Source organism: Rattus norvegicus, chromosome 14 (genome assembly GCF_036323735.1).
Source record: "Rattus norvegicus strain BN/NHsdMcwi chromosome 14, GRCr8, whole genome shotgun sequence".
Taxonomy (NCBI): Eukaryota; Metazoa; Chordata; class Mammalia; order Rodentia; family Muridae; genus Rattus; species Rattus norvegicus.
In genome coordinates, this window is record NC_086032.1 from 99,578,779 (window position 1) to 99,718,072 (window position 139,294).

A 139,294-nucleotide genomic window follows, 5' to 3' on the forward strand; every position below is an offset into this window, starting at 1 on the left:
CTTTCTCTCAGTTTCTTTTTCCAGCTAACTACTGAGTTACATTTTCATCAGTTTCTTTTTCCAGTTAACTACTGAGTTACATTTTCGCTTTTGCTTTGTAAAACAGACTTTTGAAATGTGTGAGATTTATTTGTAGGCAAAACATAGTTTCAAAATGGAATAAAATCCTCATAAAATTAAGAAAGATCCTCAAGAGATTGAGACTTTTTCTTTTTTCTTTTTTTTTTCCAGACCGTGGTTGCTCTGAGTCCCAAGACTCCTGACTCAACCAAAGGTGATTGGAGACTTAAAAAATATATTGTAATCTAAGACACGCTATCTTGCAGATTGTATTTTTACTAGTAAGATTGCAATTCTCTCTGAACTCAGCCTATGGAAATGCTGTTGGGAAACACAAATAGATTTTAATAAACACACACACACACACACACACACACACACACACACACACACACACACACACACACACACACCTTTAAAGGACAGGGACAACTGATTTATGCACCTGGGAAATGTGACAGGTGATTGGAAGGCCAGAGACTGGGGGACAGGGGTAGCCTCAAAAGGCCTTAAATATCTGGAGTTGACCTTTAGTCTTTGAAAGTCATTAATTTTGGAAATGGAACCATATTTGTTTACTATAAGGGGCGGAAGCCAGTGCTTTAGTAGGTGTGGGCGGCCCGGAGTCAGTTGGTCTGGGGGGGCGGGGGTGGGGGCGAAGGGTCCGCTCCGGTCCGCTTGCCGGGAAAGGCGGAAGGCAACGCTCGGCTTCTCTGGACAACCTGGGCGGGGGGAGCCGTGCGAGCTGGAGCGCAGTTCCGAGAGGACTTCTGCCTTTACCAGGGCGACAGGGGGAGGCGCGGGCCAGCCACGCGGGGTAGTCCCCGCTCGGGGGACGCCGGCTCTGCGGCGGCCGCACCAGGCCCTGTCGGAGCTGCGCGGCGACTCCCCGGTCTGGCCGCGGCCCTCCCGCCCCGGCGGAGCCGCGGTGGATTGTGGGCTGGGGGCTGCGGCGGCCTGGCGGCGGCCTGCTGCACGCTCTCCGCGGACCCAGCGGCGCCGGGCCGGTGGCGTGAGGCGGGCGGCGGCGTGGGGAGCTGAGGCGCCGGGGGCGGTGGTCGCGGCGCGGCGGCGGCTCCCCTGGAGGCCGGGGATGTGGGAGAGGCGGCGGCGGCAGCAGCGGCGGAGGCGGCGCTGCGGACCCGGGGGAGACTGCTGCCTGACAGGACACCCGGGCGAGACGTGAGGGGCCCGCCGCGGCCGCTCTGCCCCCGAGCGGCGCTGGGCTCGAGAGGGCGGCCCTGTGCTCCCGGGCCCGCTGGCCAGCAGGCGCGGGGCGGAGGCGGGAACCGGGCTCGGACCCGGCGCGCAGGGCGGCGGCGGCGGCGGCGGCGACGACCGCGGAGCAGCAGTCTCGGCGCGACGTGGAAGGATGGAGGCGGCGGTGCACTAGGCCTCGTCTGGGGCTGCCGCCCGGGACTGCAGGTAGGTGCGGGGCCCGCGCTTCGCGGCCACCCTCCCCCGACCCGGTGACCGGCCGGGCGGCGAGACCCCACCCCCTCCGTGTCCTCGGGACTCGGAGCTGACAGAGTTTGGGAGCCGGTGACCGCGCCGAGGCTTCCATTCTCCCCGCCGCCACCACTTCCTTCTCGGCTCTCCCAGAATCAGGGCCGGCAGCCGTGCCCCAGCCCCTGCCGGCGTCCGCAGGTGCCGCTCCAGTCCCCTCGCCCTTCTCCCCTCTCTGGAATCCCGGACCAGCTACTTCCACAGTCCTTGTAGACGCAGATCCCAAACTTTCCGGGTCTCAGCCAGGCCCGTAGCCCCTCTTGGAGCCTTCTAGAATAAAAACAACCTCCCCTGGAGAATAGTAACCCGCAGAAGAACTCGGCATTGTGCAGTTTTCTATTGTAGTATCTTTTATTTCTTTCAGTTTTGCTCACTCCTGACTGCCCCGATACAAAAAGACAGGGTTCCCTGTTCTCCGTGGGTTGTTTGGGAACTTTTGCCTGACCATTATAATTAGCCACTTGGCCTGTCCGTGTATGACTTAGGGTGGCTTTTTTTTTTCCTCCCTTAAAGAATTTTGGCCTATTAGAGTTGTAAAATGTTTCTTAAAATTCCTTTTTAATCAAGTTTAGTTTTGGGTCTTTATAGAGACTTCTTTTACTTTCGAAGAATTACATTGGAATACTTCTGTTCCCTAATTGATTCCATTTCTGGTTCTCAAACTCGGGCCAGACTGAAGACTTGGTCAGTGGGCAGGGGATATTAGGATAAATTATTTGTAGTCTGTGGAGAAGTAGGTGATACCTTAAGCCGCGGATTTTGATGGGCATTCAGTTTTGTAAATGGGGAGCTCTAATTGGAAAACTGTTTGACTTCCTAGCAGTTAGGCTGGGACAGATGGAATGATGGGATTTGTTTGACAGTAGTACAGTGAGTTGGGTTAGTGGTTATGGGTGCCCTGCACTAATTATCGTTAGGTAAAATTGGTCACTTTGTACTTGATAGTTGTATTTTTGGACGTTAGATGCTAAGTTCCCTTGTGCTTTGGCTAGTTTTAAACAGTGTTCTGGCAAACTTAGAACTGTTACTGTACATACCAGTCTGTTCTCAGTGAAAGTGTAAACACTATCCGTGTTTTGTTGTTGATGCTCATATAATCTGTTCTCGTGGTATTGTTTCTACAGCATTTGGCTTTCTGAAATGTTTTTGATTGTTTTCAAAATTATAACTGGCAAAGTAAGTTACCTAGAGTTTACTAGTAAAAGAGGATTAAATTTGCATCTGATTTATGTTTTGGAAAAGCTAAATTATATTTCTGAGTAAGAACTTTTATTACAATTAGATCTTATAGATAAACCATGAAAGGACTAATCACACTTCTTTTCCTGTCAACGTTGACTATTGATTTTTCTTTTTACTCTTTTTAAAACAGCTTTGTGGAGTTAACATACTGTAAAGTTCACACATTTTAACCTAATGGTATTTTGGTTTTACCTACTTGTTAAGCTTTGCTGAAGTTGAAATCCAAGGCCTTGTGAATGTAAGGAAGGGACTCCACCACAGGCTCCCTTCCGTACAGTGTTGGCTGTATTTACTGTTTGAAATCCTCAGACATTAGTGTGAACTCCCTCTCCTCAGCCCTACTGTCCTCCAGGCAGCACTAATCCATTTTCTATCTCAACATTTACTTAATGTGGGTCCTTCACATAGATGATGTGGAATTAATAGCTTTTTGAAAAATTAAAGTCAGTTTATATAATTTTTTAAAACAAATTCGGGTCAGGGAGTAAGATCCTCATCCCCAGAATTTTAAATAATTTTAAAATTTTAATAACTTTTTGTAAATAACTGATAGACTATATGGTTGGTTGTGGAGCAAGAAGAGGAAAAAGCATGAATCACTTTGGTGGCCTTAAGAGTATTTGTGAACTAAGGGTCAGTCAGTGAAAAGTTGAAGTATTTTTAATATTGGAGTATCAAATTGGAAAGGTCCTTATAGGTCATTGTTAGCATACTTCCTGCTTGCCTAAACAAAGCGGAAACCAGAGGAAGAAATCTGAAGGGTTGAAATTTGAATCTCTGGGATACTTGGCACAAGATCGATGATAGGCTTATGTAAAGTAATAAACAGTGGGTGTAGGGGTGAGCTGGATTCTGGAATTATTTAGATTCTTGTATGTATGGATTTGACCTCAGGCTATTATAACTGGGCAAGAACTGGACATTCCTCTAACATTAGGGACAAGTGCTGACTGAGCTTCTGTGCAGACAAAATACATGTTTTAAAAACGTTGAAAATGCTCGAAAGCATGACAAATATTATTTTGAAAAGTTGTTTTTAAAATCAGTTTACTTTTTTTTTTTTTCAGTTTGGGTCAGGGAGTAAACAGCTGATCTTGGGAATAAAAAGAACATTGAAAACAACTTCTAGACTATATAAAGAAGAAAAACAGCATGAGGGGCTTGGGTGGCCTTAAGAGTTAATTTGGTGAGCTGAGGGTCAGTCAGTGAAAAGTTGGATCAGATCTTACATTGTTAACATTTTTTTTTCTTTTTTTCTGGACCTGGGGACCGAACCCAGGGCCTTGCGCTTGCTAGGCAAGCACTCTACCACTGAGCTAAATCCCCAACCTCAACATTTTTAAAGATCCAAATTTAAAACAATTTTGAGAATTATGATTAACAAGTATATTTGTGTTTGGAGGCTTTTTTTCTCTCAAGTTTCAGAGTTCTAACATCTAAACCGATAGCTTATCTAAGCATGACTTTGTTCTCAGAACTTTGACAGTGTGTGGAGATGGTTGTTGGAATAATGTCGGATGAAGGATGTTAATATGTGTCATATAATACACAGGATCTTTCCTCTCCCAGAAAAGAAGACTGTCCGGATCAAAGTCTCAGTAGTACTGTTTAAACTCATAATGCGTATGAGTCTGGTAAGGGCTTGATGTACTGTTATGGAATCCCACTGAGTATTATTTGGTGGAGTGGACAATTATTTAATTCATCTAGCAATTCTCTTTATTGGGGGGAAGCAGTTGAGAGCAAAGCAAAAGGAAAGAATTTGACATAATGTAGATACTTTTTGGTTTGTTTAGTTTACAAATCTGAACAAAAATACACTTTTAGAGACTAGAGAGATGGCCTAGTAGTTAAGAGTCCTGGCTGCTCTTCCAGAGGACCTGAATTCAGGTCCCAATATACACAGCAGTCTGTAATTTCAGTTCCAGGGGATCTGATCACCTCCTCTGGCCTTCTTGGACACCAGATAAATGTGGTATATAGACTTGAATGGAGGTAAAACACTTATATACATAAAAGAAAAAAAAATACTCCCTTTCACTTAAAATGTCAGCCTTATATTAATGTAAATTTTAATTACTGTATTTTGAATTGCTGATTATTACTGCATAGGTTTTAGAAATAAACATAATACTGTTTTCTTTAGCATGAGTGATCCTATCTTCATACATCCCCTACTCCTACCTTCTCATAACTATCAAGAAAGAAGCTAAATGTTCAGATAGTTTATATATACAAGTATTATGTAATAAGTGTCCAGAATCTTCATATTTTGTATGCAACACTCATTTCTACTTCTCCTGTAGGTCTCACTTTTGACTCTAATGTTTTAAAATTAATTTTAAAATTCATTAAAATTTAAATTAATCATTTAGAGACAGGGTTTCCCTATATAGTTCTGGCTAGTCTGAAACTTACTATGTAGACCAAGCTGACTGGAATTTGCTGTGATCCTTCTCTCCTTCCTGGGTACTAGAATTGTAGACCTGTGCCACTGTGTTTGGCGTTTAGGTGATGTTTTTGGTAGTAAAAAGTGTAGAATCACCTTTGCTATTTACTGTCCATGTATCTTTAGAGAAATTATTAACTGTTTCTGGGCTTCACTTTTCTCATCTAGGAAATAGTGAGTGTGGTTGGTAATTACTGCACTACAAAGTTATCCAGTGTGAGTGAGTTTATGGGTTGTAAGCGTCTGTGTCTGGAGGGCCAGACAGTTCAGTGGGGAGAGCATTAGCCTGAAGATGCTTTGTTGACTTTAACATTCAGAAAGGGTGTGTAGGACTCATCGAAACAGTGTGGATGTAGCCAGGTAACGAATGACTGACAGCCCCAGGGAGAAGGAAAGTACTCAGTGTCTGCCTCCCTCAAAAGAACCACAGAGTACATCAGTACCTGAGGTCCTTGCTCTGGAGACTGACTTCAGTAGCCCTGAGGTTGGCTCACTGCAAGTTCTCTGTCAGGCTTTTTTCTCTAATATCCCCTGTGTTGTAGTCATTGGTTTTTGTTGTTGTTGTTGTTTGTTTTGTTTTTTTGTTTGTTTTTGTTTTTAAAGGGTAAATCTGATTATTAATTTTTCTGCTTAAATTCTAGCTTTTATAATTAAGATTGAGTTCTTATTTCTCATAAGATATGTGAATTCTTTCCTGTCTTTATGGCCTTAACCTCCTCAGTTCTCCACCGTTCCCACATACGTAGTTTTCTAAGGCACGTCACGTTCTTTGTGGTACCTGGCGATAGATTCTTTTCTTCTAGTCTTTTCATGTTTGCCTTTTCTAGAACTCTGTCACTCCATTTTCTCCATCAGTCTGACACATTCTTTTTTTTTTCTTTTTTTAAGATTTATTTATTTATATAAGTACACTGTAGCTGTCTTCAGACACACCAGAAGAGGGCATCAGATCTCATTACAGATGGTTGTGAGCCACCATGTGGTTGCTGGGATTTGAACTCAGTACCTCTGGAAGAGCAGTCAGTGCTCTTAACCGCTGAGCCATCTCTCCAGCCCAGTCTGACACATTCTCTAGTTCTTGATAAGCTGTCATTGACTTTTCTTTCTTTCTTTCTTTCTTTCTTTCTTTCTTTCTTTCTTTCTTTCTTTCTTTCTTTCTTTTTTTAACAAAAAAAAGCTGTTTGTACTGTGCATGTGTCTGATGCCCTTAGAGACCAGAAGAAGGTGCTGGATGCTGGACCCCCTGGAACTAGAGTTATAGATGGTTGTGAGCTGCCAAGTGGGTGCTGAGGATTGAACCTGGGTCCTTTGGAAGACGGTTCTTGACCACTGAGCCATCTCTGCAGCCTCCTGGCATTGACTTTTTATTAAGATTTTAAACCATGGGTAACTGAAGGAACAGTAGAGGGAGCACCCCCCCCTTTTTTTTTGATAAACCTGTGTACATATTCCCCATGTGTCACCCAGTTATAAGACTGTTCTGCAGGATTACAGTCACAGTCTCTTAAGAATGTCAGCATTAACATGGTAGCATGATTTCACAGAGAGGGAACACTTAAGCATCTCAGTTGTCCTCACTGTTCTCACTTAATCTGCCCCACTCTATCACCATGAATTGAATGGTCAAAAGTAACTTAAAAAGGAGTCCTCAGGCTAGACACAGGGCTTCTACTCTCTAGTGACAATTTTGACATTTTGGTTTCTTTAAAAAAAACCACAAAAGTATTCTAAGACTCTGTTTTTGTTTTAATCCCAGGTGTGGGATGTGGGGAGCTTCAGACTGTCCGCAGCAGCTGCCTCATGCTCTAGCAGCAGCGTAATTTCCCAATGGCAGACAGTGTTTGCATTTGGAGTTCTGGGAACTTAGCAGAGGCTATGTAATGCGAGGGCCCACGAGGCCGACTGGGTGGGTGGCTGCTGGTGGATGCTGTTGGTTTCCGTTTGTTAGGTGGTCATGCTTAGAGGTGAAACAAGAAGAAGAATGAGACACCTGACAGTGGAGCTCACCCCTCAGCAGGAAGGAAGTCGCCTAATGTTAATGTCGCCCCCTCTTCTCTCTGTCCTTCATTTTCTCTCTTGTTTATAGAGTTAGGGATAGGAAAGGGTGGAAGAAGGGGGATGGAGAAGGGCAGGACAACAAAGAACCCAAAGTAGCCAAAGGTCCAGCTACAACTCTCCATATTTTTAAAAAAATGTATCTAATTGCTAATTATACACAACTCCTGCCTTCTTGACATGGAATATAGCTGTCTGTTCTTTTCAGGATTAACCCACTGTCTGACTATCCACCAATTCTAGTATTCTAATCTCTTGGTAAAACCAATTTTCCCAATGCCAAAAAAGTTTAAGCATCAAATTAATGTTCTGTTCATCAAACCTACCATTGGTACCTTGAGCTACCAATTCTTGATTCTTCCTCATTGCCAAACCCCCAAGGCTCACCTCTTCAGCAACCTGTCTTCCATTTCAACACTCACTTGGCTTAGGGTAAAAGAAAGGCCTGCTCACTAGGTCTAGTAGCCTATGTAACATATTCAGTCTTCATCTGACTTGACTTTATTGTCCTCAGAAGTGACTTTAGAAGATAGGAAAAGTTAGAAAAGCATTATTTGTGATTCACTAAGGTAATGATTTAAAGACAAGATCATTAATGGATAGCAAAACCATCAATTGAAAGGCTCTTAGGAACAGGGTATTTATTCTTCAAAAACTTGTATGAGAGACTTTAGGGTTTGTTTTAGTGTTTGTATGAGGACACTAAAAGTCAGTATCTATCAGTGTTCTAATTTCACTCTGATTGGCAAAAGTTTTGCTAATAATGCAATTTTATCAGCGATCCAAAGAAGGAATAAAGTATCCAAATTCCTTTGGGTTTTCCTGAAGTATTTATTCACTAGAGACAAGTTGACCTGTGGATTAAATTTAATAACTACTATACTACTGCTAGGGGTCTCCTATTTCCATTTTGAATATTATTTTAATTTTAAAATTGTAAATTATAATTTTGTTCCTGAAAAGGATGCCATAAACTATCAGGTATTTTATAAGACATTTAAAATATGCAAGTATGATGATCAGAGTTCAGGTCTCACTTAAATCAGTAAATTCCAGGTAGGCTAGATAGTCTATTTGAGAAGGCACAGATGGGGTTCCCCAAAGTAAGCTAGTTGGGGGGACTTGCCACACTAGTGACCTCTGGGTTTTATAGAAAGGCCTTGCCTCAATGAATACGAAGAAAGAGCTATGGATGATGATTCCTGACACCAACCTTGGACCTCCATTTTCTTACATACAAGTCTACTGTTATACATAATATGCCAACATACGTACAACATATATGAAAGTGGAAAAAGACAAATTAAATTTCTAATGTAACAATTATTTGTAATTTTAGCCAACATTACCTCTTGTGTTATCCTTTTTTTCTTTTATTGAAAGTAGATTTTTTTTTTCCCACACGTAATATAGCCTGAATCTGTTTCCCCTTCTCTATACTCTTCCTAGTTCCTCTCCATGTCCACAGTCTGTCTCTTTATTAGAGAGCAAGCTTCTAAGGATAATAATAAAAAACAAAATAATAAAATAAAATAAAGTAGAATAGTAATAATAAAAAACAACACATTAGAACAGAACAAAAGAAACAGAAGGAAATAGCCCAAGAGAAGACACAAGTTACAGAGACCCATTCATTCTCACACTGGAAAACCTAAACCAGAAGCTGTAATGCACGCACGCACGCACGCACGCACGCTCGCACTGAGCACTGAGCGAAGGCCCTGTGCATGCTGTTTCCACCTCTGGGAGTTCATGTGAGCTTTGATCGTGTTGACTTAGAGGGCCTTGTTTTCTTGGGTGGGGTGGGCCAATTCATAGCCCTAGATTTGATTCTGAGGTGTGCGAGCTTCTCAGCACACCCTGCTACCAGTGCCAGCTCTACCCTGCCTTGCAGGTAAGGTGCAAGGCCTGCTCTCCCAAGGGTTGTAGCTGGTGAGAAGGACGTGGCCAGCTTTCCCACTCTTCTCCTTCTGTATATGGTGAGGGACGAAGGAGGGGAGGAAGGTGTCTGCCTCTCTTCACTGCCCAGCAGACAAGAGGGAGAAGGGCTGGCTCTCCAGCCCTCAGGGCCAGCTCTGCTCTGCTGCTCAGGTGAGGGACAGGGCCTTTTCTCTGCAGCAGGTCAGGGGTAAGGCTAATTCTTCTGTTCTGATGACCTTGGGGCCAGCTCTCCTGCTTGCCATTGGTGACAAAGGGCGAGGGAGTGGGTTGGCTCTCTCTCCCATGCCACAGCATGGCAGACAAGTTGTGGGGCCAGTTATTCCATCTTCACACCCTTGGGCCCAGCCCACCAGCACCCTTGCCATCAGGGTCAGCTTTACTGTGCTGCCCAGGTGAGGTGCAGGGCCTGCTCTCTAGAATGCTGCAGTAGGTGAGGAGAAGGGCCTGCTCTCACGATCCTGTTGGGGCCAGTTCTCACCACTGGTGATGAGGGCAAAAAGGAGTAGAGGGGGATCTCTTCCTTGCCAGTGCCACCACACAACAGCCAAGAGGCAGGGCTAGCTCTCCTACACCCTCTCCCTCAGGGTCAGGTCATCTACAACTCCCACATGCAGGGCCAGCTGTACTGTGCTGCCCAGGTGCAGGGCCTACTCTCCTGATTGTTGCAGTGGTTGAGGGCCAACTCTCCTGCCCTGGGGCTAGCTCTTGCCTTCTGTAGGTGGCAAAATGAGGTGGGATAGGGGGTGCTCTCTTTCATGCCTCTGTTGCCACACGTCAGACAAGGGCAGGATCAGCTGTCCCATGCTCACGCCCTTAGGGTCCTTACCCTATGGGCTGACTCACTGGAACCCTCACCACCAAGGTCAGCTCTTCTGTGCTTCCCAGGTGATGTGCAGGGTCCGCTCTCCCAAGTGCTGTAGCTGGCGAAGGACAGGGCCAGGTCTCCCACCTGCCGCAGGTGGTGAGGGGTATGTGTGTGTGTCTCCCTCATTCATGCCACTGTATGGGAGATGAGTGGTGGAGCCAGGTATCCCACCCTCACATTGTTGGCTTCTGGCTCACTTGCAAGTCCAGCAGTGTGTGGAGCTGCTCTCCTGAGTACTGTAGTTGTCTAGGAGTAAGTGCAGCTCTCTGTTCTCACACGCCCAGGGCCAGCTCTCCCACAGTGTCCGGGTGAGGGCTGGGGCTAGTTGTACACAGCTCTGACATGAACATGTCCCTAGGTGACAGCCCAGATCAGGCTTTTGGTGGTAACCGACCCCTGCTGCTGCAGGGTCACAGACTCAGACGTGGCCTCAGGTGGCAGCACAGGCCAGGACCCCACCATGGTCCCAGGTGGCTTCACCAGCTACTCACAGCAGGCTGCTCCTCACTATCTTTGAGTCTCCAGCCCCGCCTCTCTTCATTGTGCCCACATCCTTTTGTTTCTCTTTCACTTTTCTACCATTTGTTTCTCTTAGTGGTGCTTGGGGTCTCCGAGAGTCTGACATCATCTCAAGAGTGGTCTCAGGAGTGCTATGCCCCACTCATGCATTATGGCTCTGGGCAGGGGTCATCTTGGGCATGGTCTGCCTCCTGAGGCCTTTGTAGTGCCCAGCTGGTGGTCATCTCTGGCTCGCTCCCTGACCAGGCCCCATGATGCCCAGTTGGTGGCCCCATGTGGGGGTCCTCATCTCAGGCTCAGTCCTGCTGGGTCCCTCGGTCCTAGGTGGGGTTCTTCTAATCTCCAGCTTGCTCCCAGTCCTGGGAGCTGCGGGCCTGCGTGGTGCCCGACTGGTGGTCCTCTCAGGCTCACTGCTTTCAGGGACTGTTAGGCTACTAGTCAGCCCGATGTTCTTAAGTTAGAACACTGAGATTAGACATAGCCTTTCTCTTCCCTCTGGCACCTACTGATTCACATGGGACACAGTCACCCACCTGCAGCACTTCTAAGGGCAGATTCAGAGCACACAGATGTTTGCTCGTCATAGCTCGTTCTTACAGGAGTACAGTGATTGCCTCTTTGCTAAGAATAGTGTCCAGGTCGGCTGGTGCACACCTTTTATCCCAGCACTTGGAAGGCAGAGGCAGGCGGATCTCCCATCAATTTGAGGCCAGCCTGGTCTACAGAGTGAGTTCCAGGACAGCTAACACTATACAGAGAGACTCTGTCTTGAAAAAAGACAAAAAGAATACAGTACATCATACTGGTGCAAATGTGTGCCACATTACTTTTAAGGAAGAGTCTAAAGAATTCTTTCATAATTAGACGTGAATTTTTCTGTCACTTAACAGAACACGCACATAACCAGGCATGTGGTCCATGCTTGTGCTCCAGGTACTAGGGAGTCTAAAGCAGGAAGATTGTAAGTTTAGGGTAAAAGTGTTCATGGCTAACTTGGGCTACTTAGTAAGACTGTCCAGAAACACCAGCCCTTGGGGAAAAAAAGACAAATAACAGTGGTGAGAGTAAATTTATTTTTCAATTGAAGAAACTATGGTATAGAAGTAGAAGTATGGAGTTTAGATCAGAAAGTCTGAATTCAAATCCCATAGTTCTAATTACTTGCCTAAATATTTTGAAACCAAGTTACTTTTGAATCTACTTCTTCTATATAATGGAAATTATAATGCATTTATGAGAATGTTTTGAAGATCAACAAAATTATCAGAATGGAGCCTATCAATTATGAACTACAGTGTTTAGTAAAATACTGATGATGGTGTAATTTTTTTTAAATGTTTTTATATTGCTTCCTTTCATGACATCCTTGCTTCATTAATAATTCGTATCTCTTTTTTTTTTTTTTTTTTTTTTTTTGGAGCTGGGGACCAAACCCAGGGCCTTGCGCTTGCTAGGCAAGCGCTCTACCACTGAGCCAAATCCCCAAACCCATCTCATTTTTTTTAAATGTAAGACTTTAGAAACCCTTCGGTCCAGTTGTGGGAGTGAAGCAATCTAAGTTCTTGCTCTTGTTTTGTCTGATCTCTGTCCTAACTCTCCCCAAGGTAAGAACATTTGAAACAGGAGGAGGATGTGAGGCAACGACCTCTTCTGGGTCAGTTTGCTGGGTCGGTGTGCCTAGTCCTGGTTGATCTCAAGTCGGGCATAAGCCTAAGGGCCTCATAGCCTGCTGGCTGATTTACTTACACTCTCTCCTTCCCCCTTTCTGGTTTAGCTTTGCTTCCAGTGCTTTCCTCATTGTTATAGGCAGTGAGAAGCGTTGTTCTGTGATTTGGCCATTTTTTTCTTTCCTTGGTTTTTCTTCTTCATGTCTTCATATCTACCCCTTACTCCAGTCTCAAGACTAAAACTAAATAAAGAAAGGGAAGTCCATGCTGTCGCAGTGTAAATAAATGTCTGGATGGGGAAGATGAGTGCAAAGCCTTCGTCATGTTAAAGCTGAGATGTTCACAGTACTTAGCAGCAGTACTGCAGCTGCCTACTGTTCCCATGCACTTATTAGTATTTATCATAGCTCAGGCTTTTAGCAGACACTCAGCTATCTCAGTCTAAGATTAACCCAACTCATTAGCCTATGACTTGCCACTTGACCACTTCTTTACCCTCTGTTCCTGTTATGGTAGGACCACCTTTGTGTGTCTCTGGATGAATCCCTGTTTCTCATTTCCCCTCCCATAGACTCTTTCTCAGCCCAGAAGTTCTACTGTCCAATTCCTGCCTAGCTATTGGCTGCCAGATCTTTATTAAAGCCAATCAGCAAGCAAGGAAGGATGAATGTTTGCAAAATATGAGGCTGGTGATTGGCCATTGGAATAACAATGCCAAGATCCAGCTACTACTTAGTTCTCTGCCTGCAAGCAGTCAACAGTTGACCACACAGACACCGGCACACAGTGTACCCCAGCATGTACCAGTTAGTGTGTCAGGAGCTTACAAAGGATACTGAAATCTTACAACATTCCTGTGTGCTGCTGCTTTTTATAAATGAGGACACAGATGTGGAGGTAAGAAAGCAGCTATGAAATATCATGTGCTAGTTAATGATCAAAGTCTAGGCTTGTATGGCCAGTTTTCCTCAGCACTGTGTTATTTCTCAGGAAAGCTAGAGAGCTGGAATCAAGTTGTAGAAAGCAAGATACTACACTGTAAACAAATATATTACGGACTTAGGTTCATATACATTCAGAAAACGTCAAGCCCTGTGTGAGCCATTGTAATGGCCCATGCGGCCTTGCCTAATCTCCTCAGTATGCATTTATTTGTGAAATAAATACTATATAGTGATCGTGAATCTATAAATAAATACTGTATAGTGAGCGTGAGTCTATAAATACTGTATAGTGAACGCGAGTTTATAAATAAATACTGTATAGTGAACGTGAGTTTATAAATAAATACTGTATAGTGAACGTGAGTCTAAATAAATACTGTATAGTGAACGTGAGTTTATAAATAAATACTGTATAGTGAACGTGAGTTTATAAATAAATACTGTATAGTGAACGTGAGTTTATAAATAAATACTGTATAGTGAACGTGAGTCTATAAAGTGCTAGGCATAGTACAGCGTGATAAGTGAGACAGATGGACGTGTTCTCCATAGTATAGTGGGAAAGGAAGGAAGCAGGCAGAGCGTGAGTCCTCGTAATGTGAGGAAGCACTTACTGTAAACTAGCGGGTACTAGTTGGGATCAGGGGAAGGAAGGACTGGGCCAACAGGTTTAGAAATGGGACGGTTGTCAGGAAAGATCTGTTATCCCAGCAGGCAGAGATAGAATCACTGTTAACCTGTGTACATTGTGCATTGTCACAAGAGATTTTTGCATAAGAGATATGCTAGGTGTTCTTTTTTATGACACCACAATTTTGACTTTTGAAATAGTAAATGAGGCTTTTAAATTTTTTTTCTTAAGACAGGTTCTTTCTGGTAGCCCAGGCTGTTCTCAAACATCATTCCTCCCTGAGCATCCTACATGCTGTAACTCATCTTGCTTTGAACATTGTTTATTTATTTCCTGATCTTGTGTTTCAATTCAGCCTCTGCAGTCTGACTTTCATTCCCATTGCTGACTTGATAGTGCTTCCTAGTATGACTTATGATTTCCTAATTGACAATTCTCAAAGAGTTTTTGTTCTTTTTCTCTCACTATCAGTTTATTGGTGCATTTTAGTTTGACAATTCTGCTTTTCTCCTATCTTTAAGAAAATGAGCATGGGCTTATGTATGTGTGCACGAGAGGCCAGATGAGTTGGACTTAGAGGCAGCTAGTTGTAAGCTGTCTGACTCGAGTATGTGAACTGAACTCGTGTCTGAGAGAGCAACAAGTACTCAGAACCACTGAGCCTTCCCTCTAGCCCCACCTTTTTGTCTTAGTCACTTTTCCTGGTGCTGGTGACTGAACCTAGGACCTTGCAACTTGTGCTCTGTCACTGAGGTGCATTCTCATCCTCTCAACCTTGTAGAAAATGTTTGCCTTTAGATGTTCAGAGTCTTTTAAAATTTTGTACTGATTGTCTTCTCTTACCAGTTTTCTTTCAAAGTAAGAAATGTAACAACACTGGCTGGGGCCTTAACATAGATAACAGTGGGAAGCTCTCTCGTGGACAAAGCCAGACTTCTTTATTAAGCGTTGTCTAGCTCAAGAAATATTTCTATTTAATGAAAGAAAAGAAGAAGAACCAGCACTCGGGAGGCATTTCCTTCTGATAGAATAAATGTATATAAGTGGTTGCATGAATCAATAAATCATTTTATTAAACTGTATAGAATGAGTTAACTGTATAGAATTGGCTCTATTCCTAGTATGACTGCTTTGGTAACCACAATTAAAACTTCTTTAATGAGTTGTCAAGCTTAATTTTACCATGAAGTTTTTGTTTGTTAGAAGGAAAATATGGTCTAAATTTGCTTATGATGCATGACTGACAGTAATATTTAGCAAAGCAGAGCTTAACAATGTGCTTTGTTTCTTCTAAGTATTTTCTTTGTGTGTGAATGTGTGTGAATGTACACATATAAAAATACATACACATGTATAATGGGTGTATATGTATGCACATATACATGGAATCCAGAGGGAACAGCCTTGGGTGTTGTTCCTCTGGCACCATTAACCTTTTAGGATTTGAGACAGTGTCTCTCACTGGTCTGGAATCAGTAGGCTAGGATGGCTGACTGCATAACCCAGGAATCTTCCTGTCTTTATTATGCTGTCCTGGAATCACAGGGCAAACTACTTTTTCCAGCGTTTTGAAAATGCAGGTTTTAAGGCTCAAATTCAAATCTTCGAGTGTGCAAGGCAAGGACTTTATTGACTGGGCAATACTCCTAGTCCCTGTAGTCTTATTGTTGATTGGTTAGTTAAACTATGGCTAATTTACCACTTCCGTTTAACTTAATTAAGCATTTGACTATTGGAACTTTTTTACTTTAAAAAAACACTAGGGTTATTATTATATATACAATAGTAGAGATTGAACCCAAGGCCTCTGTGTATACCAGGCAAGAGGTGTACCACTTAATCATGTCCTCATGTGCTGGCTAGTTACCTGTCCACTTGACACAAGCAAGGATCATCTGGGAAGAGGAAACGTCAATTTAGAAAATACTCCTATCAGATTGGCCTGTAGGCCAGCATGTGGATCGTTTGCTTGGTTAATGATTAATGTGAGAGGGCCCAGCCCACTGTGGTCTATGCCATCCCTGGGCAGGTGATCCTGGGTTGTATAAGAAAGGGTCCTGATCAAGCCTTGCGGAACAAACCAGCATCTCTGTACCAGTTTCTTCCTCAGGTTCCCCGTGGATGGACTGTGTGTGGTTCAGTGTGTGAGCTAGATAAGCCCTTTCCTCCTCAAGTTACAGTCGTCATCACAGCAGTAGAAAGCAAACCAGAACTCCTCCCACCTTCCCTTTTATTTTTGGGCAAGGTCTGGTTTTGACTTCACTTTTACAACATAGGTGGGCTTGAAATCACACTATAACAAGATGCTTGAAGTTGGAGTTCTCTTGTAGTCTGTTTAGTGTATAAACTGAGGACATCATCACCCCCAAGTTATGATTGAGGAAGAGGTTGAGAGAGGAGGAGAAAGAGACCAAGAGAGATGGGCAAGGGAAAGGGGTCAAAAGAGTGTACAGCTGAGAGAAATAGTAGGGTTATTAGGGGAGGAAAACCCCTGAGCTGGAGAAGTTTAAGGTAGACTCAGGGTGCCAGCATGGACTCAGTGTGTAACAGGCACTTGTGATGTGCCTGATGTGTAACAGGCACTGAGGCAGCCTGGAGGCCAGCATGGGCTTTGGTGTGCTAATAGGTGCCGCAGACAGCCATTGTCCTGTGTCTGTTCTGGACCTGACACCAAGTGCTGAGATGATGATAGACTAATGCTGGAATTATTTTTAATCATATTTTCAAATGTGTGTATATTTGTCTTTGGGTGTGCAATCTAGAAATAAAACTTAAAGTAACCTTTTATGGGAGAAAGGGGAGAAGACGGTATGAATATTTTAGAAGGGCACAGCACAGCTTTCCCAAAGACAAAGTATGAAGAGCATCTTAACGGACTGGTAGGCCACCTTTTCTGAAAGAGTGTATCCACAGGATCTAGAGAATAAAACATCAACAAGGAAGGTGAGTCAGCATTAGATTGTAAGCCTCTAGAGTATCACTTAATGAAACGAGATTTGTTTGGGAAGTAATAATTTTTAAAAGTTTTTGAGTTGAAGTATAACAGGATGAAAACTTCTTAGTAGATTAATCCTAAAACTCTACGCATAGTAGTTTAGACTGGAAGCAGAGGGACGAGTTAGAAGTCTGTAGAATGACTTCTAGAGGACAGGCAGTTTTAGATTGTACACTAAGATATCACGTGTTGATAGGAGAAAGGAAATTAAAGTTAGTATATTTGACTCATGCTAAGCATAAAGATATTTCTGATATTTTCAAATGATTTCAAAATACCACCTAATATTAAAATACCACCAGTTCATATTAATAGTTCCAGGTATGTTGCCTGTTTTTATAAAAGCATGATTTAGTCAAATATAGCCAGATAGCCCAGGAGCTATCTGTATTCCCGAATGAAAGAGACAGACAGACAGACAGACAGACACACACATACACACACACACACAAACCAGTTAATTTTAATTTTAGGTAACTTATAGGGATGGAAAATAAATTAGAATAAAGTCTAATGACACATATGTATGAAAATGCCATAAGGAAGCCCATTATTTTGTATGCCAACTTAAAAAGTTAATAGTTATATAGCTGTATTTTACCTTCTCTAGTAAGATGTTTTGTGTAGAGTCAAATATTAAGCAAGAATAATAAAGTGGACCTTTTTTAAATTTATGCATAATAGGTAATCTTAAGGATAATTTAGAATTGACTATAAATATTTTTGTAATATGTCTTCTCTAGGCAGTACCTATCACAGTGTCGAAGTAAGGACATCATTTTTGCATCCAGTCTAGGTAGTATTCATAATAAATCATAGCTGTAGGGAATGGCGATTGAAACTAGAATTTAGGGAGTTCTATGTATGGTAAAATTTTTGTGCAGCATTGTAGTGGTGAGTTTGGGCTACACTACTTTGGCTTACATGCACCTGCTCAGGACACACACACACACACACACACACACACACACACACACACACACAAACACACACACCAGCTAATTTTAAAATGCCTTGGCTACCTCAAAAACTGGGCACTCCTAAACCTTCCACTGTTACTAATCGGGGAAGTGACCAGTGGCCACCCACCTGAATTCTAACATGGCTGGTTGGCTTTCTCTCCTATAGCTCCTACATCCCATCCTTCTCCTGAGTCATGACGATTCTCTGTCTCCTTTTCCCATTCCTAGCCTGTACAAATCCAAAGATCCCACCCTGTGTCCCTTTGCCCAGCCATTGGCTGCTGGCATCATTATTAATCGATCAAAACTAATTGGGAACAAGGACCTTTAGCATTTGACCCAGTTAATTCAAAGCATTAGAACCAATCCCCAACCCAACATAAACTGAAAATATTTGATAGTTTTTTTTTTCCGTATTTGAAGTTATACAATAATGTCATCTTGAGGTAGATTAAGTAGTGGTTACAGATTGAATAGTTGTTTTCTGCATATTTAATTTTTGTACTGAATAATATTTTACAAAAATTATAATTTTTGGGGCTGGGGATTTAGCTCAGTGGTAGAGCGCTTACCTAGGAAGCGCAAGGCCCTGGGTTCGGTCCCCAGCTCCGAAAAAAAGAACCAAAAAAAAAAAAATTATAATTTTCTTTCCTTAAACTTGTACTTTGAAAATTTAGAATCATATGGGAAAACAAAAGAATGTTCAATACTCAGTGTATTTTACCTTGTTTTTATAGTTTGTCAGATTTGTTTTGTGAGACTTCTTGCTTAATCACTTAAAAGGAAATTGCAGGTAGTAAGATATATCACTTGTAAACACTTCTTTATTCTAATGCTAAGCATAAAGGTATTCTGATATGTTCAGTACTATCCTTTTTTTGTTTGTTTATAGATGTATATGAGTACACTGTCGCTGTCCTCAGACACACCAGAAGGGGGCATCAGATCCCATTGCAGATGGTTGTGAGCCACCATGTGGTTGCTGGGAATTGAACTTGGGACCGCTGGGCGAGCAGTCAGTGCTCTTAACCACTGAGCCATCTCTCCAGCCTTATTTTTTCAATACTATTAATACAACTAAGAAAATTAATAATTTCAAAATGCCATTTTATAGCCAATGCATATTAAAAGTTCCAAGTATTTCTCAAAGTCGTTTAATTAAAAAAACAGGATTCAGTCAAGTATAACTGCTTTTAGTTGTTGGCCCTTTACTAATTTAGTTCAGAATAACTTATTAAAATTATTAAGTAACCAGACCAGTTTTCTTATGCTTTTAGAGACTTCAAAGTCTGTATATTTTCTTAGCAGTGTCTCCCCCACCCTCTTGCATGTGCTATGTAGACTAGGTTGGCCTTGAACTCACAGAGATGCCTGGATTGAAGGTGTGCTTCCCAATATATTTTTTACACTTAGATAGGATGCATGATTGGTTGTTTTCTGTACTAAAAATGGTGAGATAGATTTTCTGGTAACCCTGAAAAAATAGCTTTTTCCAAACTATAAAGAAGTCCAAATGAGCCTATTTGCTATAGGTTATAGCTTTGTATCTTTGTTTCTTATTGACGACTCTTTTTTTTTTTTTTTCTTTTTTTCGGAGCTGGGGACTGAACCCAGGGCCTTGCGCTTGCTAGGCAAGCGCTCTACCACTGAGCTAAATCCCCAACCCCGACAACTCTTTTAAAAAGAGAATAGCTATGTTTTCTGTTTATGTGTATGGGTATTTTGCCTTTATGTATGTTTGTGTTATGTATGTACAGTACACTGGGTCTTCAGAGTCTGGGGTTACTGATGGTTGCGAACTGTCCTGTGGGTGCTGAACACTGAACCCAGGTCCTCTGGAAGTGGTGCAAGTACTTGTCACCACAGAGCCATCTGTCACCACAGAGCTGTCTGTCCATCCCCATCCCATCTGCCAGGTTTCCAATCTGTTGTTGCTTTTGTTTGTTTTTTAGTTTGTTACAGTAGGTGATTTTTGGGATCAATGAACTAATACTGCTGCTTTAGTCCACTTCCAGTATTGTTTCATGTAGTTTTTCCTAATGATTTTATGATAATTAGTGCGTGTCAGTTACATAGTACACATATTCTGTAATTACAGTAACCACTCGAGCACTGAAGCTGAGGTAGCATTAAGCTTTACATTACATATTCTCATAATTTTTCAGGTGTTCTTGAGATGTGGTCTTTTTCATATATTTTATAGATGGTGCACATAACTTAAGGAATTTCATATGGTTGGTGAGAGAACATAAGCTCTGAACTCAGCAAAATGGACTTAAAGTTTATGCACTCCAGCCATTTTGAGAGTGTGCCAGTAGTGTAGTCTTGTTGAATGAGTGGCATGTCTCATCTTTAATTCTGGTACTTTTTTTTTTTTTTTTTCAGAGCTGGGGACCGAACCCAGGGCCTTGTGGTTGCTAAGCAAGCGCTCTACCACTGAGCTAAATCCCCAACCCCTAATTCTGGTACATTTAAGAAAAGATTAAGAATGTTTACCTGTGGGATTTTTTTTTTTCAAACAAGGAAGAATAAGTTTCTTAGTAGACAAAGTATTCTGAACAACTTTTACCCCGGGTGTGGGATATGGGGCGGCTACAGATCATGCGCAGCTGCTGCTGTGCATCGTCTCATGCTGTGGCGGGGCTGTGATTTTGCAGATGCAGATTGTTTCTACAGTTGTGTGATGTTTGGAATTCTGGGGACTGTACAGGGTGGATGAATGAGACAGGGTGGGCTACTGGTGCTTTGTTGTTTGTCTTTTTTTTTTTTAAGTAGTTGTGTACAAAGAAGAAACAACAAGAAATTAGATATCCTAACAGCAAAGATCAAACTTGCTCCAAGGAACTTGAAGCCCGTGATCAGTAGGAAGAAGTCTAATGATAATGTCACCCTCTTTCTGACCCCTGACTGTATTCAGAGATTACTTTCCTTTCCTCTCTATCCCCCCACCTCCCACATCTTATCTAGTGTTTGGGGGTTGAAAGGATAGAAGAAATGGATGGAGAAGGGAGGAAGAAAGAAGAACCCACAGAGTAGCAATCAAAACAGCTACAAGTGGTGCCAAGGCTAGGCAGAATTGGAAATTTGATTCCAAGTGCCTTAGAGAAAACCTTAGGGGATGAAGGGACCGATTCTTTTTATTTATTTATTTTTTTAAGATTCCAGCAGAAATGTATTTTGGATGCTACCACTGAGCTATCCCCGCTCTACTCCCAGAAGGGATTTTCTGTTGGGTTTTTTTTTTTGTTTTTTTTTCTTTCATTTTTTTGTTTCTGTTTCAAAAAAGGTTGAGAGAATGACTGTGTACCTGGAGAAATTGTGGGTGGGAATGGAGGGACCTGAGAAACAAAACAACAACCAAAAATGGCTGAACCGGAAAGCAAGAGTTCACTCTGCTCTCTTGTTTTTGAAGGGTGCAGAGTTGTCTGTGCAGCTGGAACAGTTGTGGGTGGAGGTGGAAACACTTGGGGTGAGGAGCATTGGAAAAGGCAGAGCCCTGGGACTCAGTCCTAGTGACTGAGCGAGGGAATGGGCTTTCCCAAAGGAGGAAAGAGGGAAAGAGACTGTGCTGGACAAGGTGGGAGGGCAGTCTGATGAAATACTTGTTTCAAGAGAAATGGTTAATCTCGAACCAACCGTGCCACCAGAGTTAGAGAAGGGATCACCCTCACGCTTTCCCAGCAGTTGTACAGCAAATGCCATGAACCATGTGAAAACATGGCATCTTATAGAAATGATAGGTCTAAGGCATTTTAAAGCGGTCCTGATTTATGGGAAACAAGTTCTGAATAACTAGTCTACTCAAATAGAACCATTCCCCAAGACTGGAAGGGATTGGCAGCAGCTGTACTGGAGGACAGTCTGCAGCTGCAATGGTTAACATGGTGGAGGAAGAAACTTTGAAAATTGAATGGCAAAATAGATTGAGGGAGTGGATATAGTCGAAGATGAGATGCTGGGTGAAGGGCAGTACTCTGATGTCCAAGAACAGATTCAATCTGATGCCCGTACTCTAGAACAATGTCACTTAGTGACTTTTAGAGCTTGGGACAAAGTTGAGGAGCCCAGGAAAAAGTCCACCTCGGTAACAAAGATTATACAAGGTTCTGGGGAAGGCTCTGCTGACTTTTTACAAAGATTAGTCTCAGCTGTGGACAAAGCCATATCAGACCCTGATCGAAGACAGGGGTTGATAGAGACCTTGGTGTTTGAAAATACAATGCCAAATGTGAAAAAGTTATTAAGCCATAAAAGGCTGGAGCAGCACCTGTGGACGAGTGGATACGGGCTAGAACCGATATTGGCTCTAACCTGTACCACGCTAGATAATAGGTCACGCTGTACAGCTAGAGATCTCCGACATCAAAATGCCCAGTGCTTCAGTCATGGGAAATGTGGTCGTTTGCAAAGTGACCATGACCAAGCTGCTAAAGGTCTCAGACCTCAAAATGGCTGGTGCTTTAATTGTGTGAAATTTGATCATTTGGAACAAAATTGTGACCAAGGCATCTGTCTCTAAGGGTGATGCTTTTTCTAAATATAAACCAGGAAGCAGGCTTCCAGGGGTGTGCAGGTGATATGGTAAGGGTTGCCATTGGAGCAATGAGGGTAGGTCCAAAAGAGAGTCAAGGTAATCTCTTAGCATTTAGAAACTTTTGTGCTGGCTTAGAGCCCCACAGCAAAACTTATGAGTATTTGAATTAAGTCAGCCTATATACTATAAGGGTGTGTTGATATAGTGGAAGCCAGTGAAAGTTTTGTGTTGGGGATGATGCAGATTTGTTTCTATATCCACAGGAGATGAAAAGCTATAGATATGATACCTTCAAACTGATAAAGATTAAAACTCAACAGGAGAGATTGGCCACTGACCCAAAAAGTACTTATTTAATTGAAAATGTCCTTGTTTATAGTTTCCCATTATGCGGGACATAATTAATGGCTTAAAACAGCAGGTGGGGAATGAATGACAATTTTGGTTTTAAAAGGTTTCTCCACTGACATAATAAGCCAATTTGAGCAGAATTAAATGTATAAAAAAGCAGGTTTATTTGAGAACAGTTCCAGGGCGAGTTCATCAATCTCAGAATGATGGCAGAGAAGTCATGCCCAAGCTATGGCAGGCAAGTCTTTATGGATTGTAGGTGAAGGAAAACGATGTGTCAGCCATCAGCTTGTGCCTGAGTATGGTCACTTAGGTGGGGAATTGGGTGACTGGCGATGAGGGAGGAAGTTGGTACAGCTGTCAGGAATTTGGAACTGGGCTTTTGGTAGGGACTTTCTGAGCAGGTGGGATTACAGAGTGGAGAGAGGAGTTGAGTTTATCAGACCATGGGAGGTCCCAGAGGTCAAGGCTCCTACTGCATGGGTTTCTTTCTTTCTTTCTTTCTTTCTTTCTTTCTTTCTTTCTTTCTTTCTTTTTTTTAAGATTTATTTATTTATTTCATGTATGTGGTTACACTGTCGCTGTTCAGACACACCAGAAGAGGGCATCGGATCCCATTACAGATGGTTGTGAGCCACCATGTGGTTGCTGGGAATTGAACTCAGGACCTCTGGAAGAGCAGTCAGTACTCTTAACCGCTGAGCCATCTCTCCAGCCCCTGCATGGGTTTCTTAAAAAACAAAAACCGGGGTTAGGGATTTAGCTCAGTGGTAGAGCACTTGCCTAGGAAGCGCAAGGCCCTGGGTTCGGTCCCGAGCTCCGAAAAAAAGAACCAAAAAAACAAAACAAAACAAAACAAAACAAAACAAAACAAAACAAAACAAAAAAAACCAAAAAACAAAAACCACAGAAACATTATGGGATATGTTTTTGTTTTGGTTCTAGGTGTGGGATATGGGGTTGCTTCAGATCGCCCACAGCTGACTGTGGTTTGCCTCGTGCTTTGGTGAGCTGTGATTTTTGCTGATAGTTTGTGATTGTGTTACATTTGCAGTTCTGGTGACTTTTCAAGGGTCGTCAGTCATGCTAGGGCCTGAGAGGCAGGATGGATTGTTGCTTAGTGCTTGTTCGTCACGGTTGGTGAAGTGGTCGTGTGCGAAGAAGAAACAAGAAGAAGCAATGAGACATTCTGACAGTGAAGCTCAAACTTCCCCAAGGAACTCAGTGCCTCCAATCAGCAGGAAGTAATCTAAGGATAACGGCTCTCCCTTTCCCTACCCGACTTTATTCAGGGATCTCTTTTCCTATTTTTTTTGTCTTATCTAGTTTTAGGGGGCTGAAAGGGGAGAAGAAAAAGGGTAGAAAAAGGTGGAAGAAAGGAAAACCCACAAAGCAAAAAAAAAAAAGCTACATTACAGATTCGAATTGTATGCTTATACTTGGATGGCTTTTGAAAACGTGCTACCTGTGATGTGTATTATGTCTGGAGACAAGTTTTGTTTGTATTGTCTTAATTATTATTTGTTTTTTACTTTTAGTCGAGTGGTGATTTTATGCAATGGCTTCAAGCCACAGTTCTTCTCCAGTGCCTCAAGGAAGCAGCAGTGATGTTTTCTTTAAAAAAGAGGTAGATCCGACAAAGCACGTCCGACCTGTGCAGTCACTGCCAGACGTGTGTCCCAAGGAGCCCACAGGTAATCCATGTTTGAGGACTGTTCTGATGATTTGTGTTACTGAAAGTGTAGTCAGGCTTCATGTACTTACCTCAAAAGAGTACATTTTGCAACGTTTAGAAAAAAAACAAAAACCTCAAAACAAAATGTGTGGTCAGTTGGGAAATCAGAATATGGTTTTCACCCATTTCCGTTAAGTAAGGTAACTGGAAAAGTGTTGAGAAATGGAGGTGCATATTGAAAACTATTTAGTTAAGATGTAGTATAATCAGTTCTCACTATTGACAGAGTCTGTATTTGCAGATGTTCTTACTCCCTAAGGTTTGTTTTAACCCCGGTATTAAATATTTGAGTACTTTGGTGGTATTTGTGGATGTGTGCAGAGCAGTAACCTAGCACAGGTTCTCGGCCGTGCGTGCCCAGCCTCTCTTTTCATCTCTGGAACACAGTGCTCTCTCTGCAGCCTGTTTACTGTGGCTTTGTCGTTGTTTGTGTCACGTTTGAATGACCTGTGGCTTCGTGGTCACCTAGAGTAGGGAAAGAGAAAGTTTATGCTGTGCTTTACGAGAAGTATGTAGGAAGCGTCATTGCAGCACTGTGTATCATGTGACAGCCAAGAGTCTATGTTGTAATGACTGATGATGGTAGGTAATGAGTGTCTTCACTCAGAAAAGTGGGCTGACTTAGCGACCAAGGAAAGCAAGTCCCCGCAGGGAGCAGTGCTTCTCTGCTCACTGTAGGTGTCCCAGTGACCTTACAGAGCAACCCTGCAAGCCATGCGAGCATTGCACATGCGAGCATTGCACAGTGCTCTGTCTTTGATTGACACTGCACCAGTGTATGTCACCTGATTGTAAGGGCATTTAACTGAGTGTCTGCCATAGTACAATGGGGAAAAAGACCTGTCTTTAAAGAAAAACCTAGGTTTTTAGTTTTGATAAAAACTAAAATTAATAAATTAAAAATTGTAATATTGAACTGGGTAATTTTTTTAATACTTGGAAAAAGTTTGGTGGCTATAGAATAGACTAAGCCTTATTTTTCTAAGATCTGCATAAGCCGACTTTACAGAGTTCTCTTGTTTACTTTTGCAGGTGATTCACATAGTTTATGTGTTGCCCCATCTCTAGTTACAGATCAACATAGATGGACTGTGTATCATTCCAAAGTAAATCTCCCAGCAGCATTAAATGATCCTACGTTAGCAAAAAGAGAATCGGACTTCTTCACAAAAACTTGGGGATTGGACTTTGTGGACACTGAAGTCATACCTTCACTCTACCTCCCACAGATCAGCAAGGAACATTTTATAGCATATCAGCAGGAGATCTCTCAGGTAACGCCTAATCTTGAATTTAGTGGTCATCAAGTCAAGAATAAGGAAGACTTTTTGTTTGATTCATGTAGATTTTTGAGTAAGAATCTTTGAAGTCATGGTATATTATTTTATTTTGTAGTGATTTTTTTTTCAGGATTACAATTTTTTTTTTTTTTTAGTGTTAAGATTTGGTGGGACCCTACTCTACCTGCCAAGGAGAAATGGTTCTGTGAGTTAATAAAGCTCAGATGATTTGTGAGATTTAGGAAATGATTAGGTTAGAGTGTGAGGAGGAGGAGGCAAGCTCTCCTGTTAACACTGTGGAAACAAACGGGTGCACAGATTTATGTGGACACAGGATGCAGACAATGAATGGATTATTAGTGAATTATCAGTAATTTGATTGTTGAGATGCACGGCCAAAGCACCGCCTGTGAGAGCCTGACAGATAGAGAGCGTGCCACTGTCCAGCAGCGCTGAGCCCCTCAGGAATGTGTGGGTGGAGTCACAGGAAGAACTCTAAGGGTTCTGAAGCTACATGACCTGTGACAGCAGCTAACACGGAATACTGCTATTACCAAGACACAGCGCATCTCGGGAAGGCGGGCCTTTGCAGCAGGCAAACACTTGATACTGGAAACAACTTCAGAAGAGAATTGTCCGTTCTTCAAAACTTAGCATCTCATATAAGCAGCTGATCAGTGTGAAGGGACTAGGGGGTGAGAGGGAGGTGAGAGGCAGGCGAAGCTGGAGGACACGTTTTGTGGGAAAATAGTTTTTGCATGAGGCCGTCTTCCCACTTGGAAGTGGTGACATTGCTGCTGTAAGAACAGAAGAGGGTTCCTGAAAGAAACCTGACAGTGACCGCTTTTCTGAAGTCTAGAGCCAACACCAGTCCAGAAGCTTCCATATTTGGAAATCCCCAGTCTTGACTTCAGTACATAATTGTATATTTTTGTTGTTGTTTTTAAACACCCTATCTACTTCTGGATCCAAATTGTGGGCTCCGTAGTCTACAGTTGGATAAGTTTTATCAGTGAAATGAGCCATGCCCGAGAATACTCTGCCTGAAGAATTGACTGGGTGTGTAGGAGACACTGAATAATACCTTTGTGTCATTCCTGGTGTGGAGCCTGTATCCTTGACACCTTGGGCTGTATTTGTTGATTTTAGAGACTATGAGGATTGACTACTGAAAGAGCTCTATTTTCTCGGGAATGATTTCCTAAGCTTTCTGTTTCAAGCAGTAGAATGTAGTCTGGCCTCAGTCACCCCTTCGGGTTAACGGTGTGAAGAGAAAGCTTTGGATGAGTTTGACAGGCCTGTCATGCTGATTTGGAAGCCCCTGGTGACTAAGATCTCTAGGTCCATCCAGACTGGAATCTAAGCTTGGGTGAAGATCTACTTAGATAAGTAATACCAGTAACAGGAAGATATGTGGTACTTAGTATTGACCTAGAACTGGTTTATAAAACATGCACAACTGAGTTCCTGAAGATGTGGAAGGAAATAAAGCAGTTGTAGACATGCTGAAGGACAGGGCCATAGAAACGGATTCCTCTCTTGCCAGCATGCCTGCTGAGACAAAAAGCTTCACGTATCCTTCCGAGCTTTAGCTCAGCGCCTCCTTGTCTGGAGATGATAACCGTGAAGTTGGTGACTTACCCTGAAATCTAAGCTTTAACTCTTGGGTCTGCTTTGCTGTGATTTGCCACAGGATTTGGTGCTAGAAAAGGGGAGTCTATACAGTGGGAGATCCTATCGCACCCCTATTGCACACACGTTTGGCTTTCTGCAGATCAAAGCCATCTTCTTGCATTGGACTTCTAGAGATTGTATGTGGCCAGAGGAGACGTGACCTGTCTCTTAGTGCTAATCCCAGTGTTGAAGGCTTTTCTATGGCAGGCTCCAGTCATAAGAGCGTTCTTGCTGCTTTGTAGTCTCCTGAGGTTGGGACACCGCCAGGTGTAGGCATTGGAGGGGAGGATCGTGTAAATCATCTGACAAATTTCATCAAGTGAATGTAGTTACAGGAAGGATTTGGTGGACTTCAGAGTCTACAGTTGAGCTAGGAGAGAAAGACAAATGCTAGAATAAATATACTAGAAGTTGGGGAGGTAGAAAGAGAATATCACTTTCCAGTCAGTCTCAATCGCTAATGTTTGCTTTTTTGAGACAAGGTCTTACTCTGTAGCCCTCACTGGCCTAGAACTCACTATGTAGACCAGACTGACTTCAAATCCAGGAATTTGTCACTTCTGCCTACCAAGTATATTACCATAGCTGGCAGGAGAAGGAAGTGTTACAGCTATTTCTTTATGAACTTTATTTAAAATGCTAAATAGACAAGGTTAGAGGTAGCTCAGGAAATGTAAAGTTCTAGTATAGTCCTATACTCCTTTCCCTCTAACATACTACTTAAAGAGAAAAAGAACACGTATAGTTCTGCTTAAAGCATTGGGGAGATTGTTTGCTGATAAAGTGCTCAAGAGAAAAATAATTAGAGTAGAACTTTTTCTGTGTCTCCAGTTTACTACAGCAGAGCATCTCAGTGTAAGCAGATACCTTTACTATTTCCAGACAGTGCTCCATGGTTTTGCTTTTTTTTTTCTTTTTTTCCTTTTACTCTCTTCCCCCCCCCCCCCACTCCCGCCACCTCAAGGCAGGGTCTCACTATGTAGCCCTGACTGGCCTTGAACTTGCTATGTATATCAGGATGGCCTTGAACTCACAGAGCAGACTTAGGTTCTTTGAGATTGAGGAGCTCAGCAACCTTCTTTAACTCTGCTTTCTGAAAGCAAGACTTGAATGCTGAGTTTGAAATGGCCTATTACTCACCTTTAGCAAGGGACTATTAGTAATATCCCAGTTGCCAGTTCAGTCTTCAAATGGCATAGTGGGAAATAAGTATCAACAAAAGCTGACTGTACGTACATGGGTCTGTCTCTGTGCTCACGTGTGTGCCCTTCACTGTGTTGCCCAACTGGCCTCAACTGTTCCTTCCACCTCAGCCTCCTTAGTGAAATTATAGCCTAGATATATAAGCCATTATCCAGATCAGCACATACTATGTTTTTATAATTACCACTTGTTATATATTTTAATTTACAACTTAAACATCTGATTTCATTTTGCTTGCTTACATTGTTAATTTTGTGGAGATAGGATAAATATGGCTATATTATTGACATTAATATGTATATCAGATCTGTAACAAGTATTCTCAATTATTTTTGTGTAGAATCAATAAATTTTAAGTTTGAGTAAGTACTACTGTGTATCTGTTAGTGTGATAGACATCTAAATTCGTGACAGAGCGATGTTAGCTCTCGTTCATTACTGGTGGATATCACATACAGAATGGTCTAGCACCTTGGCAAACAATCCGTAAGTAACCCACAGAATGTTTCTAGGACTTTGAGCACAAGTAGCTAAGTATTTCCTTGTCTCCATGTCCCACTTTTCCGTGTGTCTTTTTAAAAATTACTGCCTTTATTTATTTATTATTGTGTGTATAATGTATGTGAGCATGTATGTACTGAGGCACAGGTGTGGAGGTCAGAGGGTAACCTTCAGCTGTTGATTCTTGACACCACTGAGCTCAGGTCCTCAGGCTTGAAAGCTGAGCCTCATCTCTCCTGTGTGTCCTTTTCAGTGCCATTCATGAGAGGAAAAAACCTTATCTCCTTATCTTATATCCTATGTATGTATGTATGTATGTATGTATGTGTGTGTGTGTGTGTGTGTGTGTGTGTGTGTCTGTCTGTCTGTCTGTCTGTCTGTCTATCTGAGTAAGCCCAATGCTTTATATAAGGTAGGTAAGTTTCTACCTCTCAGCTCTCTCTATCTCTCCATAGTGGTATTTAGTTCTGTTTCTATTTGTATTTAAGTTGAGAAGTTAGTGATTTTATATAAAGTTTCAGAAGTAATTTTGTGTATTTTAATTATGATGTGGAACATTTGGGTGCTTTGAATAACCATACTTTCACATAGCATTGACTATTATTTCATTGTGTTTTTATTAGAGAGAGAAGATTCATGAGAGATGCAAGAATATTTGTCCTCCTAAAGATACCTTTGACAGGACTCTTTTACATATTCATGGTATGAAGATATGCTATTTATATATAGATAATAAGCGTAGCTTGGCTTATTAATTAACAAATTATTAATGTTGGAACTTTGTTAACTATTATATGTACAATTTTTTTCTTTTTTCTTTTTTTTAGTAAGTTTTTTCTGTTTTTATTTCTGGGGTACTGGGGATTGAAACCTGGGCCTTGTGTATGGTAGGCTGTATTTCTCGCTTTCATTTTTTTAGTAAGAAATTTTATAATCTGAAACCATAATCTTTTCTATAAGCTTCTTAGAGAATGATCAAGACCGTGATAATAGTATAATCTTTCAGTTTGACAAGTATTTAATTTCTTGGTATTCAGTGCATTGCTTAAAAGTAAGAGAGTGGGGTTGGGGATTTGGCTTAGTGGTAGAGCGCTCACCTAGGAAGCGCAAGGTTCTGGGTTCGGTCCCCAGCCCCGAAAAAAAAAAATAAGAGAGTAAGAAACTGTTTAGTCTCTCAAGGAATTTAAATAAATAAACCAAAATCAGGCACTTTATATTAGCCACTTCACCTTTATAAGATACGTACACCCCATTTCCTCCTCAGCTTAGAAATGTCCCGCAGGGGATGGTGATGCCCCGTGTTTTAATGTAGCATGTGTGAAGCATGTACTTGGTAGGGTTATCTGTTTTCTAGGAATGAATGTGGATATGCACACGCATAAACATAAGAGCAGTGTATACAAAAACATAGAGTCAAGGGAACAAAGCACGCTCAGAGAGCTGCAAGCCTCGTACCTGTGGGCTCTCCTGGGAGGAAGAAATGATGTTCAAGGAGCAGGCAGGGGTCAGGCTGTAGAAAACTGTGCATACCATGCTCAGGAATTTTACTTTGTCTAAAGACAACAGAGAACTACAAAATATTTTTAGGCAGGCGTGGTTAGATTTTTAATTGATGTCCCAACAATAGTGGAAGTGGAAAGGGATGAGAGCAGATGGCTCTGTGGCCTAGGCACAGGCCTTAATGGCCAGTCAGTCAGTCAGATGTGGGAATGGGACCAGTGGCTCAGTGAGAAGTGCGGTGTTCTGTGCTTGAGCAGCTATCTATGTGAGGAGTCCAGTTCATGGAGAGAGGGAGGACGAATTTTGGAAGAGATAGAGGCTAGTTTGGCTGACAGTTTGTACTGAAAGACAGATCTTGTTGGCAACCTAGAGCCCAGGAAGGAGAACTTGAGGCTGAAGTGTAGGGGCGGTGGTTATCAGAGGTAATGCAGTGTGATCTGCACAGACACATGGATGAACCTAAGGGTGTCGAGTGAGAGGAAGGACTGTGGTAGAGGACGGTGAGATGGTCTCACCGAGGTACCTAGGGAATGAGGCACTCTTGAAGTAGATAGAGTAGGGACATCACGAAGGAATCCACATTCGACGGAAAAGCTGTGAAAAAGTCTTAGAGAAGAGCACGATTGGTTTCCGAGGTCAGAATGCTCCTTGAATGCTGAGGAGGCTTGGGATGTGATGGACTTTAGAGTGGGCCTGTAGGACAGAATAACGGTTTCATAACCTTGATACCACATACAAAGGCTGTGCATGAGCAGAGGTGTAGACTGAGTCAGGATGAACCCAAGGCGTGGGTGAGGTGCTGACTGACTGAAGAGTTCCGAGTGGAGAAGGCAGGAGAGGCGTTTGTATAAAGCCATAAGGCCGGGCACCCGTGTTTGTCTTGAGCTTCACTCCAAGGTGGCTCCCTTGCCTCCACCCACGGCTGGTCTGAGGTTTCATCTCCGCAGTTTTGTAAGTGGGGGAGAACTGAGCATATTTTCACGCAGAGATAAAAGAATTAGTTTAAGGAACGTATTTGAAGCTACGGAGAGACAAATTAATCAGTGAGGCAGACTCCTAGAAGAGACATGAGGGTGGGTCCAAGTGTGGAAAGGCTGAGTGGAGAGAAGAAAGAGGGTCTCATGGGGAGGAGCTTGGCAGGGTGAGACCCTTGTAGACAATGGAGGGACGGATACAAACTAAGATGTCAGAGGAGAAAATCCATACATTATCAAAAGTCAGTCTTTGACCAGAAATCCAGAATGAAGTTTTAAATACAATGAAAATGATATTTCTAGTTGAATGTGTGGACACACCTAGGATTATAGGTGAGAGAATTTTGAGTTTGAGGGTAGAGACTAATAATCTAGTAGAGCATAATGAAGAGACCCTGAGAAAGACTTGGAATGGAGTCCCCTGCTGTTGCTAACTGGTGAGTTTAGTTGGAAGATGCGTCTTGTGCAGTCTGGCCTACTAGAATGGAGACAGTAGGTAGAGTGAGGAACACTTGAAGGACAAAATGTCAGTACTTGACTAGTTAACCCAGTGCAGTATTGAAGTTTTCAAAATATAGCTTATGAATATAAACTGAAAACAAATGTGAAAAATTGTATTTACCTTTTACTTTTTTTCATAGATAAATCCAGGACAGATCTGGAGCAAGTACCTAAGGTAATGAGGCTTAACAATAAGAACACACTTTTAATATCTAACATTTTAGTATCTAATATCTTTTAATATTTTCATTATAAGATACTTTTAATTGACTGTTTTGACAAGTAAGACTATTTTCTCTGAAGGGCCTTAAAGTATATAAATACTTTAATTTGAAGATTTCTTCAGATAAGTCATTTCTTCAGATAAGTATTTTAAATAAAATACTTGATCACCACTACAGTATTGAAATTTGTTATGGCATTTTGACACGAAAGTTGCTTAGTTGACTCTGCTCCCTACGACCCCCATCTCCAGATACTCCTGTGTACCATGGTGCCCTTCATACCCGCTCCTCCCTCCTTCTCCTCTTCCTGTTTGTTATGGCCTCTTGGCTATCCCAGTTCCTAACACCTCTGCCCTCACTCCGCCTCCTTTCTAGTCCACAGTCTGCCCACGCTGTGCTGCTTATCTGTAAGGACCTGCAAGGATCTGCATGTCAGCATTCCTGAACCTGCTCCTTTCCTCAATATGCTTCCAGATTCACCGCTTTCCTTATCGTTAAGACCCTCTTGTACTTAGTCCACATTTTTATTATCCCTCTGTTGACGGACATCTCCATGGATCATATAGATAGATAGTTGTATTTTTAGGGAAACCTCAGTGCTGATGTCCGTTGTGCCTGTGGTAGGTTCTGCTTTTATCAGGTAAATAAGTTTCTCTCACGTCTTTGGCAGCATTTGTTCTCTTCTTTTAAAAAAATTCTGACGGGTAAGATGGAATTTTAAAGTAGTTTTAGTTTGCTTTTCTCTGATGGCTAAGGGTGTTGAACACTTACTTCTAAAGTATGGCTGGCCAGATGTCTGTCCTTCTCTCAAACTCTGTATTCATCTAATTTTTTTGATCGGCAGTTTCGGTTTTTGGTATTTGATTTTGTTCTTCATGTATTCTAGATAGTAATCTGTCTAAAATACAGCTGGCAAAGATTTCCTCTCTGTACAGGCTGTCTATTCTTTCTGCTGATAGTTTCTTTGTGTGTAGAAACTTTAAATGTTATCTAGTCTTATTTGTTAATTCTTGGGGTTATTTACAGTCCTGTTGGGGTTTTGTTCCGAAGATCCTCCTGTTGTAGCTTCTGCCCCCGCTTGTAGACTCTTTCCCCTTTAAACTTCAGCTACGCTAGCTTTTGCTGGTTCATGCTTTCTTTACACCATTTCTTCTACCTGGAAGATTTTTCTTCTCACCTTTTAAATGATAAAGTATTTAAAATCCTTTGTAGCTTTCTTCTAAAAGGCAATTTTCCATGTTTTTTCTTCATTCCAACTGAACACAATTGACTTCTTGCCAACAGGAGTCACTAGGGCAGACACGTGCTCCCTAACGCAGTTGCTATTCTCGCAAGGTGTTATACACTGTCCCTTAATACCCACAAGAACTAGGCTTCAGGAACACCCCGCCTCCAATACCAAAATGTGCCAGTGAACGTCACACACGTGCCTGTGTGTTTAAAGTGCACATGCCTAGATTATGTATAATGCTTAATACCATGTAATTACTATCTATATTGTTTAGGGGTATTAACAAAAAAGAACCCTGTCCATGTTTAATACAGGTACAGCTTTTCCCCCTGCATAATTTCAATTCTCAAGTGGTTAAATAAACTGATTTGGGAAAACACAGCATCGACTATTTCCTCTGTACAGATAATAAGTGTTTTTAATTAATTCCCTTAATTATAATATTACAGCATGAATTAGAAAACCTCCTCCTGTTCTGAATTAGGTTTTTCCTTGTCACATTCATACTACTTTTTGATATAGATGTAATGAATTGATAAATAAAATACAAATATTAATTTGTTAAAGTACATTTTCAGCCCTTTGTTAGATACTAGGGAAAACAATGACTAATTAGTTTGGTAACTAATAAACTGTAGAACATGGCGTCTTCAGAGAAGCATATTAAATAAGTTTTCAAGTCTGAGTATATAATTATTTGTACATGATAAATGTGTCTTCAGAGGTTGAATGATTATGTCTGGATCACACTTACAGACAAATTTACTCTTTTGACTGGGTCTTGTTCTCCAGCAAGAAAGAGCATTTAGGTCAAAGGATGTATCAAAATAGTGAAGTCTGGGAATGTATGGAAGATGACTTATACTGTTACAGTGTACTGTTACAGTGTTACTGTTACAGTGTTACTGTTACAGTGTTACTGTTACAGTGTTACTATTACAGTGTTACTGTTACAGTGTTACTGTTACAGTGTACTGTTACAGTGTTACTGTTACAGTGTTACTGTTACAGTGTACTGTTACAGTGTTACTGTTACAGTGTACTGTTACAGTGAACTGTGTAAATAGTGAGGGGGACGTTAAGGTGTACAGAGTAAGTGGGGCCCTGCTTCCTAGAAAATGGTGAAATTTAGATATCTTGTAGGTTATTTGGTCTGTTGTTCATGGGTGAGAATCCACTGAGTTTCAAATAGGGAATTAGTGGATTGGTACCTCTGACGCAGGGCCAAATGTCTTTGATGTAGGAAGGGGCGTGAGCAGGTCGTCCCGTGAAGCGGGGTAAGCGAAGGGGAGGAGTGAAGACCTGCGACAGCGGCACAGTTCACTGCTTAGCTGCAGGGCAGAGTCTGGGCCTCCAGCTTCAATTTTTTTATTCTGAACATTATTTCTGAAGAAATTTTTAGCAGGAAAAAGCACATATAAGTTGGGGAAACCTATATTTGACGTTTTCTAAAACCGTTAGTGGGAAATGGTGAAAGTGAGAATAAGCATGGCACCTCTTGTTCTAGGCTGGGTGAGCGTGTGGTTAAACCCAGTGATGCAGATCACAGCAACCTGCACCAGCAAAGGCAAAACATTTCTCTGTTTTTAACTCGGTTTTTATTTATTTACTTTTGTAGATAGGAGCCCCGGCTGCCTTTATATTCATTGGTGACCCCAAACTTGTGGCAGTCCGCCTGCCTCTGCCTCTTGAGTACTGGAATTACAAGCGTGCGTGCCACTTGCAATGCATTTGTTGTGTTGTGTTGTGTTGTGTCTTAGGTTTACTTAGCCACACATGTACCTGGTACCTGTGGAGGTCAGGAGATGGTGTCTGAGCCCTGGAACTGAGCTTCCATGTCGGTGCTGAACCAAATCAGGTTCTCTGCGCGAGCAGCAGGTGCCCCTAACTGCTGAGCCATCTCTCTAGCCCCATTTTTGTTTTTAATCTTTTTTGAGTATTTTAACTTGGTGAGAAATAGTTTTAGTAATTGAGGTTTTTGCCTTTGCCTTTTATATTCAAGATCCAAGTTAATTTTGTTTAATGGTCTTAAAATGTTATAGGAGCTAATGGCTATAGAGAAGATATTTAACTAATTGGGGACGTGCATTCTTTTAATAGATTTTTATGAAACCAGATTTTGCCTTGGATGATTCTTTAACTTTTAATTCAGTTTTACCATGGTCTCATTTTAATACTGCTGGTGGAAAAGGAAATCGTGATGCAGCTTCTTCCAAGTTGCTTCAAGAAAAGGTAATTTAATGTTTCACTGACTTTTTTCATACAGGAAAGTATTCTGGTTAACTGGTACTGTTTTTGATAGTTCAGATTTGCTTATTAGGCTTTACTTTTAAGACATTCTCTCCTTCCTCCCTTCTCTGCCCTTCACATCCTCGTCTCCCCCCTTCCTTTTTCCGTCCTCTTGTCCTGCTCCTTCCCCTTCCCTGTCCTCTGCTCCTGATGTTGGGTTTGAACCTAGAGCTTCATCCACAGTAGGCAGTACTGTACCACTGACCACACCTCCAGCCATTGGGTCATTTTCACTGCCGTCATAGGCACACTCACTCTGACTATGATTCTGAAACAGGAGGAAGGTACTGAGTGGTGCTTACCTAAAGTAGAAACTGGTGGAATTATACTTAAACCCACAGAACTTACTGTCTGTATGCATAAGGTGGGGTGGGGTGTGTGGTGGAATTGGTCCACTATGTCGCTGTGTAAGTGCAGAGGTCAGAGGACAAATCTGTGGAGTCCTTTCTTTCCTGTCGTTAAGTAGGCTCTACGTATTAACAGATCCTCAGGCTTAGGGCTGCAGGTTAAGGCTGCCATCTCACCAGCCCCAAGGTGATGAATTGTAGTGAGAGAATGAATATACTAGTTAACAAATTGTTTTGCACTTATCCCAGATATTTCAGTTATATTACCAGCTAACTCAGTAACAGTGACCTAAAAGCATAGTGAATCAACTTTCTGAAATACCATTTTCTTTCATTTTCATATTAAAGGTCATTATTTTGAAGCAAAAAAATGTTTTAAAATATAATATTTTGCCATGTGGTGGTGGCCCATGCCTTTAATCTCAGCACTTGGGAGCCAGAGGTAAGGCAGGTCTTGGAGTTCCAGGAAGCCTGGTTTACAGAGCTACTTAAGGACAGCCAGGGCCACACAAGGAGACACTGTCTGGAACTCCCCATCCCCCATACACAGTCCCTTCCACCCTGTATCCTGCTTTATAAAGCCTGGCCTCTGGCCTTCCACCAGCCAGCCTTTAAGTCTGCTGTGTCACTCTGTCTGAGGTGTGTACGCGTCCTGAAAGTGTTTTCTAACTTAGACCTCTAGGCACATCAAGAGTCTGCTAAAGCTCAAATGACAGCCAAATCTTGACTCTGTTCTTTCTTAGCACTTGGCTTAGAGCTTCTAAGACTGACTGACTCTTCAGTACACTGTACTCTACCCTGGCGACATTGGTTGGCCATTGGACCATGTAATCTTCTTACTGTTTGTAGTCACGTTGCTTTGTCACTAAGTGACTTAGTAGCTGTATTAAAGATGAGAAGAACAAGGGTGTGAGCTCAAGAAAACGGAATTATAAAATGTCTTCATTTGTAACCCATTACATGTTTTAAAAATGAAGTAAATGACCATTAGGTTCGGTCCCCAGCTCCGGAAAAAAAAAAAGAAAGAAAGAAAGTTCATTAATTCTTTAACACTATGAGATTCAGAAACACTGCCTAGTTCATAAAATCTGGAACTGACAACAAAGAGAGATGGGAAGAGCTGTAGTGACAAATGAGGCATCTTCTCAGGAAGGAAGACAGAAAGAGGAGGGGCCCATGGTTGAATAGACACGCGCTGGACTGTCAGTGACAGAGGCGGATAGACCAGAGTTTCAGAAAGCCTATTAAACTCACGGCAGTAAGAGTTAAACTGGGTACTGTTATAGTACACATGGGTTAATCATTTAAGGCATTTATTATTCTCTTAAAAGTATAAAATATTGGAATAAAAATAGTGAATGGATAAAAGAATAATTTTAAAAATATAAGCAATCTTGAAAAAAACATCAAAATGAATTGTATGTCATATGACTGATGACTGACCGAGCGCTCTGCCTACTGCCATTTTGAAACAGCAGAGTAGAACATATAGAGCAGAGCCTGACAGACCTGAGCTTACATTTCAGTTTTGGTTCTTGCCTACCCATGTGGCTTTATTCAAGCCGTTTAGTGCTTTTGTGCTTTCTCATTTATAAAACGAGAATGCTGCTAACATCCAAAGCTTGTTTCACCTAGACAGCATATATGTGTGAAATGGACAGTGTGCGGAAGAAAAAGCTCAGTGTGAAGGGTAACCGTCCACTGAGACAACGTTGATGGTGGCCAAGGCGGTACTCCTCTCTGACACTGTAGGGCTCAAACTGCTATTAGCATCTGACACAGCAGTGTGAGTCTGTGACCTGTTGGGAGGAGGCCGTCTTGGAAGGGTGGGGAAAGGAAGGAAGAGGTAAGTGAACATGCATTCTCTGTGCTTACATTTATCTGTCTTTGAACTACACTTTTTGATTCCATTTTGTGTAACAGATTCCAAGCTTCCTTAATCCAATAATTCACACAATGGAATTTATACTCGTAGAAACCTTTTTATCATCTTTAGAACGTACATGGATAGTCAGGAATGATGATGTACTCAAGACAACTTGATTTTCTTCTCCCCCTGAAGCTGAGCCATTATCTGGATATTGTGGAAGTCAACATTGCTCACCAGATCTCTCTGCGTTCAGAAGCATTTTTTCATGCAATGACCTCTCAACACGAATTGCAGGACTACCTCAAGAAAACTTCCCAGGCTGTAAAAATGCTTCGAGATAAAATTGCACAGATTGATAAAGTTATGTGTGAAGGATCACTACAGATTTTAAGACTGGCACTTACCAGAAATAATTGTGTTAAAGTATACAATAAACTGAAGTTGATGGCCACTGTACACCAAACTCAGCCCACAGTGCAGGTGCTGCTGTCCACTTCTGAGTTCGTCGGCGCGCTGGACTTAATAGCAACGACTCAAGAGGTTCTGCAGCAGGAGCTGCAGGGCGTTCACAGCTTCCGGTACGTCTGTTAGGGAAACCAGAAGTAATACCAGAGACGTTTCAAGGGCAAATATTTATATGTAGTGTTAAAGAATAGATGTATTTGAAGTGAAATGTATATTTTTATTTTCTTAGTTATGTTATTTATATTAACAAAACAAAAATTATTACTGGAGATATTTCAATAGAGATGCTAACTTAAAATTTCTAGTAGATGAAATAAATACAAAACTAATTCCAATTTTGAAAGTAGTACTTGGAAAACATTTAAATAACTGTGTCAGAATGGCAGTTCAGTTTGGAATGGTGAATACCAGAATGCTTTGAATTAATTCAGAGTGAGTTTTACAGATCCGTGAGGTGGCTCATGGCTAAAGGCTCTCATCTCCAAGCTTTACATATGTCAGCATGGCATTTTATAAGCACAGGCACACATATAAATAAATACACAAATCTGTTTAATACAGTCTAAATAGAAAAAATGTTAAAATTCATTTCTAATTTTCAGATTTTATCTTAAAATTCAAAGAATAGTTAGTAAGGAAAAAAAAATCTGTCCTTTCTGTGTTCTTACTTTGAGAATATCTTAAAACAAAACAAAACAAAACAAAAAAAACAAGAAAAAACCAAACCACCAAGATAGAGCTGGAGAGGTAGGTACCTTGAGCTGGGAAGGCCTACCAAGCAAGGGTGGGGACCCAGGTCAGAGCTTCAGAACACACCTTCTAAAAGATTGGTCCCGGTAATGAAGGCAGAAACTGGAAGAGATTTGGGACTCATTGACCAGGAAGCTTAGTCCACTCAGCAAGTTCCAAACTAACAAAAGAGTATCTGAACAAACAAAGTAGATGGGGCCTGAGGAATGACAGACAGACAGACAGACAGACAGAGACACACAGACATACAGTCTTCTCTCTACAGGAAGCGGTGGTGGTGGCTGGAGGTGTTGGTTGTTCATGGTTGGAGAACTTGCTCAGCCTGTGAGTTTTACCTTTAATACCACTAACACAAAAACAAAGCTAATTTGACTGAGAAATTACACATAAAATACCTTAAGTTTGTAGTTGTGAATATTCTATGTGAAGTAGAGTTATTTGTAGACCAGTTACATGGATCAAAATTTCATTCTATTAGGCAGGTTTTGGTGTTCTTGGAGAAGATCTTGTCTTCTGGCAAAGTCACTCAGAATTTACAGCCAGGGGCTACAGTTGTTGTCTTACAGATGTGCTCTGTGGCTTAAGACATGTACTGTGTTCCAGCAGAGGTAGAGTCAGAGAAGCTTATTTAATTGAATTATCAGTCCTCATTAACATTGTATACTTGTGATGTTTAGAGAACGCATGTAAACGTGAATGAAGTCACTGGTACATTCATTCATTGAAGAAGCCTTGAGCTCCTAGGCATGTCAGGCTGACTGCAGGCATCGCGTCACCAGCACAGCACAGCAGAGACGCTCTCTAACAATTTCCACCGTGCATTTTAAACACATGGCTTGGCAGTTTTGATGGTGTATGCAGTGCTGTGGATCTTAACGCTGGGCACATAATCCAGGCTTTAGTGGCTGTGGGAATACAGAGCTGTTGGAAAGCTGCTGTTCAAGCCTTACTTTAGAGTTGTACCAGCGCATACGGTTTCGAGTACATGGACCACTGCTGTTTACTGTGGGTTTCCCGACGGAGCGCCAGGTCATTAGATAATTTCTAAGTTTTCACCTCTGAATTTTTCAATCTTTTTCATTTTGAGTTTGTGTGGTATATTTTTTAATGTGTAATTGATTTTACCATTGCTTTACAAAAGTAGACTTACATGACAGAAGCTCTGTCTTTCCCTTTTTGCTTATTTCTTGGTCAAGTCATGAATTTGGTAAACATTGACACCGATACCCTGTGGCTAGCACAGAACTGAGAAATGCTTGCTTGCTGAACTCACATTCTAAACCAGGTCTAGTTTTACCCTGAAGTTCATATAGTTTTATTATATTAGATTCATACGTTTGTGTGTGAGTGATAATGCTGATAAAGACTGTGGTTATGTAGATAAGTCTAAGACTAGAGTTGAATGTTTATTTTTAATGATTTATTGTACTATAGAGTCCAAGTGTCCTGAGCTTGTACTAATTCTGAGTGAACACAACTTAATGTCAGTCAGTTTGTTTCTCTGTCTTGCTGGGGATCAAATTCGTGGCCTTGTCATACTGAACAGTGATGTAGAGTAAGTGACATGATCAGTAAGTCTTGTAGCCTGTCCCCTAACACAGATGTTGCTCTTGTCTCATTTTGCTCAGACTTGTGTTCAGTACAAGCTAGGCATGTAAAGGACATTCATTCTGTAAACATTTCTGCAAAACCTGCCTATCATCTGTCAGTTCTATTCTGGTTATAACTGTATAAAAGTTTGGTTTCAGAATTTGAGTTTATTTTATATTTGGGATACTTGTGTACATAACCAAGTGGGTTTCTAATACTGATTTATACTTGTAAATTTGAAACTGAGTTTTGGTCATTGAAGAATTTTACTTTGTATTTTGACAAAGACCAGCTTTGACACCAGAGGGTAAACCGAGACAGGCAGCTGATGGGGGTCAGTTTGAGAGTGGCTGATGGGGTTGGTCTAGTGACAAGGGCTTCTGCCAATGGCAGCCTGTTCCAACCCCCATCTCACACATACAGTACATACACTTAGTTGCTGGGTGGAAGGAACAGTGTTCCAACTCCCACACTTTATTCTTTTTCATAGCTTATACATCCTAGCAAAAATATTTCGAACAGTATAAAATTACAATGTGATTACTTTTTAGTTTTATTCTAGTGAATGATTGTGAAATAACAATATGTTCCCCAATACCTTTATGAGAAATATACAAATATAGGTAAAGAAAACAAATTAGTCTCAAGAACCCACATACATTAGAAGCAACTTCTAGATTAAACTTCTAAGATTAAAAAAGCATAAGCAAGGTAGTTTTCTTAGTGTTTCTCTTACTGGCAGGTAACAATTTGCGGTTACAAAGAAAGGAGTAATTATTTTTATTATTTATCTTTAAAAGTAATCTTGTAAGAATCACATACAGATTTTCATGTAAAGACTAGTCATATCTACCATAAATCCTCAATGCATATCTGCTCATCAGCAACTCTTACTAAATCATGTCAGGAAGCTGAGGGTAAACATGGGCGTAAGAAACCGTCACAACCCAGCCTCAGTGAGAGCCCGTCAACCTGGGCTGCCACTGTTCTTGTCCCCTGACCGTGAAGGTCCAGCTTAACTCCTAAGAGTGGGCCCTTCTGAACTTGACATTGTTCCCTGAGGTTGTCTGCATCTGAGCCAGTAGTGAAAACATCTCAGCCTAGCCTCACTAACTACTTTATTTTTCCAATGCTTTCTAAGGGTGGTGGCCATTGCTGACAATCTGCATCACTAAGTGCTTCCCTAAGGTGGTGATGGACTCCTTAACCTGCTCCAGCAGCAGTGCCTGCAAGAGGTCAAGCATTAGTTCTGTGAGTGCCAGAGGCACTGTCCAGTGCGCGGCTGGAAGCCCCCTTAATAGTTCTTAGATGAAGAGGGATGTGAGGGGGATGTGAGGGCAGCAAGCAGAGCAGAACCCCACAACAGTGTGAAGTCCTCCCGGCTGTGCCACACCCAGGTCTGCCCATGGGCTGTGGTGACCTGTGGGCCGCTGCATTCCATGAGTTCTACAGCCATTTGTCACTCCTCCTGCGTGGCCCTCGGCAGTATTTTAAGTTTCTGGCAAGTCTACTTGTTACATTTACATTCTTCATTTATATAAGCAATTTTCTGTTAATTTAATATAAGATTGTTAAATGTTTGCATTCTTTTTTCAAAGCTTCATTAGTATTTTTAATGCTGTTTTTATTTGAAAATGCAGTTAATTATGGGTTCCTTATGTTTCCGTTCAGTCAGCTGGGGAAATGTACACTTCAGGGTTATTTTTTACTCTCAGGATTGCTGATACAAATTGTATTCTTTTTAAATCTAAGAACTTTCTATTACATTTTACCTGCTTCTTACCCTCCTATGCTTTAGGTCACATTTCACTCAGGTTTTATGGGGCATGGCTTAGAAAAAGGCTCTCTTTCTTAGTAGACCAGCCAGGGACACCGCCATTGGTTTAAGTCGTTGACAGCCTGCTCTTTACAGACACTAGGGTAGGTTTTCCATTTGCCTGGAGTCTTTGTCTTACATTTTAAGGGGATTTTTATTTCAAACTTTAATAGTTGTATTGCCAAAAGACTTGTTTTTTTATTTTAGAAAACAATTTGATTGTTGTTATTGGTGTGCCATTTTCTACATATTGTTAACATTTCTTTCTAGTGACAGAAAATAGTTTTTTTTCTCATTTTAGCACTATTGACTTGAAAAATTTATGTATAAACTTTGCTTTCTGACTAGTAAACCTCAGAATATTTTATTCATATCGTCTGATGACATCTTACTGCATTTTATTGTACTTACTCACTTTGGTGTTTAAAGTCTTACTGTTAGGCTTTAGATGTCTTGAGCAGGAGGTGTATCATGCACATCTTAATACACATTTGTGAAACCTGTGGATTCCAAAAAAAAAAAAAAAACCACAGCTTATTCTTGGTACACTCTTTTTCTGTCCTTTTAACCTTTTGTAATCATTAGATAATTAACTATTAATAACTATTTGTGGTTAATACCCTGCTGTGGCTCTCAGAAGACTTTGAAGAGAGGTCTGCCGCACCAACTGAAACAGTTAGGAGCGTTTCCAGGATGTAAGACTGAAGGCTCTCTGAGAAGTTCTGATGGCCAGAGTTGAGGTGCTCATTATGACCTCTACTGAGTTCTCTAAAGGTTTACATTTTATAATTAAAGTGCTCACATTTTCTATGTGAATTTCTTTTTCTTTTTTAACAAAAATTTCAACCAAAGCGTATCCCGTTTTCAGAGAAGTCTTGTGTCTCTGGTGTAAGCTGCCGAAGCTGACCCCTTTTCCGAGTCCACAATTTATTTAGGTGGAAATTTTGGCTTAAATTCAATACCTGATTCCTACAATGGTTGCTGCGTATATTTATTATTTTTTAAAATTAAAAAATTAATGATTTTACTAACACTGGACAGTTAATTATAATACATTTTAATCATCACACATGAAAATTCTTAGCAATAAAAATAGTCATTGAAATAATACATATAATTTTTGCTGTATTAAATTAGAGATGTTATTAAATTTAACAGTATTCAGTTTCTTACATAGATAAAATGTAGACGTCTCAATGTGGACCTAAGAATACATTAAATAGGGCCAGAGAGATGGCTCAGCTGTTAAAGGCTAAGCTCACAACCAAAAATATAAGAATACATTAAATATTGATAGGTTTCTGTATTTTTTCTTTTTTATGCAAGAGCTTTAATTACTTTGAAATCCAGGGCTGTTTCTGCTTTTTTTTATCATACACATTTGTGGAACTGAGCCCCTATTGAGTACATTGTACCAAGTGTGCTGTGTGTATGAGATGAATTTTCAGTGTTCCTGAGATCGCCTGTTACTCTGTTTCTAGGGATACTGGACATAAGGCTTAGGCGGTCCTAAAAGTTGGTTCCACGTCATGCAGCAGTTACGAAAGAGCAAAAGGGAGATTCAGCCGTCTCATTAAAGCTTAGAGCTGTGCTTATTATATTTGAGTGAACACCTTACTTGACCCAGACAAATATGAGTTATAACTAATTTTATAGTCATATAGATACCGAAATTGTAGGCAGTTGTGCTACTTGTACTGAACAAGGAACTACCATAGTAATTCTTATTCAGTAAAAATTAATGAAATTAGTTATCTAGTTGTAAACCTGCCTGCCTGTCTTCCCTCCCTTCTTCCCTCCCTCTGTCCCTTCTTCCCTTCCTCCCTCCCTCGCCTCCCTCCTTTCTTCCTCCTTTTATAAGTTTTCTAAAAGGTATCCAGCATCCAGAGTTAATTACGGGTTTCAGCATTTTGTGGTTTCATTGATAAGAGCCACCTTATGATTCCACTTAGGTAATTTAGTTTATTGTTTACATCAAAATATTAAACATGATCCTGTAGTCCTACATGATCGGCAGTCTAACTTCCAACGTTAGAGTAAGAAAACATGCACATTTTTATATTTCCAGATAAAGCCAAGAGACTTTTCCGTTTGATAAAATAAGAACTGTAGACCCTTTTAATATGTGTTTTTTTCTGATACAAATAGCACACAGGTCACTGTTGAATATCCATCTTAGTAGAAAAATCCAGATTACTGTATAAATCTAGCCACATCTAATTAGAAAGCATTATAGTTTTTCCAACTCGTCGGATTTGGTGTTTCTCTCAGAAGTATCGCAGGTTTTTAGTTTTTTTTTTTTTTTTTTTTTGGTTCTTTTTTTCCGGAGCTGGGGACCGAACCCAGGGCCTTGCGCTTCCTAGGTAAGCGCTCTACCACTGAGCTAAATCCCCAGCCCAGGTTTTTAGTTTTATTCTGGTACTTCTTATTCACAGTTCTCTAAAGGAGCAGAACCGGTAAAACGAACACACACACACACACACACACACACACACACACACACACACACACACACACACACACACACGTGTGCGCGCAGTCACCCACAACAGTGAGGAGGGTGTTTATTGGTGGTATTTATTTCCGGGCTGTGGTCCAGATAGCCCAGCAATGACTGCCCTCCAGTGGAAAGGCTGAGAGTCTTGTCCAGTCCACATGTAGTCCAGTCTGGTGCTGGAGTACAGGGAATTCCTAGAGAGTGGCTGGAAGGCTGAAGCGTGGGTTCCAGAACAGGTGAAGGAGTGCCTCAGCAGCAGGGTAGATGGACGTGCCAGCTAGAGTCAGGGCAAACAGGCAAAAAAGCAAAAGCTGCTTTCTTGTGGTGTCCTTTGCGTGGGCTGCCACCAGAAGGTGTGGCTCAGACTGGGGGCGGGGCTTCCCGCCTCTAATCCAGTCAGGAAACTCCATTGTCCTTTGCTTGGCTTTCAGGTGATTATGGATGAAGTTGAATTAACAACCGGATTAGCCACCACAGTATTACCGTTTGTATTGTACCACTTTGGATTACCGTATGAGATTGAGCTACATACTTGCATTTATTTTGAGACATGGTCTCATTAGGTAGCACAGGCTGGTCCTGGATCTGACAATGTAGATCAGTATGGCCTTAAATTCAAAAAACTCTATCTGCCTCTGCCTCTCCAAGTGTGCTACCATATCACGCCTTAGGCTGCATACTTTTTAAGTGAACTGCTTAGAGAAATCTTTGTGTGTTTTCAAGCATAGCATATTACTTAATAGCATTAAGGTTATATTATATATAACAGATATATCTGTTCCTTTTCTGAATTTAAGAAAGTATGAAAATGAAGCTACTCAAGTTTTTTAAGATTATCTGAGGCTGGGCAGTGGAAGCGGCAGTCCTGTAATCCTGGCAGCCAGGAGGCAGAGGCAGGCAGAGCTTTTGTGATGCGGCCAGCCTGGTCTAGAGTGAGTGCCCACAGCCGGGGCTTCACAGAGAAACCCTGTCTCCAAAACAAAACAAAAACCTAGAGACTGAGAACCCTACATTTACACTAGAAATTTTTATTATTTTAGTTAGGAAATCTTAGTAGACACATTCATATGAATGTGACCCCAGAATTTTTTGGGGGATGAGAGGGTGGGATTTGTTGAAGACTGTCACACTCAGGGTTAACATATATCTGAGTATTGGCTTCTAATCTACATTAAAAGAGAATCCAAGATCTCCATTAAAAACTAGAACTAGCGGGGCTGGGGATTTAGCTCAGTGGTAGAGCGCTTACCTAGGAAGCACAAGGCCCTGGGTTCGGTCCCCAGCTCCGAAAAAAAGAACCAAAAAAAAAAAAAAAAAAAAAAAAAAAAAAAAACTAGAACTAGCATATTAGTGAGCTAGCAGTATTAAATTTATATATAAATTTATATGGTGCCTTATTACTACAGTTAAAAACTTGAGAACACAGGTATACAGAAGGTTATGGGAAATGAAGACTATTTTAGGAAACACTGTGTAACCTATGAGCCATCAATAGGTGGCTTGCTTTTCCCTTTGCAACCCCCGCTGACTGCTGATTTTTTTTAAGTTGCAAATACTTTGTTTCAACCATAGTAGTAAATGTATTTTTTTTTCTTTTCTTTTTTTTCGGAGCTGGGGACCGAACCCAGGGCCTTGTGCTTGCTAGGCAAGCGCTCTACCACTGAGCTAAATCCCCAACCCCGTAAATGTATTTTTAAAAGATGAGATTTTTTTAAAAAAAAACCTCTAATGTCACTGATATCTTCAAATAGGTAGTTGTTGATGACATAGGTTTGTCCCCAATTTTTATAGTGTTTGGTTGCAATATATAGCTGTGCAAATACCCACAGTGAGTGGCTGGTTTTCCAGTGTCTTTTGCTGTAAAGCTTTCTTTTTATTTCCTCCTCTTCAGCGTGTTTATCGAGAACGGCATCCCCAAGTCTCTCACGCTTTCCTTCCATGTATGTTCTAGAATTGGAAGGCGCCAGTTAGATTTCCTTACGGGGTGGGTGCTGACTATGGAGCAGCGCCAAGTCTGAGCACGTGGCCTGCTCGCATCAGGACCGCTGTTGCTTACAACCTGGGCTGTTCCTATAGAGATGGATCCCCATTAACAGTTAGAGCTGACGCTTGGAAAACACATCTGGAATTGGCAGCTAAGAAAGTCAGATAAAACAGTATCGCCTAAAGATACTGTTAAAACTTAAAAAGAGTTAAGTGTGTTATAAATGTATGAACATGTGTGGACCGTAGTTTTGTTGGGGGCAGCTTGGACACTAATGCTAAGTACCAGCCTGAAGTGGAGTCTGAACTTAAAAAATTGGCATCTCAATACTAAGTAATGGATTTAGACATAAGCATTTAATGTTTCTAAGTCTTTTTTAAAAGCCTTTTGCTCTTGTTATTTTGTAGATATTCAGATGTCTGATGTCTTAGTGGTTTCTGGAGTCCTTGTAGTAAGAGTTGAGGAGAAAGGACTTGAACGGGTGCTCGCTTTGTGCTGTGACAGTGCACTCACACATGCTTTATCCTGGGTATGTGTGTGAACTGTCACTGCTTTAGGGACTCTTCCTTTTAAAAAGAAATTTAAATTTTACTATTCCTGTGCGTGTGTATGCATGCATATAACTTTTAGGAGTCATTTCCTACCTTGTGTCGAGGTCTTGTTGTTTTTATGCTACTTAGCCCAGTTCTTTGGAGACAGTTTCCTCCCTCCTATTTGTAGGAGCACTGAGGTTATAGATGCACACCATTGCATCTGTGTGTCTGTCCATCCCCCCACCCCCCCCACACACACCTGGTTTCTCTGTGTAGACCAGACTGTTCTGGAACTCTCTGAGAAAGACCTGCCTCTGACTCCCAAGCCCTGGGATTAAAGGTGTGCACCACCATTCCAGGTCTACCTGGCTTTCTGATGGTCAAACCATTGAAGATAGGCCACGTGTGTAGCAGTGCTTTTCTGCTTAGCCATCTCATCAGCCTGTTCTTTCAGTGTGAGATTGTGTTTAAAACTACTACTACTGAGTTGGATGTAATTTCTATGCTTTTGTAGTACATAGAACTAGAGAATATTTTTTTTTTTTTTGGTTCTTTTTTTCAGAGCTGGGGACGGAACCCAGGGCCTTGCGCTTCCTAGGCAAGCGCTCTACCACTGAGCTAAATCCCCAGCCCCGAGAATATTTTTACTTTATAGCTTTGCCTTATAAATTATTTTACATAATTTGAATTTATTTGTTGGTGTTAAGTTTGAGCCCAGGGTCTCCTGTATACGAGGAGAGTTTTCCTTTTAGAGAAACCTGTGGGCGGGTGCGGGTTCTTCCCATTTACGCCGATGCCTGTAGCACGTTCCACGTGATGTTCTTCTGTACAGTCAAGGCTGACCTGATCTCCTGCCTTCACCTGTCACTTGCTGGGATTACAGGCATGGACCATGACACACGGTTTGTGTGGAGGGAACTGAATTTTAGACACATGCTGGGTAAGCTGGATCAGCTGAGCCACATTCCTGGTCTCCACACTAGAAATCACTGGTAGGAACCAGCTCTCTCCTACCACGTGGGTACCAGGATCCGATTCATGGATTTAGGCGTGGCAGCAAGATACTTTAGCATTGAGCATCTCACTAGCCCCAAATCCATTATTTTGAACAATTAGTATATGCAAACAAAAAAGGGAAGATTATTCTACTTAAACCTCTTTTCTCTTGCCATATAAGCAGATTTTCCTTTTCCATTTTCCCATTGCATTTTGAATTTTGGAATAGTTAAGGTCAACTAGGTTATCTAGGCTTCTCAGCTCATTGTTTTTATGAAGCCTATCAGACTTGTAGCAAAAATATTTTATGGCTAAAGATACTTCTAGTCACAAGCTCTAATAGTTTTTTAAAGATTTTATGTAGATTTTTATGCGCAAGCATTCTGTCTGCATGCGTGTGTACTACATGTGTGCCTAGCACCTGCAGAGGCCAGAAGGATATCAGATTCTCTCAGCTAGAATGAAAGCCAGAGAGGTTTAGGGGGACTGAACACATACCTTCTACAGACAAGCAAATGCCTTTACGTCCTGGTAGCTGCCTCTCTGGCCTTTGATGGTGTTGAGTTTAGTGACTGGTGGCAGATGACAATAACTGAAATTTATCATGGCAGATTGAGTTGAGTCACTCTGTCCCTATGGCCATTTAAAAGAGTAGGGCCTGCCAAGTATGAGGGAGTAGTGTTTGCTGAGTAAATGAGTGTCTGGAGAGTGGCAACAGAGAAGTTAATTGGAACAGCTGATAGTTTGTCTATAAGATGTCATAAAATTTCTCAAGTAACCAGGTTTTCTGCAGTGTTCTGAACTATTACAGATGAAGTAACATTATTACAGTGATTTTTACGTATTAAAGGTCTTCATTTTACTAAAACATGTTGTTGAATAAGTATTGTCAGTTAGAAAAGTTGTCTTGAAATTGGAATAAATTTATGACAGTACATATGTGTGTTTTTCTCTCCTTTGGTAGGCATTTGGGATCACAGCTTTGTGAATTAGAAAAGCTGATTGATAAAATGATGATTGCAGAGTTTTCTACTTATTCTCATAGTGACTTAAACAGACCGCTGGAAGGGGAATGCCAAGTTTTAGAAGAGGTATGTGTTTGAACTGTGGAACCCAAGAACTGTCTTTGCTTACTTAGTATTGTTTCCTTTACAGCTTCCGTTTATAACACATCCATCAGATCATAGTGAACAAAATTACCTCAAATTGCCATGTCTTTCAGACTTTTGAAGCTCTGTGTTAGCCATGTATTTTCATAAACATCATAAAATCTTAGAATCCTATGAAGCAGAGGATGGAGTTCTGTCATAGCTTACTAAGAAATAGGAATTGAAATGAGGTCTGTAAAGGATGCGAACTGAGTTCAAAGGAGAGCCATAGGATGAGTGACTTAATTTATATCCCATGGGATGTATCTACCAGGGTTTGTCTTCTGTAAAAGTGATGGTTATGTGTAATTTGCTAATCATCCAAACTCACCAAACACCTATTCTGGACATGTTTTATTTGAATGTTTAAATAAATATATTCTCTCCAGGTTTCACTCATCTGGAAATTTTGCAGTGCACATATATCATTGCCGAGAACTACCAGGAAAAATAAAAAAAGAATCTGAGGTCCCTGACTGACAATGGCCTGGAGAGGTGTGCAGTTAGCTGGAGCATCCTGCTCATTGCTGACCACAGGGACTCTTCATGGGGCATCAGTGTTTGAGGGTGTTCTTGACAGTGGGGATGTGGATAAAAGACCTGTTAGCATTGCTTTGTCCCCAAGTCAGTTCATTTGGTCCATGTGGTAGAATAGGAGTTAGAAATCAGACTCCAAAAACCTGGTGGCAAGGGTCACGTCAGACTCCTGGAACCACCGCACTCTGTCTAGGCAGAAAGCTTGAGGGTCTGACATAACAGTGCTGATAAATGTTTCTGCTTAAATTTCAAGTGTAAAATTATACATCTTTCTTTTTATTTTAATAGGAAAGATTAGTATCTCTAGTGTTTGGGCTTTTGAAACAAAGAAAACTTAATTTTTTAGAAATCTATGGTGAAGAAATGATTATTACAGCAAAGAACATCATTAAAGAGGTATTGTGCACTTTTATTCACTGTGTGTTTGGAGGTCTGGAGTTGAGTCTTGGTGTCCTCTGGTGATGTGTGTATGCATCTGGTAGCAGCGCTGGGCTCTTCAGGTTGCTTGCAGGGATGAATAAGCGAGGCACAGCTCACCCTACCACCAGGAGCACTGCTTCCCATGGTATAGGCTCCTTACTGTCCTTACACACGCGGCTCTGGACAGACTCCAGAACCCACACAAGCATTCTATTCACATTATTTCCAAACCTCCAGAAACATCTGTTTTATAGTTTTATAAAATTGTACCAATGTCATGATTAGACCTATTGTTTTTTGTCAATGTGGACTATTTGATACTGTCAATAAAACTGTGACAGACCTCTGTGAATAAAGCTACTTATTTGTCATATTTAAGATTTTTTTTTTTTAAAGAGAATTGAGTAGTTGGCTCAGTCAGAGAGCCTTGTTTAATCCTTAGAACCTCTCTGAATATGCTGGACACAAGCACTTAGAATCCCATTTTGTGGAGGCAGAGAGAGGGCAGTAGATGAACAGCAGGCCAGTGAGTGACCTTGTCTGAAAGGAACTAGTTGGCTTTCCTGAGGACAGCATCTGAGATGGCCTCTGGCCTCCATGAGTGCACACAAGCTTGCATACCCAGATGCACACATGCACCGGTAATGCACATAGAGAAACCACAAAACGATGGTGTTCTTAGATTGATGCCCTAAAGCAGAATTGCTGATCAGAGAGTGAAAGTTATTTTATGTTGTTTAATACATAAAACGAAAATCAATGTCTAAAACCAGTACAAACTTATTTATACTCCCTATAATAAGTATATGTGTTAACTTCCTTTCAAATTGCTTAGAAAGTTAGCAGTAACCTAGAATCTTTAGCTCTTCCCAGCTTTATGACGTACAGGTTAGACAGTACTCACCACTGAGCTGAACTCAACTCTGTGTGCCCTATTTGCAGTGTTCCTTGTCTTTGTTTTGATGTTTTTTATCTTAGGATAATTTTACAAAGTGTTTATTAGGTATAATTATCACTGAATTGTACATACATTGTCGATGCTTATGTAAAATGCACAGCTGTAATTGCTCTCTCTTTTACTTAAACTCCTTCAGACACTGTATTTTGAAATGTGTATAGCTATTTTGGAAAATTGTTGGTAGTATTTACTAATGTTAAATATATACACATTACAGAATTCTGTTCTTGTTCACCTAACAGAAATACTGAGGTAAATCATTCAAACACAGTGCGTGTACATGACGCACCGACTACCATTAGAGAAAAAGGAACATTCTAAGTGGCATCATCTGAAAATAGAACAGAATTGCAGTATATATGTACAGTAAAATGCTAATATCTCAATGAAATTGAGTGAATTATTCATTACTGGTTACCTAAAGCTATGTAGATATAATATAAAACCAGACACAGAAGAATACACACCGCAGGGTTTCCTCTTGCTGCCAGATTCAGACATGGGCGAAATGAAGATTCTAGACACATATCATAGTAGCATTTTGGGTGTGGGGTGATGGCTTGGCAGGTAAGAGCACTGGCTGTGCTTGCAGGGCATCAGGGTTCGTGAGCATCGTCATGGTGGCCCACACTGAGCTTACCTTCAGTCGGAGTGGTTCTAACACCTCCTGGCCTCTGCACCCACTTCATGCTTGTGTGAACAGACAAACATACAGGGAGACACTCTTACACATAAAATAAAAATAAACAAAACCTTAAAAGATAGTGACTTTTGAAAGGTTTGGAACTGGACAAAGAATAGAATTCCAAGCAATTAAAATAACTGGTTCCTTAAAGGAGTTCTAGCTCAACAGACAGTGCTCTGTGTGTGAACGTGCTATACGTTTCACATATTTCGTTTGTGTTTTCTGGGACTATGCATTCACTTATTGTAGTAAGGCCCTGTTTAATCCTTAGTACCACACATATAGGAAAGGATTACTGTGGTTTCGAGTTCATTTTTTTACTAAAAATACTTTTAGTATTACGAATGCTTTGCTTGCGTGCGTGCGTGCGTGCGTGTGCATTACTTGTACGCCTGGTACCCAAGGAGGCCAGAAGGCATTGGATCATCTGGAACTGGTTATGAGCCACCAACTGGGTGCAGGGAATCAAATCTGGGTCCTCTGGAAGACAAACCAGTGCTTTTACCCACTGAGTTAACTCTACAGCTCAGTTCTTTTGCTTTTAATTTGTATGTATGTGTATGAGCATGTTCAGGTGCATGTAGAGTGATGCATGCATTTGTGTGCACACGTATGGAACCAGGGGACAACCTTGGGTGTCCTTCAGGAGACATCCACCTTGTTTCTGAGATCGTCTCTTACTAAACCTGGAGGTTGCCTAACAGGCCAGGCTGGCTGGTCAGTGAGCCCCAGGCTTCTGCTGATCCCCAGTTCTTCAGCAGTGGAATTACAGGGGTGTGTGCCACACGGCTTTTTAACATGGATTCTGGGAATTAGAGTTAGGTCCTTATATTTGCAGGACAAATACTTGTACTGACTAAGCTGCCCCACCCCCAACCTCAGGATGTTTTTAATGTACAGATGAAGTGTGAATTAGTTGGCATTCTTAAGACAATTAACCAAATCACCCTTTTTCTTAACTTGCAGTGTGTGATTAATAAAGTTGCACAAGTAGAAGAAATAGACACAGATGCTGTTGTGAAGTAAGTACAAACGTGTGCAGTGTTGTGTTAGGGAAAAAAGGCCATGCACACAGATTACAATTTTTCTCTTTTCCCCACATTCTACTTTTATAAATTATAATCTTAAGGTGACTAAGTAATTGTTGGATGAGATTTGGGTCAGGGTGTAAAAATATTATACATGAGAATAAAGTACCTTTAAGAGATAAGGGAAAGGGGCGCTCAACAAAATTCAGAAGAAAGATAGTAGTGTCTTTGAATAATGGACCTTGAATAGAGGGAACGTCACCATGAGGTGACTCTTCAGGGAGAGAACTGCAGGAGTCGGTACAATGGAGCCCACCCATTATCTTCAGGAGATACTTCTTGAGCTCCTGTGAAAGCCAGTGACCACAGACAGGAGGTAACTGTGTGTGTGTGTGTGTGTGTGTGCGTGCGTGCGTGTGTGTAAATAGAGTATTTTCCTTGTGTGCCTCCTATCATTGCTACATAGTACAGGAGTTAATCTTGCTTCAGACATTTTTTTTTTTTTTTGGTTCTTTTTTTCGGAGCTGGGGACTGAACCCAGGGCCTTGCGCTTCCTAGGCAAGCGCTCTACCACTGAGCTAAATCCCCAGCCCCGCTTCAGACCTTTCTAACTTGCTGCCCTCTTTGGGTCATTGTTCTTACATAGATGATCTGTTAGCCAAGGCTGTTACTAAGTGACTACTGGGCAGGTAGTATATACAACATGGATACATTAGGTAAAGGGATGATTCTAATCCCACAGGGCAGGGCACAGAGCAGTTATCATACTACTCATAATGGTGGTCAATTGTTATTTTTGAAAATTTGAAATCTGGCCACCAATCTGGATCGTCATTAAAGCTCTCCAGGGCAGAACTCCAAGGTGAAGTAGATGCAATGTTACATCCTCACCATCGCCTGGTGCGTCTGTTTCAGAGTCGATTGGAGCAGCCAGTGAGCAGGAGGAAGTGCTGGAGACACATCAGGGAACCTTTAGAAAATTCAGGACAGCAATGCCTGTGTGCAGGCAGGTTTATGTTAGAATCCTTTGGGAAAAAGAACTCCGTAGAGAAGATTAGTCCAGAGGATTGGCCTGCAGGCCCATCTACAGTGCACTTCCTTAATCAGGGATTGATGGAGGTCCCAGCCGCTGTGGGTGCTGCCACCCCTGAACTGCTGGTCCTTGGCTGTAAGAGAGCAGGCTGAGCAAGCCCTGGAGAGCAGGACTGTGAGCAGGGTTCGCTCCTCAGCGGTCTCTGAGACAGCCCCGGCTGAATTCTCTCAGCAGCGCAGAAAGAGCTGAGAGTTCCAAGCTAAGCACTCTTTCCTCTCCATGTTTGTGGTCACGGTGTTCTCTCACAGCAATAAACCTAGTAAGACACTGGAATGAGGTTTCTCAACTTACAAGAATGTGTTGTTTTGTTTTTGTAATAAACTTATGGCTGAGGCAGCATTCACTGGAAATACAGAGTAATGCTATTTTCTATAAAAATCTCCTTATATTAGCCTGTTTCATATTAGAAGTTATTAACTTAGAGTAATGTCTTAGTTAGGCTTTTATTGCTGTGAACAGACACCATGACCAATGTAAGTTTTATAAAGGACAGCATTTAGTTGGGGCTGGCTTACAGGTTCAGAAGTTCAGTCCATTATCATCAAGGCAGGAACATGGCAGCATCCAGGCAGGCACGGTGCAGGAGGAGCTGAGAGTTCTACATCTTCACCGGAAGGAAGCCAGGAACAGACTGAGCATCCTCAGGCAGCTAGGAGGGTCTCCACGTCCACCCCCACAGTGACACACTTCCTCCAACAAGGCCACACCTTCTAATAGTGCCGCTCCCTGGGACAAGCATATGCAAACCATCCCAGCAACAAGTAATAGCACTGCCTGGTAGAATTTAAATGTGCTGTGTGTTTGTTTTTAATGTTTATAACTGCATACGATACATACTTTTCCTTCTTGTTGAAAATAAAAAACAAGCAAGGTGAGGAAGATGAGCTCCGTCACTACAGGTACAGCCCACGGCTGCAGTCAACAGCCGGGCCTTGAGCTGACTTGGGGCTGCCCGTAGTCCATGCCAGTAGGCGGTCCTACCTCTCACAGTGGAAATGTGGGCTGTTGAATCCGCCGAGGGAGGTGCAGTACGTCTATCGTTGTGTCACAGGAGCCTCACTTTTAGCTAATGTCAGGTATATTTCTTCAGTGGCCACACAGTCACGGTGTGATGAGGACTGTATGTCACCGTGCATGATTGGACTCTGCAGACACAGTGGTGTTTAGCTCAGGAAGCTATGCTTTTACTTAGGGCTCAGGATAAAAGGCACTTTATTTTTATAGATTATTTAGTGTCCTTTCCTCTAGCCTATAGATGTTACCATATTGTTCCAGAGACACTTATTTTTCTTTAAACATTTTTTTATAGGCTTGCAGATCAAATGAGAATGCTGAATTTTCCCCAGTGGATTGATCTGTTAAAGGATATTTTCTCTAAGTTTACAATTTTCCTACAGAGAGTTAAGGTAAGCTTACATATCAGGTGCCTGGGATATCTGAAATTCAATCAGCTTTCTAGACAGTACTCAGAACTGAAGAGTGTTTGGGTGAGGTAAACCTTCATGTACACAATGGTGTCTCCGTGCCTTGGTTTTAGTTGCTTGCGGTTTCCGCAGTCTGTCTTTGATGTGTGTCTGTGCTGATTGGACTCAACTCAGCTTCCAGTGCCTCAAGAGATTTGAACTTGAGGTCTGCTTCCTTAGAATCATGTCCATACGCCAAGAAAAATCAAATGTTTGAGAGAGGAAGCAATGTGTTTGAGATTTGCAACTATGACTGTCAAAATCCTTTATTTCTTAATAGTTCTTAAAGACAGTAATTTATGTAAGCTATTTTTCACTTACCTAGCTTTCAGTGTTTAAGTATTTCCTGTGTATCAAGTACCATTGTTTAAGATACATGGTGGAGCTAACCATGTAGTAGAAAGAGACCTAGATAAATAAAAAGATAATTTTAGATGTCAATAAATGTTCTTAAAAAGCAAAACAAAACCACAACAAAGCAGCCACAAGTGGATTAGTGACAAAAGCTGTTGTGAGAGTCAGTGAAGGATGATCTCTTTGCGGAAGCCGTCATTTGTGCCAGGAGAACTCAAGGGATGAGAAGGACGGTGTGCGAAGGTCACAGGGAGGAGCCGTCTGTACGGAGGAGCAGCAGAGGTGTCTAGTGAGAGCAGGCTCAGTGTTCAGACAGCAGAAAGAGCTCCTGTCACATTCCCATGTGACAGCATAACTCTAGGGGACATAAGCTGCTGCTGTTTTAATAGTAAGTTTCTCTGAGAGGTAGGCTGGTGTGTTTGGTAGAGCATGGTTAAGAGGTTAGTGAGTATGCAGTGTTGTAGGGAGTGTCCACTGAATGTAGGTTAGACTGTGAGCACTGGGCTCTCGGCCGTCGTGAGCCGAGCCTCCCTCCCCTGTGCAGCTGGTTTTTACAAGTCACTGCGATTTCATCAATATGACCCTGTTAGAAATTATAACATTTCTTGTAAGACTTTGATTCATTTTGATCATAGATGTTCAGAATTATGTCCACATAATTCTATAAATTTTAGGTTCATGATATTTAAATATGTCTAAAACATGTCCTATTTTCTTTTTTGTAGGCAACACTGAATGTCATCCACAGTGTTGTTCTCTCAGTTCTTGACAAAAACCAAAGGACTAGAGAATTGGAGGAGGTCTCACAGCAGAGGAGTGCTGGGAAGGACAACTCCTTGGACACAGAGGTGGCTTACCTGACGCACGAAGGCCTGTTCATAAGTGACGCTTTCAGTGAGGCTGAGCCAGCGTCCGCGGCAGTCGATACTACCTCTCAGAGAAACACGTCTCCACACAGCGAGCCCTGCAGCAGCGATTCGGTATCCGAACCAGAATGTACTACTGATTCCTCATCCAGCAAGGAGCAGACACCAGCGTCTGCCACTCTGGGAGGTGTAGACATCATGTGAGTACAGTGGGTTTCTGAGAATGGTAAGCTCTGTTGCAGTAGGGCGAGGATTCAGCTGTAGTTTTTAAAATGTAACCCTTGAGGATTTAACAAATAGGTATTTTTTATGAAGCATACACTTCATTTTGAAGATGTGTAGAAGGTGTGGAGGAGAGCCGTGGAGACAGTGGAGAGGGATTCCAGGACCTTAGCACTGCTGAGGAACTTGAATTATTTCCTGAGACTTCTCCCTTCAGCACTATGGGAATTGATTCAGAGGAAGCTTAGAAAACTTAAAGTGAACAGAACTTCTCCAGGAACCACATCCATTACTGCTCTGGCCGTTTGTCTTTGTTTGCTGTCTGTCCTGCTGGGCTCTTATTTCACGTTAGTACAGATGCGTTTGCCTTACGCTGTGCTTTCTCAGAGCCGTGAGTCTCCTAGGGGATTACATTGCCTTTCCAGACATCACTTGTAAGAATTATGTTTTGGTGGTGGAGAGATGGCTGAGTGGTTGAGAGCACTGACTGCTCCTCCAGAGATCCTGAGTTCAAATCCCAGCAACCACATGGTGGCTCACAACCATCTGTAATGGGATCCGATGTCCTCTTCTGGTGTGTCTGAGGACAGCTACAGTGTATTATATATAAAAAAAATAAATAAATCTTTTAAAAAATTATGTTTTAAATTATAACACATTTACAGAAAATTTGCAATAATAGTATGAACTCTGTCAAGTATTCTTTATCCAAAGACCCCAGTTCTCAATAGTTTACCACATGACCCTGTCTCCCTCTCGTTCCTTCCTCCCTTTCCCTTTTTCATTAAGACTAACGAGACTTAGATCCGTTGCTTATACTGACATCAGCCTGAGGCAGAGCTCACAGGACTGACCTTTACTTGAGATCAGTTTATTACAGTTTTTCCTTCCTACTGAAATACCTGAGCTACATTACAAAGTGTATGTATTTTGTCTATGTTTAGGCTAAAACTTTTATATTTACTAGTTATTATTGTACTATTAAATCTATATTAAAATTATGCATTTTGACTGGGCATGATTTTTTCCTAGCATCTGGGAGGCAGCAGCAGAAGCAGGTGAATCTCTGTGAGTTCAAAGTCAGCCTGGTCTAAATAGCAAGTTCCAGGATAGCCAGAGATACAGTGAGACCCTGTCTCAAAATAACAACAAATTCTGTATCTTAAAATAATTTTATTTATTTATTAAAACATTTCGGAGTTAGGAAATCTTCACTTGAAGGAATCGCTCTCCTACCACCACAGTGTGACTTTCGTTAGTGTTTGAGGTGCACTGTGCCCTAGTAGTGAGAAGGAGAGGGCAGAGGACTGGTACTCTCCTTGTTTTGTTTTGGTTCAAACTTTTTAATTTGGTATACAATACACACGTAGGACAAAAATTAAATTCTAAATGTTCAGCTTAAATAATTATTCCAAAATGAAAAACTTTGGTCAAGAAATATTGTCAAGAAATGGAGCGATATCAGCCTCTAGAAAACTTACCTCCACTGCCTGCCCTGCTCTAATCATTTCCATCTGTGTGTGTGTGTGTGTGTGTGTGTGTGTGTGTGTGTGTGTGTGTGTGTGTGTGTGTGGTTGTTGTTGCCAGTTGTATATAGTAGAAACACACATTTATGTTTGATTTCTTCAACAGTGTGTGTGTGATAGGTGTATGTAGTGGGACTTTATTTGTATACAAAAGTAATATCTTATGACAACATCACAATGTAAAAATCATTCTGCTTTTGATAAGGTTTGGGGCTACTCATATTTTTAGGGATTGTGACTGTCCTTCGATGTTTTTTGTGCATGCTATACACAGATTTTTGCTACTGAGTTACATCCTTAGCTGTTAAACTTGTGTCGACATTTTGATGTTCATGCTAAAAACAGATGTTGGAAAATAAATTTGTACATATAGGCACTAGGAATGGGGATACAAACACACAGACACACACACTACACACAACATGCAACCACTGAATATAATGGGCTTACATTTTAGTGAGTACACAGCCAAAAAGCACAGCCAACACATGAGAGTGCAGGAGAATTTCTGTTGCCTATAGTCAAGAGATCAGTTTTACAACATGGCCATCTCCCAAAGGAAAAAAAGGGTGAGGATTTATTTAGAAAGCATATATATATGTATGTATACATACACATATATATGTAAATATGGGAAGACGCCTTGGGGGAGGAACATTCCTGAGCATATTTAGTTTAAAATCTACACTACTGGGCATTCTCAGTTAAGGTTATAGGGCAAGAGGAGAAGATGACAGAAGGGAAGGCCCCAGACACACCCACTCATCCCTGTGAAAGCAGAGGGGGAGGTTCTCTGGGTTTTTAGCCTGGTGCACAGCTGCTTACTTAGAGTCCTGTCAGGAAGAGCTCTGCCTTCTCATCTTCACCCTCTCTCCTCCCTCTCACCGCTTGCTCGTCTTGTACACGTTGGCCGTTTCTGAGTGTAGGTCCTAGGTGTAGGGGTTTAGTTCTGTCCTGGAGATCAGGAGGAGAGCCCCTTTTCATGTACTCGTTACCTCCTTTGTAGCTTCTCCTGGCAAGTGTGTACTAGAGAAGGTCTTTGCCTAGTTCCTTACTAGTTCCTTCCTTTCTTAGTAATTCTGTAAGAGTCGCTTACACGTCTGCTCTCACCCACATTGCAAAGTGAATTCCTACTTCTCTCTCTAGTTAAAGTCTTTCTGGTGAAGAAGGTTATTAATTTCAAATCTGTCCCTTTGACAATTAGATTGACAGTTTCTCTGTAATTTTTTTTTTTTTGTATTGTGCAAGGTTTTCTTCCTTTTTGTCTTGCTGTGTAGATAGGTAATCCATTTCACTTAGCCCATTTAGCTAGGATGTCCTCGCCCCTACTGTTCTGTATGTGTACGGCTCTCGCCATAGAGCAGGTGCTCAGGTGTGTGTGTCTGCGTCTGTGGTAAGGCGCCGTGTCACTGCAGCTGTTCTTAGGAGCGTGGTCTAGAACTTGTACTGCTTACCGTCACTTACACTGCAGAGGCTAGGTAGGGTGTTCCGTAGGGCTCTGCAGCAGCTCCAGAGCTGATTCTTCAGCTAGTCGGCTTCTGCCCAGCTAAAGCCATCATCACTTGGAACACTGAAGGCCGCCAGCAGCTTGCTGTGACATGTGACAGTCGTAAGCCAGCGTCACATTTGTTGTGTTTGGTTTTGTCTTTCCTGTCCTCCCTCTATATCACTTGATATTTCGAGTCTTCTCTAGCGTCCCTTCATTGCATGTTACCACAGGATGAAACACGGCACTGCACATGGTCCGCCTCTGTTCAGCTTACATACAAATGCCTGAGGGCTTGCAGCTCAAAGGGGAAGGGACAGGAAGTTAAAAGCTTTTAAACTCAAAGCTCTTTTCCAAAGAAAGGTTACAGCTAATTAAACAACATACTTTCAGTTAGGTCCCTGTGGTATTTGAACGCTTTTTATTTACTATTTTCTGTTTATGTTTGTGAGTTAATAGCATATGGCTAAGGGTTCTAAGTCTCTCAGTGATTCCATTGTAGGCAAATGTGTCATAAGCCCTTATTACGTAGGCCCATTTCCATGTAGATTTGAACTTCTGCGTGAGCATTCGTTGTTGGAGTTGGCATTAGTACCAGACTTACTTTATAGAAACAGTGTTTCGAGCATTGGAGAGAAACTCCGTCAGTAAAAAGGATCTTACGTTTCCCAGCTGAGCACAGGTCAAGCTCTGACTGTGCTGGCCTGAAATCCCAGCTGTGAGGCCCTGGGTCATAAACACGGAAAATGGTCCCTGAGGAAGGAAGCCAAAGGTTGCTCTCTGGCTCCATTCGTCCCTATACATCTGTGCCCCTCCACCCCCACACAGAAATTACAGAACAGAAGAAGTTTGATGAATTCGAGACCAGTTCTAGATCTTAGTCTTTCTTAGTCTTGCAGCTGTGGGTAGATCATTTAAACTGCTGCGGGCCATAGTCCACCTGACTCAGTAGAATTCCGTAAAGCTCTTTTGAGAATACCTTAAGACTATTAATCCTGCTGTTATATCACTAAATATGTTTAGTGATATATTTTTGAAGGCTAATAAATGATAACTTTCTTCAATATTATAACCCTATAATATAATGTAATGTAATGTAATATAATATGCTAGCATTAGTCAGAGCCTGCTAGTAATAACTTTGAAAGTTGTCTTATTCTATTGAAAGGATTATAAATGACACAGGCACTTAACTTGGCTTATGATGGTACGAAACTGAATTGTTAGCAAAGAATAAGTGGCCTGCCTTTCTTTCTCTCTCCTCCCTCCCTCCCTCCCTCCCTTCCTTATTTTGTTTATTGAGACAGGGTTTCCCTGAATAGCCCCGCCTGTCCTACTTTGTGTACTAGGCTGTCTTTGAACTCAGAGATCTGCTTCTTGAGTGCTGGGATTAAAGGTGTGTGCCACTACTGCCAGACTCAGTGGTCTTTATAATGTGCTTCTTGAATGGAAATGTTTAAAAATAGAAACATCTTGCATTTCCCTTCAAAATGTAAACAGTTGTTTGCACAGCCCCTTTAAGGACTGTGCTGTCCTCTCGTTCGCTCTCCAGTGCGTAGCACTGAAGTTCAGGAAGAGCTCTGCCACCGATAAGTTACAACCACAGAAGGAAGGAAGAGCCTGCTGCCTGACAGTGCCCTCCTCGCTCACTGGTCCCCACCACGGTCCTCTCAGGGCTTTGCACAGCTGCCTCCTGCTCCTACGCCAGAACCACGCTCTGCTGCTCAGATGTCTTCAGATCGCAGCCCGAGTGTGAGCTAAGTGTTAGGACTGGTACAGCCAGCAAGTTATTCCGATGAAGTGTTACCATGAGCACCATTAAAACTTATTAAAAATGAACAGTAGCCCAGAATTTCTTCTACAAATGTGGATTCTATATCAACTTTGTCCTGTTCTTTGATATATCACATCTGGAGAACACTGTGTTTCCTGATTTAATCTCATTTTATCATTTTCAGAGTCAGTGAAGACATGAGATTAACTGACTTGGAGCTTGGAAAATTAGCAAGTAACATCCAGGAATTATTGTGTAATGCTTCTGACGTATGCCACGATCGAGCTGTCAAATTTCTCATGTCAAGAGCAAAGGTATTTTATTCTCATAAAGTCTTAAGAGATTTTTCTATTTATGCAACGAGTTACTCTAGAGATCTAAGCTATCTGTGACTGTCCCTATGCTCTGTCTCAGTCTTACCACTTTAAAACTTGGAAAATAGATGGTATTACTGCTGTGGTCTTCTAAGGAGCTGCTGAGATGTCAAATAATTAGAAAATAGAAGTGGAAAATTATAAAACCATCCTTTTCAAATTATTTATTTAAAAGGCTTATTTAAAAAATATAACACCATAATAATTAATTTGAATCTGATATGCCGTTTTACATATACATACTTATACACATACAAATAAAAAGGTGTTAATAAAATTTAAGCATAGTATTGTAAAAATGTATAGTATAACTTGAATATATTTGAATTACTGTGTTGTAAAGTGATAACCAACTTTAGAAATCTTCAGCTCTGTATGCTCCAAGTTTTGGATTCTAAAGTATTGGGAAATTTCAGCTAAAGTATAAATGTTTTTGATCATAGACATAAGTAAAAAGATAGCTAACATACGGGGATAAAGTAACACCAGCAGTCACTAAGCTGTGTCAGTGTTACAGCTCACGTGTCCTCAGTGTCCTACTAACTTTTGTCATGATGTGATATTTTTAAAACTTAGGATGGTTTTCTTGAAAAGCTGAATTCCACGGAGTTCATAGCACTGTCGAGATTAATGGAGACGTTCATCGTGGACACTGAGCAGATTTGTGGGAGGAAGAGCACCTCACTGCTTGGCGCCCTTCAGAGCCAAGCAAACAAGTTTGTGAACAGGTTTCACGAGGAGAGGCGGACCAAGCTCAGGTAGCACCGGGGCCCTTCCTTCTGTGCTCTCCCTTTCTTACACAGCGGTTGTGACGTACGGTCACAGGCACAGTTCCTCCACATGGGGGAAGTGAGAGCACGGTCCCTGGCTTTTCAGATGGAATGAGGTGTTTAACTCTGTATCTGTCGATCCTTTATCAGTGAGTCTCTCTCTCTCTCTCTCTCTCTCTCTCTCTCTCTCTCTCTCTCTCTCTCTCTCTCTGGATTAAATTGTTTTCTCTGCTGATTTTGGCTAGGCTAAGAGACAAAAGAACTCCCTGTGAAGGCATTAGTTCTGTTTGTGGGTGGGTCCAGCTTATCGTTACATCCAGCTCTTAAGTGCTGTCACCTTGCAGGGCCTCTTCTGTTCCTTTTAGATAAGGACTGTTCTAAGATGTGTGTGTTGAAGTTCACCATTCTCTCCTTTTGAACAGCCTCCTTTTAGACAATGAGCGTTGGAAGCAGGCTGATGTGCCCGCAGAATTTCAGGATCTAGTTGATTCTATAGCAGATGGAAAGATCGCTTTACCTGATAAAAAGCCAGCAGGTATGTGTGGTTTCTCTCCCTCCCTCTCTCTCTCTCTCTCTCTCTCTCTCTCTCACACACACACACACACACACACACACTCACACACACACGCACACCCGCCCACTCGCACGCGGTCCCTCCAACTATATTGATGACGTGATGAGTGTATACCTCTGTCCCTGCACAGCTTATCGTCTTTCATTCTACTTCAAGCAAACAAAATAGTTTTTTGATTGAAGTTATAAATTACGAATTAACCTTGTATTTTCCCCTGGAGAGTGAGCAGTTTTGACCTCTTACGTTAGGAGTTTTCTGGACACTGCTCTGTCCCTCCGTGCCGGCCGGCCTTGCTGAAGTGCGTGAGTGTGTGCTGTCAGAGCCCGTTAGGGTTTGCCTTGCTCCCATCCACTGACTCACAGAGGCTGTCGGGCACCGGGGAGCGAAGACTGGATGACGTTGAGCAGTGAGCGGTTGCTTGGTGCTAGTCATTGGTGTTTTAAGCTGGTGACAGGTGTTATGTCGTGATGGTCCTCACACTAGGCTTTTAACAAATACAGACGCTAGGGCACGCACGGCACAGTTATGTCAATAGTTGAGTTGCAGAGCAGGGATTCAGGTTCTGGCAAACTTGACAGCAGGATCGTTTTCTTACCTGCTCTGCCCCGCCCCTTCTGTGCAGAATACAAAGTTAATTAAGAAAGTGCTTCCCTCCCAGCTCAAAACAAAGAGGCCTGTTTCCAAGTTGAATTGGGATTAGAATGTAACTTTCTCTGCATGAAAGAAAAGAGGAAGTAAATATGCTGTACTCAGAAACTGACCCTTAGGAAAGCACAGTGACACGCCTTCGTTAAGCTAATTAATTTGACTGACCCAGGATGGTGATCTAACTTATCTTTCTTTTTACCTCAATATGCTGAATTTTATTTCATGGTGGTAAGAAATATCACGTACTGAAAATTAATTTCTGAATTGAAATCTTTAAGGCCTAATGTGAATAATGAAGAGTAGCCAGGCACAATGCTAGTTCTGCGGCTAAGCTAATTCTTTTTCTCTTCTTAATTGTTTTTAAAATTTATTTTGTTTAATTGTGTAAGTGCTCTGTCTGCATGTACACCTCTGCCAGAAGAGGGTGTCACGTCCCTTTACAGATGGTTGTGAGCCGCCATGTGGTTACTGAAAATTGAACTCAGGACCTCTGGAAGAGTAACCACTGTTAACTGCTGAGCCAGCTCTTCAGTCCAACTAAATCAATTCTAACTTAGAAAATTACATACTAATCTTCTGTGTAGCAGGCCCAGGAGATAGGTGTTTCTCATTCCTGCAGTCAGCTGCCGAGAGGCAGTAAATCTGACCAATCCCACTGTACTCCTTCACAGTGCCATCTGACTCTCAAGATACAATAGATGGCTGTTTCACACATGCGCTAGTTCTGGGTTCTAAACAGGAACTGCCCTTTTGACTTTTTCTCTAGCAGTTTATTTTATCTGTTCTCCGTCTTTCTTGTTTGCTAGCTACAGAAGACAGGAAGCCCGCCGATGTTCTTGTTGTCGAGGGGCACCAGTATGCTGTCGTCGGGTGAGTAGCATGTCTCTATGAAGCCTATCTTCTAGCTCTCCCTTGGAGTGACTTGCAAATTTTGGAATAACAATGTTAAAAGCTGTAAAATATATAGGGAAATGTTACAGTTTTTCTTTTAGTTTGCATTATTTTTGTAGTATGGTTTATCCGTCAGACTCCACTGGCTTCACGGGAAGGACGGCCGTTTTCCCCTGTAGTGGGGATAAATGAAGCAGCCTGTGACCCAGATAGTAACTGGGCGGTGCTGTTATTGCCACCCCAGGCTCGAGCTGCTTGTTTCTCTACAACGTCAGTAGTGCGTAGGACAGTACAGTCTTACTTATGGACATAGAACTCAAAATGTGGAAAACGTTCATATTTATAAAATTATAAATGTAATGTATCACTTAGCATAGCTCAGCATTACCATTGCAGCATGAGGCCCTTTTCTCTTGTGTGAGTAAATACATCTCTTATTCAAGCTACCTGGGAACACACCATCGTCTGTGCTGCATTCCGATTATGAAATTTTAAGTACATGCTGTCTTTAAAGCATTGAACGAGTTAAATATTGCTTCTGCTTCTTTTCGATGTTTTTGAAGTAGCACCCTGTCATGATGGCGTAGTCCTGGACAGTTGTCTCCTTCTGGTGTGCTGGTGTGTAGAAGCCTTGAGTTCTGCAGGGGTGAGGGGGTTACTGACTTCCTGTTTTTGGTTTTCAGAAGCTAGAAGCTTCTGCCTAGTCCCTTTCAAGCTGCTGGAGCATGCATAGTTAACAGCAATACTCCTTTTCATTCCTTGGAATCCTTGCTTCTCTCAAGAGGGCAAAGCTGTTGAACCCCCATGATCTCACTCCTCCAACTGAAGCGTAACTTCTGCCCTTACTGATTAGTTATTCAGCTGCATTTCGAGTGCTTGATAAAAATGGCCCCCTTGGCTGGTTTCCTAGTTCTTTAAGAAGAGCGACTGTGTTGCCAAAATAGACTAAACTTCCTGGCTAAAGGGGAGTTAGTGCTTCTGAGGGAAGATTTTAAAAGATATACGCAGTGGCATCATTCGAGGCTATGCCATTCAGAGTAGACTCTGAACTAGGTATGCAGCCTGTGTGAGCTCCAAGATGAGTTTAAAAGGCCCGATGCTCCTCTTGAGTTTTAGTTTTTAATATCCTGCTGATTTTTATAAGACAGTATTTAACATGGCTTTGTCATTTCTGAACAGCTGAGCGAATCTAGATATCTTACAGTGAGTCGCTTTCTTCCTCCCTTAATTGCAGCTGTACTTAACCTGCAATGATGTGCCTTTCTACTGTGATAGGACCTGCTGTTAAACTCATAAGCTACCGTTTTTGGAGAGTCATTTGTGACTGCTCAGTAAACTCCTGGATGCTATGCTCTCTTGTTTTGTTTTGTTTTGTTTTTTTTCCGGAACTGGGGACCGAACCCAGGGCCTTGCGCTTGCTAGGCAAGCGCTCTACCGCTGAGCTAAATCCCCAACCCGATGCTATGCTCTCTTAAAGCACCACAGATTCTTTTCCATCTCAGTAAGAAGATCTAGGCTAAGACCCCCTTCATTCAAGATCCATAATTGTAGACCACAGTTGACGCAGCAACCAGGCCACTGGCTAGTCTTTCTCTCCATGGTGCCCATTTGTCTCCAAATTGGAATACTTGCTGTCTGGTAGAGACAGCTTAAACTTGCCATTCAGAGGGGATGACAAGGTTACTCAGCAGTTAAGAGCCCTTGCTCTCTTGAAGAGAACCAAAGTTTGGTTCCCAGCCACCCATGGTGACTGGCAACTATCTAACTCCAGTTAAACTCCAGGGGATCCAAAACTGTCTTCTGGCCTCATTGGGCACTGCACATGTATCATCTCACACACACACGCACACACACACGATACCTATACATGCGTAATAATTATGGTATCCTATATAATAAAAATAAATAAATCCTTAAAAAGCAACAACATGCCACACAGAGATTCTGTAGCACAAGTCTGAGAATCCATCATTGCCAGTCTGTTTCTGCCGACTCTGAGGTTACTCCACTGCCGAGATTGCTATGTCTCCATAGATGTTGGAATGGATATTTGACTGTTGAGTGCCTGAGGGTTATCCTTTTCTTCTAGAACTGTCTTGCTGTTGATAAGAATCATCCTTGAGTATTGCCAGTGTGTGGATAACATCCCCTCTGTCACTACTGACATGCTCACTCGCCTGACGGACTTGCTGAAGGTGTGTACAGCTTTACCCACTGTCTGAACAGCGGAGGGAAGAGTTCATCAGTGGAGTATGTAGGACTGGTCCCACACTTGGAGGGCACTTGCCAAGTTATTTTTAGGGCAGGACTTTGTGATATCGATCACGCGTCTGTCTACTCCACATTGAGTGTGTGTGGGGGTGTGAGGTGCACGCGTGCTCCACTGTGCACATCTGTGTGCTCACCCACACAGCGCAACCCCTTAGAGCTGTGAGCAGCACTGGAGTCAGGCACCGGCTGAGACGGCTCTGCTCTCAGGCAGAGACAGGGATGCCTTCAGATGAGCACTGAGACTCGCCGAGGGTTTGTCTGCTAACGTCATTAAAGGTCCCTTCCATAACAGCAGAGTGTAACAAAATAGATGCAATGAGGTAAACAAAACCACCACATCCAGGGTGGACAAAGCAAACCAACCAGAGGGGAAGGAGCCCAAGAGGTTACAGAGTGAGAGCCACTCATTCAGGAAGTCCGTCTCGAGGTTACCGTTCTGCCTCCCTTCAGTTAATGCTTAAGTAGATCCAACTGATTTCTACCAGAAAATTCATGATTCCGCCATTGTAGGGAATCAGTCCTCTAACCTCAGCACTTGGGAGTCTGAACAGGAGAGCTGTCAGCCTGCGTTCCACAGTGAGCTCAGGCCAGCATGCACCACGGAGTGATGCTGTGTAAAGAAAACGCAACCCAACCAAACAAATTCATACTTTGTATGAGAGGGTGAGAAGGGGAGGGGTGTCTTTGTGACTGTGAACCAGTTAACACTAATGAGCTGCTCAAAAATGTTATTTTCCTTCTTTTTTTTTTTTTTGTTAGTACTTCAATTCAAGAAGTTGCCAGTTAGTTCTTGGAGCTGGTGCTTTGCAAGTTGTTGGACTAAAAACAATTACTACAAAAAACTTGGGTATGAATTCTCCCATTTGATCCCTGACTGAGGTGCTAGAATGACGTCACTCTGGTGTCATGTTCTTATGCCTGACGTTTGTGGGCTCAGAGAAGAGCCTATAAAGTAGCCCCTGTTTGTGTGTGTGTGTGTGTGTGTGTGTGTGTGTGTGTGTGTGTGTGTTCGTTCTAGGAGTTAATCCCTGTTCCATTGTATGGAGGATGTGTCACTTTCTAAATGTAGTGTGTGAAGTATTTTGGGAAAATACACATCACTTTGGGGAGTAGTTTGGGGAGACAGTTAGCTGTGTCAGTGGCCTCTGGCTGCTAACAGGCCCAGTGAGAAAGCAGTGTGCTCATTACCAAATTGTTTTCTTAGGCAGAATGAAATATATTTTCTGTCATGGTCCTTTTCATGTATGAAATAAAACTGGTTCTGTATATAATTAGTGCAAACGTTCTTATTAATTCAATGACATCATTCAAGTCCACTAATATCTGTGTTTCTCCGTTCACGTCTGCAGCCCTCTCTTCACGGTGTTTGCAGCTGATTGTGCACTACATTCCTGTGATCCGGGCTCACTTTGAGGCCCGGCTGCCCCCCAAGCAGTGGAGCCTGCTTAGGCATTTCGATCACATCACCAAGGATTACCATGACCATATAGATGAGATATCATCTAAGCTTGTAGCCATAATGGATAGCCTATTTGATAAGCTGTTATCAAAGGTAACAATATTTTTAAATGATAAAGCTTTGCATAAGTTTAAAGCATTGTGACTTTCCATTTTATAGAGAATTATAGATATATAGGATGTGATAAGAGAGTGTTTACCAGATATTTACCAAATGGTCAATTTTTAAATTTTTTTCCCAGGAAAATATGATTGATTGATTGATATGATCTTTTTGTAGTCTGGTTCACAGTTACACAGCAAAGTGTTTCCCTCAGTTTAGAGAGCAACACCATAAAATGTTCACATTTTGTGTGGTCGATAGTCATTTTCTAAATGACTGGGGGATAGCAAGATAAAGACAGCAATGACAGCAGCCCTACCCAGCCTGTTTTCTGTTGGTTGCACTAATCTTTCACCCATAATGAAGAAAGAAAATTAGCTGATAAGTTTTTTATATACTCATATTCATCACCTATAGTTATAGATTACAATGAATTTGAAGCGGGATGGTGTGTCTTCTCCAAATACTCAGGTGTGTGTGTGTTCGTGTATACATGCATGCCTGGGGTTTGCTGGCCAGCCAGCTTAGCCATCTTGGTGACTTCCAGGCTGGTGAGAAGTACTGACGTCACTCAGGCTGTTTCTACCTCCATTCGCAGTTTTTGTTTTTAGCTTTTCATTTTCTTGCTTGAAATTTTAATTTTGAGAGTGCAGCCACAGTAATATAATCGTGGCTGTCTCAAAGTAGTAAGGGTGCTGTTTCCTTGTATTGAGTGAGTCTGTCTCTGAAGATACTGACCGCTGGGCTAGTAGAATACAGACCACTGGGTAGGTGTCAGGGCTACACAGAGTGGACTGGCCTTCCGTCAGGTCCTCAGGTCGCAGAGACGGAGTCGGGGACGTGTCTGAGCGAGGCGTTGATATGCAGAGTTCTGAGTAGGGGCTGGCTCAGGGTTGGAGCTTTTACTGCTGTGGAGGACTTGGCTGCAGAGAGGAGCTGGGAGAGCATCCTAGTTGCTGACGCACAGAATGTTGGCTTCATAGGAGAGATAGCCATAGCCTGACGTGAAGACTCTCTGAGACAACACAAGAAAGAAAACACATCAGAAATCAAAAAACCAACTCTGCCTCAGTCTCACGTTTGCTGTAGACGAGCAGTGTTCAGTTACCCTAGATGGAGTAAAAGAAATGATCTCAAAGGGTACAGCGAGGATGCGTGTGTGTGTGTGCGTGTGTGCATGCGTGTGGGAGTGTGTGACGTGCTTGTGCATGTGCACATTTGGTGTACCTTTGGGTTTGTCGCCATGTGTTTGACTGGATTAATAAGTCTGGCTGCCAATGTTGTGGTGGTGTTAACAGTAACAAAGGGGCAGCTGTAGTTTACTAGTGCATGGGCCACACACACAAGGACGGGTGACATACTGCAACATTGTCTATTGCTCGAAATCAGCTTAAATCATGTTTGTTGATACTTTATATTCAATAAAATTCACCCTTTTAAAATATATAATTTGGTGATTTTAAGCTTATAAGTAAACGAAATGTCTACACTTGAGATATTAAAAAGAAATGCCGATAACCCTTTCCTTTGGGAACTTTTAGTTTAGTTTTGCTCTTCCCAGAAGACCCTTCATATGGAGTCACTGCGCTTTTGGAGTAGATGGGTAAACCTGACTCTTAGTTTGCTAATAAAGATGAGTTTCAGAAAGGGGCAGTTGTGGGATTTGTGGCGAAGAAGCCTAGCTTGCTGACAGCTGGAGAAGAAGATGGTCAAGAGGGGAAAACCTAGGCAGGCTCAGTACTGTAGGGGTCTGCAGTGATGTGAGAGGCCACCAAGGAGCCAGGAACAGTGTTGTTTGTAAGGTGGTATGTTTTTAGTGGCTTTTTCCCCCAAAGAGAAAGACTGTTAGAGGAAGAGAAGGTCTGAGGTGGTAGCGAATTCAAGGGTTGTGAGTTAACACTGTGTAAAGTTCAGCTGCCTGGTAGAAAGGGTGGAGCAGAACATGGTGTACCACAGGCAGTGCCGAGGAAGAGTGATACGGGATGGGTTTCCCACGTTAGGGCTGCCAAGACAGATGACTACAAATGTGCTGACGGACAAGAGTCATCCTCTGAGCAGGCACCATCAAGGCCAGGCTCTGTGAAGGCCCCTTTTCTAGTGAGGGACGCTCGCTGGGAGTCCTTGTAATCAACCACCCCATGTCTACACGGCTTCCTGTGCCTGGCTGCCCTCTGCCTCTGTGTGAGAACTTTTTCTCTAACTAGGACAGTTCGAATCATCAGAACTGCAGACACAGTAATGATTTTCTGTGAGGAGGTGGGGAACTTGGTCATCATATCTTGTCAGGGTTATGAAGTGGTGCAGTTACTCCTGCTCAGAGAACATGGAGTTCACATGACCCACTGACTTTTGCTGGACACATGCCCAAAAGAGCAAAAGTAATATCCACGCCAGAGCCTTTACCCAGATGCTCGTCGTGTGGCAGTGCCTAGCAGCACAGCTTCCCATCCGCTCACAGCGGTGAAGGAGATGAGCACAGTTGCATGTCAGAGCAAGAGTGAGTTGGGAAAGCATCACATGAAGCCAGCCACAGCAGTCGCAGTTACGATGCTGTGTATGAAATAGGTAGGGGTTAAAGGAGCTTCAGTTTAAACACACGCAGTTTAAGGTTGGAGCGGCCTATGGTTTTAGCTACTGGGCTGTTTACGTCTCAAGGTTTGTGCGGTTGTGCAAGCCTTTGTGAAGCCCTGCGCCCTATACCAGTTAGATGTGTGGAGGCCAGGATTCCAGCCCCGGGAGCGTCCCGAAGACTAAACTCAGCTGTTCTCTTCTTATCCCCTTGCCAGTATGAGGTGAAAGCTCCTGTTCCTTCCCCATGTTTCAGGAATATTTGTAAGCAAATGACAAAAATGCATGAAGCTATATTTGATCTTCTTCCCGAAGAACAGACGCAGGTGAGTGGTAACCCCGAAAGCCCTTTCTGATTTTAACAGTTTGTGTCCAGTCCAGTGTGGGAATCTGTGCGTCAGCAGGTTTAGCTCAGCTTCTACTATGATGGCTGTAATTTTTTAGGTTGTTAATTGAGGCATGGACAGAATGTTTTAATTTCAAAATATCTTTTGTTCTGTCGGGTGAGAACTTTGATAATAATAACGATAACAGTATCATTCCAAAACATAGGTCTGCTAGTTACCCATTGTTAGAGATACCTACTTCTAGTCACATCACTCTTCCTATTGTTCATGTGAAAATCAGAATTGGCATTTATCAATGAACTGTATAATTGTTACAAACTGAGACTGTAGTTCAGATCCAATGAGGAAGGAATTAATGAGAGGGAATAATTAGCACCTACATAAGGAATCATAACAGTAGTTGAATCTGAAAATCTTAGAGTAAAAAGGCTAGGGGAGGGGACATCTCTCACCTCTGATAAGGGATATGGCAGGAATAAGGGTATACACACCCTTCCTTCTGGGACCTCTTTGCCACTGTGCCCTTGCTTCTCTGCTGTCAAACCTCAAAAAAAAAAAAAAAAATCCTTGAACTCGGTGCTCTGACTGAAGCCCAGCTGTAACGATGCAGTTAGGACGTGAACCTCCTGTACAACAGTGGGCTTGCCTTCCATGGGGATTTTTGCTATCCAGAACTTTGTTTGTGGTTTGTGTATACATGGATGTGATATTGGAGGGGGTGGTGTTCTTGGTGACCGTGTTCTTTCGTCTCCTGTTGTGTACTTTGACTGTCCATTCTGTATTAGCTGTTCCCATTCTTCATGCATTTCTAGGTTTTCCATAATCAGAAACTTTATTATAAGCACCATCTAAATTCCCCTGGGAGCAGGCCAATGGACCAGTTCCATCCAGGTCTACCTGGTGGTCTGATGAGTTTATTAGGGTCACTTACAGGAGCATAGGTGACTCAAAAGCAGCTGCCTCACTAAAAGCCCATCTCATCACCTAAGCATGGTGACAGCCCACAGAAGTTGCATTCCTGGAGCTTCCTGGGTAGCCTTTGAGGCCTGCAGACAGTTCCAGAACTCTGAGCAGTTGTTACTGCCTCGGTACCTGTAGAGGGGTCTTGTGAGACTTGTAACTCTGAGCCCCCTGAGCCTGGGAGCCGGGTAAGCCTCTCTCCTCCCTCTAGGAGGGTGTTTCAGTTCTCAGGACACGGCTACCTGCCTTCTCACCAACAGTGAGATTCCCTCATGTCTGACTCTTTGACCTGGACTTGCTGAGTTTTAATTCAGAGCCTGAGAGCCACGGCAGGGCAGCCATCTGCCGAGACTGGCCAGGGGTCACACATGGCTCATGTGCCCCTATTGTCATGTGTCAGCAACTGCTTAGACTTCCTACGCACAGGGGCACACATGGTCCCTTGAAAGTGGACTGTGTCCAGTCATTCCCCTAGTTTAGTAACAGAGTTCTCGGTTGTTATTCAAAGGGTAAAGTAGCCTCATGTCTATGACACCTTGTTCCTACCCCTACTCTCCACTACTGTGTCTTACGTCAATCAAGTTTTGGCTCTACACATCCCTCAGGAATGCTCTAATATTAAAAGGGAATTTTTTTTTTTTTTTTTTTTTTGTGCTGGAAGATAGACTGCTGAGCAGGGAAACGAGCTTTTGTCTAACTGTGGAGAACCAGAGTTATTACTAACAACAACTCAGTACTGGAAAGGAAAAGTAGAATGTTTCTCTGTGCATTGGTAAAGGGTACTTACAGCTTCTATTTCAGGAAAACTTAAGTGACTTACTTTTCTTTTTCAGATGTTATTTTTAAGAATTAATGCAAGTTACAAATTCCACTTGAAAAAACAGTTATCACACTTAAATGTAATAAATGATGGAGGACCTCAAAATGGGTAAGAATATTCCTAATGCTCTCACCACACGCTCCGGGACTCGTTGCTTGGTTTCTTGTTACTCTTCATGGTGTTCTCTTCTGCTGGCATCATACTTACGAGAAGAAGACGGCCATGGTTGCTTGTGGCCATGTCTCTGTATTAACAGGTTTGTCAGTGCTCAGCTCCTTGAGGCTGTGTGGGTTGGAGTTTGTGTCTAGACGCCCAGCAGTGCTGCTGTGTCCTGACGGAGCTCTACTCCAGGGTCCCTGGACCAGAGAAATGGCCTCCTTTATAACATTAAAGTAAAGTCTGCCTCATGTGCAGGGTTCTGTTGTTGAAGTAGTGTTGTATTAGAACTGTAGGAATCCATTCCCAGAGTTTGGTTAGGTTCTAGCTCTGCCTCGCTAGCTTTTCTAACTTAAACAGTCCCTTCAGTATCTGTTCCTGAACTTTCTTTTGTTTCTGTGGGGAGTGGGGGTGGAGGTGGGGTAGAGGCTGTTTGAGTTTCAGACAGGGACTGGCTCTTTCAACATATATACCAGATAGAGCAGGCTGGCTTTGAACCCTGCCTCCAAGGGCTAGGACTAAAGGTGTGTGATAAAGATGTTTCCAAAACAAAGCAAAAAAAACAAACAAACAAAACAAACAAACAAACAAGAAAACAAAAACAATTTTCATGGAGAATTGAAGACTTCAAAGCTGGGTGTTGCTGAGAGCACTTTCCTTGTGTTTGTGGGGCCCTGGCTTCAGTCTCTCTCTAATATCGTGAAAGTGTGTGTGCTTCACAAAAGAGTAAAAAGCATCAGTCACTTGCTAAACTTCAGTATCATTTTCTTGGTGTGCCATATACTCATCTTGTTTTAAAAAACAAAACAACAAACAACGCATCTGGCTGTTTTGCTTGAATATCTGTTTATTCACCATGCACATGCCTCGTACCCTTTGAAGTCAGAGAGGGGAGGGAGGGAGGATTGGAGCCCCTGGAACTGGAGCCATAGTTGTGAGCCGCTGGGTGGGTGCTAGGAACTAACCCAGGTTCTCTGCAAGAAACAGTGCTAAAAACTGCTGAGCTATCTCTCTAGTGCCTGAAAACCACTTGTGAAACAAAATATTGGTTATAGTCTATTGTTAAGGCTAAACTAAAAGCAAGAGAAATATATCATTTCTCCTTTAGAAACCAGAGATGCCTCACATCTTCTTGATTCAGAGCCAATTTCAAAGCAGTAATGAAAGGCTCAGAATACGGTCTACTTTGGTGTTCTGTAGTGATGACAAAGTTTGCCTGGCTTCCCGCTGATCCTTGTAATTGAATGCATCCATCCTAGATAGAGCAGTTGAACGCTTAGTTACACTGGGTCTTGGTTTACCTTAAAGTTAATGTAGTATTTCCAGGAGTGACTAGAAAATTGGATATTCTAAATGAAATCATGTTGCTAGCTAAATATTGTTTATGATCCAGTCTCTTGCTCTGAAGCCAGTTGGCTAGTCAGACATTATATAGATGAAGAAATTATGACCCTTAGGTCATTTATTTTTCTTTCAAGTTTGGATTGTGAGTAGTTTAGAGACATTGCTTACTTAGCAGTTCATTTAAATCACTGCTCAAAAGTAAAGGCTGGAGTAGAGAAGATTCTTAAACGTTCCTAGCCTGGGTTGGTCTGTAAAGTGTTAGTCTCCTTGTTAGCCCCTTGGAGGACCAGTCCGAGGGAGGGAGCTGCTATTCTCAGATAGAGTAGGAGTCTCACATATTCTGCCAGCATCCATTGTGTCCCGACAGAAGGTCACAATGCTGTGAGCGGGCCTGTGGCTGTTAATGTGTCACTGGGCTGAAACATCCTGTTTACTCACAAGACTCCCATTTTATATTGGTAAACTACTAAGACCTTGAAAACCAGGCATAATTACATTTTATTTGCCTGTTTATAAAGTACAGGATTTTTTCCCAAATGAATTACATTATTCACATCACTTATACCATACTACAAAAAATTTTGTATAGATGTTTTGGTGTTCTTCTGGTGGAGAAATCTGTACTCTGCTGACGTTAATTTAAGATTAGTTAGTTAGTTTTTTTTTTTAAAAAAAAAACAATTTCCTGTCTTCCATGTAGATTGAGGAAATAACTCAGTGACAGAGTAGATTGTTGTCTAGTATTTTAAAGCCAAGAGTTCGTTCCCTGTCACCCACCTCCCCCGGTATATTACAGACTTTTATCCTGTGTTTAATGTTCTAACAATTTATTTTCCAAGCTTTCCAGAATACTAAAATATGAATGTAAATAAAGCAGTATCAGCAAATCAGCATTTAAAGCAAAGCAAACCCAGGTTACACTTCAATTCACAGGCAGGCATTCCTGCTTACTCAGTTCAGGGTCGAAAGGAAATGTTCTTCTAGATGTAGGTATAACTGACAAGCTGGTACACAAGTCTTTATTAATTCCATCATTGTGTGTGTGTGTGTGTGTGTGTGTGTGTTGCTGTAGAGGCCACAGCCTTATGCTAAGCAAGTTCTCTACCATTAAGCTATGCTCCCAACCTTAGAGTCAAGTTTGACGCTCAGTAGTGCTTTCCTAAAGCTCCCCCATTGCAGCCACACATACATGTATTAGTGAGTGACAACCAATTAAAGTCATTTCTGTTTAATTTGCTAATTTCAGTTCAAGCTTTTTAGAAATCAATCTGATTTTATTAGACAGAATTTATCATGAAACAGATTAATAAAAGGCTTTGGTTCCTTTTCCAAACATTATGAAATCAGCATTAAGTGGGCCTTTGATAATGGGGATTTGCTAAGGTAAGTGTCAACATTTTCATCCCTAGCAATTCTGAAATATTCTAGCAGCTAGGCTACACAGCTGAATGTTGTTCCTGTAGTATCAGGAGATAAAATGTTATATTTAAAGATACCTTTCTCCCTACTGTTTAGGTTGGTCACAGCAGACGTAGCTTTTTACACTGGAAATCTTCAAGCCTTAAAAGGCCTTAAAGATCTGGATCTAAATATGGCGGAGATCTGGGAACAGAAGAGGTGATGACAGACTGGAGACCTGGGTCGTTCATCTGACCATGGGATGTTTTTGAAGAAAATCTGGATGCCTGCTGTGCTAGGAACTGAACCTGGGACCCAAAGTGAACTAAGGCGGGGAAGGGAAGAGAAGATCAGTGTTGGGAACTGGATTCAGTGGGATCTACAGAGAATGCTCTTCTGTGCATCCTTCAGGAAGGAGTAGCTGATCAGGTGTCTACCGCATTTTTCATTCTCTCTGGAAACAGACTCAGGTTTCTTTGGACCAAATCCAAAAGAACACATAGCTGTAAGACAGCTGCAGTTGCCTAGAATGCTCCGTAAACTTTATATAAAATGCTCTGCATTTCTCCCAGTGCAATGAAATTCATATGGTGTCCCACCTTATTTAATGATGGTACAATTGAACATATTAAATCTTAGTCAACCTCTGTAGGAAGTTTTCTCTATGAAAGTAAAGCTATTTGAAAAATTATTTTTTTACAGATCTTTATAAAAAATAAACATCTTTTGATTGCTTGGATTTAGAAATTCAGTTTTTGTTTTAGTGACCAATGTCAAGTTTCAGGTTTTGTGTGTTGCATATTTAACTTTTTCACTACCACTGTTATGTCACTGGGTAAAGCCTCAAACTGCTAAATACATAGAAGACTGACTATAAAGAATAAAGAATATTTGCATTTACTTATGCAACTACTAATTTAAATACTTTCCAGAAGTGGGATACACAAAGCTAGGTTTAACAGATCTATTTATTAAAATGCCTATGAAGGGTTTGGGGTAGCATTCTGTGTTTTCTTTGCTTTTTCATTTCTAACAGAGGCAAGGATACATAGTCATATGACATGCCTACTTATCAATTATCATTTAACACTTAAAGAACATGAAATGTGGCCCTCTTGGATTCTTGCTTTGAAGTTACTTTTGATATGTATATAAACAAAGACCAGGGATAAACAGAATATTTAAAATACAGGCTGCTGTGTTGGGGCCAGAAATACAAGGTCAGTGAATAAGCTATTTGAAGACTTTTATAATGTCTACTTTCAACACCAGAATTGGCAGCACTCTACAAATGAAAGTGCCTGTGTCTCACCAAGAATCCTGCCTACCTGTCGGAGTGCCTAATCTTGTGGTGATAATGTACAATGAAATAGTCTTGTGGGTTTTTTGTTTTCTCAAGAAGATTTTTTTTTATCATTATAGAGGTATGTCATTGGTTCTTAAACTGTCAAAAATAAAGATGTAAAAAATCACCAGACTTAAAAGGCAACTTTTTTCAATGGTGCAGAATACAGTATACTTTAAACACAGCCTTTTCAAAACAGGAAGAACAGGAAATATTACTTGACTACAAAGGCATGCATCTGCCTATCAGCAGGCCTGATTCCAAAGGCTATGATATTTCTGAGTGTAACTGTTAAGAAGGAACTTCTAGGACACTCTTCTCCCCTCCCCACACTGTTCCGGGAAGCAGATGTAAAAGAAATGCTCTGCTCTGCCCTCCCCTCCCCCGGGAGACGGTTCCATCAGTACATTCAGGTCTAGTTCCTGATGGACAGCATGTGTAATAGTCTTAGAAAGAAAGGAAAAGCAAACAAAAAAACTGGACTGGCTAATAATGATTAAAAACTGCAAGAACAAAACTTGCCATTTACATTGGAGCTACGAGGACTCAGGTGTTTTCTGCATTTCAGAGTAAGCACCAGACCACACAAGTGAACACATGGATCTTTTTATTTTTGAAATCAAAGGCAATTCAAAGGGACAGTCACTGAAGCTTCTGTTGAAGATCTACAGAGCTGGCCCGATTCTGAGATTAAATAATATTGCACTTTAAGAGGACCTAATTTCTAGGCTTTTCATCCAAGAAGGAAAGTATTGCTTTGTTTAGGCTTTCCTTAGACTAAAAGCTCATTGCAGAAAACTACTTTAAAAATCAATAGTGCAGAGTACAACATAGTAAATAAAGTACCTGCTTGCTTTATAATCTGAGGACATTTTATTGTAAAACTCTTTAGCCCATAATTAGTAGAAAGTGTAGCTGACAGTGCTCATTTCAGTGGTCCAGGATCCGAAGGTTCCCAGATACAATCTTGTTCTCTAACACTGCTCCTGGGGGGATGTCAATTCTGTCACCATGATTTGCAATGATGATAACTGTTCCCTAAGTGGGGAAAAAAAAAAACCAAGACTGTACTTAAAATCACAGCTGAAACATGCAACTAGTTACCTTGAAATCAAGCTCATGTTCAAGTCTTTTTACAATGTAGTTGCTGTAAATATAAGTAAATTAAACATGAAAGGCCAATGACCTCAAGGAAAATGTGTCACAATCCTGGTGTTTCTAGACCTGTCTCCTAAGAGGTGGAGGTAGGAAGCAGATGCAGGCTACATCAAAAATGGCCAAGGCTGCCTGGCTCATTGTGTACAGGGCTGGTTTTGTTGTGTGTCAGTGTACCTGCACATGTGTGTAGAGGCCAGAGGACAACGTCAAGTGTTCCTCACATGCCATGCACGTCTTTTCTTGAGAGGGGATCTCTCTCCCACTTTGTCGGAGCTCACTGGGCAGTGAGCAGGACAGTAGCAGATTGGTCTACTCGATCTGCAGTCTTCTCCAGTGCAGGTGTGACACTGTCCGAAGTACCACCATGTTTTCCTATGTAGGCACTCTGCAGGTTCATATCTCCTTGACCCCCTGCCCGTTCCCTTTTTAAAGAACAGTCACTGGCAATAATTCTTACGTCTTAGTGATCAAGCAGTACACAGTGTTCTATTCATGTATAATCTTGCTTTAACATCTTCATTTAAGCAAATGGACTTAATGTAAAATAAGACTTGAAATATCAATATAGCGTTTTTATAAGATTGTGTAACTAGGAAAAGGCATCTGCCCTCCACGTTTCTCAACAGGAACAGACCATTCAGTATAAGTGAACTTGTTTTTCTTTTTTTTTTTTTTTTTTTGGTTCTTTTTTTCGGAGCTGGGGACCGAACCCAGGGCCTTGTGCTTCCTAGGTAAGCACTCTACCACTGAGCTAAATCCCCAGCCCCTGAACTTGTTTTTCTACCTTCCATCATCTTTAGTAACCTATGATCACACCGCTAGTAGGGTTCTATTCTGAAAATGGCCCCATCTTATTACCCGGGTCTCCTTTCTCACTGGAGGTGTGATTTTACACTCACAAATCCCTGTGTTGGTCAGGGTTGTGTTTTAACCAGGTCATGTGTCTGGGCACAGCGGCAGTAGGAACTGTACAGACAGCCTGACATCTGCGCACACTAAGCTCCTCAGGGAAGGTACATTTAGGACTAGAAAAGTGAAGCTTATTTTTGAAAGCCACGATGCCCATGACTTTTATCATACCTTTAATGAAACATTTTTTCCAAATGTTACATCTCCTGAAACCGTGAGGTGGTCCAGTTCCAACATATCGGGTATACTTTCAAACCTTCTTAGATAATCTTGAACCTTCAAGTAGAAGAACAAAAAGTATTTCAGAGGGTGGGGCACAAAACCACTGGAGCCAGAGGGACATCCGCTGTCTTCACCTTTCAGATACGACAACCGCACCGCACCGCACCGCACCACACCACACAGGACTCTCCATGTCTCCAGTTCAGCTCTGCGCTTGCATACAGCCCTCATGGTCGCTCTGCTTCTGTTCACACATTACTCAAGGCCGTCTCTACTTACCACACTCTTTAGCCACACCTTACACATGTCCCCTATCCTGTCCTCTTGTCTTTCTCCTCTCATCTTTGCTGACCACCTCTTACAATTCTAGCCTCCCATAGCTTTAAGAATTTCTGAAATCTGTGCACCTTAACAGTATAGCTCAACTTTGCTTCCTAGCTATTTACCCTCCTAATTTTCTTTTTTCTTTCCCAAGTCAACCATATCGTGGTGGTTTTAGTGAGAAATGTCCCCTATATACTCCAGTATTCGAATACTTCCCTGGGCTGGTGTCACTGTTAGGGAGGGGAATAGTCTGGATGGAAGAAATATGTCACGGGTAGATCTGGAGCCTAAAGCCTTCCCTACTTCCAGTTTGCACTCTGCTTGTGAGTGAAGATGTGAGCTCTCGGCCTCCAGCTTCTGCTGCCATGCCTTCAAGTCATGATAGAGTAAACTCATTCTTCTGTAAATTGCCTTTTTCCTAATAACTGGCTAGTGTGATAACTGAATAGTGGGGCTAGCAAACAGCTATGGCTCTCCCAATCAGTACCCTACTTGGAGAATAATGTAGAGCTTGCAGCGGGCACTCCTAGACCGAAGAATTATTTTCTCAACTACACAACTGGCATTACCACAAACGAGTCCCACTTGGACACTGCAAGTACTTCAATTGAAAAAGTATAGCTGATTAAAAAAGGCAAAGACCACCAGATGTCCAAACCCCAAAAACCTAGACAATATAACTTCCAGATGAGTTAGATGTAATCCCAAACATGTAATTCAAAATAGTCTGTTCATTGACACAAGCAGCTGACCAAAACACGGAAGGCGGTGGATGACAGGGAAAGAATTCCACAAAGAAACACTGAGGAAAAGCCCATCTTAAATGCTGGGTAGATGTATAAACCACAGGTAAGTTTGTCAAAAAGCTCTCTGGAACATCTCGATAGACTGGTCAAGGACAGGAAAGGGACTGGATAACCCAGCACAGAAAAGATGGTCAAGTGGGACTCTAAGAAACATGAAGCCCTGAAGACCAAGCCTCGAGTTCTGAGTACAGAAGGAGAAGGTCATCATTCTAAAAGCACAGAAGACATCTTTGGGCACACCTTTAACCCCAGCACCTGACGGGGAGAGGCAGGAACTCGTCTACAGAGCTCCAGGACTGCAAGGGCTGCAGAGTGAGATCCTGTCACAAAAACATTCTCACAAGAATCCTAACAGAAGAATTAGGAAAGAGTGAATCCTGATGCAGGAGGCATTTGGGACTCCAATAGACAATAAATAGAAAATAACCTCCCCTTGTCATAACTAAAGTATGTTGAAAGCAAGAAACACCAACTCACATAAAAAGTAGGCCTATCAGAAATAACAGCAGATTGTTAATGAGACTTTACCCAGAATGGTTTGAAAAATGCTTTCCAGTTCTGAAACAGTGATTGCCAACCAAGATACTATGACAGTAAAATTATCTGTCATAACTCTTCAGTTATGAAGACAAAACCTCCCTTGATAAAAAATACTGAAGAAATGAATGTATGGCTACTAAAGCCAGCTCCATAGGAGCATGAATTCACCCACGGGCAGTGCAATAAACCCACAGGAATAAAATAAAGGGGAAAAACTATAAAGCCTCTTAACAAAAATGGCAAGAATCAATATTCAATTTTCGATATTAATTACGCTTTGCAATTTTTAATTTCATAGCAAATCAGAATCTGAATTAAACACAGGCTAACTGAGTGAAAAAGTAGGAGCTATCTATTCACTACTCCTAGAAACACACATCCAAAGAACAGACTACACTGTAAAAACAAACACCACATCACCACAAAAGACAGGCACCACTTTACAGTCAAAGGATGGAGACAGTGTTTTAAGCATATGGACCTACAAAACAAGCAAGTGTCACTGTTTTAATAGCTGACAAAACAAACTTAAAAAGTGTAGGAAAACTGGGAACGGAGGACGTGCACTGTGGGAACCCAAGCTCAGACAGAAATGTGTTTTCTCACGCGCCCAGCCCTGAATCTTTAGGTTTACCTATTTAACCTGGAGTATCTATGGAGCCCATGAAACCAGAAGGGCCCCCGGAGGAGAGGGCGGAGAAAAGAGGCCTGAAGGAGCAAGGGAAAAATAGAACGCACTGATACGTAAGTCGGTGAGGAATACTAGAGGTTTTTAAGGTTTAAGCAGGAATTGGGAGCAGAAAAGGGTACAGGAGAGAGGAAGGGTAGGTGGTGGAGTGAATCAACAAAACTAAGGATAAATGAAAGCACTTTATGAAACCTGTTACTCTGACCGGTTCCCTCATGTATGGTCAATGTTTCCCAGAATATACTAGTCAATAAAGGAAAATCTCTCAGTGCTCAGAGTCACTTGGCAGGGCAGTCCCACAGCTCATCCAAAGGGCAAAGGCAGTTGCTATTGCTCCTGGTTGCCCACCAGAACTGAATGGTGCGACCCACTGCTGAGGACAACGCACTGTGGTGGTAAAACGGACAGACAGGCTGGAACCGACCTGGAGACTCCCTCTCTGCTGGCAGCTTTCACAGAAAATGCCACGAGGTGCTATGTAGACCACTGGGGAGGAAAAGCTTCCAATGGTCTTGCCCAGTGCCACACTCCGTGTGCCGCAGTGCAGACCTAAAGGAGGTGCCCACTGGTACTGCAGTGGCACCGCAGCTTTGGAGGTAATAACTGTTTTCTGATGGGAAGTGAGGCCTGTTCCATGGAAAGGAGTTCATGCCGCACACCATAAACCTGGTCAATAGCCCATGGCTTCGGAGGCCATAGGCCCTGGGAAGGAACCTACAACTGTTGTACTGCTAGAAGAATATTACTACTATGCCTTCCAATATTTATGTTTATACACATAGATAGTGCTGCCTCACCTCGACCAGATACTATCTTTTCAGTGGTGAGCAGTTAGGTCAACGTGCTAAGAACAAGTGACTGTTCTTAGAACATCTACATCAGTCCCCAATCTCAAGGCTCCAGGAACATCACAGAAGAGTGTGTGCAAAGACCACAAGAGCTGGAGGAAGGGTTCGGTGCTGAGATGCTGTCTTCTGGCAGGGCATGACCACGGCATTCCTAAAGGCACCACAGCCGGGCACAAGCCAACACTCAACAGGCAGAAAAAGAGTGTGACAGGAACGATTGCTGTGTTTGGGGTTCCAGGGGGAGTTGGAAAGTGGGATGGACACAGTCAAGACACAATGCATATATAAAACTGTCAAAGACATTCAATAACGACATCTCTCGGGAATGGACTCCCCACAGCAGCTGGCCTACTGCAGAAGATCCGGCCAGTCCCAGTTTCAGCCCGGACTAAGGAGCTCTGAGAGTCGTCCCGCCACTGAGAAGCTGCTGACCGCTCCCAGCCACCGAGGACAGGCCACTTTTGGGTATGATCATGGCCGGTGGGTAACCCCATGTCCATTCATACATGGTTAGCTTTAACTGGTCTTGGAGCTACAGACATTTTGTTTTTAAAGACTCGGAGAGATGGCTCAGCAGTTAAGAGAGCAGAGCTCTTGCAAAGGTCCTGCCTCACTGCCCAGAGCTTGTCAGGCAACTCTCCACCTTCCGCAACTCCATTTCCAGAGGACATGGTGCCCTCAAGAGGCACCTGCACACATGTGGTGCACATACATTCACACAAGTCACACACATGCACACCCATAAACAAACAAATCTTTACAAAAATAAGAGATGAGGTTGGGAGGGAGATGGCTGGTGGGTAAGACTACACATGTACCAAAAAAAAAAAAAAAAAAAAACCCACAAAAAAAACGGTTTATATTTAAAAGCTATCTTAACTATAAAATATAAAACACTTTCTGGCCAAGTCCTTCTATGGGAAGAATCTGTTTATTCGCACTCACATTCAAACACCTGTGAAGGAGAGAATGGTAGATGTTCCTAAAACAATAAATCAGGCATCTTAGAGTGCAGGTGAACAGATGTTTGCTTTAGGATGAGAAAACAAAGGAGCAGCCCTCATTTGAAGCCAGATGAGTGGTTTATACAGCATTCAGAGAAAGAGAAGAACCCATCAAGGCTGAGTATCTTAAACTGGAGCTGGCCTTACAGGATGGGCAGGAGCCACAGACGCAGCAGGGCTTAGGGCGAGAGAGAGCAAAAGCACCAAGTGAACACTGTGGGCATCTTTCTTCCTGTTTTCTGCTTTGCTAAGAAAACAAACCCCTACTGGCTTGGTCCCCTGCTATGGCATTCTGCCCCCTTGACTACTCTATCCCTTGCCCCTAGTGCTGAGCTGGACTCCAGGCAGACATGAAGCTGGTCTCTTCACTATTAGATCTTTTCACAGCTAGTCAAGAATTTGTTCCAGGAGTCTCCTTCAAATATTTTCCCCTGATTACACTAATTCCCATCAATATATAAATAAATTCTATTCTGAAACAGAACCCCTCAAAATTTATATCTTTTGGACATGACAATTTCTGTGTTACTTTTTTCAGTTTCAACTCTTAAATTCATCCCCAACTCTAATTCTCCTAGCTCCTTAAGGCCATTCCAGTTAGATTCCCATACATTAGTAAGTCTGTCTCACGGGGAATTCTCATTGAGCCTAAAGCAGCAGCAGCAGTGTTTGTCAGACTTCTCTTTCCTCCTTCAGGGCCCACATAATCAAGTTCTCTACTCAGTTCTTCACCTGCACTCCAGACCAAATGGCACTGCACAGCCAGGATCTGTGACACCATCCTTCTACACACGTCCTTCCTTTGGCTCTCTGTAGCCTTTACTCCTTACATACTGTGTGTTTGATGCACTGGCTTCCTAGCTTTTCCCTCTAGAATGTTCACTTTACGAAGCTAGGGATTTCAGTTTGGTGCAGATGGGAGAAGCACCATAAATATTAAAGCAGAATTAACCTTTTCCGACTAATGAACGCAGTCTCAGAAGAGACAAGATAACAAAGTAAGCAATCTCTTCTACTCTCCAGACCAACTAACTACAGAGACTACAGTTAGTTCCTTTAACCCACACCACAGATAGAGGGATACAAAGTCAGTAGTGGCAAATAATTCTCTGAGTATATTTCCAATACCTACCTTGGTAAAAGAACTGCCTAATTTAACCAAAGGTACCGTAGGAAATTCACGCTTTTCACTCATGGTCAAAGATCCTGCGTTAAGGCTGTAGAGGTTTGACATCACAAGTAAGAGATCTGATGTGGTTTTCACAGGCAGAAAACGACTCCTTGGAACATTAATACCTAAAGAATTCTCGAAACTTTTAATTGCCGCTCCAACTGCAGTTTCTAACTGAATAACATTCAGGCCTCCATCCAATGTCTGTAAGAAAGAAGGAAGGAAGTCTGGGAAGAATGGGAAAACAGAGGGTTTGGGGCTTGAGATGCAATCTCAAAACTTACTTGCCTCAAACTCACTATGCACTGAGGACAAGCTTGAACGACCGACCTCCTTACCCCCACTTCCCAACCGCTGGCATTATGGATGTGCACCCGGCAAGCGCAGGCTGGCATTATGGATGTGCACCCGGCAAGCGCAGGCTGTAAGCGCCTATTAACTCAGAGCTTTGTTGTACGTGTGGTACCAGCACCTGGGAACTGGTCTGAGAGAATCCTAAGGATTGAGATGATCAAGCACTTAGGATATTGCTTCACATATGCTGTTGTTTCTGTTTAAGTTTTCTTGAGTTAGCAACATGTCTATTTTTCACTAAAGAGCCAGGGGTTGGAAAAACGTATGCAAGATGCCTATAGATAAATGGCATTTTCATATAAAAGCAGTAACTAAACCCAAGGCGGTCCTTTTCCGCCGAGGGTCAGATCAGCAGCACATCACTGAGATGAAAGCAGACTGGAGAACAAGAGTCAGAACTTGGCGGGCCTGATGAGGTAAGGGGGTGATAGCCAAGCCCCAGGCGCAGGCAGGACAGGTCTGCCCACTGGACTGTGCCCACTGGACTGTGCCCTTCACCTACCTTTGGGTTCACAATGATTTCCATGTCAATAGCATTCTGTTCCTGCAGTCTTTTAACGGCGGCCAGGGAGATCCATAGGTTGTTTGTGTTAAATATTTTAAATTTTGACACAGACTTGAACTCATCAACGTGTGCTTTGGGCACCTGAGCAATCTCCACCAGCCTCAGTTTGCCTTCGTACTGAGTGAGTGTCCCACCCTAGAACAGCAGAAAGTCACTTTGCAACCAGCCACATGCCACACTGATTATACTTACAGTAGACTTTCATAGAAGACATCAACTGTATAATCTAATATACAAAGTGACAGACTCATGATTCAGATGGTTACTTTATCATAAACTCACAGCTCTGCCTACAATTAAAGTATATCTGAGTTCTCCTTCTCTTCCTAAGGTCTGCTATAAACAACGCCATCACAAACAACTTAGTCCTCCCCAGATGAGGTCAGGGTGAGGGAAGGGAGACGACGAGGAGGGTGGGAAGCAGACTGAGGCTGGAAAAGTTCCTACAGCCAGGAGAGCACAGCAGTGTGGGAGGAGCTGGTCTGCATCAGCTACAGGGTAAACAGTAAACTCCCATGTGCCATTTAATCAAGGCCAAATATCCCCACCAAATGTGCCAAGTTCACTCTACAGTTGCACTAAAACAACTGCATTGTTTCTGCACAACTGCCAAGGTCGTGCCTGAGGTGTCGAAGCACACACACGACACCTCACATGTTCTACAGAGCTAGATTCCCATTAAGGGAGAGCACAGTAAAGTATGTCAACACCAAGCCATAAGGATTCTACTGCTGTCAACGAATTTGTTGTGTTTCCACATATTTCAGATTTGCTCCATAAAAACACAAGAAAACTGCTTCCAATTTACATTACTGATATAGATTTATACTATTATTAATTCTGGGTTTATGATACACACTGTTTTTTTAAAATTAACCCACAGAATAACAGCATACTCTCTTAAAATGTTAGGTAAATGATATGTTGTACATAAAACAGAAACTCAGAAACTAGAAAAGGGATTGTAGCTGTAGTTTGTCCCCAAACTCAATGTTCAGTATTTACCTTTACGTCTGCCCGTGTTTTATTTGTGACTTCCATGACAAATTCACAGCGTTTCCCATTGGGTGGGTTCATTAGATGATTAAGAATATAAAGATCCACTGTGGCACCCAGGTTGTCTATGTTAGACACAAAAATATACTCCTTGCCTTCTTCTATGAAGGTGTCGAGCAAACCAGAGTTGTAGAAACTGGCATAGATGTCCCCATGTCCTGGAGGGTACCAAGCTTCAGTATTTTCCCCTGAATAAGATACGTCCTTTGCTATAGGAAGTAGAGATTCCTTATTAATCCTCGGGTACCTTCAAAAGCAAAACAAGAAAGCTAGTACGCTGGTTCTGTACACACCCTAACCCTTCAAGTAAAGCAATACACTAAAATCAAATAAGGCTGGAGAGGTGGTCAGTGGTTAGGAGCATGTACTGTTCAGTGTCCAATACCCATAGCAAATGGTTCACAAGCTCCTGCAAACCCGGTTTCGGGGAATTTGACACTAATGTGCACGTGCCTACACACAGATACACATAACTAAAACAAAAAGTATTTTTAAAACAGTAAATAAGACATCCCTCTATTTCAGAGATTGTTATCATTAAAAAAAAAAATCTGTCTTCTAGATAGTTATTCGAGAGTTTTCTGTGGCCATGCAGAAGAAAATACACTTTGTATTTTTAAGATTTTTTTTTTATAACTCTCCAAGAAGGACTCAGGAAGTCCATGTTTTTAAACTTATCTGGTGTAGGACAGTTCTCGTGCCTGAAAATCTACCTGAGGAGATTTGCCCATTCTTAGACAGATGCATTCAGGACGCTTCCCTCTACTGTGCATACAAGGGTCTGCACATGGGCAAGAGCTGACAGACAGGAAAGGAAAGCAGGAAAGAGCACACACATGACAGACAGCCTTCTAAGGAGGCAGGCAACAAACATGATGGGGGGGGGGCAGACTTTAAAATTCCAACAAACTAATGATCGACTTAGATACACTATTTCCAAAGTGTTTCTGTAGGCTGCTGTCTAACCCTAAATAGAAAGCCTGCCCCAAGTCATCTGAAGTTCTTTCTATTCACTCTACCCGCCCTCCCCTCTCTCTCCCTATCTCCCCCCATACTCCTCCCACCTCCCCATCCCCAGAGTAGCTGTTTTTCTCTAAAACTTACTTAATTCCCGCAGGGTGGAGTCTATGCGGGGTGAACCCTCCTATAGAGGTGTTCAGTGCTGTGGTTTACAGGAGGTCATCCCCCCAACTGGAGAGATCTTAGCATGCAAAGGCTTTATAAACTGCCCTGAAATGTTCGGGACGTAGAATAAGATTTCAAGCAGGTTCTCTGAGGAAGTAGAAATTATAGAACCAAAGTATATGGCCATCACGTATTTACTGACCTATACTTAGCTTTAAAGACATCAGTTCCTGTGAGACATGCGTGACCTGTGGCTGCAGAGGCACCGTGAGGCACCCATGAAGAGAACTCCAAGGAGCCACAATCCCACCAGCTAATTATTTTTAATTTTGGTACCTGCTTTGATTGAAGGTGTAGATTTTCACACGACAATGATTGTACTTCTGGAGTATTTTTTTTGTATCCTCATCCGTGTTAAAAGAATTCATTAATACGAGCGGGACATCTGTATTATAGGTTTTGTTCAGATGCTGAAGAGGAGAATGACAATCAGCTGACCAAGACTCACACTGTCTGACTTCAAATGTATAAAACCATCTCTTTAATGGTTAGTCACAAAGTGTCTACCTGGACTTATATACACACATATACACATACATAATAAGTAAGTATGAGCTGGATGTGTAGCTAGGCAATTCAAATGTACTCCTTCAATAAACCATGACCCTGTGAATGAAAGCTGCTGTCTCCATTTCATGGCTAACTCAGCTGAGGCTGGGATTCGGTTGCCCGGGGCAACCCCTGCTGGAGCTGTGTGTGCGGTCAACAGTACTCTACTGCCTGCAGGTGGACAAGTGCTGGCACTTGCTGTCTTCAAGCTCTATGGAGCTGGAATACAAAGTAACAAAGTCATAGTTCTCTGGTCTCCGGATGAACTTCAAACTCCTCAAACTCCTCGTCTCTCACAAGTGCTGAGGCTGAAGAGTAAGGGAAGATTCTGAGAAACCCGACTCTTAGGTTTAAATTTTAGTTCTACTTTATTAACTAGCTAAAAGTCTGAAGCTTAGAGCCCAACCTCATTTGGGAAAGGCCCTTAGAATACCTGGTACACAGCAAAGGCTGGAGACACATTAGCTGCCACTGCTTCTAGTGTGGTGACTGGAGCTCCAGCACCACACTGGGCAGGGGAAGAAGCGATGGAAAGACAGGGACTCTGTCCCATGAGGTCTACAATTAACAACTTTGTCAAAGTAGGAAGCCAAGAACAATTCTTAGCATCCATTACATCCACCAGAGGGGGCTGAGACATCCTCCGCAGCTTCCCAAAGGACGGAAGCCAGAAACTCCAGTGTCCTGAAGGCTGCCAGTAGGAGGAAAGCAGATACAGAGGGCAGGCCAAGGGAGACTCTGAACAGACCCAGAGCTTTCGGCAATCGCGAATGCTATGTAAAATCAAGCGTTTACATCCTAAGATCCCCTTACCATTTCCCAACCCACACACCGATGAAGAAACCAAACTGCAGTCCTGTCAACTAGCACTTTATGATGCAAAAACTAAAACCTACTTTAGTATCGTATGTGAAGGGTTAAAATGCTACTCACTTCAATTTGCTGAACGGTTAGATCCAAAAAGGTATTCTCATTTCTTACACCAATCAGACTTTTAGGGCCTTTGCAGCCCATGCTGGTTCCCAAACCACCATTGAGTTTCACTACCACCAGTTTGTTCAACACAGAAGATATGTTATCAGGCAAGCCTCTGGCCTTTATCTTTTCATAGGGTTGAATCTGAAAGAAAATATACAATAGAGATGTCAACTGAATACCTTTATAAGTTAGAGCAAATCAATCCCAAAGTCACTTCCATGATTCCTTAAAAAGTTTTGGTCTCTCACATGTGGCGTTCCAACAGGTCCACATGGGCAATGTCCCTTGCACAGAGAAGTAGCTCAATGGCATATTGGACTACAGTGGAACCCCAGTGCACAGACATCGATCTGACTAGTGTGAATACCTGAATCTTCCTGTTTTAATCGAAATATCAAATCAGATACACAAACTTTACCAAGTCTACGTATTTCAGGTGCATTACACTCTACTTCAATTCTAGAGAATAATATATATTAATTCTACATTATGTCTCCTAACACAGGAGGCAAGAAGCAACATACACTAGCTTTTGTCATACACCACCACTTACTTGTAAGATGACCCTTCAAAGGAGAGACACAGGCTCTCAGTCACAATTCTAGGTCTATACAAGCACAGTTCCTTCCTCAAAAATCTAACTGTAGGGTGTCATTTTATAAGAACTTGTTCTGAAAAATTAAACATCTTCATTCTAAGAAATGCCCCGAGAAGGAAGGAGTGTGGAGAGGAGGAAGGCTGGAGCTGGGTAACCCAATGCCACCTCCTCTCTAGCAGCCCAGGTCTGTGAACAGAGTGTCCTAGTCTTGAATTTGTCCTTTAAGCACAGAAAGAGTGGCATTAACAGGAAAGACCCCTACTTCTGTTGTTGTTCAAAGCAGAGTAAAAAATCTTACATCTTATGGCAAGAATGAAAGCTTTACAAAAAGATCACATTTGTGACATGTTTGCTATTTTGCTTTAATAGAATAAGCCCTCGAATGGCCTCTTTAGTCCCTTCTCAGCTTAAGACTAAAACGCTTAAGCCAGCCAGTGGTTACTCTGAACACCAGCTGATACTTGCCGCGTTGCCTGTTAGTGTGTACGTGAGTAGGTGCGTCATTTCTGACTGGGAAGGGAAGGACCTGATGAGCTCCCTCTTGTGACCTAGGCCTTGTAGGCCAACATCTCTGCATCTGACAGACAAACGCATTACGTAATCCTTGTTCACAGACCTTCCTAGGAAACATCTGTCTGTGCCTTAGCTCTTCTTAACTGCCAGCTGTAGATGACTGCTCTCCCTCAGACACTACGGAATGTAAAGCGCTCCTCCCACAGCGTCCCACTGAGAACTAGGGTCACTCACTCCGACCTCCTCCTCAGCCTGCTGGGACTCTCCGCTTTCCTCCTCGGTGCTGCGTGGGCTTGGCAGCTACTCCCATTCACGAAACAAAGGCTAGACACCCACACCTACCCCACCCCAACAACAACAAAGAAGAAAAGGTCTTGATTTTAGTGTCAAACCACTAAAAAAAAGAGACAAGATGACAAACACGGACCTTTCTGTCCCTTATGTAAGCGGGTGTTTTATACTCCTTTCCCAGCCAGCTGTGCAGTCACCTGGGAACTGAGAATGCTGGGCTACAGTGGCTTCTACTATGACATGAGGCCATGTCTACACACATTTATTTACTTTAAAAAACTAAACTTTGTCCAGCTACTTTGTAAAAACGAGTAACTTCCTAGCAGTTACTTTCACTTCTCACACCAAGAACTTAGCTGAAAATCCAGTTGTCACATTCATATTAGGTGAGACTGATACCTCAGAAACAGTCTTACTTAACTAACGCTCCAGATACGGTTTTTAAACATGGAATATATAAAAGCAATTTTTCCATACACAGTGAGACAGGCTTGTTCTCCAATTCCACCTTAAAATTTTAGCTGTGAACCATTACGTGTATCTGTATGTATATATACATAATCTATAATCTACAGACTACAGATTCACAACTGAACAGTGAGTCCCCCACGTGCTGGTCACCGAGCACTGCTCTCTCCCTCAGGACAAGCATCCTGTGACTTCTCTCTCACTGACTTCACACCCACAGCACTTCATCTTCCCTAAATTTCTAGATACAATAGAATCACAATCCAAAATAGTTATACCTCAGTACAACAAATACTGGATTCTTCAATACTTAATGTAAAAAGACGTAAATAACAAGATGTGAGGAACACTGTAAAGTTCTGTGTAACGGAGCTAGAAAGATGGCTGGCTCAGCACGTGGTCAGAAGGGTATGTCCTGCTCTCCCAAAGGATGTGTTTAGTTCTCAGCACCCAAACCAAGTGGCTCACAACTGCCTGTAACTCAGTTTCCAGGGTTTCCAATACTCTCTCTCTTCGGGCCTCAATGGGCATCAATGTACACACACACACACACACACACACACACACACACACACACACACACACACACACAGCTGGGATACTCTTGTCTAAGGCTGACTGACTGCAGGACCTAACTTACTAACTCACTGGGGACTGAGCAGAGATTCCTTGTCAGTGCTGGACGCTGCTTAGCAGCTGGTCACGGTGCTCACATGCAGTCCCAGAGACATTTTTAGATTCCTGAAGTGTCAATTTCTCAGCAGAATCTGTATCAATTTCAGTAAGACATACAGACATCACCCACAGTAACCATATAAAGGAAGAGCCATGGCTCCTTCACATTTGTTGAAGGTAGGTAATGTCTATAGAACTTAGGATACAGGACTTCATAGAATTGAGGCTTCCAAGTTCCTTCTCAGCTTCCTCAAGAAAACAAACTGAGATACAATGGTTCGTGTTAGGAGACACCAGAGAATACCCCATGAGCTGCCAGACTCAGCCTAAATGAGTCTGCAGTGAGTGTGAACCAGCTTTGAGCCAGCTTTGAACTATCAGTCCTAACAGTTCCACTCAGCCTATGGTGGTTAGAGAAGAAGTTACTTTGCTCCTCATCATAAACAAAAAGCTGGAGTGTTAGGTCTCAGAACCAGAAAGTCTCACACAGGGCCTGTGGCTCCTCCTAGCACTTCTCATGTGGCCCCTGCCCTAAACCCCTCCCTCCCAGGGGCTGGGCTTCCTCTTCCTGCCCTCAGCCTGGTCCCTATATAACTCAGCCATTTTCTTCTCTTGGCCTCCTGGCCCTGGCCGCCTCTCTTGGTCAGTAGTTCCTCTCATGATCAGATTTGGTCTGCCCTCCATGTTCAGCCTGGACACTTCTCTGTGCCTGCTCTCTCCCTTACCTCTATAGTAAAGCCATCTCCACACTTGGAGCAGGTACGCCCTCCTCCTCCTCTTTCATTTTCCATCCACCAATCACTCTGCTCCTCTTTTTCCCACAGACAAGAAAAGAATTCATGGTTCTAACAAGATCTCACTACTGCTAAACAGCTACACAAACCAAGTGGGGCAAACCCCAAGAGGACCCTGGAGGTTAGTGGAGAAAATGTTTAAGGAAGGCCAGGCCATGGGCTGGAGAGATGGCTCAGCGGTTAAGAGCACTGACTGCTCTTCCAGAGGTCCTGAGTTCAATTCCCAGTAACCACATGGTGGCTCACAGCCATCTGTTATGGGATCTGATGCCCTCTTCTGGTGTGTCTGAAGACAGCTACAGTGTACTTATATATAATAAATGAATAAATCTTAAAAAAAAAAGAAAAAAAAAGAAAGGCCAGGCCACCCATCCGCTCTTCTTTCTGGTAAATGAGGAGGGTTAACACCCAGCTTCCTCTTGCAAGTGACTGAAACAAAGTAGCTGGCCACCTACCACGTGAAGTGATTCTAAGAACATTTGCCTTCCAGGGTGACAACCTAGTTTGTCTGCAGAAATGGAAAGTAGATCTTTTTAAAGCTGTGTGCCATGATATACACCTTGCCAACTCTGTTCACAACTTTGTTTTTAGTTACAAGAAAAGCCAAATTCAGCACTCAGTCACGGACACACTGTCTAGTTGGTGAAAGTGTAAGCCAGTCTGGATAGCATGCTGTGCCACTTCTAGAGTGAGTGCCAAAATGCCCACCGTGCTATGGTTCACAAGAGGAGGCGTACTGCACTGTGAGCCTCCTCCCCTCCCCCTTTCACAAATCCAGTTTGCCTGAGAGAACTCTGCAAAACAGTAAGTCAAGTGTTTCCTATGCCTTCCAGGAGCCTGCTCTCGCTCTAAGCCCTATGCAGTGTTTACAGCGCAAGCTCTGTGCTAGGTGCTTTCATGCACCGTGTCTTCATCTCATACTCTTCAAGGTAACACCCGAACTGGGCTATTTTCTATAGAAGGAAAAAAACCAAACTCACTACACATAAATACGGGCTTTTTTCATTGTGGAAAATCTGATGAATGCTGTGCTCTCCTTGTCTGCACACAACCTCAGTTCATTAATGCTCACGGCCACCAAACCAACTCAACCCCAGCTGGCAGAACAAATAAAAGCCACTGACTTCCTGCCACCACATGCCGCACAGTCCATCTCTAGGATGCCATCTGTCCATTATTCAGTCTCAAGTGTGTCGTGTCCGTCTGTCCACCCACCCCCAATCTGTCTCCACAAGCACCTCTACTTCCTTTCTGAAGTCAGGTTTTCTCCTCAACCGCAGCATGGCCTGCTCTAACATGGAGGCCACCAGTGACATCTCAGCTGCTAAATCTTATTAATGACCCGAGAGACTTCCTGTCTGCTGTGCTGGACACATATGGCTCCCCCAACCCTGACCACACTCTCCTTTGATCTCTAAAATGCCACACTGTCTTTCCCCTTTTTCTGCTTTCTTCTTACAAAGCTCACTCAGAGTGAGCTTCCTGCAAAGTTGGCCTCAAACCCTAGCATAGCATTCCTGCCCTTATCAGCGCGTTCTCTCGGCCTCATCACCTCTGAGCCACGCCGCTACTGCTACAGTGACCTCTTTACCTCCCTACAGTCCACTTTAAGCACAGACACCACCAAAAGCCTCTTGCCTCAGTAAGATCTGGCTGTAGGCTGCAGGACATTTTCCTGATGATTGATGGGGAAGGGCCCAGTCCATTGTAGGTGGCACACCCGTCACCTCACCTCCCACACACTCCCCAGGCTAATGCCCTATTCACGCCAGCCAGCTGAGCAAGCCATATGGAGCAACCCAGTACGCAGCTTGTCCCATGGCCTCCGCATTAGCTCCTGCCTGCAGGTTCCTGCTGTTCCTTCCCCAACATCTTTCAAGGATGAAATCTGGTAGCTGTGATACAGAAGTGTAAGTGAAATAAATCCTTTCTTCCCCAATGCCTTTGGTCATGGCATTTCATCACAGCAGCAGGAGCCTAAGTGACACAGTGTATTTCTCCGTCACAGTATTAAGTAAACACAGCACTGGTATGGTATGGGGACGAGCTGTCATGTTCAAGATCCTTCTTTCCTTTCCCTTTCTAATTCAAGCGTTTTACTGGGCACTCTGTCATCCAGAGTAGAACTACACTTCCCAGCCTCCCCTGCAGCTGCTTATGCCAAACTTCAGGTCAAAACAATAAATGTGAAAGAATTAGCAGGTGTCTTATGAAAGAACGGGGGCACCGTCCATCTCCCTCCCTGCCTGCCTTCCTGTCATCTGGATCAGCAGCATAAGGACAGCTCTCTCTTGTGTCCATCTGGGCCCATGCAGACATGTGCTCTAGATGGCCATGTGCTGACACAGAGAAACCCAGACACCTCACCACCGTCAAGCTGGCAGGCTAACTCTGCAGATGGCTGTTTTTTACAAAAAAACTCAACTAAAGACAAGGTTTATAAGGCTCCTGGACCCTCTCTTCTCCTCAATCAGCATACTTTCCTCGGGGAGCATGAGCTCCGGGTTTCCTCCCGTACCATGTTACCATCTCTTGCCCACACGCCTCTGCATTTACCCCTGGGTATCCTTTGTCATCATCTATGCTCAGACCAGTGGCTTCCAGCCCATTTCAGAAAAGTTTCCCCACCAGACTAAACTCCTTTAAAACATTGTAAATTTCATTACAGAACATAAAGACAATCTTGTGGGATACCATTTTTCCAGTACTAATTAATGTGCAAATAAAACAAACAAAACCTGGGCTGGGGATTTAGCTCAGTGGTAGAGCGCTTACCTAGGAAGCGCAAGGCCCTGGGTTCGGTCCCCAGCTCCGAAAAAAAGAACCAAAAAAAAAAAAAAAACAAAAAAACAAAAAACAAAAACAAAAACAAACAAAACCCCCAAACCTTTACTCTCATCAAACTCAATTTCAAGGGGAAGCTTCCAGTTGGCTTGGTGGGCTGAGGGGGTTTAGTGTTGATTTGTTATTGAGAGATACACAATACCAGCTAATTCTGGTATGCTGGACTAGCTCAGTGGCTGGGCATTTCTAATCCTCCATGCTGCTCCCCTCCAACTTTCCTGAGTCAACTTGTTAAATCAACATGTCATCTCTGCTACCCGAGACCCAATGGGGGAGTGGCCCCTAGGGCCCTTTTCCTGAATTCTTACATGGCTGGCTGCTTTCTTTCCTGAACCTTTCATGTCTAATCCCTCTGCTTCCCCATCATGGCGATTCTCCTCTTCCTCCCTTCCCTCTTGGTCTCTTGTGGGCAAAATGTAAAGGTCTCGCCCCGTCTTCCCGCCCAGCCAATGGCTGTATGGCAATTCTTCACTATCAGTCGAAGCCCGCCTGCTGGGGTCAGGGACCCTGAGGTCTGGAAGCACAGCTCCCGGCTGCCCACTCATCACTTCCTGCAGCGGCATGCTCTAGGGTTATCTGACGGGAACTCAGTCCTCAGTGTCTACTGAATCACTTGAGAATGCCAGGTGCAGCTAAGCCAGTGCAGCAAGAGTTTAGTTTCTTGTTTATTTTTTGTTTGTTTCTTCTTCATTCCCCCCACAGCAGGAATAACTCAATATAGCTTGATAATGACCCCTTCATGAAAAAAATAAAACAAGCTCAACGGGAACAATCAACCAAGGCGTAAGCATTGAGGTCTGATACTGACTACATTTCCTGAGGTGCTGGTCACTAGGTATGTGGACGACATTCTCCTGCTGCTCATCTCATCAGTACTTACGTGAAGGCTTAACTTTTAAATCTGGGGCCATGTCAATCGAGTTTGCTTTTATCTGCCCCACTACTGAGGATTTGGCTCTACTGTTTAAGCTGCTTTCTGGAGATCCTCCGTTAAACTCCATAAGAAATTTAACACCTGAAACAGGACAGGTGTCAGTCAGAACATGGTCAAAACAAATGACCATGATGAACAATGCCGTGGGGAACTGTGATAGAGGCTCCAAGAAAAGGGGCAGAAGGCCTCTTACCTCAAGCACATTTTGTTCCCCGCATTGTTCTTGGCTATGATTCTGACAAACATTTGTATTCAATTTATAAGATGTCTACTCTTGTTGGATGTCAGCATATAGCTACAGAACCCAACTTGGTCAGTGGACCCTGAATCTGGACTTGGCCTCTGCCTTGCTTTCACGTCATCCTGGATATAATCTACAGTACATACCAGGCAACTGTGTTTAAACTGGTCTGCCCTGAGAAAGTTCCAGGAAAGGGCTGCTCTGTTAATATTTAGGATGTGCTTACTGACTTCTATTTACGTGTTTGTCTAAACTCAAACAACCTCCTCTGGATCACTGTTGTTACATCTGCATATAAAATTATTCTGAAGTACAGTGCCACGGCATTAGACTGTGGGCCACCCCATTCTTTCAGTTCCTCAGAGCCCGAGACCAGCAGACAAGATCTGCACAGGTCAGCTGATAGGATGACAAGTGAGTTATGGCTTATTAGACAATGCTGGTGATAAACTGATAGCACACAGAATTAATACCCTATGTTCTTATCGGCTGCTTATCCTTGTCATCTATTGGAATTATATATCAACAGGTATTAGAAAAATGTGTGTATGTCGTAAGTCTCCACAACAAACTGTAACTTCTACCTGTAAAAAACTAAAGACTTGATAATGGTGGGAAGGCCACGTCCTAAACAGCTCACTGGTAAAGAGCCTTCAGAAATCAATGTGCCACTGAACAAAGCTCAGGCTGACCAACTGCTCCACACGGATAACAACCAGCAGGTGCGGTAGCATGTTACAGGACCTACAGATGACCATATCCAGAAGACCCCCTTTAAAACTTTTTTCTTTTGAAAATACCCTATGGGTATTGTCTAAAATCTTACCTAAAAATCCTATAGAGATTGCTTTTAATACTTTTACAGATGGTTCTTCAAAAAGAAAAAATGTTTCATATTCAAATGCCATATCCTGCACAAAGAGATTGTGAACTCCCTTGTACAGCTCAACAGTCTGAACCTGCTACAAACAGCTTCTGTTAGACAGTTCTCACCACTGAGTATTTTAAGAGTTATAGTAACCTACACCACCTCGATTTTAACTGTTCAACTGTGCAAACACACACACACACACACACACACACACACACACACACACACACACACAAATAGGAGCTACAGAAAAGAAGTACAGATACGAACTTTCAATGAAACATTACTTACAAACCATGGCAATATTCCAAACTATGTACAAAACCAGATGCAAGCCTGTAAGGCGGCTCGGCAGGTGGAAGGGCTTTCACACATGCCCAACAGCCTGGGTTCAACCTCCTGATCCCACAAGGTGGCAGGAGAGAGCTGTCCTCATACAAAGGTCACGGCCTGTTGCCCTGTATATATGCACTCACACATACATACATAATCACACACAAATACTCACACACAAACTATAAAAAAACTACCAAAGAGACAAAGATTGGGGTTTTTGTTTTTGTTTTTAGGTATATAACTTTGAAGCTAGATTGACACTGGCAATGTCAATATTAAGTGGTAGATTCCCCGTGATTAATTTCTATTTGGCCAAAACAATTAATATTACCTGTCTTTAAAACATAAAAAGTATGTTATGACACAGAAATTATTCTGAAAGAACAATGGTGGGAAGCTAATGGATGATGATTTTCTATAGATCCCAAGTAGCATGCTAAGCAACCTGCCAGTTGTTATCAGTGTGGGACAACTGAGTTTTGATTAGTGGCACATTGATTTCCGAAGGCTCTTCACCAGTGAGCTGTTTAAGACGTGGCCTTCCCACCACTGAAAGAACCATCTCTTATCACCTCTAAAACCCAGGGAGGGCAGGGGAGCTTGAGTACAGAGCCAGGTGAAAGAATATTAATGTGTGAACTATACCACAAATTAGTAACAAATTATACAAAGAGGTGCACACAATTTTTGCTTCTGCAATCCAAAATCCTTGACATCCTAGAGTATAGGATTACAAGGGCATATCAAGACCAGGGCTTTTTTCTTTTTGAAGGATATTTTTAAGTGGAAATGTATACACTTATACAAACAAAGACAAAAGACCACGTAAGATACATCTCATCTTCTTCTCTATGTGTTCTTTACTCATATTAACTATTCATCTTCATCAAAAATCCCGACTCACTCCATGGACAGCCTTCTGAAAGGAGGATTCGGGTGGGCAGTACTGAGCTGCAAACACCCCAGGGAGGTGTTTGGACCCATCCTCCAGTCCTTCAAGAACTCCCACTCTGTATCACAACCTTTCAAAATACACAAAGACTTATGCACTAGCAAAGCAGATTCTCGAACCTTCACATACAGTGAAAGTTACAGGTACATGTGCTTTCCTTCCTGCATTCAAAAGGCTCAGTTCATCTAGCACATAAAGAGTTAAGAAATGAGAAAATTGGGCTGGAGAGATGGCTCAGTCGTTAAGAGCACTGTCTATTCTTCCAGAGGTCCTGAGTTCAATTCCCAGCAACATCATGATGGCTCACAGCCACGGGATTGGATGCCCTCTTCTGGTGTGTCTATAGACTAGTGTACTCATATAAATAAAATAAAAATAAATAAATCTCTTAAAAGATGCTGTTAAAAAAATGAGAAAATCACATCTTTAGAACTAAATCTGCTACTGCTAGAGAGTTGAGGGTCTTTTTAAAAGATATATTTAACAGAATATTTTTGCTAAAGGTAGGTACCTGAAGGACGAGATAAAAGTAAATGGTTTCTGCTTTTTGGCCGAGGACAGGAGGCAACTATGAGTCCTCAGGATGTTCCCAGTTATCTATAACTAGGATCAAGTGACTCCCTGGCTCACTGTGCTCAGGAGCTGAGACTACAGGACAAACTGTACACCACCAGCTAATCCCGTCACTTAGCAAACTGCAGACTGACCTTTAGTTCTCAGGGTAGGAACTGTGAAGGCTGCTTCTAGAGCTGGCTCAACCTCAGCATAGCCTTGCAGCCCAGCACAGCACTGGGAGCCACCTGTACAGACCAGGATCTGCACACGGGCAGCTGTGCAGAGAAGGGCTGATGCCTTGCCCTTAGCTGACACTAGGCTCTGTAAGTGACCAGAAGCAGCAGAGCTCCCAGTCTGCTGCTGGACACCACCACACAATAACCAACTGGGGCTATTCAACTAGGAATAATTAGAAGGCAAAAAGTCTGAGTGCTTAGAGTGACTAAATCTATCATTGTGTTAGGTTTGCTCCCAAATAATTTTAAAAACTGGATGAATCTATGTTTAGTTCTTTTTTAAAGAATTTTAGAAGAATTCTCTCATTTCCTTTGGTTAAAAAAAAAAAAATCGGGCTGGAGAGATGGCTCAGTGGTTAAGAGCACTGACTGCTCTTCCAGAGGTCCTGAGTTCAATTCCCAGCAACCACATGGTGGCTCACAAACATCTGTAATGGGATCTGATGCCCTCTTCTGGTGTCTGAAGACAGTGACAGTGTCATATACATTAAATAAATAAATCTAAAAAAAAAAAAGTCAATCTGCTGCTTAACTAGAAAGAAAGAAATCCTAATAATTAATGTGCCAGGGACAAGTAAAACAAAGACCAAAATTAGGACCCCCCCATTATAATTGACTTACAGAGGAGAGGAATTTTAAAATTGTTTTTATATTTGTGTATTTGTGCATGTGTGCTTACACATGTGTGAGGGCAGAAGACAACATTTAGGCTCATTCTTTTCTTCTAACAGGGGTGCTAGGGCCTGAACTCAGGTCTTGGACTACATGGCAAGACTGGTCCCTTTCTGCTGAGTGACCTCGCCAACCCAGCCAGGAAAAATTTAACTTCAGTGTTACTAATAAGAAGATAATATGCTCCAGAAAACTGATGAGATTTTCTTATCTTTTTTAACAAACATATAATTTATAAATTTAAAAAGTTTAGGTATTTTTCTTTTTTTTTTAAAGATGTGTTTATTTATAATACACTGTAGCTGTCTTCAGACACACCAGAAGAGGGCATCAGATCCCATTACAGATGGTTGTGAGCCATCATGTGGTTGCTGGGATTTGAACTCAGGACCTCTGGAAGAGCAGTCAGTGCTCTTAACCACTGAGCCATCTCTCCAGTCCCCCCTTTTTTTCTTTCTTTCTTTTTTTTTTTTTTCCGGAGCTGGGACCGAACCCAGGACCTCAAGCGCTCTACCACTGAGCCAAATCCCCAACCCCGGTATTTTTCTACAAGTGAGAATAAGAGTATTCCTAAGCAGGAACTTATTTATGACTTTCTCATTAGGAAAAAAAAAAAATCTAAGGTTGACTCCATTAGCTTAAACTGCTACAGATGGGGTACGCAGACCTGAGCCCCAGCAAACCTTGGTACACTGGGACCAGACTTCAGTTAGTTTGCACTGAATTGTATTTTAAAACTGTTAATAAAGCAAGATTACAGATACAGAAGAAGTGAACACCACACATGGTAAAAACATCAAGTCTGTACAATGCTTCAAGTAAGATAATCTATTTTTACATATATCATCTTAACAACTTGCGAAGTATACAAACACCTGGTATTATTCTCATTTTACATGAAACAAAGTAGTCGAGCTCAGATTTAAACACCCAACACTACCCTTTACCCCCCGCAGTGGGCCTTCTGCTAGCAGCCCATGGAGGTGCAGGCATCGATCGGGGCTGTGCCTCCAAGAACACACGGGATTTTTGATAGGTAAGAATCCCAAACCATTTAAAGAAAATAAAATATGCAGAGCTGTAGAGGCAGGGGAGGGGGACACAAAGGCATGCTAGGCTGGCTGGCACAGGCAGAAAGGGCCACAGAAACAACCCGAAAGCATGGAGAGAGCTTTAAAGTCTGGGTAAGGGCCTGAGCAAGATTCACGGCATAAGAAATCTAATGGCTGGAAGAGAGAACAACAGGAAATCTGTACTGAAAGCTTTGTGCTAAAGTAGACTGCATACTCGTAACCATGTGCTGAGAACCGGACAGTGCTGCAGGGAGACCAGCTGAAGGCACGCAGCACGAAGGCTACAAACCGAGAGCCGTACGCTTGCTAGGACGGCTCTGTTTCGTCCTCACCACCCACCTACACAGTAACACCAGAATCCCAACCGACCTTGAGTTTCCTTGCACTTTACCAAAACTTACCGAATCTTCCGGAGGTCTCTGGATTTTACCCCAGTCTACAGAAGGCCCCTTTTCTTGCAAAAATCTGTGAAATAGCTTCCGAAATCCATCAAGATCTTTCTTAGTGTGCTATGAAAACAGATCAGGATGTTTAATATATAGTAAGACTAGAACAAGTTACTACTTCAAAAATACCTTTAGGTGAAATTCTTACACTATTAGAATTTAGAGCAGGACAAATTTTTAAGGCCTGTTTGAAACTGAAGTAGAAAAGCTAAAAGGACCTAAATTTAAAGGAGTCTTTTAAGAAGCCTAACTCCTCCACTATCACCTGCTAGTCAGTAATCATGGACCCTGAACAACTGTGTTCCCATGAATTTCAACATATCCTTTATAACAACATTCCAGTATCTCTCACTACTTCTGACTGCAAATAAATTGTCACCAAAAGAAAACAGGAATAAAACGCAACTAACCTCAAAACAGTGAGTGCAAACTGAATTGAAAAATAAAAGATAACATGCTAACAGAAAAGTAAAGCTTTTCAATTTTGGAAAGCACAGCTGTAGAACAAGCTGTGCTAGAACTGGAGGGGCAAGGGGCATAGGGAGGGCCTGTACGACAGACTAACTCCTTACAGATCCTACTGAACATGACGACCATCTCTCTACCCAACAACACGAAGCATAATCCTGCCCATACTCTTTTGGGGACTTGGGAAATGTGCTCGGTTTAAAGGGAAAAGTAGCTTTACTATGAACAAATGTTAATAATCTGTGACTGTTCAACAACGCTAACTTTCTGATGTGACATCCTGTGCTCATTTCAGGCAGGAGAATCACCACTGGAAGGAATTATGCATGTTGACACACAAAGCAAAAGACACTTTCGAGTCCTTACCTCAAACTCATGTGAGGTTGCTGTGGTAAGTATTTTTTCTAATTCTTTCTTCACAGATAATTCTAGTTCTTGGAGAATGACCTCTTGGAACTGAGAAGCACCATCTTGAGACATAGCTTTGCTAAGATCTTAAATAAAAAATATAAAGTCACCGATTAAAATCAGTAGCAAGAAGGAAACATAAAACTTCTTATTTCCAGATCAGTCAAAGTGAAGAGGGACCAGAGGACATGTTAGCCTTTTGGAAGAATACTAAACAGAGAGTGGTGGCTAGTCTTGGCTGTCAATTTGCCAACATCCGGCCTAACTAAAACCTGAGTGGCTGGGTACACCTGTGAGGGATTTTGCTTAAGTACATGATTTGAAGTAGGAAGACCCTACTTCAATCTACTGTAATCTGGGTCTCTGAGGTGGGAAGATCCACCTTTAATTTGTACCACATGTTTTACTGGCAGGCTGAAGGACATGCTCTTTGCCTGCCTACCCTCACTCTCTTTCACTGTCAAGTTCATTCATTCATTAAGAGCCTATTTCTGTGGGATTCCAGAATATACTGAAGACCATCTGAGACATCCAGACTCATGGACTGAACAAATACAAGATTCTTGAACTTGCCGTTGGGATACAGCCATTATTGGACTAGCTAGATCACAGCCTGTAAGCCATTCTAGTAAGTCCCATATACATACATACATACATACATACATACATACATACATACATACATTCTATCAGTTGTGTTCTAGAGAATCCTAATACAGAAGCCTAAAAAAGATTTATCAGTGAATAAGTGATAAAAATATTATCAGTGAATAAAGCTCACTATAATTTTGAAAAATCTATCTAAATAGATTGATATAAATAGACTTTATCTTTGTATCATAGCCATAGCCAGTATTACCTGGAGTGCTAGCAGTCCACATGCAGGATTCAATGGGAAGGCCTATATATATTAAGACCTGAACTACTCTCTCTTTTAAAGTCTAGTTTTTGTATTATTACCAATAATTATATATTTATTTTTGGTTTTTACTTTTCTGTTGGGTATTTATAAGCAAATGTATATTTACATTTACACGCCCCAAATTGACTTTTTCTTTTTTCTTTTTAAAGCTAGGCAAGGGTCTGGTCCACAGGCGTTACTTGAGAGGAGCCCTTAGATGCTTTAGTTTTCCTTTATTATCTATGTTATCAGCTGGTAAGGGTAATGGCCTGCCTGACTACGTAGTCTCCTTGGAAGCATTGGGGCCATTTTCTTTTGTGCTGACCCTCCTGTTTGTACACAGAGTGTACAGTGGTTTTGAGTCCGATCATTGGATCAGGAGGACTGATGAGTCACCAGGGCTGTAGGAGAGAAGTGTCCATCATCCCGAATAGAAAGGACCAAAATACTAGCTGCCTCTTTAGCCTCCATGCTTACATTACTATAGTCTTCAAGTGTAGTTAGTGACAACCCCAAAGGTCAGTGAGCAAATGTGGAAAAACGAACCTTGGTGTAAATTTTAATTGTATAACAGAATTTGACAAAAACATTTTTTAAGTAAACATAAGCCTAATACTTTAGTATAAACTATTAAAATTATTTGATAAAATTTAAAATCCTTTTTAGATATATTAAAGACTAATTTATTCTTTAAAGACAATAAAAAGAAAGCACAATGTGCCACATGGGCTGGAGAGATGGCTCAGTGGTTAAGAGCACTGACTGCTCTTCCAGAGGTCCTGAGTTCAATTCCCAGCAACCACATGGTGGCTCACAACCATCTGTAATGGGATCTGATGCCCTCTTCTGGTGTGCCTGAAGACAAGGACAGTGTACACTCATATACATAAAATAAAATGTTTAAAGAAAGCAAGCAGAAAGCAGCTGTGCGATGGTGGCTCACGCCTTGAATCCCAGCACTTGGGAGGCAAACATGGATCTTCTTGAGATCAAGGACAGCCAGGGCTACAGAGAAACCGTGTCTCAGAAAAAAATAAAAAGCATAAAAAAGAAAAGAAAGCTGAAAGCATAAGGCCAAGTAACATCCTCCATTTTAATTTTAAGAACAGCAGAGTCTAGGAGACTGTCTTCCAGGCGAGGGCAGCTGTCCGTGGGTAGGCAGGAGCCATCAGCTGTCCGTGGGTAGGCAGGAGCCCCCATGCCTTTACAGCTACTTTATTTTCCAAGCAGCAGTCCTGCTCAGACTGCTCACAGAATCAGAGCTGAGAGAAATGACATTCAACCCAGACTGTTCATCTAGCTTTTTGTTTTAAAATTTTATATTATTAATTAAAATGAATATGGGCTAAGTTGACAGCTTTAATTAACATGACCATTTAATTATAATCCAATCCAGTATTATGTAAACTTTATAAAATCAGAAGCGCTTGTAGATATATATACACCCTGACAGTCAGATATAAAGATACCTTTTAAACATACCAAGTATTTGTATCATTTGTAAAAGTATTTTAGACGGCTGACCATATCATCTTTTATAGCCATTCTTAACCTAAATCTGTACTTTTAAAGATTATCTCTTAATACAGAGCATATGAGCTTTTATTGATTGTTAAAAAGTTTCAAGTAGGCTGAGCAGGAACCAGATTGGTTTTTATGAGATCTTTCCCCTTTTTATAAAGTTTACGTGATAAGAAACTTGAAAAGCCTGTTTTGAAAGATGAGATTATAGGCAGATAGACAATGGTTGTCTTTAATTTACCTTAAAATACGATTGTTACTATCTTAAGACTTACCATAGCCATTTTTATCTTACACAATGACAATGAGCAAACCCATCTAGATAGTTTAACTGCTACTGTTGTTGGTATTTTAATTTAAGTAGCCACAAGTGGTTTACTACTATGGCAAATTCTGAGGGTTGACTTGAGCTTTATGTTGTTTTAACATAGAATGACATACAATTACATAGAAACAAATAAAATCATGTATGAGGCAAGCATTAACAAAGAAGTTTCTGTCTTTTGAGTGAACAAATCTGACTTGGAAAGTCTGTAAAATGTCTTTTGTCAATCTGCCTTTCTTTAACAGGTCAGCCATGGGAGAGTGTTTTCCAGGTCTCAGTTGTTTAACCCTGAGAAGGCCAGACTCAACAGCTAAGTGTGGGCCTGAGGCCCTGTACTCTGAGTTCCCAGGCTCCTATAGTTATTTGGGTAAGTTTTAGGAATAATCTCTGGCTGTAAAAAAGCAGTAGGCCTAGAGAGGGGAAAAGTTTACCCACTTGAAAATTAGCAGACAGACCTGTTAGGACACAAGGAGAAAAACCAGGCCTTTTAGAAATTCCCATAAGACAAAACTGAGACAGGAAACATAATTAGAAATGCCCTATATGTATCAGTTAGTTTATATGTACAGTTAGTCTATATGTACCAGCTAGTCTATATGTAGTTTGTCCATATGTACCAGTTGGTCTATATGTACCAGTTGGTCTATATGTACCAGTTAGTCTATATGTACAGTTGGTCCATATGTACCAGTTGATCTATATGTACCAGTTGGTCTATATGTACCAGTTGGTCTATGTGTACCAGTTGGTCTATGTGCACCAGTTTGTCTATATGTACCAGTTTGTCTATATGTACCAGTTGGTCCATGTGCACCAGTTGGTCCATGTGCACCAGTTGGTCCATGTGCACCAGTTGGTCCATATGTACCAGTTGGTCCATATGCACCAGTTGGTCCATGTGCACCAGTTGGTCCATGTGTACCAGTTGGTCTATGTGTACCAGTTGGTCTATGTGTACCAGTTGGTCTATATGTACCAGTTGGTCTATATGTACCAGTTGGTCTATGTGTACCAGTTAGTGTGTGTGTGTGTGTGTGTGTGTGTGTGTGTGTATACATACATACATACATACATACATACATATATATATATATATATATATATATATATTAATCAATCAGTTGGTGGTAACGTTTGGGGGCTCCCTAATGAACTTTTCAAGTTTTTTCTGTCTTGTTAAGGGTCTTTGGTTGAAAAAAAAAGATTATGAATTTTAATTGCCCCTGAAAGTTCAACCAAGTATTGTTTCCAGGGGTTGTGCTGTGAGCAGAAAAACATGGATATGTTGGGAGTAGAACTTCACTTCTACTGCACCCTGTGAGCTTAGGTCTTTTTCCTGTACATCAGTCCTGGATAAAATAGGTCTAGTTGTAGGATGGTATTTGAGGTTAAACTTTTATACTTCAGCCAAATTTTCCCTCACCAAGCTTGTTTTTAGGGCCAGGTAGTAGAGCAAAATATGAGCCTTTTTCAAAATTCATGATTTTTAATCTTTGATGTTGCATCATGGCACCATGGCATCTACTCAAGAGATCCTAAGTAGAGACCAGGACAAGGACCAGGACTTAGAGAGAACCTTCGCTCTCACCCACTTTAGAGTCCTCAGAGAGCAGAGGGTTGGGTAGCACATGCCCGTCACCCCAGGTTTTGGGTGGATCTAGGTCTTGGGAGCATCAGAAGCACTGGTTTGTATCTCAGAAGCTGTGGGTCTTACCCAATCCCAGATGGGGCTTTATCTAAATGTTACACCGTGGTTTTCCATCATAATTAAGTCACAAAAATACTGAAAGGTCATTCCCTGCAATGAGGATTTCTGTGCCATTTAAGGCAATGTATACCTCTTTCCTAAAAAGCTGGGAAGAGGGAGAAAGAGAAGGAAGGGGGAATCTGAGAGGGGGAGGACAGACAGACAGACAGACAGACAGACAGGGTTCAGAGAAGAGGGTTGCTAGTATGAAAAGCTTTGGCTTTATTTTAAACTGCCACTCAGGTTTGGTTCAGTAGTAGTGCGTGTGCTTAGTATATCTGAAGACCTGTGTTCAATCCAGCCTACAACAAAGGAACCTCCCCTCACCACCGCAGCTTGCTGGGTGTGGAGCTGCACTCCTTAACTCTGGCACTCGGGAGGAGAGACTGGTGGATCTTTGCGAGTTCCAGCCAGACTAGACTGTAGTAAGAATCTGTCAATGACCCCTCCTGCCCCCAAACTGTCATTCAAGTTAAAAGTATGAATAGGCTGGGGTAGGCCTTTGGAACTAATCAAGGGAAAATCTTTGTTCACTTGGAGAAGGGACTGTCTTTAGTAAATAAAAAGGGAAAGCTGAAAGCCATTCTGGTATAGAATGGAAGAAATGTAAAGAACAAGCTGTTTGTTTGGTGTTTTTTCCTCTCATTATGGAGAAAATACCTGAGACTAGAATCAACAAGCAATACGGATTGGGACCCTACATCCTGAGCTAGTCAGCAGATACTAAGTTTCTCAACAAGCAAGGGTCAGGACCCACACGTTGCTTGAAAACCAGCACTAGTACACACTGCTCAGTCCAGGGTTCCTTTTGTTGTTGAAAACCAAAGCCCACAACTTTCCTGGGACTAGGGGTAGCATGTTTTCACAATTCCAGAGATGACTCTAGTCAGACAGAACTAAACTTCCTGTCAAACAGGATTTTTATTTCATTTCTGTTGCTGTGTTAAAATGGCTTGGCAAAAAGCAACCTTAATGGGAGAACAAATTTATGTTAGTTTACAATTCCAGATTACAGTTTATCATGGCAGAGAAATTAAGGAGAAACAACTAGTTAAAACAACTAGTCACATGCATCCACAAAATTAAGGAGAAATAAGAAATTGTACTATACTCAATTCTCACAACAGTTGACAAATAATTTGGAAGAAAATTCTAAATATGGAGGAAGAAAAAGGAATGCATTAAAAAACATATGAATTATTTTGTTCTGTGCCACAGGTCAGTTTAAACACAAATAACTACACAATGATTGTTTTAAAACGATTTATTTATTTTTTATTTCATATTCATTGGAGCTTTGCCAGTGAGACAGTGTTGAATCCCCTGGAACTAGTTACAGACAGCTGTAAGCTGTCATGTGGTGGCTGGGACATGAACCAGGGTCCTCTGGAAGAGTGACCATGCTCTTACACACTGAGCCATCTCTCCAGGTCCTACAATGATTTTTAAACAACAACAACAATAACATAAACAACAACAACAACAACAACAAAATTTTGTCAGACTCAGAACTTATTTATAAACTATTTTTTCTGAAGTTAGATATGATAGTCATATCCCTAAAAAACAGTGAATGTGGGTTGGGGATTTAGCTCAGTGGTAGAGCGCTTGCCTAGGAAGCGCAAGGCCCTGGGTTCGGTCCCCAGCTCCAAAAAAAAGAAGCAAAAAAAAAAAAAAAAAAAAAAAAAAAAAACAGTGAATGAAACATTTGTTTTCCTTCTGCTTTGGGTAAATGAGCTAAAACTAAGTGTAAATCCAAGTTTAATATAACAAAGTAATTGAGACTTAGCTAAATAAGAAAAATTATAAAAAAACAACTTTAAAGGCTCCCTGTCCAGAACAGCCTACCTATTCACTTACAAGGCTCAAGATGAAAATATTCAGAATCATGTCAGTCATTCTCCCTGTTGAGCCAAACTAGCAAAGGCTGGCTGAAAGATATTATGTTAGATTTCTGCCAATTTAGTAGGTCCAACCTTCAGACACAGCCTCAAAAGATCCCAATACAGATTCAATTTTGAGTTATAAAAAACTCTTAACTTTTATTTTTCCCATTTCTTTGATAAATACTTGATGCACAGAGAGAACAATTTTTATCCCTTCTATCCTGTTTACAAATATAATAAAAGGAAAGAACATGGTAATAAACTCCTCATTACCCTCTTCTACCCCATTCTGCTGTCATTTTACTCTACTGGACAAAATACTACTATACAATTACATTCTAAGGATAGGTTCCTAAGAATACACAAAACAGCTGGGCATGGTGACATACAGTGGAAATCCCAGCACTCAAAAGACAGGTAGGAGGAGTAAAAGTTCGAAGCCAGCTTAAATTTCATAGTGAGACCTTGTTTAAAAAGTAATTAAGGGCTGGGGAGATGGCTCAGCGGTTAAGAGCACTGACTATTCTTCCAGAGGTCCTGAGTTCAAATCCCAGCAACCACATGGTGGCTCACAACCATCTGTAATGGGATCTGATGCCCTCTTCTGGTGTGTCTGAAGACAGCTACAGTGTACTTACATATAATAAATAAATAAATCTTAAAAAAAAAACAAAAAGTAATTGAATTAAAAGCATGGAAGGGTGGTTGGTTCAACAAGAGAAGCACTCTTACGTGCTTCAGTGAAGGCACAGATCTAAAAATCCATTTTTTCCTTGCCAATTAGTTACTTATTCACCCTAATTTTTTTTTTTTAAAGAAGGCCTGGAATTTCTGGAAGGTGTAAGTACAAACTGCAGAACTTTTCTTGGATTTAACATTCTCAAGTTACAGTTCTGGCAATGGCAGCTTGGCTTCTAAGGGAAGTCAACTAAAGAATCCCTTGAATAGTGCAAGATGTCCAACCTCATAAATGGTCTCCTCCCACGTCCTAGCAAACAGAATTGACCCTCCACTACTTCAGACAGTAAATTAGGAAGCCAACGGCACAGTCACAAGCCCAAGAGCTTTTAAAGATGCGGGCAAGTGATCAGTTTCTCCTCCTACTTTCCTCACTCTGTGGACAGGAGTCTGAGGGGGAAAAGTTAGGTGAATTCCCCAGGTCACAGGCCAGGCAGGTGCTGGGTCTGTAAAGCCAACATTTTGCTGCTGTCTTGAGCTCCATAACCACAGTAAATCGTGCCCTCTGTTCACTTTCCTCTAGGCTGGCTTCCTTTACATTCTGGAGTAGAAATTCCTCAATATCACTGTCTTCCAAAGCCTACGTGTCTAACTAACAGAGTAACTGGGCGCACTAGATAGAATTTACCAGAACGGCGTTGGTTTCCTTACATTAGCAGATGTCATCTAGACCAAGCAGTAACTGGATTTCTTAGCTCCACCATGCACTGCTATAATCTAGTTCTTCCCTATTCACAAGAACTGAAATTGCAATATTATGGATGTTTAACTACCCAAGTGCAGGAGGAGGAAGTCAGGGAGTGGGGTGATAATGCCATTACAACTTTCAGAAACCCACAAAAGACATAAGGCAGAAGGCATTCAATTTAGAAATTGCTTTTGTTTCTTACCTTGGCAACTAAAAGATAGAGAAGACACCCTTTCTCTGACACTCTAAATGGTGGAACACAGAAACCTCATGTTCTGAAGTATAAAGCTGATTTCACAATGTACAGGCCATATATAGCAGATTCTAGGAAAACCATCCCGCGTCCACCTCACACTGATTCCACCTTAACAGTCACACACACACACACACACACACACACACACACACACACACACACACACACACACGACAGCATCTGTCTTCATGGCCTTGGCTGTCCTGGAATTTACTCTATAGACCCAGCAGGCCTAGAACTCACAAGTATTCAAATTAAAGGGATTAAAAACAAAAACATAAAAAATCCAGAATGTCATCACAACTGAATAAAATTATGAATGAAGATCAAGTACATACTGATTAGACATACCAACTCAAGCTAACCGTGTTCTGGACTTTCATGGCTGCCCTTCAAATTCACCTGTGAAAACATTTCCTTAAGAAGATCTTCTTTGGGGACTGGAGAGATGGCTCAGAGTTTGAGAGCACTAACTGCTCTTCCAGAGGTCCTGAGTTCAAATCCCAGCAACCACATGGTGGCTCACAACCATCTGTAATGGAATCTGATGTCCTCTTCTGGTGTGTAAGACAGCAACAGTGCACTCATATACATAAAAGAAATGCTTCTTTAAAAAAAAGAAAGAAAGCTCTTCTTTGGGCTCTATTACCCAGAAATATAACATCTATGTGATCATGTCTGTTTCTCTTAATTCATTTCCTCACCATTCTTATTATTGGAAAGAAATGTTTTTCATAGCAATTCACATGTAGAAGTTGGAGGATATCAGAAAAAAGACAATTTGCAGCACCTGGTCTTCTCCTCCAACTATGTGTGTCCACGGACTTGGTGCCAAGCGCCTTTACCCTTTGAGCTGTCTCTTATGCTCTTATTGGTAGCTTTTAAATAGGTACCTCCCATCTAGATCCTACCTTCCTACCACTTTCTAGATCTTTTATACCTGAATTCTCAGGCTACCTCAAACTCAACTTTGCTTTATCTAAAACAGAAATCACTGTCCACACCGAGGCACTCCTTGCCCTTCCAGTGCCCTACAACACTGGCATTACTCAGTCATTCAGATTAAAGATGCAGTCACAAGGTTGGCTCCTCAGTTACAAAACTGCTTATTTGAATCACTACAATTCCATTTCCTCATCTTCAATACTACCTTAATTTTCCTCAGCATTTTCATTTTCTGTTCTGGAGGACAGACAATGGCTTCTAACCAACCTGCCTACCACTCTAATCCTGTGATGCCAAAAGGAATGAATTGATTCCCATCACTTACTTATTTAATGCCTTCCTTATTTGATAAATTTTCACAGTCTACAGAAGTAAATACAAATCTAAGATCCAGGAGTTTATTTTTTTGTGTATGAGTGTTTTGGCTGCATCTATATGGACAATGTACACGCCTACAGAAGCCAGATGGGGGCATTGCACTCCCTGGAACTTGAGTTACAGAGGGATGTAAGCTAGCATGTGAGTGCTGGGAACTAAGCCTGGGTCCTTGCAAGAGCCACAAGTACTCTTGACTCCTGCATCACCTGGGCCATGATCCAGGAATATCTTGAACCAGATTACGGTACGCTTTTGGATGGCTGAAGATAGTAAAAGTGGTACAAAGTTCATAAAGGCTGCAATCTCCTACTCTGTGACTTCTAGACCAGTCCTTCTAAAACATTCATTTGCATATACTGGAGAGCTGACTAAAACACTGATTCCAGGGGAAGCTCCCAGACTGCTGACTCGGCAGTTTGGGGGTAGAGAGTATGCATTTCTCATAAGCAAACACCGCCGGTATTACTTTGATAGTATTTTATTTATTTTAATGTTTATTGCAACACTCTGGTTTCTCTTCAGATCGTATAAATCTTTCGCCTTTTACTAATGTTTATTGCAGCCACGTTCCTGGTTCTTCTTGTCTCCAATTCTACACCTCAAGGCCATGTTTGTCCTGAGATGGCACCCAGCCCAGATTGGTCTAACTCCTTCCAGCTGATTTAAGCATGAAACACAATATGGCTCTGACTAGTGACATACAATTATATAGCCTGACAAAGAACTTTACAGAAATGTGTTCCTCAGTGAGTGGGGAGGGGGCAGAGAGCCATATGAATGTTTAATAAATGCTTGGGGTGCCTGGGGCCTGCCAGAGAACTAACCCAGGGCTCTGATTCCTATTGGGCATCTTGAGCATTCCTAGACAGTACGTGGTTGTGACGACAAAAGTGAAAGAAAGGCTATCGGACTCGACAATATTACTATGCAGACAATCAATAGTGTTGCTGGTCATGCACTGCTCTCTCTATAAAAACCGGTAGGACACATTAACCAGACATCTCAACAATCTTATTCTCAGACAACACAGTCCATTCTTTCGATAGTGCTGCGATTGAATCCAGTGTTCTGAAACATGCTAAGCAAGTGCTACACTACAAAATAATAAACATGTCTAGTCTAGAATAGTTGTTAAAATCTCAATTAAAGAAGAAATGTCACTTGTGGAAAACATTCAAAGTAACTTTGTTTCCTGAGAAATTAAAAAATGAAAAAGAAAACCCCCAATGAAAACATTTAGGAATCTATACTTTTTATTACCAAGATTCATCCTTTAACCGTTTGTATGAATTGGCCTAAAACAGTGCATACATCTACGTAACTGTCTTTTCTGTATGCATGAAGCCTATAATTCTAAGCAGAACTACAACACAAATGAAGTATGGTGCAAGCATCTGCCTGGGCAGCAACTCTACTGCTTTTCAGGTTACTGTGGCCAAGGAGAAAGGAGACCTGCTCTCGAAACGATGTCCTCGAGGTCACTATTCCACAATTTGGTGACTGGCAAGTAAACAGTAGACTAAGCAAACAGGACTATTTATTTCAAGTCCATGAATACAGTGAATGGGTTTGCATTGCTTTTTAAGATTCAAGCAAGATCACAAAGGGATAGAGAACTCCCATGATTTACATAAAAAAAAGCAAAAATATCTGGAACATTTAGGGAAAAAATGAAACATTTTGTTCTTTAAGCTGAGTAAGACAACATGGCTTGTTTCTCTATGGTTCTCAGGAACAACCCTTTATTGTCAAAATGGTTGGAAGAGTAGGGAGTCACAATCAATTTCTTTTGGCCACAACTGAGAAAAATAAGCAACAGCAACTGTTGGCAGAAGCAGTACTGGAGCCCTTGACCTGACAGCCAAGCCCCAGAAGGCTGCTCATCCTTGCATTCACCTGAGACCCTTTAGGCTATCATTTGCTCAGTGATCTTTGCTGACCAGCTGCCACCTACCAAACAGGAATCACCAAGAGTCAAAAAACTCTAACAAATGCGAAACGTGACAGGACAGAAAGTTGACATTGTTTTTAAACAATGCATTTTATATAGCTTTCCTTGAAATATAATAAGTATAAATTATACAGTATAGTTTTTAAATGTTTACACAGCTTAGATAGATAATGGCATATTTAGAGTTGTGAAGATACTTATAGAATTACTGTACTAAGCAAAGAGCCTAGCCTTAGCTGGCTGGCTACACGGCATCAGTCTCTTCACTATTTATAAGTTTCCAAACACTTAGGGAGACAGTTCTCACAACTTTTTAAAAGAAAAGTTCCAAATGGCCTCTGTTGACAAGCCTACCCCCAAAGGTGACAGGCAGGAAAGAGGCAGAGTCCATTTATGTAGAGAAGTGGAAGCACAGCATAAGCCTGGCTGCGGAGAAAGCCAGAGCGAGACGGTTTCACGGGGAGGCAAAAGAACATGGCAGCTTGTTCATGCTCTAAAGCATCTCCTGAGAAAGTACTGCCAGGCTCCTGAAGAACAGACTTAGGGAAATATGCAAAACATGTGCCTTTATCGATCCAGTACTTATATAGGGACAACTCACCTCTCTAACGGTACTGAGTGTTTTACTGACTGAAAATATCCAAGTAACTTCTTACGGTCTAAATGGCAGAGACATATGAATACCCAACATTCTTGTAAACGTAGTGCTTGGATCTGGAGTCAAGCCAAATGTAGCTTTACGTTTCCTATCACCCAGTAAGAACTATCCCCAATGCATACTTCATAACACCCAGATCTACAGACCCCAGTACCTACTGGAAGGGAAAAACAATATAGTGAAAGAGTTACAATGAACATTTAAAAAAAAAAAAAGTTGTTGTTAACTGAACTTTAAAACTATAACTTGTATTCACCCCTACACTATCCAAGCTTTACCTTGCCCTCCCCTCCCCTTCAGCTCCTGAACAAGTTTAATAATTTCCTTTTAAATATATCAACTTTCAAGTAACCAGACCTGAATATTAAATTGGAATATGAAAATCAAAGCCTATTTGTATTTCTGGTGATGGCATGTTGGGTAGCAATGCTACCTGAAGGCCATCATTATTTTAGGAACGAGTTAACATTAATGGCCACACACAGTGTTTACCTATCTTGGTCACTTAGTACAACACCCCATTTCAACTTCTCAAGGACCCCTCGGCATAAGCACTAACACCCAGAGGAGGAGGCAGGGCCAGGAGACTGAAGTCAGTGCCGGCCAAGCTAAGCCACTCTCAGTCCAACTTCCAAGTTCTAATAGGGTCAGAAAAGTGTCTACAGTCACATTTGGAGTCAAATCCAAGTCCATGCCCTTTCGGATTTCTCCGTTTTTATGTAATTTAAGATAAGTCATAAAAACCTACAGCCGAAAACATAGAGTAAGCCGACCTACTAAAAAAGGATATAGAACATTTTAGGTAGTGGGCATTTGCTGCTACCTGGGACAAATCCTTTTAGAACATCTACTCTCAAAACACTGTTTTTCCCAGGGACGCGTTATCTTTGTCTATAGAAAATGGTGATCTATTTGGAGAATAGGCCATTCTTGAAATGTTAATCTAAAAAGCAACAAAAGGTGTAGGAAAGGACAGGAGCTGTAAACAGGCAGGAGTTTCAGGGCCTCGCCCTAGCTCATCTTTGGGCATCTTTATCAGCTGTAAAATACTCAGAAGCTTAATGAGACAATGCAGGAAGCAGCGATGGATGGGCCGGCCACTTGTTAACTTTCCCTGTGCAGCAGCGAAGGTAGTGTACTCGTGAGTGGAAAGAAGCATCAGTAACTTCTGGGAGGGCTGGGGAGGGTCAGAATTAGACTGCTTTAGAAAAAGAGAACACAGAAAATTCCAAGTCTCATACTTGAAAACTGATATGTTGTAGGCGTGCAGACAACTCCCAAATTAGCTGATTAGTTTTATTATTTCTAACAGTGACCAAGGTAAGCACATAGAGAGTTCATACTTAAATACAAAAATTCCGCAATGGTAAGTCCCATGACTGGGTTAAAAACATTTGGAGAGAGTCACCCTTTTGTGCGAAACCACCTGTTTAAAAGGAAATCTACTATTTTGAGTAAAAGTAGAGAGCAAATAAATCAAATGTGGCATCTTGAATTGCATCATGGGAATAGGAATCAGAATTGAGTTTATAGTTTGGTTAATGCAATTATGTTAATTTCTTCTTCCTGAGGCTTGCACAATATTTTGAAAAATGTAGAAGTACTTTAAAATAATGGACTTTTTAAAAGTGGATAGTAATGTCCACAACCACGTGAAGATCTCCCTCGACGGCCAAAGCTGTAACTGTGCATCAACTCTGTCAGCTTCCTAAACTACTAAACTACACCGACTGTCTTGAGTTTAATACTTTTTTTAAATTCCCAAGAGAAGCAACTTGTTTGCTTTTCTCTAGCACATTCTTAGAAAATACCGGTTTTGTGGCACTTACAAGGCCAGTAAACTTCTAGGTTAACTCCTAGGTTCCTAATCTTGAGCTGTTTATTAAATCCGAACATAAGAAGCCTTTCTAGCCTCACATCAAGTACAACACTAACTTCAAACATAGTGACAACTGGCATTTCTGAGCTTAGTGCTGAGGGCAGGCAGGCATAAGGGTCCCATCTGTTTCAATAATAATGAAGGCAGATTCCTTTACTCTGTAACATGCCAAACAAGAGTTAATAAAGTGGGGCATAACCTTGTAGGGCATCTTCATGCCCAGGGTCAAATAATGGACATCCCTAGCATAAAGAAAAGGGGGAGAAAGGTACAAGTACAGTTACTGAGAACCACATAAAGTGGTTGCAAACTTTACTAGATGTATTAAGCAAGACGGCTGAAGCTTTCACACACTAGGGTCTGGAAGGAAAAGTTTGGTACACATCTAGGGGCAAACTCTGTACAGTTTTGTGAGAAGTTTAAGGCAGCACCCAATTGCAATGCTACAGCGTGGTTGCGGGGTATTTGCTAAAGGTTTTCTTTACACACATACGGAATTTACATGGCAATTTTCAAATTTAAAGAAAGCATAATCTTTATTTTTTTAAAAAAGGAAAAGGCAAACAGCACTGCAGCAAAGTCATTTCTCTCACTGGAATGACCTCTAGTGTCTACAAACTACTCCTAATTTCGCAATAAATGACTCTGAGACTCAATCTACGTACACACGGAATACAAGTGAAGAACGGTATAGCTTCCTTACTAGTCTTGACAAACCCATCTGCCTGCCCCTAGCCCTCTGGGCTTCCTTGTCCCACAAAGATAACTTATCATGGACTGCAAGAACGGAACAAGAATTAATCAGCAGTCAAATCCTGTTTTGATTATTACGGTTACTATCCACGAAGTCAGAATACTATTAAAACTGATTTTAGGAGGGAGAACTAACCCCTGCAGGGCACAGAGGCATACATACACGTATACGAACCCAGCAAGCGGCGCAAAGCAGTTCAAATACCAATTTAACCAAAAAGGTATCACAAACGAACATTCCCAGTTCCAAACTACCCACCTACCAAGAGAGAGACTACCAATACCCAAAATCGGACGAAGCAGCCAAGAGACAGAGAGCAAAATGTCTTACCTTGTACAAATCTCGACATTTTAGGATTTTATTAAAATAATCTGCCTTATAATTTTCAATTTCTAGAAGCTGCGTTGTAAGAAAGGTCTCTCTCCCTTCCCTGCAACAACCGAAGTGTTCTTTCTCCTCCGCTGTTTAGCTACTTAAGGAAGTATTCGGGAGGGGGGGGGGATCAAAACTGGTCTTTAAAAAGAAAAATCCAGAAGACGGAAACTTGGTGGGACCGACTCAGCTTGGGAGGGAACTCCTGGCTACTCAGCGATCCCGACGCCAAAGGGGGACGAGTGGAGACTCCGGAAAAGGTAAAACCAGACGAACTTAAATTTCATCAATGGAGAGGCGGACCTAGAGCAGCTTCACCGCCCTCCGGTCTCCACGCCCTCTAGGGCAGGACTGCTGCAGGCCCCTGGCCGCACCCCGAGGTCCCTCGCCGGCCGCCGGCCAGCCACGAGCTGCTGGCGCCCCGCTCGGCTCCGGAGGCGGGGAGGCCAGCGAAGGGGCAGCGCAACCTTTTCCCCAGCCCATAAATAGCCGGGACTCGGAGACGCTGCGAATTCCGCACCCGGGCAGACAGCTGGCCGCGGCCTCCAGGGCTCGCCCTCCCCTCCCCTTCCCGACGCAGCCGCTCCACACCAGGGCCCGCTCGTCCCCTCCCTCCCCCGGGGCCCGGCCGCCGAGACCCCCGGGAGGCCTGGCCCTTCGTGACACGCCCTCGGCCCTCCCGCCCCTCACTCTTCCACGCCCCACGGTCGGCCCCCGGCCACGCCTTTCCGAGCAAGACCCCACACGGAGGTCTCTCGGAGCCCGGCCCACCCCTTAAGCGACACCCACCTTCCTCTTCCGTGGCTGGCTGGGTGGTTGGGGGCCTGGAATCAGGTCTCGAAGGCTGCGCTGCGCGAGCGTGGCCGAGGCGGCCTCCCCTGCGCTCCGGTCACACGCAAATACCTGGAGCCCGGCGCCAGCGTGCGCAGCCGGTGACCCTCCTCCCGAAACCGGAGCCCCCACTTTCTCCACACACCTCCCCTCCCCCTTCTTCTCCCCCCAATGCGGAAACGTCCCCACGGCTCAGAACGACAGGCACAGCCGCCAGTCAGGAGCCGAAGTTTGCTCAGGGCTTGGCCAATGAGACGCGCGGAGGTGGCAAGGGGCGGGGCGTTCGAGGCCCGAGGGAGGCGGGCTCAGAAGCGAACGCGGGAATCCCCACGCGTGGGAGCTGCCCAGGGGGCTGCACGGTGCCAAGCATGTCGGTCTTTGCCTGCTGTCTGCAGCTGCCACGAGCGTGTGAGAGAACCGAAGTGTGTGCTTGTGTTTGCACCCTCCAGAATTTGCCGGTTGAGGAAACCGTGACCATTGAATTCTGAGATGCCCCCATCAGCGGCTTCTTCAGGGACGCCAGGCTCTTCTCAGGAGGACCCAGCGACTCTGCCCACCAGTTAGGGTTTGAGGAGAGCAAGGGCATCCAAAATCAAGCAATGAGATGGGATGTGTGTGGCTCACCAATAGAGGGAGGGCCTGGGGGCGTGGAAGGAAGTGCCAGATAAAGACTCTGCAGAAAGCCATCACTATTCTCCTTGCCTGGGATTGCACTTCTGGGCACGTTTGTGCTGGGAGAGAGAGTTTACTTTTCCAGCTAAAGTGAAAATTACTTACTATCCTTAAAGTGCTTTGCTGATGATAGATCTTGAAGTCTCCAAAAGAAAGATGGAGTTAAAAGCCAGTACGTTGGCAGCCTGGAGACTCCCTGAGATGTGCCCAATCAGCTAGTCTTGCCAACCCTACTAGCCTGTAAGACTGCCTGTCTCCCTTAACATTCTCGCTTTACCCTGCTTGACCAATGATTGTCAGTTCCCTATCGAGTGCCTCAAACCAACCAAGCATTTCCAGAAGGGTTCGAAATGTGCAACATTACTCAGCCAAATGAGAATTTCTAAATTATTCTCCAGAGAAGAGAGCTTTCTTTATTCAGTCCCTTGGGTTCATATGGAAATGTTATTAAAACAACACAGGAAGAGATAGTGACCACGTTGCTTATGTACGATCCAAAAAACCCTAGGCCTCCAAATATTTCAGCTAAGAAAATTACTTTCTCCAAATGAAAAAGTTTCTAAAATAACAAATGCCTTCAGTTTAATATCGACATTTGGTGTGGAGTTTTCGCTTAGACTCTACATCCTCTCTGAACAGTAGAGAAATTGTTCCAGCAGTGAATGAACTGTATTTATCAGTCAGTGTAAGCACTAAAACCAAAGACCTGGAGGCTCCTAGTGTAAGTTAGCCTGCAAAAATATTACGTGCAACAAAGAATCTTTCACTTTTCCAGGCTTTTTATAAAATAGAATGGCCAGTTATTTTTGACTTCCACAGAAGATTAAAAAAGGGGGGGGGGGGAGTCTTTAAATCCAGCAAAAACATTTGGTAGTTCCTAAGAATTGGCATCTTGATTTATGAGTAATTAACTACTGAGATAGGACACAGTGTTGTGCATTTACTACTTGAAAAAAAAAGTCCTCAGAAAGTAAATCACTACCCATTTTATGTGGTTCACTTTATAGCGAGGGGTTGATTATTGGCTATAAGCACTAGAAAAACCACATTTCTAAATGCTGTGTTTATAGTGCCTTGCAAATGAAATGTCTTTACAGAGAGGCTTGAATTTTAATCCCAGATTTTCAGATACAGTTTCTCACTCCTTAAGAATGAGGGAATTAGCTCACGTGACAAGTCATGAGCTAAGGAGGTAAAACCCGAGACTCTTCAGGACCATAAAGCAATTACTTGTTTCTTTACATTCAGTCCTCACTCACACACCAGGGGTGGGGGTGGGGTGGGATAGGGCGTCTTCTTCTGTTAGTTTTTTTTTTCTTTTAAGATTTTAAAAACTTTATTTTATGTGTATCAAGTGTGCCTTGATTGTGCTTGGTGCCCGTAAAGGTCAGAAGCAGGCATGGGATCCCCTAGGACTGGAATTGCAAAGGTTAGGAGTCACTCTGTGCTAGGAACCCAACCGATGTGCTCTGTAAAAGCCACTGCTCATAACTACCAAGGTGTCTCTGCGGACCCGGACCACTTCCCCTGCACTAGATTACTGTAATGTGTAGGCACAGATAAAGAGGTCCAGTAAGATAAGAAACAGAGTAGAAGCCTATAAGCCACTTTCTGGTAAACTGTGCTATCCTTCAACGGTCATAGAAATTCCGCCTCTAATTTACTTCAGTGCATCTTCCTATTTCCCCATAGGGGGAAAAAAAAAAAAACAACAAAAACAAAGCCAAAACAAACCTTCACTTCGTTTTAACCTGTCTTGTGCTTTGTGTGCAAACCTCGGCTATGCTACCTAAGAACCCTGCCACTAGCTAGATCCATAGCTCCTGTACAGTAACAACATTCTAGCAGCAGCAGCAGCAGCAGCAAACCCTAGGCCTGCTTCCTTGTTTGTGAGCATAGTCTTTGCTGCCTCTTCAGTGTTTGTCGGTATTTGCGTCATGGAAAGTATCTCATAAGCGTATGCTGAATGATAGATTTGGTATTGAATGGTAGGTTTGGTCTTTCCATTTATAGCACTGTCTCCTGGTCTCTACTATCAAGAACAGCCAACTTATATTTAGAAGTAATGATTCTTAAGTTTCAATGATTCTAGAGTGTGAAGGTGGGACAAAGTATATAAAACATCTTGATGATTTAATGCGCTGTATTAGCTGCTCTCCGTGAGCATTATCTAATGAGGGGTGACTAAGATGGTTTTGTTGTTTTTATTTGAGGTTTTTTGTTTTGTTCTTTGTTTCTTGCTAATGGGGATTAAACCCCCATTGCCTGGCACACGGTAGGCAAGGGCTCCACAATGGAGCAATGTCCTCATCCCTTGAGGTAATTTAGAAATCGCTAAAGTATTATGTATAAGACTGTATGTGTGGTCATTTTTTATTTATTTTTGTCATCCCTTCCTCATACTCTTTATTCAAAAAAAACTTATGCAGCACAGTTTTTTATAAAGCAAACATGTTATGAAGAAAAATTCTATGTCATGTCTGAAGACTTGAGCTAAGAGTCTAGGCAACAATTAACTGCTGGACTCCTGCCTACACTCAATTTTGGCTCCCCTCTATTCATCAGAGTCTTGGGCACCCACAGGAAAGAGGACAGGAGATTACTGTTAGCAGTCGCTAGTGACCACCTAAATTTAACAAGGAGGTATTTTTCAATCAAAATATAATTAGGCTGAGTTAACTGGAAAATATATCAAATTTTATCTATGAGATGAACTTTAATGACTGAGCAGTCTAAAAAAAATGAATATGGTTTCCAAATACTTGAGGAAGAGAAAGACTTCATTCTTCCTGTTGCCAAACAAGAAGTTTGCTGAAACAAGCTACGAATATAAATTGTGACACAGGCTTTCCTTTTTTCACACTTGCTTTTCAAATTGTACCTAATAGTTACATAACGTTTATAGCAGGGCACCATCATTTATTTCAGATAGGTGAGATGTTAAAAAAAATAAACAACTCGCATTGCAAATAGTTCTCTAAAGAGTTGATAAAGCAGCCTTATTGGTTTTTAAAATCATTAGCTCATAAGAATGCAAGTTAACCGCAGCAGCCGGTGTGATTTGCTGACAGTTTTCTCCAAGCTCGCCTTTGAGAGTTTGAAGAGATCAGGTTCTTACTGTGGCAGCATCTAATACTTCTTCCTTTCTTCATATTGCCCAACATGTTCATGAGAAATTGGGATTCCCCAGAGATTATATCTGGCATTATTAACCCGTATCTCTACACCTCTTTCTATTTTAGAGGCAGAGGACCCATTCCCTTGAGTATACTGGCCAGAGATAAACATAAAGAAATACTATGTGTGTTTTCAGGGTTTTAATTAAACATAGATTGCTATGTGGGCATAATTTAGAAATATTCTTAAAAGCTCACTGAGAAATAACACATTTCTTACTAAACTAAGAACGAGTAAATATTACTTTGGTTTACCCGGGTGACGTGTATCTAGGTGAATACATTTTTCTTACTGACGTTAAGATCCACAAAAAAAAAAAAAAAGAAAGAAAGAAAGAAAGAAAGAAAGAAAGAAATAGACAAGTATGAGATCTAATTCTGTTTTTTTTTTCTTTTTTTCTTTTTCTACCACATTTCCTGTTGTGCATCCCATCGGAAAGCTTGTGTGACTAGATGGTTTTTTTCCAAACGCCTCTACCTCTGGTCTAATTCATTAAATGCCCTGTGAATGTACCAGAAGGAAGTATTAAATAAAGAAAGTCTGTTTACTAACAGTTTAAGAGTTTTATACCCGGGGCTGGGGATTTAGCTCAGTGGTAGAGCGTTTGCCTAGGAAGTGCAAGGCCCTGGGTTCGGTCCCCAGCTCCGAAAAAAAGAACCAAAAAAAAAAAAAAAAAAAGAGTTTTATACCCATCTCACTAACTAGATATTAAAGAGGTCTTCTTTGGATGAGGTAAATAATTGGGCAATTATGTCATTAAATGAGTAATATTATTAGGGAATAAAAAGTTACATTTCACTCTAAAATTAAAAGGAAGAGAGTCATGTCATGTTGAGAACAACCATAGGGAAAATGTTACATTCTGCTGCTATTTTTAATTGAATTTTATTTCAATACAAGGATGAACATCTGTTAAAAAAACAAATCCAAACAGAGTAGTTTCACAATGCCCACAATGAACAGTAGTGCCCTGCTGCCCCAGCTTTCCTCACTCCAGCCTTGAACTGTTGAAGAAACCATTTTTCTTCTGATCCTCATCTCTGTACTTCTAAATATAGCTCTAAATGCTTACATTATATTTCTTTCATAAATTATATTTCTGAATTCTAGGTTTCAGACGGTATGTTTAGAGTTCCTAAAATAATAGATAGAACTTAGCTCATATCCCTGACTCCCCTCTAAATTTATAGAGTTATACTCCCCAACATTTACTTCATTATAGCACAAAGACAAAATGGTGCTTATATAGAACACTGGGATGACCTAGGGGGAATCTAAAAATGTATTTCAGACTTCATAAAGAATTGATTTTTAAATATATATAATTATTAAGATAACAATGAATGAAAATAGAGGAAATGTTAAATATTTAATCCATATAATAACAGATAAGTTTTTTTTAAATATATAGATGAGAAATTTAACTTTTTTGATTCTTTTGTTTGTTTGGTTGGTTGGTTGGTTTTGGTTTTTTGAGACAGGGTTTCTCTGTGCAGCCCTGGCTATCCTGGAACTAGCTCTGTAGACCAGGCTGGCCTTGAACTCAGAGATCTTCCTGCCTCTGTCTTCTGAGTGCCCTGAATCATAGTTTTAAACTTGTGTGTGTGTGTGTGTGTGTGTGTGTGTGTGTCTGTGTCTGTGTGTCTGTGTGTCTGTGTATGTCTGTGTATGTGTGTCTGTGTGTCTGTGTGTCTGTGTGTGTGTGTGTCTCTGTATGTCTGTGTGTGTCTGTGAGTGTCTGTGAGTGTTTGGAAGTCAGTAAACAACTTAAAGAAGTTGATTCTCTCCTTTTATTATGTGGGTCCCAAGGGTGAAGGTCTTGGTAGTGAAAGAAGAAAAAATGCAGCCAAGAAGTCAGAAGTTTAAAAATACTATCTCACCCCTAAGAAGCCCTAAATACCCCAAATTCCAGACCCTGTTCTCTGCCTGTAAGTAAGTGAAAGGTCACATTTCTTGAGCCTGCTCTCCCAAGAACTAGATAAAAGGGTTTAAGATAAGCCCTTCGGTAGTGATCCCAACCTAGTAAAGATAACAGGAAGCTTCTCCCAGGAACTAGCTGACCATAAAGTTAGATTAAAATCTTAAAAGCAATCTTGAGAAACAAAAAACCTTGTGATTTTTCACTGATGCCATCCCTACCCCCTTAAGTTGTGGCTTTTTCCTTTAAATACCCCTTCTCTCAGCTACTGGGGGTTGAACTCCTCTACTCCTGTATGGGATACAAGTCTTGACCCCAGTTCACTGGTTCCTATCAATAAACCTCGTGAGAATTTCAGCAAGGACGGTCTTATGTGAGTTCTTGGGGGGTTGTGTCATCCTGAGACTTGAGTGAGGGTCTCCCCACTCTGGGGGGTCTTTCAATAGCAGATACCTTTACCTGCTGATCCACTTTATGTTTCAGTAACTATGTTTAGTTTCTGCTCAAGATTTTGAAATAATAATCCTTCCAATTGTTGGCAGTCACTGTGATCTCCAAAGATAACCAGCTTCTTCTGATTTCAGAATTTGTGGATATTTCGTGGCAATGGGAAATTTGCTAATGTGATTTAAGATTTTCAGATGGAGAACGTACGTCCGGTTTTCTGGGTGGGATCATGAATGTAGTTGCAAGTTCCCCATGAAGCCAGCAGAATACTGGAAGACAAGAAGAGGAGGAGGAGGGGGAGGAGGAGGAAGAGGTAGGAGAGAGGGAGGAAGAAGGGAGAAAGAAGAGGAAGAAGAGAAGGGAGAAAAGGAAAAAGAAGGAAGAAAAAAGGTAGGAGAAGGAGAAATGAAGAAGAGAAGAGAAAGGAGGAGGAGAAGGAGAAAGAGAAGAAAAGGAGAAGGAGGAGAAGGGAAGGAGAAGGGAAGAGGAAGGAGTAGAAGGAGAAAGGAGAAGAAAGAAGGAGGAGGAGGGGCAGGGAGAGGAGGAGGAGGGGCAGGGGGAGGAGAAGGAGGAGGAGGGGAAGGGGGAGGAGAAGGAGGAGGAAGAGGGGCAGGGGGAGGAGGGGGAGGAGGAGGTGAAGGGGAGGAGGGGCAGGGGAAGGAGAAGGAGGAGGAGGGGGAGGAGGAGAGGAAGGGAAGGAGGAGAGGAGGAGAGGGAGGGGCAGGGGGAGGAGGAAGAGGAGGAGGAGGAAGAGGGGCAGGGGGAGGAGGGGCAGGGGCAGAAGGAAGAGGAGGAGGAGGAAGAGGGGCAGGGGGAGGAGGGGCAGGGGGAGGAGGAAGAGGAGGAGGGGGAGGGGAGGGGGAGGGGGAGCGGGAGAAAGTACCATGATGAACTCAGTAGCAGAACGCACTGTCATTCAGGTCCACAGGTCGAGAATGCGGATGTCCTCCTAAGCGTTACTTTCCTCTTGCTGTGACAAGTTACCTGACAAGGGAGGAAAGATGTCTTTTGCCTGATGATTTGAGGGTACAGTCCATCACAGTAGGGAGGACATGATGGTGGGAAAGGGAGGCTGTCGGCTTACATCTCAGCAAATAGGACAGGAAGCAGGGCCAGCCCATGAATATCAGGGCTCACTCCCCATTGACTAACTTCCTCCGACTAGGTTCCACTCCTCACGACGACACCAACAGCTAGGGACCATGTGTCCCAACATGAACCTGTGAGGCTCATTTTATATCTGAACCATAATATTCTCATATGCTCATGTCCATCTCATATTGTAAAATGCATTCAGTCCAACGTCAGAGGTCTCTTTGTCGTGCAGTCCCCAGTTCCAACCCTTCTGAAAAACCGAGTCTCCTGAGACTTCCAGCTATTTTGAAAAAAAGAGTTACATAAAGTCATCATTCCAGTTCCAAACTGGAGGAATTAGGGTAATGGCCAGAAAGTATTGGATAAATTAAATTTAATTAATTAATTAATTAAATAAAATAAAATTTAAAAGGCAGAAATCCAGCAGGGAAAACATCAAACCCGGTAGTTCTGTGCTTAGCATCTTCGACCTTTGACAGCATCGTCTGTGTTCCAGAGGCTCAGATGACCCCTCCCCCCCCAGGTCTGCTGCTTGCCTCACGTGTGGCCTCTTGAAACCTAAGCTCTACCTTCATGGCTTCCTGCACAGTCCATCTGCTAAGGAGCTGATTCTGCCACACATTGTTTAGCCTCCATAATGTCCTGGAACCTGGGGAGTAATTCTCTGTGCCTCTCTCTCCTATAGTAGTAGGCAGAACTTCTGACACTGAGTCACACTTAGAGAAACTCATTCTAGACTGGGAGAGAGAATTAATAATATACGTCGTTCTAAGCTACCACTCTGTGATGGTGTGTGTGCGGGAAGCAGGTACCGTTTGTGAGAGACTTTAGAAAATAGGCAAAAGAGAAGTCTGTAAGAATAATTTCCTTTGCAGGCGTTTAAGTACGTATAAAGATTGAAAGTACACCGGAGTCTAATAACTTTTTTTTTTTAAGTTGGCAAATGTATTACACAGGAATGTGGCTGTGGAATTCAGAAACCAACTACTGTTCACACTGGGGGAGTCCTGTGGAACTATTGGATATTTTCATTACCTCAGCCAGGAACCCCTGTTACAAGTTGCTAGCCACTGATGGTCACCTGTCTGGGCGGTCCTGACTTACCTGCCCTGCGGCCTAAAAAATCTATTCTCGCGCTTCATAGCTGTAAGCCATTTCGAAAGACAGTTCTAAGTTTACCCTTCCTGGAAGCCAGATGGAAGAGATATTAAAATGAGATGGGTTAGCAGCAGAGAGTCAGGACATTCTCAGAGACTTCTAGAAAAACACAAAACTTCAACAGGCTGCTGACACTCTCGATTTGCACAGATTTGCCCAGTAACTTAGACTGAGGTTTGAAGTAAGTGTGTTGAAGTCTGTATTTGAAGCAACGAAGATTGTCTTTCAGGTGTTGATATGTAAATCTTTCCTCACTCAGACCAGCAAGGGCGTGGAGATCAGATAAAGCTGTAAATGCAGCAATAGAATAATAAAGGAAAAAAAAAAGAACCCTGGCAAATTACAATTTTACAAATTATACATTTGTAAAACTGTGACTTTATTCTTCCTTATTCTAAAAAGAATTTGGGGCCAAGATGGGTATATCCCTAGTTAAATTCGTTGCTTAATAAACTGGCTATGATGTTTTTTTTTTCTGTAGTAGAAATTCTACTTAGGCATTGTCATGATGTAAAGCTTTTTGTTATCTTAAGGTAATCATGCTAACGATCCCTCTTATTTTTTAAGTGGCTCTTGTGTTAATGTAGTGAACTCACGTGATAGTTTCTGGTTTCAGAAATGTAAAAATTAAGCAAAGTTTCTTGTTACACTTATATCTATGTTTATATCCCCAAAGCCAATGATAATACTTGTCATGCAGGAGGCACACAAAAGAAATTTGCTCAGCGACTTATCAAGTGACATCAAGTATGTAGCATGGGGGGGGGGGGCTAGGTGTTACTGCTTCCCTGCCTGCCTCTGCCAGTTTGTGCTTCTGCACCCTGAGGGAAATGAAATGCCAGAAACCAGCCCTTGAAGGGCTCCTTCCTACCCGTCCGTGATTTCTATCCAGGTAGAACAAAAGAACCCTCTGCCAGCTGACTGGTGATGCCCTCCCTGCTTCTCTGCAATATGACTTTGGGATGTGAAATACATATGGCTACTCTTTTATTTTCCCAATAAGTATATGCAACAGAAATGATGCTAAATGAATGCCAAGCACTGGGCTTAGGAAACTTTTCAGAAAAAGAAAGAAAAAAGAAACAGCCGTTCGCCTTTCAGCCATTGACTGCTTACTGCTTGAGAATACTGCGTGGTAAACCCATTCTGCTCTATGGTAAGTGACAGGCCACTTGAAGGAAGATGCTTTATTTCAGTTGCTATCCCTTAGACCAGCGGTTCTCACCCTGCGTAATGCCGTGTCCCTTTGTTACAGTTCCTCATGCGTGGTGACCACCGAATTATTTTCTTATTACTTCATGACTGAAAATCTGCTCCTGTCGAGAATAGTAACGTAAATATTTGATAAACAGAATATCTGATGTGCGTCCCACAGGTTGAAAGCTGCTGCCTTAGACCAGGCAGTGCAAATTACTAAACGTGTTACAATCCATGTCAGGCTACTAGCTGTAGTTAAACTGCCATGAGTGATGCAGGAAGGTCCCATAGAAGAACTACACGGAGAAGCTGTGTTTATCGGTGTATTGTTACCCTGTAAAGTATAGCTAGTACACTCTAACTGTGGTATCAAGGAAGAAGCAACCCATAACCATTCACTTTTGCTGAGCCCTAGAGCTCCCTGATCTTCCCACACAGCGACTGTATTTTCCAACCCACACATTAGTAACTCAACTCTTCAACTCTTCTGAGGAAGAGAAGGCCTTTTATCAGTTCTCCTAATAAATTGATGCCCTGGACCTCAAGATCTACTCTTCGAGGGTAGAGCTTTTAAGATTCCTGAATGGAATAAGATAGGTTTTGGTTGTAAAAGTATGGTTTTGCATATAATTTAAAATATGTTGTTTTAAAAACATCTTTTAAAAAGTTCTTTGACCTGAGCAGTGCTCTCTTCGGTGGGACATTAGCATTAGTGGGACATAGTCCCTATTATTTTTTCAAGGAATTATTTGATTAATCAGAAAGTCCTACTCCCTTGCTATACCAAATGGTCTTAAACACTGTTTCTGATTCTCTTTCTGTATTTAAAGTAGCACTGGGTAAACCAATATTGGGCAGACAAGGTTGGCACTGGTCTTCTTGTAAGGGGTAATTCCAGTTTTCGTGTCTCTCCTGGATGAGAGAGAGGGAACACGTGGTGCTGTACTGTGATTTTAACAATTCTAACAGTTTCTTTTCTTGCTACCCCTCTGTAGTGTTCTGGTGATAAGAACAGGACTAGATAAGGATGAAGATCAGAATAGTGGCTGGACAGTAGAATTCCAATTTTTGGACCTCAGTCTTTCAAATGATAGATATTTAGGTCCTCTCCCCACCCCAGCTTTAGCTCAGCTTTTCTTACCATAAATTCTGGAGTAATAGGGTAAGAATTAAATCTGATCTTTTGGTAGATGTCCAAGAATTAGAGAACAAAAAAAAAAATGTCAGGAACTAGAAATAAATGATACCAGAAAATATGAAGGGAAACATGCTTTCAGATAAAATGTACTTGTGAAAAACCTAAACTAGAAAAATGAAAGTATTCTTTTTTTCATGTTCCTATAAAATTTCAGAGCACAATTTCACACATTCACTGAAAAAAGTTGTTAGAACCTGCTATGTTCCAGGCACCATACCAAGCCCCAAGTAAACCTGTAACTTGGGGTTATGTAACGGTTGACCATAATAGTGATCTTGACACAGAAGTAGTTTACCCAAGTGAGTCTAACAGACTATAGACAAATAAATAAAATGATAACTAGCTAAGTAAATAAAGATTGGATGAAAATCTGTAAAGGAAAGAGAGAGTGCCTTGATCTTTGAATTTCAGAATACTAAACTGGTAAGGTAATCAGGGTAGCCTCCCTTGGGTGCTAAGATGAAGCTTAGTTGATAGAGTGCTTGACTAGTATGACTAGTAGGCCTAGATTTGATTCCCTACTTCCTTATAAAACTAGGAGTTCAAGGCCATCTTGAACCCAATAAACAAATAAATACTTCTTCACAGGCTGAAAATACAGCATAGTAGTAGAGTTCAGGGTTCAATCCCAGGGCCAAAGGTGGTCTGTCTGAGAGGCAATATTTAAACTGCTACTTGTTTGGCTGAAATCCAGCCTCTATAGTGGTTTCCAGAATGATAATTTTTCCTAATTGTACAGAATCTCTGTGAGAGTTAACATGACTGCCCTGAACGTTTCAAATAAAACCTACAAGAGGAAGCGCAAGGCCCTGGGTTCGGTCCCCAGCTCCGAAAAAAAAGAACCAAAAAAAAAAAAAAAAAAAAAAAAAAAAACTACAAGAGGAAAGCTATTTATCAATGTGTCATAAAGACCTGAGGAAAAAAAGAGCACCAGGCAAAGAAGTAAATACAGAGGCTCTGAGACAGAAGGAGCACGTCGTATGGGGAAAGGACAGAAGTGAAATGAGGATAAGCAAGTGGAGATGGCAAAAGCTAAGAGATGAACCTGGAAAAGGTAGGAAGACATCAGAAACAGGCCCGGCTGTGGGGAGATCCTACTCCAAATGCAGTGGAAAGCAGTCACCATTTTAAACAACGGGCCAGAGACGTTTTTGAAGGTGGGAATAGCACAAACCGGTGACAGATTGGACGAGAAAAGTCATGAGACATGAAAGAGAAGACAGAAGAGCTGGTAGGAAGCCTTGCACTGAAACAGTAAAGGCTGAGGGAGATCCAGATTTAGAAAGACATTTATTTTGGTTATTTTGAGGCGTTTGAAACGCCTGGGAGACATTTGAAGGGATGTCAGGAGATATTTAAAAAAATGTGAGTTTGGAATTCAGAAGGGGAGTCTAGCTTATTGATACAAATTTAGGAATTGCCAACAGATGGTTTTAAAGCACGAGAATGAATAAGATCATAGAGGGAGAAGACAGAGAGCAGAAAAAAGTATAAACTCTATAGTATGGTCACATGGAGAAGAAGCTCATAAAGGTCAGTGAGGAAGAGTTAAGAGCTAGAGGAACTGGGTATCTGCTATAAAACCATCTGCCATCTAGAAACCCAGGGAAGCTGTATCTATCAAGTCTAAACAACACGGTTGCCTAAGAAAGACTGACCAAAGATAATACCAACAGACACATGAAGTGGAAATTTCTGGCTTCCTTGGAAACTCGGTTTCCATATGATGTTTTCCTGGGGCAGACAGGTGAAAGGATGTTGCAGCAGACACTTGAATGTTTTGCTGAAACAGATGTGATGTTTAGAAAGAATATAATTATGACCACCCACGGTCAGTGGGAGGACACTCTGACATTGGTTCGCCTTGCATCGTGTTGCTGATCTTTGCTTGTAGTGACTTCGTTAAAAAGTAACTCTCGAAAGAACTTTTTGTGGTATACTGGTGGCTTCTTGCCACTTCGGTGGACTTAGGTCCAAGCCAATTGGCAGAAACCATCGGTTTCTTCTGGATTGAATTGCCAGTTGCTGATCTGTGAGTGGTGATTGCAGAGTGGGCTGGACTGCAGCTGCTGATGTTGGTGTTGGTGTTTGCTAGAGGACTGGACTGCAGACAACAAAGATTGGAATTGCCCCAAAGGACCATTTCTAAACAGGTCCACAACCCCCTTTTCCCTATTAACCTTTCTTTTTCACTACCTCTGGTGGGTAGTAGTTTAGAAGGGAGGTTGAAGCATTGAAGAACCCTTGTTAAAGTAGATTTTGAAAAATCTAAGCCTACAGACATACCAAGGCAAAAGGTAGAAATGTCATGGGACACCAGCTCTAGACAAAGAACTACAGACAACTAAGAAATGATGACAGAGGGAGAAAGTAGTCTTCCCTAGGGAAGAGTCCCTCTGTTGGTTATCAATACCCAGTGATTTACCCTGAAATCATGAACCTATAAGTAACTTTATACAGGTAATTAAGGTTTATCAAAAGTTGAAGAAACTAGATGCTTCTTTGAAGAGAGAGAGCAATGTGAGTGGAGGTTGGGTGTTTTATAAGAGGGACTTCTGGGAGGAAAGGGAAGGGGAAATGATTAATTATATTTCAGTTTCAAAAACATTTTTAAAAGTAAAGAATGGGCAGTTATGAGAGCTCAGTTAAGCTGGGAACAAGAGAAGCAAGCCAAACAAATACAAGTTGGCAGTTACCATTTCAAGAGCAGTGCGTAATGGGAACAAATACAAGTTGACAGTTACCATTTCGAGAGCAGTGCATGATGGGGAGACTGACCTAGACTAACATGTTACCCATCTGGAACACAGATGACTTATTAGATTGTTGAATTCTGCAAACAAACAAAATACTCAGAATGAGGACATATTAGGGTTTTTTTTTTTATGTGTATTTTGACTCCACTCCACCCCCATGCACCTTTTCAGGAAGAAATGAATTGCTTCTGTGTACCGGCTGGTTTTGTGTGTTGACACAAGCTGGAGTTATCACAGAGAAAGGAGCCTCAGTTGAGGAAATGCCTCCATGAGATCCAGCTGTAAGGCATTGTCTCAACAAGTGATCAAGGGGGGAGGGCCCAGCCCATTGTAGGTGGTGCCATCCCTGGGCTGGTGGTCCTGGGTTCTATAAGAAAGCAACCTGAGCCCTCCTGCCTGATCCTTTCTTCTGGGACAGACTGCTAGCTAGTATGCTTCCTGGAAGAAGCTATGTCTTCAGACATACCAGAGGATCCCCTGCACTCAGCATTTGTTTCTTATTGGACAACAGTATGACTGGTCCTCTGAAGACCCAACAGTCTGAAGGCCTCCCAGGAGATCTACTGCAACCAGGGCAACAAATCAGCAGCTTCTCTGCCCCTCTTAAGACCCTCCAGTTGGAAGGCCCACAAGAGGTCTGCTACAGCCAGGGCCACAGGCCTACGAGGAAACCTGTTGCAACCCAGGGACAAAAGAGGCAGACCCCAGACAGAGTGACCCAGACCAGCAAACACTAGCAACAACCACATTGCTATAGACAAGCACAAGACCATAAGCAACAGAAGTTAATAAACATGGGCATCATCAGAACCCAGTTCTCCTACCACAGCAAGCCCTGAATACACCAACACACCTGAACATCAGGAAGCTGACCTAAAATCCTATCTCATGAAGATAATAGAGTCCCTTAAAGAGGATATAAATAACTCAATGAAAAAAATATAGGAAAACTCAGGTAAACAGGTAGAAGCCCTTAAAAAAGGTAACAAATAAATATCTTTAAGAAATACAGGAAAACACAAACAGGTGAAGGAATTGTATAAAGCACTCTAAGACCTAAAAGTGAAAGTAGAAACAATGACGAAAACACAAATGGAGGCAAATCAGGAAATGGAAAACCTAGGGAAGAGGTCAGGAATTAGAGATGTAAAGAACACCAACAGAATACAAGAGATAGAAGACAGAATCTCAGGGGTAGAAGATACTATAGAAGAGATTGACACAATGGTCAAAGAAAATTCAAAACATAAAAAACTCCTAACACAAAACATACAGGAAATTTAGGACACAATGAAAAGACCAAATCTAAGAATAATTGAAATAGAGGAGAATGAACATTCCCAACTCAAAGGACCTGAAAATGTCTTCAACAAATCATAGAAGAAAACTTCCCCAACCTAAAAAAAAGAGATGGCCATAATGGTACAACAAGCCTAAAGAACACCAAATAAATGGGAAGAGAAAAGAAAATCCTCTTGTCACGTAACAATCAAAACACTACATGCATAGAACAAAGAAAGACTATTAAAAACTGCAAGGGAAAAGGACCAAGTAACATACAAAGGCAGATCTATTAAGATCACACCAGACTTCTTTTTTTTTTTTTAAATATTTATTTATTATATGTAAGTACACTGTAGCTGTCTTCAGACACACCAGAAGAGGGCATCAGATCTCATTACAGATGGTTGTGAGCCACCATGTGGTTGCTGGGAATCGAACTCAGGACCTCTGGAAGAGCAGTTAGTGCTCTTAACCGCTGAGCCATCTCTCCAGCCCCACACCAGACTTCTTTACAGAGACTATGAAAGCCAGAAGAATCTGGTCAGAGGTCATGCAGACTGTAAGAGAACACAAATGCTACTATACCCAGCAAAACTCTCAATCAACATAGATGGAGAAACCAAAATATTCCAGGACAAAACCAAAGTCAAACAGTATCTATCTACCAATCCAACCCTACAGAGAACCCTAGAAGGAAAACTCCAATACAAGGAAGATACCTCTACCAAAGAAAAGACAAAATATTAAGCATCTTACAACAAAGTCAAAAGGAGAAAACCACAAGCACATAAAATTATCTACATAAGCAAATATAACAGGAACCAAAATCAAAAGGAGAAAACCACAAGCACATAAAATTATCTACATAAGCAAATATAACAGGAACCAAAAGTCATTTGTCTTTAATATCTCTCAATATTAATGGACTCAACTCACCTATAAAAAGGCATAAGCTAACAGACTGGATATGCAAACAAGATCCAGCATTTTGCTGCATACAAGAAACACACCTCAATAACAAAGACAAATACTATCTCAGAGAAAAAGGATGGAAAAAGGTCTACCAAGCAAATGGTCCCAAGAAACAAGCTGGAGTAGCCATCTTAATATCCAATAAAATAGACTTTCAACCAAAAGTTATCAAGCGTGATGAGGAAGAGCACTTCATATTCATCAAAGGGAAAATCCACCAAGAGAAAGTCTCAATTTTGAAAATCTATGCCCCAAATGCAAGGGCACTCACATTCGTAAAAGAAACTTTACTAAAGCTCAAAACACACATTGAACCCCACACAATAATAGTGGGAGACTTCAACACCCCACTCTCACCAATGGACCAGTGAAACAGAAACTAAAGAGAGACACAGTCAAACTAACAGAGGTTATGAACCAAATGGATTTAACAGATTTATCTACAGAACGTTTCACCCTAAAACAAAAGAATACACCTTCTTTTCAGCACCTTATGGTGCCTTCTCCAAAATTGACCATATAATTGGTCACAAAACAACCCTCAACCAATATAAGACGATTGAAATAATCCCATGCGCCCTATCAGACCACCATGGCCTAAAGCTGGTCTTCAATAGCAGGAAACCCACATTCATGTGGACACTGAACAACTCTCTACTCAATGATAATTTGACCAAGGATGAAATAAAGAAAGAAATTAAAGACTTCCTGGAATTTAATGAAAATGTTGACACATCATATGGGACATAATGAAAGCAGTGCTAAGAGGAAAATTCTTAGCAGTAAGTGCACTGGTAAAGAACTGGAGAGATCTTACACTAGAAACTTAACAGCACACCTGAGAGTTCTAAAACAAAACAAAAACAAAAAAATGGGAACTGTTGTGGTTTGCCCTGGAGTTACTGTATTTTGATGCTAATTCCACTGCCCCAAGGACAGCTGCCTAGTCACTACTCAGGACTCAGGTGACTTCACCAGAACCTTCTCCCCATTGAATCTGTAAAATACAGGTGAGGGGCAGGTACAGGATAGAAGGAGGCCTGTCATTGGATGAGGGGAAGGATGGGCGGGAGAGAAGTTTGAAGGAAGAGGAGGAGACTGGAACAGAAAAGAGGAAGAGACAGGAGGGAGAGGGTGAGAAGCCATGGCAGGTGATGTTAAGATTCTGCTCTGTGTATTTATAGGTTGTTATTAATGTTCTTAAGGGATGGATGGTATCGGGCTTTGTATGTATAGGTGGGCAATTATATCTTACCAATTGGATCTAAGGTTATTGTGTAGTGTGTGGTCTTTCATGTGTAGATTTAAGTGTAATGGAGTGTGGAGCGGCTGGTCTGGGCTGCCACAGAATGGGAATGTGTGCTTCTGGCAAGATATCCAGCAGATATCTCAGGGCACTGCAGTGCTGGACCTGGTGGGGGACAAAAGACATCCATACTTTTTTTATTTTTATATTTTTACCACAACACAAAACAAAACAAGAAAAGAAAGCAAACTCACCCAAGAGGAGTAGAAGGCAGGAAATAGTCAAATTCAGGGCTGAAATCAACCAAATAGAAACAAAGAGAACAATATAAAGAATCAGCAAAACCAAAACCTGGTTCTTTGAGAGATCAACAAGATAGTTAAACGCCTAGCCAAACTAACTAAAGGGACTAGAGGCAGTAACGTATCCAAATTAACAAAATCAGAAATGAAACGGGAGGCTAACAACAGAAATGGAGGAAATAAAAAAAATCATCAGATCCTACTATAAAAGCCTATATTCAACAAAACTGGAAAATCTCAATGAAATGGATGGTTTTCTAGACAGAAACCACATTCCAAAGTTAAATCAAGAGCAGGCAAACTTTCTAAACAGGCCCATATCCCATAAGGAAATAGAAGTCATTAAAAACCTCCCAACCAAAAAAAGCTCAGGGCCAGATGGATTTAATTCAGAATTCTACCAGACCTTCTTTTTTTTTTTTTTTTTAAGATTTTTTTTTAACATTTACTTATTTATTATGTATACATCATACAGCTTTCTGCCTGCATGTATGTCTGCAGGCCAGAAGAGGGCACCAGACCTGACCATAGATGGTTGTGAGCCACCATATGGTTGCTGGGAACTGAACTCAGGACCTCTGGAAGAGCAGACAGTGCTCCCAACCTCTGAGCCATCTCTCCAACCCTCTACCAGACCTTCAAAGAAGACCTGATACCAATACTCCTCAAACTATTCCATAGAATAGAAACAGAAGGAAGACTACCTAATTCATTCTATGAAGCCACAACTCCTCTGATACCTAAACCACACAAGGAACCGAGAGAGAGAGAGAGAGAGAGAGAGAGAGAGAGAGAGAGAGAGAGAGAGAGACTTCAAACCAATCTCGCTTATGAATATTGATGCAAAAATAATCAATAAAATTCTCATAAATTTTCCCAAAATCCAAACACGTTAAAACATCATTCACCATGATCATGTAGGCTTCATCCCAGGGGTGCAAGGTTGGTTCAATATACAAAAATCCATTAATCTAATCCAGTATATAAGCAATCTTGAAAAAAAATCACATGATCATATCCTTAGATGCAGAAAAAACATTTGACAAAATACAACACCCCTTCATATTAAAGGTATTGGAGAGATCATGAATTCAAGCCCATACTTAAACATATTAAAAGCAATTTACTGCAAACCAACAGCCAATATCAAATTAAATGGAAAGATACTTGAAGCAATCCCACTAAAATCTGGGACAAGACAAGGATGTCCACTCTTCCCGTATCTATTCAATATAGTACTTGAAGTGCTAGCTAGAACAATAAGACAACAAAAAAAATATATCAAGGGGATTCAAATTGGCAAAGAAGAATTAAAGATATCACTATTTGCAGATGATATGATAGTATACATAAATGATTCCAAAAATTCTACCAGAGAACTTCTCCAGCTAATAAACAACTTCGCCAACGTGGCTGGATGTGAAATTAACTCAAATAAATCAGTAACCTTCCTTTATACAAATGATAAACAGGCTGAGAAAGAAATTAGGGAAGCAATTCACTTCACAATAGCCACATAATATAAACTATCTTGGGGTAACTCTAATCAAACATGTGAAAGATCTTTATGGTAAGAACTTCATGTCTCTCAAGAAAGAAATTGAAGATCTCGGGTTGGGGATTTAGCTCAGTGGTAGAGCGCTTGCCTAGCAAGCGCAAGGCCCTGGGTTCTGTCCCCAGCTCCGAAAAAAAAGAAAAGAAAAAAAAAAAAAAAGAAATTGAAGATCTCAGAAAATCATCACCCATGCTCATGAAGTGGCAGAATTAACACAGTAAAAATGGCCATCCTACCAAAGGTAATCTGTAGATACAATGCAATCCCCACCAAAATCCCAACACAATTCTTCAAAGACATGGAAAGAGTAATTCTCAAATTCATTTGAAAAGGCAAAAACAAAAACAAAAACAAAAAAACAGAATAGTGAAAACAATTCTTAATAAAAGAACGACTGGGGGAATCACCATCTGTGACCTCAAGTTCTACTACAGAGCAATAGTGATAAAAAAAAAAAAAAAACAACTGTATGGTGTTGGTACAGAGA

The 139,294-nt window shown here is 41.9% G+C and overlaps 2 protein-coding genes and 1 non-coding gene across 8 annotated transcripts; 1 reads left to right on the forward strand and 2 right to left on the reverse strand.

The window, feature by feature from the left end:
- The first annotated feature begins 1,341 nt into the window (after positions 1 to 1,341).
- Positions 1,342 to 78,400, forward strand: Vps54 (VPS54 subunit of GARP complex). Of its 5 annotated transcripts, XM_063272889.1 has the most exons (23): positions 1,346 to 1,485; positions 23,667 to 23,727; positions 24,260 to 24,415; positions 25,489 to 25,730; positions 29,738 to 29,816; positions 32,230 to 32,264; positions 35,645 to 35,776; positions 38,243 to 38,628; positions 49,646 to 49,772; positions 50,655 to 50,762; positions 53,396 to 53,451; positions 55,860 to 55,956; positions 57,093 to 57,433; positions 62,426 to 62,555; positions 63,192 to 63,373; positions 63,808 to 63,920; positions 65,414 to 65,477; positions 67,588 to 67,693; positions 68,529 to 68,616; positions 69,119 to 69,321; positions 72,117 to 72,224; positions 74,039 to 74,133; positions 77,041 to 78,395. In XM_063272889.1, exons 3-23 carry the CDS (start codon positions 24,280 to 24,282, stop codon positions 77,144 to 77,146), a joined length of 2,934 nt encoding a protein of 977 aa, XP_063128959.1. In that variant the 5' UTR covers positions 1,346 to 1,485; positions 23,667 to 23,727; positions 24,260 to 24,279; the 3' UTR covers positions 77,147 to 78,395. The 5 variants fall into 5 exon arrangements, 4 of the variants coding, with proteins under 4 accessions (XP_038947577.1, XP_038947578.1, XP_063128959.1 ...); XM_039091649.2 differs by lacking the exon at positions 23,667 to 23,727 and having other exon boundaries at positions 1,342 to 1,485; XM_039091650.2 differs by lacking the exon at positions 23,667 to 23,727 and having other exon boundaries at positions 1,342 to 1,485; positions 25,525 to 25,730.
- LOC120096820 (small nucleolar RNA SNORA17) lies at positions 11,060 to 11,192 on the reverse strand. The gene has a single exon (XR_005493652.1). It is a non-coding gene; the product is annotated as a small nucleolar RNA SNORA17 (small nucleolar RNA).
- A 458-nt stretch (positions 78,401 to 78,858) lies between the features above and the next one.
- Positions 78,859 to 119,795, reverse strand: Ugp2 (UDP-glucose pyrophosphorylase 2). 2 transcript variants are annotated; one of them, XM_006251538.3, is made up of 10 exons: positions 119,789 to 119,795; positions 103,959 to 104,086; positions 103,080 to 103,187; positions 90,581 to 90,766; positions 89,375 to 89,508; positions 87,863 to 88,160; positions 86,795 to 86,992; positions 85,900 to 86,142; positions 80,507 to 80,611; positions 78,859 to 79,306 (listed from the first exon to the last, which is right to left on the reverse strand). In XM_006251538.3, the coding sequence occupies exons 2-10, from the start codon at positions 104,070 to 104,072 to the stop codon at positions 79,199 to 79,201; spliced, it is 1,494 nt and encodes a 497-aa protein (XP_006251600.1). In that variant the 5' UTR covers positions 104,073 to 104,086; positions 119,789 to 119,795; the 3' UTR covers positions 78,859 to 79,198. The 2 variants fall into 2 exon arrangements, with proteins under 2 accessions (XP_006251600.1, NP_001019914.1); NM_001024743.1 differs by lacking the exon at positions 119,789 to 119,795 and adding an exon at positions 118,958 to 119,224 and having other exon boundaries at positions 78,861 to 79,306.
- Positions 119,796 to 139,294: the final 19,499 nt, after the last annotated feature.

Excerpts from the sequence above, each read along its gene's own strand:
- Vps54 (XM_039091649.2), top strand. The coding sequence starts at position 24,280 with ATGGCTTCAAGCCACAGTTCTTCTCCAGTGCCTCAAGGAAGCAGCAGT. Across the intron at positions 24,416-25,488 it reads GTGTCCCAAGGAGCCCACAG|GTGATTCACATAGTTTATGT; the intron begins GTAATCCATGTT and ends TTACTTTTGCAG. Across the intron at positions 57,434-62,425 it reads CTGGGAGGTGTAGACATCAT|AGTCAGTGAAGACATGAGAT; the intron begins GTGAGTACAGTG and ends TATCATTTTCAG.
- Ugp2 (NM_001024743.1), bottom strand. Across the intron at positions 103,188-103,958 it reads CAACCTCACATGAGTTTGAG|CACACTAAGAAAGATCTTGA; the intron begins GTAAGGACTCGA and ends CTGTTTTCATAG. Across the intron at positions 90,767-103,079 it reads AGAGACCTCCGGAAGATTCG|ATTCAACCCTATGAAAAGAT; the intron begins GTAAGTTTTGGT and ends ATTTTCTTTCAG.